Source organism: Sorex fumeus, unplaced genomic scaffold (assembly GCF_029834395.1).
Source record: "Sorex fumeus unplaced genomic scaffold, SorFum_2.1 ptg000043l, whole genome shotgun sequence".
Lineage (NCBI taxonomy): Eukaryota > Metazoa > Chordata > Mammalia > Eulipotyphla > Soricidae > Sorex > Sorex fumeus.
In genome coordinates this window covers 39,337,094-39,481,272 of record NW_026606100.1, presented here as the reverse complement: position 1 = coordinate 39,481,272, position 144,179 = coordinate 39,337,094, and the positions used below count along the sequence as shown (strand labels likewise).

The 144,179-nt window shown below is 41.9% G+C and overlaps 2 protein-coding genes across 5 annotated transcripts; one reads left to right on the top strand and one right to left on the bottom strand.

Moving 5' to 3' along the window:
* Positions 1 to 34,447: 34,447 nt before the first annotated feature.
* SMNDC1 (survival motor neuron domain containing 1) lies at positions 34,448 to 47,050 on the top strand. Of its 3 annotated transcripts, none has more exons than XM_056120934.1 (6): positions 34,448 to 34,639; positions 35,898 to 36,017; positions 40,787 to 40,929; positions 41,509 to 41,670; positions 44,582 to 44,735; positions 45,539 to 47,050. In XM_056120934.1, the coding sequence occupies exons 2-6, from the start codon at positions 35,898 to 35,900 to the stop codon at positions 45,674 to 45,676; spliced, it is 717 nt and encodes a 238-aa protein (XP_055976909.1). In that variant the 5' UTR covers positions 34,448 to 34,639; the 3' UTR covers positions 45,677 to 47,050. The 3 variants fall into 3 exon arrangements, with proteins under 3 accessions (XP_055976909.1, XP_055976908.1, XP_055976911.1); XM_056120933.1 differs by lacking the exon at positions 34,448 to 34,639 and adding an exon at positions 35,577 to 35,641; XM_056120936.1 differs by lacking the exon at positions 34,448 to 34,639 and adding an exon at positions 38,791 to 38,980 and having other exon boundaries at positions 35,896 to 36,017.
* A 5,065-nt stretch (positions 47,051 to 52,115) lies between these two features.
* MXI1 (MAX interactor 1, dimerization protein) lies at positions 52,116 to 142,545 on the bottom strand. 2 transcript variants are annotated; one of them, XM_056120508.1, is made up of 6 exons: positions 141,696 to 142,545; positions 120,999 to 121,131; positions 99,103 to 99,132; positions 60,338 to 60,452; positions 59,580 to 59,751; positions 52,116 to 54,582 (listed from the first exon to the last, which is right to left on the bottom strand). In XM_056120508.1, exons 1-6 carry the CDS (start codon positions 141,955 to 141,957, stop codon positions 54,419 to 54,421), a joined length of 876 nt encoding a protein of 291 aa, XP_055976483.1. In that variant the 5' UTR covers positions 141,958 to 142,545; the 3' UTR covers positions 52,116 to 54,418. The 2 variants fall into 2 exon arrangements, with proteins under 2 accessions (XP_055976483.1, XP_055976484.1); XM_056120509.1 differs by lacking the exon at positions 141,696 to 142,545 and adding an exon at positions 123,268 to 123,470.
* Between the last annotated feature and the right edge of the window lie 1,634 nt (positions 142,546 to 144,179).

The window sequence follows — 144,179 nt, the reverse complement described above, 5'->3', positions numbered from 1 at the left end:
CAGCTCTGCGTCTGGTCCCAGGATGAGGTTTGCTCTAATTCATAAATAGGCAGAAGATTTGGTGCCCTGCAAGTCCCTGTCTGGGGTATTGAATATTGGTATTGAATATGTTGGTGATTTTCGTGTGCTATTGTGTACATATTGAGTTTGTGTTGAGTATGGAGGTGTTTAGTGTATTAAGTGTATGCGTGTGTGTGTGTGTGTGTGTGTGTGTGTGTGTGTGTGTATGTGCAGGCATGTGCAAGTGTGAGATCAGGGACAAGCTGGGTGGGTTCAAAAATCAGGAAGAAGGCTGGGGGCACCCATCAGCTTGCTCCCCACTTCAGGGCCGTGGTGTTTACAGTCCTCTCTGCCTGGAATGTTCTCCTCCAGGGCCACACAGAAAGGCCAACTAAGCTTGGAAGAGAGCAGAGCTTATAAGGTTCGGGACACAGGCAGGGGAGGGCCCCAACCGAAGGGTCTTATAAGAACAATCGCGAATGACTGTGCAGAGAGGCTAATGCCAAAATGTTTGCTTAGAAAATGGGAGCCGAAAAAATATGATGATGGCAGGAGAGAGATGTGGGGTCAGAGAAGGCTTCTTGTGGTGGCTGTTTGTTTGCTAGCTTGCTCAGTTCCTTTTAAGGCAAAAAGATAAGAGAGCTTGTCTATGTTTGGATGGAAATGACAAAGGCCCCTGGCGCAGGGCCCAGATGCAGGGGAGAGGGGATAATTGCTAGGAAGTCACTTTGGAGAGGAGCAGTATGAGGACAGGGTCTGAGAGAAAAGTCTAGACGTTCATTGCCTGGCAGTATTGAGCAGGAGCTGTAGGTGTAATGCTGAAGAACCCGATGCGGGAAGCCAGGGCAATAGTACAGTGGATAGGGAACCTACCTTGCATGGGGCTGATGTAGATTTAATCCCCGGAACCTTCTGTGGCCTCCCTGAGACCTAAGAGGAGTAAGTACAGAGTTAGGAGTAAGCCAAGAGCACCAACTGGGTGTGGCCCACACCCCCCCTAATTTTTTTTTTTTTTTTGCTTTTTTGGGTCACACCCAGCAATGCTCAGGGTAACTCCTAGCTCTGCACTCAGGAAGTACTCCTGGCAGTGCTTGGGGGACCATAAGGGACACTGGGGACCGAACCCAGGTCGGCCGCGTGCAACGCAAATGCCCTACCCACTGTGCTATCGCTCCAGCCCGCCCCTAATATTTTTTAAAAAGAATCTTATGAGGTAGATGTTTTCATTTTTAATATTTAAAGATAATAAATCTAAGGGTCAGAGATGCAAGGTAACTTGCCCTTCATCTCAACACAATCCCGTGGAGTTCTTGAGGACTAAAGCATGGTTTTAAATTCTGATGAATTAAAAGATGGTGAAAGCTGACAAGTCAGATCCTTAAAGACATTCACAGAGTATCAGAGAGACATCTAAAATCCAAAACTTGCAATTCTAAGGAAATGGCATAGCACCACTGGTTTATAAATGGGAACTTGTCGAGAATTTTTTTTTTGGTTGCCAAAAAAAGGCATCTTTGGGCAATGTTATGTTCTGATTCTCAGTGAGGAGGTGGATCCCCGGGCGTGTTGGCTCTGAGCCACTTTTCTGTGATCTGTGCTTTTCTGAATGTGTGTTCCACTGCACAGAGCAAAGCTTAGCAAAAACCCTGAACTGCCTGGTTCATGGCAGATGCATGTGACCATCTTCTCTTGAAAGGTGGCCCCACTCAGTGACCCAAAACACACCGGTCATCAGAACCACCTTGGGAGATTCCAAAATGAAGATTTGTATCTCAGATCCTTGATACAGGGTCCAGAATGTAGCAGAAAATTTAATGTGCTCACCAAAATTGAGAAAAGTAGACTTCGAAGGTGTCAGTTTAGTTAAAGCTGATGTTCTGGGACTGAAGAGAGAGCTCAGCAGACGGGGCAATGCTCTGCGCAATGCCTAGAGCACTGTTGGGAGTAACCATGGATCAGATAGCTGGGAGTAGCCCATGAGCAGTGCCAAGTGGACTCTTCCACCCCTCTCCCCCAAAACAAAGAGCAGAACAAGGCAGAAAAATGAAAATAGAGCCGGTGAACTAGTACATGGGGTAAGGCACTTGCTTTGCCCATCATTGACTCCAGTTCAATCCCTTGCAATTCATATGGTCTTCCCAGCACTGCCAGGAGTAACCCCTGAGCACAGAGCCAGAAATAAATTCCTGATCACCACTGGGTATGATCCCAAATCTCCCACTATCCAACTGAAAAACAAATAAAATTAATGTTGGTCTTTTACCATGCTTAATACATGGCACATACTAGACTAGTTAATTCAACACCATAGCCTCTCCTGAGCCTGGCCCTGAACTTGACCTTGCCCCTGGCCGTTCTTCTGACCTTCCTATTGCTTCATCCCTTGGAAATTAATATATGTATGCAAATACAACCTGCTTAGCTTAGATACCAGAGATCATAAAAATGATCATAACTCCCTCTCCCCTTTAAAGTTTCACTTGGCACCTTCTAAAGAAAGACCCCAAGTCACCCTGAAAAGAGAGTAGGGCCATAGGACAGTCACTTCCTCCAATGGAGAATTGACCAGTCTCTCCACCAAATGAACACAGAAGCGATAAGTGGACTCCTCTTGGAAGGCCAGAGCACTGGGCTGGCCAGGGCAGGAGATGCTCTCTGCACTAGGTCTTAATACAGAGCCAGATGAAAAGCCACAGTGCCCATGGACACCCCCTACAGGAAGCACAGATGTCTCTCTTGGGAAAGATGAGAGCTTAGGCATCAAGAAACCTGTCTGTGTTCAGAACTAAGATTCAGGGGGTAGCACCTGGGGAGGGGTCAGTGGCTAAGAGCTCCTATCTGCAATGCCTGCCCGACGAGCATAATATCTATTTTCAAAATTGTTTTTCTTTGGGGACCACACCTGGCTATGCTCAGGGCTTACTCCTGCTCTGCACTCAGGGATGGCTCCTGGCAGAGTGGGGGCGGGGGGTGCCAGTGATTAAACCCAGGTCGACCAAATGTAAGGCAATAGTACTCATTTGACTCTCCCTCCAGCCCCAAGCATAAAACCTTGAGTTGGCTCCCCAGGGCTGCCCACGTGTGTGGCCGACTTTATTATCTGGGACCCTGAGACCACATCAGAGTGTGCAATGCCCAGCACACAGCTAGGTGTGGTGAGCACACTTCACGGTGTGGTGCATACTCCAATCAGCACATGCACACAAGCACACAGTGAAATGAGTATGGCCCCTGGAAGACATACCATGGCCATGTCATCAACAAACTTCCCAGTTATCAGCAACTGCAACAAGAGAAAGGCAGGCTGGGAATGGAGACCCAAGGGGCCCTAAAGAAACTGGCTCTGAGAGTGTCACTTTCTCTCTTCTCCAACCTAGAAAGAACACACTCAAAATACAGTTCCAGTTGCCCTTTCCCAAAAAAGAAAAGACGAAAGGAGCCAGAGTGGGGGGCTTGCTTTGCCACGTGAGCCTCCGGAATGCAGGAGAAGCATCGCTCGCTGCCTCCCCAGCAGAGACGCTCTGGGGAAACTTGAGTCATCCTTGGCACTTTATTGTGTTTCCCCCTTTGCCTTCCTTGTGACACAGAGGAGTGAGGTGAGTAATGCTCTGTGCAGTGAGAGAAAAATAGATCCCCAAATGCCTTCCATTATGCTAAAGGCTCGTGTCACAGCTGTGGTGCAGGGGGTGTGGTCAGCGTCCATTAGAGGGCAAAGGCAGAGCTTCTCCCTCTCTCTCTCTCTGCCAGGCTATTTGTGGTTCTCAAAACCCATAAGTACAGAGACGCTGAAAAGCCCAGCTGGGGGGTCTTAGGGTACCATGGTGGTCAACCTCTTATTCACAGTCATCCCCGAGGCCACACAAAAGAAAAACAGTCAGGGATCCTTTCAGCTGCCTGACACAGCCCTGCCCCTTCCCACAGGCCTCAGTGCCGCCTCTTCTGCCCAGAGTGAAATAGCTAATATTTACTCAGCGCCTGGACATGCCAGGCACCGAGCAAAAGCTTTGTCCGTGGATTACATAAACCAGTTCTCATATGTGGTCTTACACATGCAACCGCGTACACGCGCACGCGCGCGCGCACACACACACACACACACATACACATGCGCGCACACAGGCATGCACACACATGCCCTCTGAGATTGGCACTCACAGTAACTCCTCGTATAGATAAGAAAACTGAATATGTCAGTAACTGGCCTAGAATTAGCTGCAGATGCAGGCCACCGGCCCCAGCAGCCTGCAGAGAAATTGGAACGAGGCCAGAACTCCATGCTCTGTTATCAGTCAGGTTCGATGTTCTTCATTTCAGCTTAATTATTTATTTACTTGCTCACAGTAAAGATGAAGAAGCCCCAAGCATCACACTTGCAAAACAAGTGCTCTGCTGCTGAGCTACTAAATACAGTTCTTCAAATGATGAATGCAAGATGTCTATAAGAAAAAATTGTGTGGCTTCATTTACTGGTTTCATAGCCTCTCCGAGAATTATCCAGGGGCAGGACCCCTGACATCTATAACTGGCTTCCTAGAAGCTTTTTTTTTTCTGTTACCAAACTCCTTCTTCAAGGAGGAAGTAAGGATGTGGTCATTGTAGCGCTTACGAATAAGGCCACAGAGACACAAAGCACAGGTAATTATTTGAAGCGTCTTCCTCCCTTACACAAACTTTAAAATTGTAAAAGCTTTCATCTTCCCACAGGCAGTTAAAAATACATAGACATAAATTTTCAATGTATCAGAAGCATATTTTTCCCTTCTAGAATTGATCACATTATCGTTCTACCCAGCTGGAGCCTTGCAAAAGAGAAAAATAAATGTTTGTCTCAATGGCATTTTCTTATTCAGCTAATTGATTTTTTTTTAAATAACAATAATGCTTGAACATCCAGCCGCCTAATTACTAGCAGCTTTTTATTTGCACTATCATTAACTTCACAGCTGCCTTGCCGGTGACAAGTGGGACCACAGACACGTCAGCGGCAACTGTTAGTTTCTGAAGGGAGGATGGAGAAAAAGGCTTGACTCCCCCTCTGCCAAGGTCAGTGTGTAGGGCTGATTCCAGCAGCGCTGGGGCCTGCCTGGAAAGGCCAGGGAGGCGGAGCACAGGGCTGGAACACATGTTTGGCACGCACAGAATCCCAGATGCAATCCCAGGCTCCTCGTGGTCTCCCATGCACTACAAGGTGCAGCCCTGGTGACACCCAACACCATTGGGGAAGCCCAGAAAATGGAAAACAAAACGAAAATCTATGGAGGAAAAGTAAGTTGGAATCATCTGGGGTGGAAGAGGCCCCGGCGGGGGGTGGGGTTGGAGGGCAAGGCTGCTAGCTCAATCATCTCTGTTCTAGATAAGGGCGCTGCAGTGCAGAGGGGTTAATGAAGGTCGTGTCCAGAGCAAGACGTGAAGCCCCTGTCCTTCCTTTGTTATTGTTCAAGCATTTTTAGGGGTCAGATAGACACTCGACAGTCTGGAGCACACATTTTGTATTGCAGAAGGGGTGGGGTTCAATCCTAAACACCATATATGATGATGCCTGAGCATGACCCAGAGTGACCAGCACTGCCTGGTGTGATATGATGTGATATGATATGATATAATGTGATGTGGGGCTGGAGCGATAGCACAGCGGGTAGGGCGTTCGCCTTACAAGTGGCCAACATGGCCGACCCGAGTTCGATTCCTCCGCCCCTCTCGGAGAGCCCGGCAAGCTACCGAGAGTATTCGATATGCCAGACACAGTAACAATAAAGTCTCCAATGGAGACGTTACTGGGCCCGCTCGAGCAAATCGACGATCAACGGGAGGGCCTTTACCTTTACCTTTACCTTAATGTGATGTGATATGATATGATGTGATATTATGTGATGTGATATGATATATGATATATGATATGATATGATATGATGTGATGTGATATTATGTGATGTGATATGATATATGATATATGATATGATATGATATGATATGATATGATATGATATGATATGATGATGCCTAAGCATGACCAGGAGTGATCAGCACTGCCGGGTGTGATCCAAAAAAACAAAACAAATAAGAATTTGAAAACTATGGCATACATACAGAAAAAAGCTCTGTCTGTGTACAACTTGAATAAACATCTTTCAGTGAACACATTCATACAACCACCAGCATGCTTAAGAATTAGACCAGGACCAGAGCAATAGTACAGCAGGTAAGATGCTGTCCTTGCATGCAGCTAACCTGGGATCTATCCCTGCCACTTCATATGGTCACTTGAGTCCCACCGGGTGTGATCCCTGAACACAGATCCAGGTAAGCCCGGAGCACAGCCATGTGAGCTCCCAAACAAACAAACAAGTGAAAACAAATAAAGAAATTAAATTCTCTCCAGCATCCCAGGAAGCCCCTGGGAGCTTCCTTTCCATTCTTCACAAATTCTCTTCTTCTCAAAGATGACCATGATCTTGACTTCTAACCCCATAGATCACTTTGGGTTAGCCCCATTCTTTCAACAAAGACCTGTTTTATGTGTTGTTGAACTTCACTTAATCACTTAATCACTTAACTTCCCGTTAGTCGTCGATTTGCTCGAGCGGGCGCCAGTAACGTCTCCATTTGTCCCTGTCGCGTGCTAGTGTAGCCCAATGGCATCTCTTCGCTCCGGGAACATGGAGGGCCTCAAACCGATCGTTCATGACCTTGACAAAGAAGTCTGACCATCTGGTAGGTGGGCGGCCACGCGGTCTCTTGACATCCCGTGGAATCCAATCAGTAACAGCTCTAGTCCAACGGTCGTCTTTAAATCTCATTACGTGACCAGCCCATCTGATTTTCGACACCTTGGCAAATGAGACAGCGTCCCTGATCCTTGATCGTCGACGGATGTCAGAACTCCGGATTCGTTCTCTCATTTGAGTGAAACGTGATATTCCAAGCATAGCTCTTTCTATTCTTCTTTGGGAGACCTGAATGGCGTTCTCATCTTGTTTGCGTAGGGCCCAGGTCTCTGAGGCATATGTTAATGCAGGAAGAACAGTGGAATCAAAGAGATGTGCCCGGAGCCGGAGGTTCTTCGTCCTCTTAGCTATTTCTTCGACGTTCTTGAAGGCGTTCCAAGCCACTCTCTTCCTCCTGCGCAGCTCGGGTGCCAGGTCATTTGTCATGTTGACCTCTCGACCTAGGTACACATAGCTGTTGCATTCGGAGATGGTCGTTCCATTGAGAGTGAATGGGGCGTCAGGAACAAGGCTGTTTCTCATAAACATTGTCTTCGTAAGATTCAGCTGTAGTCCTACCTTTCCACACTCACGGTCAAAGTCGGCCAGCATTTGTGCCGCTTGGCTGATGTTTGGTGTTATTAAAACAATGTCATCAGCAAAGCGGAGGTGGTGTAGTTGCCGACCATCTATCTTCACTCCCATTCCTTCCCATTCCAGTCGTCGCATGATGTTCTCGAGGGTGGCACTGAAGAGTTTTGGTGAAATGGTATCACCCTGCCGCACCCCTCTCTTGACATCAACGATCACTTCTTTGTAGAATGGTGAGATCCTGGTAGTGAATCCGCAATACAGCTCACGGAGGATCCTGATGTATTGGGCTTGAATGCCCTGATTGGCTAGGGCTTCAATGACCGCTTCCGTCTCAACAGAATCAAAGGCCTTCTTTAAATCAATGAACGTTAAGCAGAGCGGCATCTTGAACTCCCGAGAAACCTCAATGAGTTTGGTTATCGTGTGGATATGGTCGATGGTGCTGAATCCTTTGCGGAACCCTGCTTGCTCACATGGTTGTCCTTCATCTAGTGTTCTGCCAATCCTATTTAGGATGACTCGAGTGAACAACTTGTAGATGACAGACAATAGGCAGATCGGGCGATAGTTGCCAATGTCATGGATGTCTCCCTTCTTGAACAGTAGTACGGTCCTGCTGGTTTTCCATTGAGATGGAACCTTGCATTCAGACAGGTAGCGAGTGAAGAGCCGAGCCAGTGTATTGATGAGTACTGACGGCAGGTTCTTCAGGTGTTCAGGTCTGACCTTGTCTGGGCCGGGTGCTGTTTGCTTCTTTACTGACGAAATGGCGTGTAGGATTTCGGAAGGGAGAACGTTGGGAACGACATACCCATCCTGTGGAATTTGGTATGTCGGCAAGTGGACATGGCTATCGAAGAGATTTGAGTAGAAGTCATGGATAATCTTCTCCATTGCCGTTCTGGAGGATGTGATGGATCCATCAGGACGTCGGAGGGCAGTCATCTTGGTCTTATAGTTGGCGAAGGACAGGCGGGCGTTACGAATACTTTTCCCGGCTTCTGCCGCATCTACCAGTACTTCTGCTCTTCTCTCTTTGAGGTCTTCCTTGATCGCATCTCTGCACTGCTTTGCAAGCTCGGACGTTAGCTTGCGGTTGCCTGAGGCATGCGCCAAACCACGCTGGCGAATTAGCTCAAGAGTTTTCGAAGATAGGCGACTTTTTGTGGCTATCTCTCTCTTGGCGTTCCTCGCACATTCATGGAGGTGCTGAACCAGTCGATCATATTCCTCGTCAATGTTGTCAACAATGGCATCTTCCCATGTTGCCGCAATAGTACCAAAGAGTTCCCAGTTGGTGGTCGTTCTGGGAGTTCTCTTTTTGAACTTTGCAGCCCTTTCTCCCCGCTCTGTGAAGTAGAATTTTGCACGAAGGAGACGGTGGTCCGATCCCGTTCGAAATTTTGGGACAACAGCGACATCAGTCAGGCAAAACCGTCGATTGAATATGATGTGGTCTATTTCGTTGTGGAATCGTCCACCGGGAGACTCCCATGTCCATCGTTTAGATTCTGCCTTCTGGAACTGTGAGTTACCATGAATGGTCTTGGTCGACATGATGAACTCAGACAGTCTCTCACCCTGTTCGTTCCATTCTAGGCCATGGGTTCCGATGTGAAGTTCTTCAGCTGATCTTCTCGGTCCTATCTTGGCATTAAAATCACCCACAATGATCTTGTAGAAGGTGTGGTCTTCTTTATAGAACTTCTCTAGCTCCATGTAGAACTTCTCGATTTCTCTTTCATCATAATGAGATGTTGGTGCGTAGACAACGAAGATAGAAACTGCAGGCAGTGAGCCACATCTATTCAAATGTAAATGTCCGATTCGGGTTGTTAGGCATTCGAATGAATCAATGCTCTTGGCCAAGTTTGTGTTGACAAGGACACCGACGCCTCCAACACCTCTTTTATCGCATGTTCCGAGGAACAATTCTTCTCCAGTGTCGAAAACGGCATGGTGAGATTCGTGTCTTCTTGTCTCGGTCAGACCAATGATGTCGTACTTGATCATTCGCGCTTGTACCATCAGGTCCTCGATGGATGCATCTGATGCTAGCGTACGTGCATTGAAAGTACAGACGATCATTTTTGTCTTCCTTCGTTGTGGCAGCCTAGGTCGGCCTTGAGATTTTGTCGGCCTCTCCTTTCTCATCAAAGGGATTCTAATCAGGAGCCCCACCCTACCCTGCCCTGTTGTTGAACTATTTGAACCTAAAAGGTGAAATTTCTGTTTTCTCAGAATGTCTTAAGTAATATATTTAGAAAATATTACCCCCCGCCACACCAGAACCCCTAACCGAAGAACGTGGCATCTCCCTGGTGTTGTGAACATCTAGACACAAGAGGCAATGGCTGTAGTTTATGTTAATCCTGAAGATCATTCCCTTTAAAATCATTCATTTTATGTCATGTCAATTTCTACTTGGTTTAAAAAAATTCACTTAAGATATCTTCAATTCATCCTTTATAAATTTCCACTATGAATAAATAGGTTAAAAAAAATATTTGACTTCTAAGAAACAGCAGAAGGGACTGGAGAGAGTCCAGCAGGCAGGGCACTGGCCTTGCATGCGGCCAACCCGGGTTTCATCCCCAGCACCAACATGGTCCCCTGAACACCACCAGAAGTGACCCCTGAACACAGTGTCAGGAATAAGTCCTGAGCACTGCTGGGTGTGGCTCAGCTATGTTCAGGAAACAGGATTCGGTAGGTTCTCTGTCCTCATCTTGTCACCCTCTGGGCAGGTCCCGCCTACACAGGAGCAAGATCTCTCCTGACAACGTGTTTGTCTGCTTCTCCTCGAAATCCCACCAAGCCTTTCTTCATGCTCCGCTGCTCCCACCCTTCCTGCAAGAGCCCAGGACTCTGTTTCTGACCTTCTCCCTTCTCTTCTCCAGCTGAGTGACCCCCCACCCCCACCCCCACCCCTGGCCATATGTCTAGGACTTGCAGATCTGTCTCTCCTCCAGTTCTGCCCTTGAACTCCAGGTGTGTTAGCCTCACCAGCTGCCCACTCGACAGCTCTGCCTGCAGCCTCCCACAGCTGAGACTGAAACAGGAATCCTTGCTTACTTTAGTCCGCTCTTCCACTCGGCTCCCTCGTTTCTAAATGGAATCACCATCTGCCCAGCCGCTCAGACTAAAATTTAGTCCTTGTGCTTGAATCATCTTTTCTCCTCACACCTCACTTTTTGTTTGTTTGTTTGTTTGTCTGGTCTTTTGAGTCACACCTGGCTCAGGGGTTACTCCTGGCTCTGCACTCAGGAATTACTCCTGGTGGTGCTCAGGACCCCATATGGGATGCTGTGGATGGAACCCAGGTCGGCTGCATGCAAGGCAGATGCCCTCCCCTCTGTACTACCACTCTGGCCCCACATCTCACATCTAACCCACCAGGATATCTTATTGACTCTGTCTCCAAATGGAATTTTTCCCCTCATAGGGTATGCGGCACCAACCCTGGCGCCCATAGTCTCTTTACCAACTCGGATGGCATTTTTTTTTCTCCCAGTAGTTCTTTCCTACTTCCCCTTTGTCTTCCTTTAGCTTGACCTTTACTCAACCACAGAAATAACGTTTTGATTGGGTAAGTTGGGAGACCAGAGAGATTGCCCCTGTGCTAGAGCGCATACCTAGCCCTAAGTTGGGTACCACCAAGCACTGCCAAGCACTGCCTGCTGGGATACCATAAAGAAAAGAAGAAAGAAGTAAGCTGGGTACTGTAAACACTCTAGTGAATAGCACTGTATCACTGGCGTCCAGTTGTTCATCAATTTGCTCGAGATGTTACTGTCTCCATTGTGAGACTTGTTACTGTTTTTGACATATCGAATACACCATGGGGAGCTTGCCAGGCTCTGCAGTGTGGGCGGGATACTCTCGGTATCTTGCCGGCGTCTCCAAGAGGGACCGAGGAATCGAACCCATCAGCTGCATGCAAGGCAAACTCCCTACCCGCTCCAGCCCACTCTAGTGAGTACCTAGGACATTCAGAAAAAAAAAAAATAGACTCTTACAAGATCCAGGGGTCTGCCCCAACCTGTCCAATTCATCTCCCTTCTCTTTGTCTCTCATATAGAATATCCTGGCCACGTTTATCTTCTTCCTGTTCCCTAAACAAGCTGATTTTGTTTGTTTGTTCATTTCCCACAGTGCCAGGGTTGAGCTGGAGTCTCCCATGCCAGGCAAGTGCTCTGCTGCAGAGATAGGCCTGTGTCGCAGTAGGCCAGTCCTCTTTCTTCTTGTCCCGAGGCCTTTGCCTTCACTCTTTTTTCTATTGGGAACATTCTTCCCCAATCTTTGAATGCCTGCCTCTTCTCACTTTATTATGGTTTTAAATGTCACCTCTTCCTCCGGAGGAGATCTTCCCCGCTGCCCTTGCTGAAATCAACCTCTCTGACTCAAGACTCTATTAAATGTTCCTCATATCTCTTAGCTGTACATAAACTTCCCTCATACTTCTCTTTGTTGACTTGGTTGATGACTTTTTCTCATCCTGCTAAAATGTCAAGACAGGACTCTGTTTTATTCATCACTGATTCCCCAGTGTTTAGAACGGTTTGGGCAATAGAAAGTGCCACAGTATGTTTACTGGATGGATCTCATCAATTCAGACAAGACGGGAAAGCAAAGGTATTTAACATAATTTTGTCTCCATTATGTATCATTTTATGTGCCAATTGCCTTGCCATGGCTGAACTTGGTTTGAATCCCCAGCACTACATATGGTGCACCAAGGTACAAGATTTAAGTACAGCTGGATGTTACCCACCACCATGCCCATCTATACACACACACACACACACACACACACACACACACACACACGTGCACGTGTGCACGCACACATTCACACTGAAAGAAAGAAACAGAAGATACCCAACCAGGCTGTCTTAGAGCTGCTTTCCTCTTGATTGGTTCTACTTGCTGGCTCTTGACATAGTTGCTCTTCCAAATTTGTGCTTATATTCTACATGGTACAGCTCAGCAACTCCAACCAAAGGTGCTGCCCCTTCCCTGTAGTTTCGGGGGAGGGGGGAATCTTAGAACTGACTTTCAGTGAACCAGCTTGGATCACCTGCCATCTTCACCCAATCACCCGGTCAGGATATGATAATGATCTAGCCAAGTACTCCTATCCTTTTTTAGATGGGACAATTTGGAAGCTGTAGTGATAGTACAGTGGGTAGGGCACTTGCCTTATACACACTCAACCTGGATTCAATCTCCCCTGGCATCCCTTATAGTCCCCCAAGCACTGCCAGGAGTGATTCCTGAGGGCAGAGCCAGAAGTAACCCCTGAGCACCTCTGGGTGTATCCCCAAAAGCAAGCAAACAAAATATGCCATATGAAATAACGTGATTGGCTGTTGGATCACTAACTACATGACTTGGAGGTGTAGTCACTTAGCAAAGATGACAGGACCATTACCAGGGAAAGAGATGCATGTTGGTGAGGGAGAAGATGTCCAGTGACTCTCTTTTTGTTTCAGGGAACTGAAATATTTTCCAGTTCTGAAAGTACCTATGATTTTCAAAATGACAAAGACCTACTTGCTGCTATCTTAATAGGATGAGTTCAGCCCCTGAACATTTACACAACACAGACCACATGAACCACATCTCTGATCTCTCTGTACCTGCTTTCAAAGATCTCCCATCTCTCTGTGCTAACACTAAAGGTTTTTGTTTGTTTGTTTTTGTTTGGGAGACACTCTTAGAAGTACTCAGGGGCTACTCCCAGATTAAGGGGTCACTGCAGACATTACTCCAGGGGACTGTGTAGTGCTACAATGTGAACCCAGGCTTCTTCCATGCAAATCATACATCCAGTCCATTGAGCTTTTTCTGTTACCTGGTTGAGCTTTTATTTCTAAGGTCTGACTTTAGAATTTTAGGCTCAAAGTCCTTGACTCATTTCTTGTGCATTGAGACTTTAGAGTTCCTGAGTGCTTCTTCATGGAGCCCTTATCTCTTTAGATCTAGAGGGTCGCCTTTGCCTTTTATCATTGCTGATTTTACCCCTCGTCTCATTTTGCAGAACTTACCTTCTTTCCTGGTTCCTCTGAATTTCCACTGGGGCCAGGCCAAGCAAATGATGATGCCAGCTGCTTTTGAAAGCAACAGATCTGTGATGTAATGTCCATCAACTCCCTCTCTAGCTGACTTCTTTCCCTCAATGATGAGTGAGCTCACTCTCACTTAATATTTAATTGCCCAAGAAAGGTAGCAGTTTGCCCCACCATGCATACAGAAAACACATCGAAGACTACCTTAACTTGAATTTGACTTTCTTCTGGGAAAGCCCACCCCAGTTTCAGCAGCCTGAAAATCCTAAAGAGGACAGCCCGCTTCCTCGGCCTGATTTCTTGCCAGAGCAAGGACCCAGTGATGAGCTGATTGCAACTTCTCATAATGACCTTCTTCTGAAGAGTGCTGTCTTGTGTATTCACAGATGGGCATTCAGAAAGTCACTTTTCCCTTCCCCATGTTTTGCTCATTTATTACAATCAGGTTTTCCTAGGCCAAGATCATACTTCCCCTTTTGGCCCTCTGCTTTACGCACTGGGACTAAGATCCAATCATAAGAGCACAGTTGTTTTTCTTGAGTCATACGCTCGGAACAAAGTGCTCTTTATGATCCCACTTTTCATTTCCCTTTTGTTGAACTTTCAAAAGTCAGTCTGGTCTCACAAATTAATCTCAGAAGAGAGCAGCACGCTGCAGAGATATCTCCAGACCCCGATTATTTAAAAGTTTAGAATTCCAGGAGCACGCAGCCCCAGAAGCAGCCACTCAACATCTCATACTATTCATAACAAAAAGTATAAAATACGTTATTTTATATTATGGGGCAGGCTTGAGTGATGGTGGGAAAATTTGAAATAATGACAGTTGGAAGGTGTAATGGTGGTGGGATTAGTGTTGAAACGTTGAATGTAGTCAATTATTGTGAACAACTTTATGAAAATAAAATGGAAAAATGTTTTTTAAAAGTTAGACTGGGGGCTGGAGTGATAGCACAGCAGGTAGGGCGTTTGCCTTGCACGCGTCCGACTCAGGTTCAATTCCCAGCATCCCATATGGTCTCCCGAGCACCACCAGGAGTAATTCCTGAGTGCATGAGCCAGGAGTAACACCTGTGCATCGCCAGGTGTGACCCAAAAAGAAAAAAAAAAAATCAGACAGGTGGTCAGGTGAATTTCTAAGTCACAATCCTCTGGGCCAACTTTTAACATTATGGCCATTAAGGTCACTTCAACTCATATACTTATAAGGGGAAGTAGAAATAATGCTTATTTCTCCAAGAAGTGACTAACTGACCCAGAAGTGTAATTTTGTTCCCACCAAAATAAAAAATTCATGACAACAGGGACTTTGATTAGTTGCTACTTTATCAGTACTTGACATACATAGACATAACCATGAGTTCATTCATTCTCTAAAGACGGCATCGTGACAGGTGATACCTGGGACTGAAGAAATAAAAATATGTCTTTCTTGGAGGATATTTCAGTCTCAAGTATCAACACTATCTTTAAAAATTAGGTGTTTATTAGCATCCATAAGTGAATGTCCAAATTTAGAACAACTCAAGTTTGCCTGATTCATTATAAAGAATCCAGGCTTTCTCACAATTTTAGCCTTTCCCTTGAGCAAAGTATGGGGGAAGAGTGGAGAGGAGGGAGAGGAAAAAGTCCAGGGTCAGGGTGGGGGAGGGGGACATAGGAGGGAAGAGGGGAGTGGCATGGAGGGAACAACCAGAGGATCAGTGAAACTTCCTGCAAGTGAAGACCCTGACCTGAAGACTCCAGCTCCTCTCTTGCATCTCAAACATCAGCACTAGGTCACAGAATTGATTTCTGTAGGTTTTAGCCTCAAACCAGGTTGCCCTTCACCTCACACTGAGGGTGGGGTATCCCAGTCGGCAAGGGGACCGTGCTTTTTCTAAAAAAAAAAATTGGAAAATTGTACCTTTTATTAAAACAGAACAAAATTTGTAATTTTGTAGCTATACATTTGAATTCATTAAAAACTCATAGGCTAACTGAATTATCTTTCTAAAAATACCAGAATTTACTATTATCAGCTATAAATTATGACAAATTTTTGATGTTTTAGTCTTTACTATATTAATGTCCATATCATTTATCCAATTATTTCAACATTATATATTTTAAAAGATTATATCTTTAGATGTTTTAAGGTATAGCACAGCATATACTAAAATATAACTTGGTATTTTTTAATTTATTTTTTTTATTAGTGAAACACCTTGACGTACAGTTGTAGACTTGAAAATTTTTGTGCTTGGGTTTCAATTATACAATGATCGAGAACCCAACCCTCCACCACTACCCATCCTCCACCACCACTGACCCCTCATACGCCCCACCCCCCCCCCCATCCCACCCTGCCTTTGTGGCAGGGCATTCCCCTTTGTTCTCTCTCTACTTTTGAGTGCTGTGGTTTGCAAAAGAGGCACCAAGAGGCAATCATGCTTGGTCTGTAGCCTACTTTCAGCATGTATCTCCCATCTTGGGAGGATCCTCCCAACACCCTTTATTTGGTGCTCCCTTCTCTATCTGAGCTGCCTTTTCCCCTAGCATGTACGGCTGGCCTACAAGCCATGGAATGACCCTCCTGGTATTTAGCTTGGCTATTCTTGAGTGTTAGTCTTCTATTTTGTTACTTTATGTTCAAGGGGACCGTGTTAAGCCAGGGCAACCTTTTAAATATATGGAACTTAAATGTTCCAATGCAAGGGAGTAGGCATTTGGGAGCTGGGATGGGGCTGATGGACAGCTCTAGTCTTTGTTACCAGCTGTCACAAGGATTTAGAAGAGACGGATAATGCTCTGTCTGTACCTGTCTGTTAGTTCATGCAATTCTCACAATCATGGCCCAGTGGAGAGAATTCTGGGTGTGCCAATGAAAATTCAATACAGCATCTGCCCTCCTGGCCTGGAAAATCTGCACTCAGCTTCCATGAAGAGAATTGAATGTATTTGCCAGAGGAGTTTGAGGCAGGAAGAGCTCTCTCGAAGTCTGATTTAGGAACAGATACTGGAGAGAGCAGGACCTCGGAAGAGAACTGAGAGTGGAATAAAGCATCTTCACAGTCTTTCCAGAAGGGCAGGGCATGAGTCAGCGTGGGAAAAGGAACTCTTGTCAGGTTCGTGTGTCATGGTCATCAAGGGATAGAATGATTTTTAGTTTGTTGCCATCTTGGTTATGCGAGAAAGGGAAGTTTCCTTATCTTTATCAAGTTTTCTCATCTTGAGCCAGTGATCAGAGAAACCAGGATTGGTTTCTAGAACTCAATGAATCAGTGCTACCTGATATTCCTGATACTCAGCTGAACCTATTCACCAAGCTTCCTCCTCCAGCACAAAGGGGATTTTAAGAAGCAATGGTTGGGGCTTTCACATATTGATGCTGGTAAAATCAGAATCTTTAGACGGAAAAACCCTGTGAGATCACCTCTCCCTTCTCCCCAGTCTGGGAGACAGATGCAGACCGACTTCCTTGGAGAAGGAAGCATTTTGATTACTCTTCAAAGCAAACTAAGATAAGACCCACCAAGCCCAGCCGGCTCTGTGAAAGTGATTAGGACAAAGGTTAGAAACAACCTGAAGAAAACGGAGGAAGTCAGTAAATTGGCTGGCAATTGGATTACATTTCAAGATTTAATTAGTGACAGAAACAGAGAAGAGTTTCCTTTAGCGAGTTTGTAAACCGCCAGGCAGCAGCTCGGTTGGTGATAGAGAGAGCTTTGCTGATACACAGGTGAGTCATGCAGTATTGGCTCACTCAGCTGGGACAAATGTCACCCACTCACTTTGATGAAAGAACCCTGTGCCTGAAATATGTGGACAGATATTGATTCAAAAAAAAAAATCCAAAAGTCTCTACCATTACTCACTGTTCTTGACAAGTTCTTTTCCTTCTTTGGTGTACCTTTGTTGTTGCTACTTCTGCTGCATCTGAATGGCTTTCTAGAGAACTCCAAAAGGGTCTCCTTTATGTTAAGGATTCTCTTCCAGAGGTAGGAAGAGAGTTAGCAACAGACTTGTCCTGTGTGGCTTGGATTGGACACTCTGGAGAACACTGTCTCTCTGAGGTTTCCGAGACCGTCCTGAGGTTAGCTAGAAAGTGGGGTCAGGGTCAGAACTCTGGAGAGCTCAGAGGTAAGAAGTACAGGAAACTTTCATTGAATATTTCATTTCACTGCTGCAAAACTCAAAATACATGCATACCTGTCACGTAGTGTCTTATTATGAATGCTGTTCTAGGATTGCTCCTGTCTTGTAATATAAATGATGCTTATTGTCACTCACAGTTATTGTCTAGGAGCTCCGAGAACAAAACACCGGGCCATAGACTGGAGGACTGGCTGACCGGTAAGTGAGGGCAGAGGACAATGCTGGTGTACTTGGATCCCGGCCCTGGGCTCAGAGAGCTTTGAAAGCTGGAAGCTGGAGCTGAACAGACAGGAGAGCAGCTGAAGTGAGGGTGATGTAATGGCAGAGGCCTCCCTCCAGAGTTAAATATGACTCACGCCTCCTCAGCAGGAAGAGCCAGAAATTTCTGCGGGTCGCGTATTTCTTGCTTGGAGCTGGGCTCAAGTTCAGAGAAAATCATTTCCTTCACATCAATTCTGTGGTCTTCTCTTTTTTAGGGTTTATTAGATATCAGTCATGCTGATGAACTGAAAACGATTGCAAACAACAAACGGCATTTCAGAGAAAGCTGGGCCTTGTTTGGACAAATGAGTTGGCTCGACCCATTTTGAATAGGGCCTCTGAAGTTGCGAGGAAAGGCATAAAAATCCCAAGAACAGGGGCGGTGAGCACCAATAAAAAGCAGCATAAAGAGGGGCTGGAGCGATAGCACAGCAGGCAGGGTGCTTGCCTTGCATGCAGTCGACCGGGTTCGATTCCCAGCATCCCATATGGTCCCCCAAGCACTGCCAGGAGTAATTCCTGAGTGCATGAGCCAGGAGTAACACCTGTGCATTGCCGGGTGTGACCCAAAAAGCTTTTTCTTTTCAAAAAAAAAAAAGCAGCATATAAGTCAAATAATGGGCTTATCACCTATGACAAAGAAGAGTGCTAAACTGTTCCACTGAAAACGATATCTCTAGCGTAAACCAGGTATATGCTGATGATGGTACAAGGGTAAGAAAGGTGACTCATTCGGCCAAATCTTACTTTGGTGGGAAGATGAGCTCAGAGTGCTTCACTGTTCTGGGGTATCCCTACCTAAGGAGTACAAAGCCTTTCTCCTTGGGATTTTTCTTTTTTTCTCCCCCCCCCCCCCCCATTTAGGTATTAAGTATTAAATGCATGCTAGGCATGCATCTTATTGCTAAGCCACATCCCTGGCCTCAACTTGACCTGAGTTCTTTTCTCCTTTTCTCACATGAATATTTTTATCTTGAAAAAGCTTAGCATGACAAAAAAAATAGTGACTAGGGGAAAAGGGAGCTCAGATAGAGCAGGGAGCACCAAATAAAGGGTGTTGAGAGGATCCTCCCAGGATGGGAGAAGCATACTGAAAGTAGACTATAGACCAAACATGATTGTCACCCATTGCCTCTTTTGAAAACCACAACACCCAGTAAGAGAGAGAGAAAAAAAGGGAATACCCTGCCACAGAGGCGGGGTGGGATGGGGGGGATGGGGGGTGGGAGGGATACTGGGATCCATGCTGGTGGGAAATGGGCACTGGTGGAGGGATGGGTATTTGATCACTGTATAATTGAAACTCAAGCACAAAAATTTGTAAGTCTACAACTGTATCTCATGATGTCTCACTAATAAAAAAATAGCATCGTGGCTATGAAATATGAAGGACCCCTCTAGTTTACCAGTTTAAATTCTATTTCACTCCGTCATTTGCTCATTTAACAAACATGGAACACCTACACATGCCATGTTATGGAGACACACAAAGGAATTAAACCTGATCCTAAAAGAAAACAAATGATGAGGGCAAAGTGGAATACCAAATGCAATGGAGGAAAATACTCACAAGATGCTAGGACCACAGAAGGCTTAAGGAAAGGGGTCAGAGAGGTTTCCCAAAAGGACGTGATCCTGGAGTTGAGGATTGGTGAATGAATATAGGAGAGAACTTTACATACACACATTCATACATACACACAACATTGGTAAAGCCATAGAGCTAGCTTATGATATGTTTATGATATCACTACTGATTAGGAGTGACTAAGGCTGGAGATGTTCCAGGATCCAGATTTTGATAGAGCTTTTATTTATTTATTTATTTATTTATTGCTTTCTGGGTCACACCCAGCGATGCACAGGGGTTACTCCTTGCTCTTTACTCAGGAATTACTCCTGGCGGTGCTCGGGGGACCATATGGGATGCTGGGAATCGAACCTGGGTCAGTCGCATGCAAGGCAAACACCCTACCTGCTGTGCTATCGCTCCAGCTCCTTGATAGAGCTTTTAGCTCTAGCTAGGTACAAACTTTATTTTCAAAGAGAAAACCACCAGAAAATCTTAAACTGAAAAGTGACATGAGGTGAAATGGGCCTTACATAACAATTCTGGCAGTTGATGTTGTTTTGTTATTGTTGTTTTGGGGCCACACGTGGTTGCACTCAGGGATCTCTCCTGGCAGGGATCAGGGGATTACATAGGGGTGCCTGGGATCAAACCCATGTCAGCCATATCCGAAGCAAACGCCCTACCTGCTGCACTATTGCCCTGGCCCCGATTCTGACAGTTGAAAGAAGAATGAACATGATGACAATTTAAGAAGTGGACAAGCAATAAATCACAAGGGATTGAACCAAGATAGTTGCTATGGGCTTTGAGTTACACAATGTATTTACTTTCTTACAGCAGATGGACTCAGGCAGGTAGAACAATTCTTGGAAAAAAAAATATGAGAAGAGAAACAAGTTAGAAGAAAAGAAGATATAGTCTACATATAGACATATGACTCCTCAGATAATGGTTAATTGATGTTTTAAAATGTTCACTCAGGGGTCAGAGTGATAATATAGCAGGTAGAGCATTTGCCTTGCAAGTGGCCAACCCGGGTTGGATCCCGAGCATCCCATATGGTCCCCCTGAGCACCGCCAGGAGTGATTTCTGAGTGCAGAGTCAGGAGTAATCCCTGAGAATCACTGGGTGTGACCCAGAAAAAACAAAAAAAAAAATTTAAATAGATAAATAAAATGTTTTCTCAGTATATGTATGCGGGGCGTGGTGGGGGGGAGTGTTGAGGCAGGGGGAGTATTGGTTGTAAGAAAAGGAACTGCAAATTCCTCGTGTTCTGTGTTATTCCAAAGTATGCCTAGCATGTAGTAGGTGCTCCTTAAATATGCTTAAGAATCTTTTTCTCTTACTGATTTGTATCTAATATGTCCAGATTGGTTTTCTTTGATTTATCTTGCTTGAGATTAACCAAACTTCTTGATAATATAAAATTATACCTGTCATCAAATGTGGAAAAATTTCAGTCCCTATATTTCAAAAATTTTTTTTCCATCTTCTTTGGAGATTGTATTATATTTGTAATTGAAACTGTTTTGTTTTGATTCTTTCATCTCTCTCTCTTTCTCTGGTGCCTTACATGTACAAGGCCAAAGCTCTATCATGAATTACATCTCCCAGCCCCTTATCTTCAACTTTGGTCATGTTTACCTAACTCTGAGTTCACTGATTTTTATCTGCTGTCCCTAATTAAGCAAATCAAGTGAATTAAACTTTTCAGATACTGTAAAGTTAAAAGAGAAGTCAACTCTTAAGAGATAGCTATAGAATATCTCTCCTTCAATCAACTTGTATTGAGTTCACAACAAATACCTACATCTGGTAGTGGGCTGGGAAGAGACAGGGAAGGCGGGGGATGAAATAGAGTTTCCTACGTGGAACCCAGCCTTTCTAAAGTTTCCCATAAGACGTCTAAATATCAGATTCCTGGTACACTTCAGTAGAAAATCAGAAAATCATAAACTTGAGATAGGATTGAGTAGTTATCTATGGAAGGATTCATCAAGGAAGTTCGTGTGTCAAATGTGTCAATTTTCCTGACTTCCTATAAACTTTAGTATCACAGAGTCATGGTGCTGCAGAGAACATAGATAAGGAAGTGGAGGACTGTAAGACTGAGGCATCATTTGCTAAAGATCCCGTGATGGGGCTGGACGAGAGAGACGGGGCGCGAGAACACAGATTAGAATCACAGGTTTCCATCCAGGCTTCTGTTCCGGTCAAGAATGCTGACGTATCTCGGGGGTCAGAGTGATAGTACAGTGGGTACATAGGTCTTGCATGAAGCTAACCCGGCTTCAATTCCCAGTATCTCATATGATCCCTGAAGCCTGCCAGGAGTAATCCCTGAGTGCAGAGGCAGAAGTAAGTCCTAAACATGGCCAGATATGGTGCCAAAACAAAAACAAAACAATAATTATAACAATAATAATAACAACAAGTAAGACAAAGTAGAACATCAAGAATATCAGTTATGAACCCCAAGGGTCCATGACCACAAACTCTTAGAAACAGCTATATAGTCTCAACAACTTGTAGTGCCATGAGGATATAGGGAAGTTAAATTGTCCTTTATTTTTTTTCCTTCGGGTAAAACAAAAAATGTAGTGACTCAACCCAAAGCACTTTGTACATCATAGCAAAGATAGTGGGCTCCAAATTCTTTTCTTCCCTATTTCGAAACCAATAGACAAATGGCCTCACATATTGTTTCGATTACAAGAGTTGTGTTCTTCCATTGCTGGCTGGGTTAGTTGATTCTCCCTTATTGCCTTCAAATGTGGCAGCTAATCAGTAGCCCTGAAAAAATAAGCCAGAGATATACTGATTAAGCTACTTTTGAACATGCTGCTATTACTGTCTGGATTTTCCTATCTATATTATTTGAGGGCAGAGATGAGCTTCCAAGCAGTGCTCAGGAGAGACCCCACTTGCAATTCTATACCAAACGGGTGCGTTCAATGCAAGGGTTGAATATGGCATGCTGTTTGGGTCCTGTGGGGCTAGTAATACCCTGGTCACTCTATTCTAATGATGCTGGGACCCCCAGGACCACACCAAGCAGTCCTGGGGGCCTCCAGGATTGTGCCTACAGATGCCTGGGGAACCATATTGTGCTGGAATGACTCAAGTCAGGTTAGTACTAATCACCATCCTATTTCCTGGCTCCTTTTTTTTTTCTTTTTGGGTCATACCTGGCATTGCACAGGGGTTACTCCTGGCTCATGCACTCAGGAATTACTACTGATGGTGCTCAGGGGACAATATGGGATGCTAGGAATCGAACCTGGGTCTGCCACATGCAAAGCAAATGCCCTACCCGCTGTGCTATCGCTCCAGCCCTTCCTGGCTCCTTTCTATCTCTATCTTACTGACACACACCAGGACAAAAATCACTTTCAGCTGCCTACAAAAATACATGCTACTACTTAAAATAAAAAGTTTACTCCTCCAAGAAAATGCCCTAAAACATTAACTTCGGATATCTTTATATAGAAATAACATTTATCATACCCTCAGTTTTATAGAAATTAATTACAAGAAATCTGTAGGATATTCTCCAAAGTCAACTATAATGTGCACTCTATTGAAAGTTTGCTTCTTCCATGTTCTCAAGGAGACTGAATTCTACTCCTTGCCATGCAAAGAACAAGATGCAGTTACTGCCTCTTGGAAGTTATGCCTATGAGGTGCCCTGTCTGAACCCCAACAGTCCAGTTTGTTTGTTTTGACATATAAATACTAAACAGAAGAAAGCAGCAAGGATCTCCATCTGTGAAAGCTAGTGAAATCATTAATGCACTGTTAGAACTGGCTCTTTAAAGAGTCTGGGAGAGCCAGGGGGAGATTGGTGTCTCCCGATCAATCTAGCAGCCAAGAGTGAAGGCTATTCTCAGGAAAGAAAACCCATCCCGGGATTATTTCCCCCACATTAAACAAGAAGTGAAGATAATCTGGTATGTAGCGCTGAAATGGAGAAAGGAAATATACTTGAAAGACATCGAGGGAGTAGATTAGTCACAGGGCAACAAGAGATGTAATCCTGCAAGTGGAACAAAGTTAGAAAGAGCATCGGTGTCACTGAATACAAAAGAAGACAGACAAAAATAGATAATTTCATACTTCTTTTTAGTCATTTATTTTCTACCTGCCGAGACCATTTTCAGGAAATGTCAGTTATTCCTCCTTGAAGAAAAATCAGATTCCCTGCTTCAAAATAGGAGTGCTCCTTCTCTCTGAGGTGGGAAGCTTTGGGGGCTGATATATCTCAGCTGAATTGTTCTTTGCTTCCTTCACAGGCATAGCTGCATCTATTGGCTGGTCAGAGCTGAGGACACCTTGTACACCTTGACTGAAGGGGGCAGCATCTCTGAAATATGCACCCCCACCCCGACCCCACCCCATACAGAGTGCCATTAGATTGATTGAAGCCTTATCTGCAAGCACATCACAGATCTTTCTTCCTCTGCCCACGCCAGTTCTCAAAGAAGATATTTCTAAGGACACTCCCCTAATAAGCCTCTTCCATAGAAATCTGTGTCATTTTCTTGGGAAACCCAACCTACAACATCTATTAGGACCAGAAAACACCTTCCATAGTACCACACTTCTTTTTGTTTTATTTTGCATGGCGGTGGGAGGGGGGGGGGCGGGGGGAGAGGGGTATCGCACACAGAGTTGGTGCTATCACTTTGGCCCCAAAGTCACAATTCTTACTTGGGTTTTAAAACTAACAACACAGGGGGGTGTAAATAGCATGTAGGGCTTTGAGTGTAAAACTATTTTATCAAAATAATTTACAGCAGGGACAATTTATTTTTAAGGTGCATACTAAAGTATGAACAGGGGCTGAGCTGAATACAGATGACTTACAGTTCTGCATCACTTGGATGCAACAGCCCAGGTTTTGCCTCTTGTTTGTGTTTTTCACCCCTTCCTTTGTAAAACTGCACAAAGATTCCATCGCTGGGGGCGGAGACGACGCTGGCCAAGGCAAGATTGCCTGTGTCCCCACTGCCACCTAGTGGAGTTTTGGCGCATAACTCATCCACCACGTAGACCATTTTGTTCAACTGCTGACACTACATCAATACAATATGTTCAGCTCAAACCGTAGGTCATTGTCTTCATGGAGAAACACATGGGGGCTCACTTGGGCTTCTGGAAAAGCTTCGCTTTTTCCTTCTTTTCATTTAGGAACATATTTGTGCCACCACCTGTGATTGTTTAACATAAGATCCTTTCAAAACAAATTACTCTGTTGTCCAGGGGGCAGTCAAAGTTATGTGGACTATTCCTCTTTGCAATTGAATTTTCTGGGAGAAATACGCTTATTCTAAGAAAAATAGGTGACACTAGGATGGGAGTAAGGAAATATATAGATGAGGAGAGTACTTTCCGGGGCTGTGCTGCAGACGAATTCAGTGAACTCTGGGTTTAAAAGACCATCTGAAGCCTGACTTTGGACGCTGGCATATGAGAAAGCCAAAAAGCCAAAAACAATGGGAAAAAAAAGAAGCTCTTGTTACCATGTCAGAGGACAAGGGACACGGACTCTCCCTCTATGGGGAAGTGTGCTTTCTTTCTCCTCCTTTCTTTTCAGGCCTCCAGAGACTCCTCCGATGACCCTGGCTCTTTCTTCCACTGTTCACTTGTTTTCTGCCAAGCCATCCTCCATCTGGCTTCTGCTTCTGACGAGCACATATACTTCATCCTGTCCTGGTCACTACTGAGTTGGTTGCGCTATTGGGGACAACTAGCGCTACACTCTCTTGCCCCAGTTTCACACACACACACACACACACACACACACACACACACACACACGTGCGCGGGCACACCTGCCCCCCCTTAAATATTTTAAAGTGTTGTAATCAATCAATGAACACTGTTCTCTATCTTGAAACATATAGAAAAGTTAAAAGTTGGGGACGGAGCGATAGCACAGCGGGTAGGGGGTTTGCCTTGCACTCGGCATACCTAGGTTCAATTCCCGGCATCCCATATGGTTCCCCGAGCACTGCCAGGAGTAATTCCTGAGTGCAAAGTCAGGAGTAACCCCTGAGCATTGTTGGGTGTGATCCAAAAAGCAAAAAAAAAAAGTTATAGAATGTTACAATGAACATACATATCCTTAACTAATATTTTGCTACATTTTAGCACCTGATATGTAAGATCTCTTCGTAAATGTATTCACACAGTTATATAGTCACATTCACTTATATATTTTTTTCTTTTCTTCTGTCATTTGAGGACAAGTTACAAATACTATGGCATTTCATTCTTTAAATACCAGAATAGGACAACTTCCTAAATAGCCTAATAAAATGAACATCTCTCTCTCTCTCTCTCTCTTTCTCTCTCTCTCTCTCTCTCTCTATGTGTGTGTGTGTATGTGTGTGTTTCCTCTCTTTCTTTGGATTTTTGGCCATGTCACCTGTGGTATTCAAAGCATACTACTGGATCTGTACTCAAGAACAATATGGGGTGCCAGGAAGAGAACTTGGGTCCACCGCATACTCTACCTACTGTTCTATCTCTCTGGTCTTCTCAGAATTTCTCTTATAATTGTTTTTTTTTTTCAAACCAGGACCCAATTAAAATTCATTCATTGTATTTCATTGTTATATTCTTTTGCTTTTTGGGGTCACATCCGGTGATGCACAGGGATTATTTCTGGCTCATGCACCCAGGAATTACTCCTGGCAGTGCTCGGGGGACTATATGGGATGTGGGAATCAAACCCGGGTTGGCTGTGTGCAAGGCAAACACCCTATGTGCTGTGCTATCGCTCCAGCTCTCATTGTTATATTCTTAATCTAGAATAATCTCTTACTCTTTTTTTTATTGAATCAAATTTTTATTTTTTTAAAATTTTTTTAATAATTTATTTATTTATTGAATCACTGTGGGAAAAGTTACAAAGCTTTCAGGTTTAGGTCTCAGTCATGCAAATATCAAACACCTTTCCCTTTACCAATACTTATTTTTTACCACGAAGAACCCCAATAAAACCCCACCCCCCACCCCTCCCAATGCCTGCGAGGCAGATGAATTCTAGTTGACACTCTATCTGCTTTGGTTAGATTCATTGTTTCAATAAAAGATGCACCACTATTATTTAGAGTTTACCCCCTCCCCCCAAATCAGACATGCTGAGAAAGCATTGTGAAGTGATTCGCTTTCTACAGCTGGGTTCAAGAATTAAATGTTGGTTTTGGATTTCCGCTATTTTGCTAATTAACCCTGGAAGTATTTCTACTGAGAGTCAGATAATTAAGAGATTGGTTTCTGTGCTCTGGAGTCGTGGCTGTGCTGGAGAGCCGCTCGTGGGGGGCAACTGGCGGCCTCGGTAGGGCGTGAAGGACGGACTGGAATGCCCCCCTTCCCATGAGGTTTTAGTCGCCCCCACACCCCCAGCTCACACCTGCTCTCCACAAGGCACCCATGTGGTCGCCATCTTCTTTCCAGAGAGGAGAGGGCAAATGGGGCAACACCCTTTCCCCTCCGGGCAGACATGATGACCTGGATTAACACATAGTCCGTTCACTTTTCTGCTCCAAGCTGCTGGGTTCTGCATTAAGTCCTTGTGCTTCTGGGGCTGTGGCCGTGCTCCAAACTTAACTCTGATTTTCAGGGAGAAATGTTGGGTGATTTACTTCCCATTGATCACTTTGTATATACAGAGATGTCGTGCGGCCGCATAAGCGGCAGCGCGGTTTGGAGGAAAAGTCCTAGTTCCCGCATACTCGAGCTATGCTTGTGGAGGCTTCTGGTCACCGGGGTTCCATCTGGGGGGAGGCGGGATGCGGCACCTACCCCATCTGGGGCTTCCCGGTGATCTCGGCTCTTTTGGGAACCTGGTTTCTTCTCCGGGAGCTGTGGAGCCAGCCCTCCATGTGGTCCTTCTTCTCTCTGTATGCTCTTACTCTTTTATTTAACTTCAATTTTTTTTTTTTTGGCAGTGTCAGGAATGGAACACAGAGAATTGCATTGAGTTTTAGAAGGATTTAGGGCAAATTTCTTATAGATTATCCCTCATTCTAGATCTGCCAAATTCTTCTGTCAGGGTCTTTTGACTTGTTCCTCTAGCCATGTATTTACTGTAAACTGGGTCAAAAGGTTGGACTATATTTAGATGAAACATTTTGGGCAAAGTTCCCTTTTAGCAATGGTGTTACTTTATGTACGTAAAATCAAGAAGCCAATAAAGTCAGGTTGTTCTGCTGTTGGTGATTGAAACCAGTGGTGCTCAATAGGTTAGGCCAGTCACTACTGACGTCTTCACTGTGAGATGAAGTAATTATGAGGTAATCAGTGGGGTCATATAGGCAATACCTGGCTCTGCTCAGGGTTTACTCCTGGCTCTTGAGCTCAGGTCTCATACCTGGAGGCACTCATGGACCCATACTTGGCCGTATGCAAAGCAAGTGTTTACCCACTGCGCTCGCTCTCCAGCCTCCGTGGGGGTGACACTCTTACACTTTGGAAGCATCCTTTCTTTTTCCTGCTTCATTTTACAAGATGGGCTTTAACTCCTATTGATAATCTTTGTCTGAATTATTTTGAACTGGTCATGGTGATGTTTCCAATTCTGTCGTTTCCTCTACACCAACTCATTGGTATTCTATTTAATATATATATATATATATCTATCTGTTGTTTGGGGGCGATACCTGATGATGCTCAGGGGTCATACCAGGCTCTGTACTCAGGAATTACTCCTGGTGGTGCTCAGGGGACCATGCTGGATGTTGTGTTGGGTGTGAGTTTCGAAAGAAAAAGTGCGGACAGGCGATGGGTGGGGGTGGGGGAGGCGGGACTCAAGCGTTTCAAGGCTGAGAGCCACCTTCCCAGGCTGGACAGAGAGACTAAGGACCGGGAATGGAGAAATAGGGACTGGGCCCCAAGCTGGTTTAGTCGGTTTATTTCTCTCTCCTCCCCAATGTAGTCCGATCTCTCCCCTTACTGCACAACTGGAGTCATAGTTTTGGTGTAGTCCCAGTCATCATAGTCCCATCATCCTACTCTGCTCATAAACCTCAAAGTCCTCTACTAGTCCTTAACACCATTAAATATTTCCCTCTCCCCTTACCCCATAGTCATACAGATATCATGGAGGGTGGGGGTATACATAGGTGGGGTTGAACATTGTCATAACAACAGAGGTAAAGCCACTCCTTCAGGGGAAATTCTAGGAGATTAACTCAAGGACAAAATCTCATCTGAGGGTTCAGCACTCTAGGAGATCCGCCCAAGGGCAGGATTCCATCTAGATTGTATTGCTTTATCCTTCTGTCAGCTAGTCATCCATTTAAACCATCTTAGTTTATTTATTTCTTATAATATTTCTAATCATTTTGTATGAACAAAGTAAAAGCTTAAATGTTGGCTCTTCCTGGGGACAGCTCGCTATATATTCCAGACCACAGTCCTCAGGCCAGGTGAGTGTTTCCTAACCCCAGCAGAGTCCTTATTCAGTTACTTCTTTTTTGGGTCATGACAGAATTTGTTCCATGACCATGCTCTTAGCTTAGTATACTTATGATGCTTACTTAGCTTTTGATGCCAGGGTAGCTTACAGCTTGCCCTGGGTCCATCCAGCCTTTCGTTGGAACTGTGCTTTGGGGGTATTGAGAAGTAAGGGCAACTGAGGCTCCAGTCAAGTAAATATGGATGCCCAGGAGTAAATATTGTTTTGGAGTCAACTTCCATGTTACAAAGCATAGCATGAACGGTCTTCTTGTGTCTATACAAAAAGGACATTGCTAAATAAGTAAAAGTAAAGTAAAGTAAAGGCCCTCCCGTTGATCATCGATTTGCTCGAGCGGGCCCAGTAACGTCTCCATTGGAGACTTTGTTTTTACTGTGTCTGGCATATCGAATACTCTCGGTAGCTTGCCGGGCTCTCCGAGAGGGGTGGAGGAATCGAACTCGGGTCGGCCATGTTGGCTGCGTGCAAGGCAGACGCCCTACCCACTGTGCTATCGCTCCAGCTGGAGCATCGCCTCAAATGGTTCTATGAGCTTTTGAGTGATTTTTAGTTTGGGGACTTCCTTGCTATCTGCTAAATGCTCAGGGCTGTACTTTGTGATGTGTCTTTCATGGGTCTGAGATCCCAAATCAACCATTTCTCCAAGATGTGCTTTCCTTTCAGTGGGTAATGGAAGAGATCAAAATATGAGCACCTTCCACTGGAATAACATTATTTCTAAAAATTTATACATGAATAATTGAAATTAAAATTTAACATCACTATCTCTTTTCCCATGTTGTATTTTTATTTCTTTTCTTGAGTTTAAACTGAGCGATAGCACAGTAGTAGGGCGTTTGCCTTGTGCGCAGCTGGCCCAGCAGAGCCGGGTTCGATTCGTCTGCCCCTCTCCGAGAGCCCAGCAAGCTACTGAGAGTATCTCGCCTGCATGGCAAAGCCTGACAAGCTACCCATGATGCATTCAATATGCCAAGCACGGTAACAACAAAATGGAGACATTACTGGTCCTGCTCGAGCAAATCGATGAACAACGGGAGGACAATGTTTGTTTGTTTTGTTTGTATGATATATCCACATTATCTATAATAGATGATTTTTAATTGATTTGTAACATAGCACAGCGGGTAGGGCGTTCGCCTTACAAGTGGCCAACATGGCCGACCCGAGTTCGATTCCTCCGCCCCTCTCGGAGAGCCCGGCAAGCTACCGAGAGTATTCGATATGCCAGACACAGTAACAACAAAGTCTCCAATGGAGACGTTACTGGGCCCGCTCGAGCAAATCGACGATCAACGGGAGGGCCTTTACCTTTACCTTTGTCCTTAAAACTTAAGAATCCTATTAATGTGTGCCAAAGAGAGAGTACAGGTGTTAAGGAGCTTACCTCACACATGACTGACCCCAGTTCGATCCCAGCAACAAATATGGTCCCCAGAGCACTCCCCAGGAGTGATCCTTGGGCACAAGTGGGTATAGCCCAACACATTCAGTTCCTGATACCATTTGTTTGCCCAGCAAACAGGGTGGGTGCAGCCTTGCAGGTCCCCAGTACTGCCGGGGGCCTGGATAATCCCTGGCACTGCAGGGCTTAAAGAGCTTCGCATCTTTCAGCCCTTGCATGGAACCACCAGCCCAATTACTGGGGGGGAAGGGGGGCGGGATAAACCTTCTGAGCATTGCTTAGGAAGACCCTTTTCCAAAAAAAAAAAAAAAAGAAGTTGGATTAAACACTACTTTGGATCAAGAAAAGATACGATCAAACTGAAGCTAAAGAAGGAAACCTTCTATTTAACCTCTGCCTTATGAGGATGCAGCTTAGTGTGTCCTTCATGGGCCGCAGTTGGTTGGCACACTTCCAAAGGCAGCTGCTATACTTTAATTTCTTTAGCCATTCTTTGATTTTCTTTAGCAGTGAAAGGAAATAGTGACGTGTTCTGACGACAATGTGGAATCTTTCCATTTTATTTGGGGTGTATCATTAAAATACCAGGCTTAGAGAACTAGAGGTTTGAGATGCTGCTCTTTTCGAAGAATAAGCATAATTACATTGGAGAATGTTTTAAGAAAAATCACACTGAAAAGTAGATTTTGATATTCCATAGGAGGTGGTACGTCAGGACACCTATCTGAAGGGTGGGAGAGGTGTTTAGTCAAAGCTTAAATTTGCTCCAGTATTGTTTTTAAAGGGATATAGACATGATGTGAAAATTGATAATATGTAAAGTGGTTAGAATGGCACCTACTAAGCACAACTGTTATCATTTCTTTGTGAGAACTAAATTTAAATTTTTTTCTTTCCAAAAAGTAGCAAGAGGGAGATATTAAATGCAATCCTGGTTTTAAATTATTTTTTAAAAAAGCCCTCGAGATGATTCTGAAATCTATATGGTCACAGTCACAGTCACAGTCATCCCGTTTATCATCGATTTGCTCGAGCGGGCCCAGCAACGTCTCCATCATGAGACTTTGTTGTTCCTGTGTTCGGCATATCGAATACATCACGGGGAGCTTGCCAGGCTCTGCCGTGTGGGCGAGATACTCTCGGTCGCTTGCCGGGCTCTCCGAGAGGGGCGGAGGAATCGAACTCGGGTCGGCCATATTGGCCGCTTGCAAGGCAAACGCCTTACCCGCTGTGCTATCACTCCAGCCCTAAAATCTATATGGGAATTTAAAATTGTTTAGAGCTTAGTAAAGAACTGAGAGATTTTTACACAACTCTAGAACTTGTATTTAAAAGCTCTTCTTGATATTAAGTAAAGTCAAGTCTTGATATTAAGTAAAGTAAAGTAAAGGCCCTCCTGTTGATCATCGATTTGCTCGAGCGGGCCCAGTAAGGTCTCCATTGGAGACTTTGTTGTTACTGTGTTTGGCATATCGAATACGTCACGGGGAGCTTGCCAGGCTCTGCCGTGCGGACGAGATACTCTCAGTAGCTTGCTGGGCTCTCCGAGAGGGGCGGAGGAATCGAACTCGGGTCGGCCGTGTTAGTCCTTAAAATATACCAATAAGATAACAAGTTTCTGTTGAACAAGTCATTTTATCGTAAACAGTGTCTCCTCTAGTAAGGAAATCACATCCTGTTTGTCTTCCCTCTTAATTCTAGCTTCACAATGCTGCCCTCCGCAGCATTTTGAATTATAGCAAGTTGAGTCACCCCAATAATACAAGTGGGTTCTAGTTTCTTCTCTACAGGGTATGATTCAATATGAATATGTGTGTAAGTGCAGAGAAAAGGAAAGGTTGTTGGGATGAGGGTTTGGGACCATACTCTGGAGTGTTCAGCATTTACTCCCAACTCTGTGCTCAGGGATCATTCCTGGTGGTGCTCAGGAGATTATATGTAGTTCCTTAGTGGACAACATGCAAGGTGTGTGCTTTGCCCCCTGTACTATTTATCTGGTCCTGGAAGTTTATTTAAAAATTTTCTTAAACCCTAAAATACAAGAAGTCACTAAAACCAGATGTTAAACCAGAAGAATCAGCCCATCTGAGAAGAGTAACTTCTTTTCTTTATTGGTGTCACACTCAGCGAGGCACAGGGGTACTCCTGGCTCTGCACTCAGGCATTACTCCTGGTGGTGCCATAATGAGGATCATATGGGATGCTGGGAATCGAACCAGGGTCGGCCGCATGCAAGGCAAATGCCCTACCCACTGTGCTACCGTTCCAGCCCAGAAGAGTGACTTCTTAAGGTATCCAGAAAGATTGCCGTCTCTGAGAGCAGATTCTTGGCTGCAATCACTGGTCTTTATCTTTATAAATTAGGTTTTTCTTAAAATTATATACTTATGGGAGGGCAGTAAACAGAAATAGTAATCTGTGTAAACATTTGTATTTTCTCTGCAAACATACATATTTATCTGCTCAGAGTTTTGCTCTGGGAGCCAGTAGTCTCAAGGCTTACTCCAGCAGCCTCACAGATCACCCCTGGGAGGGCTGAGGAGGGCTCAGGAAATTATATCCGGTGCCAGAGGTCCCATATGCAGGCGTTTTGACAACTGTATATCTCTGGCCTCTATCTATTCAAAATTTGTGTTCTGACAAACAATGCATATTTCTTCTTCAACTTAGACTAGTGACATCACTCTGTCGCCCAAGACTAATTTGGAGGTCAGGGAACTAGCTCACAAGGAGAAGAGCGCATAAATAAATCAAATCCCCATGCACCACACAGAGCACCACAGGCAATAGTTTTGGTGGTCCCCAGCATTGCAGGCTCAACCTCAGGTCACGGCTGCTCGGCAGGGCTGAGTATTTAGTGTTTACCACCACCGACAACAAAATCGTAATTTGGAATCTCCCTGGTTGGTGGGATTAACCATATAATCAATTCACCTTAAAACCAACAAAATCTAATCAAATAGGTTTTAAGTAAATCAGTGGACTTTCTAATAAGCTTTGCCACGATTTAATTTTTGTTGCTTACTTTTCAATTTTTTTTTAAGCTTTCCTTATTACACAGAGCAGTGGGTTCTTAAAATAGAGCAGACATGGACAGCATCTGGAAACACTGTTAAAACCCGCGGAGTCGGGTCATCACAACAGAAGAGAAGGGGGCAGGGACAGAGGAGGAAGATGAATGGTTTTTCCCTGTGTTTTAATTTCGGGGGACTGGAAAGCGGATTGAGAATCTGCACTTTGTAATCAAGTCCCAGGCAACACCAATCCTGGTCCCCCAGGACACACCTGGTATGAAAGCCCTACTAAAAACCCGTTTTTTCCCCCTCTCCCAGCACCGTTGGCCTTAGGAGAAGCGCACACCAGCGTCCTCTCCCCTCTTCCCAGGAAGAGCCTCCAAAAGCACAGCCTCTGCAGCGTTTCCTAGAACGTTTCCCGCCCCGACTGCTCCGGGCTGGGGAAGGCGGTGTGCACGAACGGCTCAGGTGCGTGACAATGTCCTGTGGTAGACCGGGCGGTGTGTTTTGTGGGCTTTCTTTTCAGCTAAAAAAAAAAAAAAAAAGGTCCATCTGGGGCCTTTAAAATGGCACCGCCAACTCAAGTTTGATAGCTGGCACTGCATACCGCCACGGAGCCTTCACGGAAGTGATCCCTGAGCACTGAGCTAAGAGTAAAACCGGGCTGTGGTCCACAAACAAACAATCAAGTAAGTTTCCAGAAAACCTTTTTTTGGGGTGCTGGAGCAATAGCACAGCGGGTAGGGCGTTTGCCTTGCACGCGTCCGACCCGGGTTCGATTCCCAGCATCCCATATGGTCCCCCAAGCACCGCCAGGGGTAATTCCTGAGTGCAGAGCCAGGAGTAACCCCTGAGCATTGCTGGGTGTGACCCAAAAAGCAAAAAAAAAACCAGAAAACCTTTTTTTAAAAAGATTTTCTGAAAAGGCGGCGTTCAAGTCAGGCTACCAACTTCTCACGTAAAGGCTCCCCGCTGCGAAGGTTCCCCCCCCCCCGCGCGCCCCTCGCCCCCCAGAGCAGAAGGAGCCACGCCGCGGCCCCAACCGAGCCGCTCCCGCAGCAGCAGCAGCTCCGCCAATTCCCTCCGCCCCGCCCACTCCACGTCCCTAACCCGAGTCCGGGCGGGTGAACCCGAGGGCGCTCAAGGGACCACGTGACGTCGTCTCGCGAGGCTTCCCAGCTCTCGCGACACTTCACCCGCCTTCGTCTTTTCCTCTTGCCAGTGCCCCGTTTTCCTCCCCTCCCCCTCGCCGCTGACCGAGTCCTTCCTTTTCCGACCGGCTCGCCTGGTTTTCGCCTCGGAGCTGTCGGGTGCCGCTGTCGCCGTCGTCACCGCCACCCGCTGGGCTCAGTGGCCCCGACCCCCCCCCTTCCCGCCGCCCCAGCCCCGCACAAGGTACCAGTCCCGGGGGGGAGGGAAGAGGAAGGCCGCGCCGGGCCTCCCGCGTCGCGGCGGAGGCCTGAGGGAGGCCGCGCTGGGGAGGCCGGGGCGGGGGCCCAGAGGGCTCCGCTCGGGTGGGGCCCCGAGCGGCCTCCCGCGGGGGGACCGAGGCGGCGGGCCGGGCCCAGTCGGGGGGCCCCGGCGGGTGGGGCCGGGCGCGGGGTGCGGCCTGAAGGACGCCCTTGGCCGCCCGGCGGAGAGGCGCCGCGGGGGGCGCGGGGAGGAGGGGGGCCCGGGGCCTCCCGGGCGGTGGGACGCGGACGGTCTCCCTGGAGGCGGACGTGTCGGACTGGGGGGTCTGCGGGCCCGGGTCGCGGGTGGCGGGCCGGGCTCGCCCCACCCCCCACCGAGCGCCTCTGGGGCGCCCCGGACCGCCCGGGCAGCGGCAGATAAAGGGCGCGGAGGGCTTGGGCGGCCGCGTCCCCTGCCCGGAGCAGCCCCGGCGACAGCCTGGTGTCCGCGGGAGCGTGGCCGGGGCCGTGGGCTGGTCCCCCACGCCGGGGAGGGGCCCGGGCTCGGGGCGACTTAGGCGCCGGCTTCGTTGGGGAAACGTGTTTTTGGTTGTTTTTGTTGTTGTTGTTGTTGTTTCCCCCAGAGAGGGTTGCCCCCCCCGCCCCCCCGCAGGCATCCCCTCTTGCCGTAGACTGGCTGCTTGCTTGTTTGCCTTTGGGGAAGAAGTCACCAGCCTGTGCCTCCCAACAGACAGGTCACAAGTGCCCCTTCCCTGTTGGGGAGGAGGAAAGGGAGCAGCCGGGCGTCTTCCCGCCTCTCTGGCTCCTGCCTGCTGGCCGTCCGTCCGTCCGTCCGTCCGTGTTTCCCCCGGTGGGATTTTTATAGGACATGTTCGTTGATTCGCAGAAATCGTAGCCTTGGAGTTGTACTGTGGTTTTTTTTCTCTTCCAAGAGAATGGCGGGACTACGTTAAGATGCGAAACTGGCAAGGGTTGTTTCATGCAAGTGGGGAAAATTATTTCTGATTTTTTTTTTTTTTTGCGGTGGGGAGGGGGAGAGGTAGGTTCGACTTCAAATGGCTGAGTTTAGGCCCCACCCCAGCAGTGCTCAGGGCTTGTTCCCAGGTCTCTGCTGTCCCTAGGGGACTAGATGCCCTGTCGGGTTTTGAACCTCTTGTCTCAAGCGTGCAAGGCCTTAACTCCTGTACCCTCTTCTCCGCCTTTCCTGTTTCCTACTCTGGTGTTTTTTTGATTTTCCTTAGATGTCAGAGGATCTAGCAAAACAGCTAGCCAGCTACAAAGCTCAACTCCAGCAAGTAGAAGCTGCATTGTCTGGAAATGGAGAGAATGAAGATTTACTCAAACTAAAGAAAGATTTACAAGTAAGTATGAAGGGACACTTGGTGTGAACTAACTCCAGAAGAGTATTTTTGTGTTTTTCATTTGAATTTACTGCTTCTTATTTGTAGGTATCTAAAAAGCATCATTGTGAAGGGGTGTTTCCTCAAGCCTCCTTTTGTTTGGTTTCTGCAAATAGGCATTCTCACTTTGCAGTGACACATTGTTCTTTATAATGTAAATGCTTAAAAAGTAAGTCTCCTTTCTCTAGAAGAGGTCTGTATAGCTTTACAATGGGAAAAAAATTTTTATTTAGTCTTTACTGACCTGGGAAGGAAATTTAAGTTCAAAAGGTACCTGAAAATAAAGGAGAAAAACATAAACTGATAACGTTTTTAGTGGCATAGATTCTTTAAAAATTAAATATGCTTATATTTTATGAAGCTAGCCAATAACATCTTGTATTAAGCACATTTTAAAAGTTGATTCTAACTTTTTGTGTAAAGGTTACATAATGTTTGAACTTTAGGGCTAGATATTTCCCTTGCAGTGCTTAACCCTTGAAGTTAAAATTGATCTGGTTGAAAGATCTTAATTTGTTTTGTCTTGGAGGTCAGTTTTTTTCTTGCTGATATAAGTACATAAATCTGCTGTAGTGAATTTTCAGATAAAACTAGTAAGTAATCTGTTTCTCATAACACCAGGTTAATTAATAAGGGATTCTACGTAATATTTGTAACTATATGACTATTCCTGACAAATTTGATATCTTAAATTTTTGAACCCACAGCTTTAGAATTTTAAAAGGTACTTTCTTTGATTAGGTGAGCTCAAGAAAGTCCTTCCCTTTAAAGTAATATTTTTAGACCGTTAAGGTATTTTAGAACTTTAAGCAGAGGAAATTTTCTTGAAATGGAATTTCTGAAAGTACTGATCTGGTTATAATTGAGTGTTTCTGAGGTTCAGGTTCTGATTCTCCAAACTATTTTAGGTTTAAATTTGGGATAAAACTTCTTGAAGTTGCAATATGTTTTTTTTTTTTCTTTTAAACAGAGAACCTTCCTTTAATATGTGAGAGTCCAGGCTGTGGGTTTAAGGTGCCAGTTAATTAAAAAAAAAAAACAAACAAACATGTTTGAGTGGTGTGTTTCTTCTACTCCCAGGCCAACTTTTATGCTTCCCTCAATAAGAGATTCTGACATACTCCCATCTCTTTTACCAACTTTAAGAGTAGTTCTCTTTTTTTCCTTTTGGAAAAAACATGTCTTGTTATGTGTATTATTCCTGCACAGTGGGAGAGGTGTATTTGTAAAACTGGTGAAGGGAAAATTGGGAATGAAGATTGATAAAGCCTAATATTTAAAAAAAATAGTTCCCGAGCGTCCAGAAAGATGGTACAGAAGGTAAGGTGCTTGCCTTGCATGCACTTCACCCGGATATCCCTGGCACTCTGTGGTTCCCTGAAACCCACAGAGCCAGAGAAAGCCCTTGAGTTGGGTATGGCCCAAAAGCAAGTAAAAAAATTTGCCCCTCACCCCCATTGTCATTTGGGTGGAACTGTTTTAACATGACAGATGATTGTGATAGACATGTAACCATGGAAAGGACTTAAGGTTCAGTTAGTGATGACCTCTGAGGATCATATTTATAAATGTATCTCCGATAGCACATCGGTAGGGTGTTTGCCTTGCAAGCGGCAGACCCAGCTGACCCAGGTTCGATTCCTCTGTCCCTCTCGGAGAGCCCGCAAGCTATTGAGAGTATCTCACCCGCACGGCAAAGCCTAGCAAGCTACCCGTGACCACTGTAACAAGTCTCACAATGGAGACGTTACTGGGCCCGCTAGAGCAAATCGATGAACAACGGGAGAACAGTGCTACAGTGCTCCTGTAATAATTCAGAAATGCAGTGTCTAAAAAGATCTCTGTGGTGATGATAATGTTATATCTGCTATGCAGGAGCCATTGCCCGCGTGTGCTGTTGGATACTTGAAATAAGGCTAGGCTAAAGAACTGAAATTTATTTAATTAACCACATATGGCTCATGTTGTACAGATTTGGAAGCTTAAGTTGTAACATTTCAGATAGTTATACCTAATACTTTAGATGGAGGATCATTCTTGATCATAGTTTATCATGCTATTAATTTTTTTAAATTTGCATTTGTTTTGTACTTTACATTTGAAAACTCAAGATATTTCTGTTTAGATAAAATTCTGAAAAGTGGGTATCTGCTTTCACTTAGTAATTGTTAACTTCATTGACTATAGTTAGAGCGTCTGTTTTCCTGTAGGTTTCAGTTTTCCCTCTTCTGGTGGAGAGGGATATACTTTGTGCCCTTGAATATTTAATTTGATCTTGTATATTTGGTGAAAGAAAATTTGTTCAGACTGATGGATGAGTTTGTGACGACTTGTTTCGTGTTTGGATCACCATATGATTTTTAGTTTTGTGTGTTCCTCTTATGGAATCTCCCCTACCCTGGTTATAATTTGGTTGCCTTTTTATTTATGACAAAATGCTTTCTGCATTATTTCAGTGACTTCTGTTTTGCTAGTAAGGTGTCCATGTTTATTTCCTTATGCTTTCATATAGAATAAGTTACGCAGAAGGAAGCAAATGAATTTTCTGAAGTCCTAAGTGCCTTTCTTTTTTCATTTAACAAAGTGGATATAGTAAAAATTCAGGTAGACTAGATAATGAGCTCCCTGGGCAGTCTGAAGATAATCACAAAATAGTCAAGTTTTTAGGCTGTTTTGCTGAATAAACTGTTTCTAAAGGAGGCAGGGGTCAAGTCACTTGTCTCATATATTACAGTGGCTCTCTGCATCCCCGAAACGCCTTCCTTCAGTAAGCAGAGTGCTTGAGTGCACCCTCTTTGACCTGCTGATATGTAGATCACAACATCTGATGCTTCCTGGAATTGCCGATTACTGTAACTGCTGCCCATCTGTCAGTGAAGGAGCAGTTTCAGAACTCAGACTTGGGGGAGGAAAAGTAATTAATGGTATGTACCTTTAAGAACCCCCTCATACATAAAATAGTTTCTCTGATAGTTTGATCCATATCACATGTGAAGAAAAAATTTCACATTCATAGTTTTTTGGGAGAGATATGTAATGACAAAATGAAAGAAAAACAAGAAAAATGTCTGGATTTTTGTGTGTGGGGGGAGACTGAAAATTCTTTAGTACATGCACAGCATTTGGGGACCCCTTTTGGGTAAAAAAGAGAAAATATTTTCTTGGAATATAATAGTGGGAAGATAATACTGTCCAAAGAGGTAGAGTTCTAAATCTGAGAAGTATGTAGAGAGGTTTAATAGTTAAATAATCCTTACTAAAAGGAATTACTCAGTATTAGGGATTATATCCATTCTTGTCAGGCTTATTATATTACATCCCTGGCCCAAAAAGTGGTAAAACTAAAGCAAGATAATTTACTTTCTTCCCTCCTCTAGTATAGTTAATAATTGGCTTGGAAGTTCATTTTTATTTGCAACGAATTGTATTTGAATGGCTGGTTGGCAACTAAGATAAGAACTGAGTTTTTAACTCAAACCTGAGGATTTCTTAAAATATTTCTGGGGGATGAGGGGGAAGGCTTATTTTTTATTTTTGAGCCATACGCTTATACGCTTACAGGTTCCTCTTGGGAGTGCTCAGGAGACCATGCAGTAATGGTGATTGAACTTGGACCTCCTGCCTGAAGTGCAGGCTCCAGTATATTGAACTGTCTCTCTGACCCTCAATTTTCATTTACAAACTTGACCTATTCCTCCTCCCCCCATTTTTTTGTCTTAAATACAATTTTTCTGATAACTAGTATTTAGAGAATCTCTAGGAGATAGGTAACATTTAACTTTTGGCTGCTAAACCAGAACTGCTGTTATAAATCCCCAGAAGAAACTCAGTACAGAGTTTAACTTTGCTGATTTTTCTCCCAAAAACACAGAATGATGTTTTAAGGTATTTATATGAAGCAGTGGAGGAGAACAGGTATGCAAGTTCTTATGCTAAGTCAGATCTTTGAGAGTTGATGGATCTTCAGTATCATAAATGTATAGCAGACTGGTAGCAGAATCTGTCAGTTTGTACTATAACTTTTTAAACTAGCATTACTGAATAACTTTGAATATGTAAGTCTGAATTAGAAAAAAAATACTACACAGAAAGTATTGCCTGCTTTGTGTGTTACATTTATTTTTTTTCTCAATGGGATATTTCAGGTGGTGATTTGTAAACCTGATGGGGTAGGTTTTATAATAAATGAACAGAAAGATTTCTGTATTTTCTTTGTGTGTCTGTAGTATTTTAACAGAAACATGTTTGCGCAGGCTACTTCAGTGGGGCGCGGGGGGGGGGGGGGGAGTGGAGGAGCTTGAGTTGGCCATGCAGTTGTATTACTGCTAAGCTAAGCAATTCCTTGTATAACAGTACATTGCATGAAATACGCATGGCAGTGATAAGAGATATCAGTGATCTTGAACTTAAATCATTCCTTCAACATTGACTATAGTTCATCTTTATAGAGACCTATTAAAATAGACGCTTAGAAATAATGTTTAAGTTTGCTTTCTCTATTATAAGAGTTCCTTTTTATATGTTAACTTGAAAGCAAATATCTGGGTTTAAATTCCAGTTCCACTACTATGTAAACATAATTGTCTACCTTCTGTCTACTTCATAATGTTATTATCAACTGCCAATAACTATAGAATAAGTGCTATGATACCTTAAACTGAATTTCCTGGAAGGTGACAGTGTGAATTATAAAAGTAATGAAACGGTTTTTTTTCTTCATTAATTTTTAGGAAGTTATAGAACTAACGAAAGACCTTCTGTCAACTCAACCTTCTGAAACTCTTACAAGTTCAGACAGTTTTGCTTCTATCCAGCCTACTCATTCATGGAAAGTAGGAGACAAATGTATGGCAATCTGGAGTGAAGATGGACAGTAAGTGTAGAAAAAAACTCTAACTACTATAACATGAGATAATAAAATAAAATGGTAAGATGTTTTTATTCAGCATAAACTACCCTATTTTAACCTTTCTGCATAGCCATATGATTTGTAGGTTGAATTTGATTCTTGGATGGTGACTATTAATATAGTTTTAAGCTTTACAATAGGATTTTTTGACTGAAACTTGATTTGAATCCTTACAGAAAGATAGAAGCAGTACTAATGAATGGGTTTTCAAAGATAAAATCTAAATTCTTTATTCCTTAATTTAAAAATTCACTGCTTTACATGCTTAGACTTCTGTGAAGCTCAGACACTTAAATGATTCCTATTGTGTCTTTTCTCAAAGAGATTGACTAAAACACATTCTGTTGACATTTCAGACTTCCTGGTGATACTTTGTTTAGGACTTAGTAGATAGCTAACTCCAATCACTCTTAGTCAGAGAGGCCTTTTGATTATAGAGGTTACATTTTAGACACTTGTATTAATTGAATCACTGCAGTATAAGTCTTGTAGGCTGAGTACCAAACCTTTACTCACCTGCTTACAGCCATGATATCTTTACAGGTGTTACGAAGCGGAGATTGAGGAGATAGATGAAGAAAACGGCACTGCTGCAATCACCTTTGCTGGCTATGGCAATGCTGAAGTAACACCATTGTTGAATCTCAAGCCTGTAGAGGAAGGAAGGAAGGCAAAGGAGGACAGTGGCAGCAAACCCATGTCAAAGTAAGTGATGCCGACATCAGCATTTTAGGTTTAATCTTTCCTATTTGGTTATTTGAGGTAGTCTGCAGAGTTATGTAGTATCTGTAAATTGGTTTAGATTAAGAAAGTTAAATACTTTTTATTATTTTGAAGATTAACACTAGTCAGTATTATATATGTACACCTATGTAAAGTGAAGACATTCTGCTTCCCATTTGTGCATTCAGTCAATACTAAGAGGGTACTTGGTACTGCTTATTAGACTGGATGCTAAGATTTCATCAAAGTGAAGAAAGAAGACCTACATGGGTCTTGACCTGATTGAGTTTATAGTTTAGAGCAGCATTTCTCAACCAGGCACCATATGGCCCCAGGATATTCCAGAGTGGGTGGGAGCACAGCATAAAGCTATGGGGACAGCCAGTAAGGGATGGGGGAAGGGAAGGAGTGTATTAAAGAACTTTTAACGGTAGGTCAGAATGATAGTACAGTAGGTAAAGCACTTGCCTTGCATGTGACTGACCCTGGTTCAGTCCTTGACATCCCGTATCATCTTCCGAACATTACCAGGAGTGATTCTGAGTGCAGAGTAGGGGTAATCCCTGAGCATTGCTGGGTGTAACGCAAAAACCAAAAAATAAATAAAAATAACTTTAATAATAATGTAAAAGGAAGGAACTAAATGGGTCTTTTAAGAGAACAAAGAAAAGATTCCTAAATTATATTTTAGCCAGCAGGGCAGATATCTGATAAAAGTACACCTAAACTGACATTCCAAAAATAGATTTCCAGACGGTATGATATTTTTCAGAAGGTATGATATAACCTTGAACAAGCATCTTCTGCTTCTTCAACTATGAAATGTGTTGATAGGATCTCCACTGTTGGGTTTTGTGGATTAAGGGATTGCCAGAATGCAGTCTATGTTTACCTTTTTAAAAGACCAGATGGAAACACAGAGGTGACAAATTCCTGTGATTAAAAACTTGGGACTCAAGAGTGGATACTGTCTGAAAAGAAGATAGTTGTGGTTAAGTTTGAGGTCCTTGTTTTGTGTTTTCAATTTAAGGTAATATGTTTATAGTGGTGTTGGCATTGTTACCTTGGCATCACCAAATCAGATTTGAGTTTTAGATTGACTGTTTTTGTTTTAAACTTTATATTTAAACCCAGTGATTTACAAAGTTGTTCATAGTAGTTGTCTCAGGTATTTAATGTTCCAACACCAATTCCACCAGCAGTGTGACCTTCCCTCTATCAGTATTCCTAATCCCCCAAGCCTACCCCCTTAGCGGGCTCAAAATAATTTACTTTATGTTGCTTAACAGCATTATCTCACAGTGATATTACTGAAGTCATTGAGGATGTACTGATGTCTTTGGTAGTTGAGCCTTCTGTGTTGCTGCTTTTGCTCGTTGAGCTTAGTGGACTTCTACACAGCTTTCCCATCTAATTTGCTGTGTTCCTACTGGGCTCTCGTATTATGAACTAGGTGTCATCCAGCTGCTGCAGAAGCTGTGGAACTGGGGTGATTCAGCAGCGTGGCATCTCTTTGAGATCATTCCTGGAGCTGTGAAGCTGGGTGTTTATATGCCAGAGGATGTCTGAGTCTGACTGCCCATCCCCATTGTGAAAAGGCCCCAGAGATCTCATCCCAGAGACAGGGCTTACCTGGAATGACTCAGTGAGATTATAGACTGGCTGTTGGAGTCAGAGAATGGTTGTAAAGATGGAGAAGTATATAATCTGACAGATTTCATAGGCAGAATGAACAATATTGCTACAATTTGCTTTTTTTGATTTTTCAAGAGTTTTCAGAGCTTAAGTTGCAATATAGATGTATTTGGAATTATCTATAAGACACTTGATTTGAGTATTACAATAAGTAAATCATGACAATCACCATACCCCCCTCTCTTCCTCTCTGTCTCCCACGTGTGTGCGTGCTCTCTTTCTCTCTCTCCCCCCTCTGTCTCCCACCCCCTCCCTCTCTCGCGTTCTTGCTCGTCTTTGACATTTGTATAAAAAGGCACATTTAGCTTCATAGTGGGGGATTATACAATATAACAGAGTCTAGATTTTATCACCCCTTTTAAAGACATTTTTTTTGGCTGGGGAGATAACTGAAAGGTCTGGAACACGTTTTTGAGGTGGAAGCACTACAAGGGTGGCACAGAAACAAAACGAATACAAAAGAATACATATTTCTTCACCCTCTTTTTTGAAAGTTGGTATTTGCTGAATAAAAATCAAGAAAGCTTTAGGTTCTGATCCTATTTAGAGTGAGTTTTGGAGAAATTTTTTAACTTTGATTTAGTTTGAAGTGTTACCTATGCTCATGCTGCAGTGCTCTTCTAGTATATTTGAAATATGGTATATACATCAAATCTGCTTTTTTCCAAATGCATTATATTAAATTTGCTATTTGGAAATTGATCAAAGTTAAGTAGCTGTGAGTTTTGAATTAAATCTGTTCCTAAAACAAAACTGGCAAAAGTGATATAAGCCTTACATACAGGTTGGAGAAATAGTATGGACAAGAAATAGACAAGAAAAACACTTGTCTTACATGCAGCTGATCTGTGTTTGATGCCCTGCATCCTGTGTCGTCTCCCTAAGCCCCACCAGGAGTGATTCCTGAGCACTACTGCATCTGACCCAAAAGCAAATAATGAATCTTAAAAAGAGTTGAAATATTTCATTTAAATGTAGATTACAGTTATGTTTGGAAAGTTCCATGGACATTCTATGTTTCAAATAACATTTCTTGGTAATTGTGGGTGATTAATTGACTTCAATTTTAGTGCTTTTACTCATTGAGAAAAAAGAGTAGCACATTTACTAGGATTTTTTAAATCAGTGCTCAATATTTTTAAAGGAATAATCCTGTAAATTTATTTTGAGTTGGTGTTTCATTGTTATATCCACACAGAAAAGAAATGATTGCCCAGCAGCGTGAATATAAAAAGAAGAAAGCTCTGAAGAAAGCTCAGAGAATAAAAGAACTTGAGCAGGAAAGAGAGGATCAGAAGGTGAAATGGCAACAATTCAACAACAGAGCATATTCTAAAAACAAGAAAGGCCAGGTTAGTAGTTCCTTTCATATAGTTTATAAATTTGAAAAGGACACCTGTGATTAAAATACATTTAAGATGAAAAAGGAAATATATCAGTTTAAGTTTTGCAATTATCTCCAGGGGCTAGAGAGATAGTACAGGAGATAAGACACTTCCCTTGCATGTGATACTCCACCTAAATGAGGAACCCGTGCTCCTGAGCACTGCTAAGTATGGCCCCAGATCTTACCCTTCCTCCAAAATTTAAGTCTCTCATAGCCACTGTCTTTATTAGAAACGCTGTGAATGAGCTTTTGTTGTGAATTTCAAAGGATCTGGTTCTATAGACTTAAAATTTGAAAAATTACATGCTACTTACTACTTAGAGGCACTTTATTGAACATCTGCTTTGTTAAATTTTAGCCTTTGTGTTTGAGCCATACCCGACTGTTCAGGGCCTACTCTTAGGTCTGTTGCTCAGTAATCATCCACTGGGACCATATGAAATGCTGGGGGTGGAGGGGTGAAGGGAATTGAACCTGGTTCTGTGTACAAGGCCAGCTCCCTACCCAGTGTACCATCTCTCTGGCCTCTTGTGGTGTTAGAAATCTGCCCCAGAAATTGAACCCAGGACTCCAGTGCAGAAGCAAGCAAATGAGCCCTTTTAGCGCTCTCTCAACCCCTTAAGATGTCTGTACTAGGCATCACTGTTAGGCTTCATTTAAAAGGCCACTCAACTTACTTGATGTCCTTTTTTTTCTAAATGTATTTAGAATTTTTTAAGATGATTTCTGAAACTGATAAAGAATGGTTTCTGTTTTTATTTTCCCTAGGTAAAGAGGAGTATTTTTGCTTCACCTGAGAGTGTGACTGGCAAAGTTGGAGTAGGGACTTGTGGAATTGCTGATAAACCTATGACGCAGTATCAAGATACCTCTAAATACAATGTCAGGCATTTAATGCCTCAATAAGAAAAACTGTTGGATTTCATCTCCACAGGGCTTTACATTTACCTTTTTATCCTTATATTTTTCTAAAGGTAAATTATTTGTTAGATGAGTAAGGAAGATGATGCCGTTGTTGTTTTTGTCTGACTTAATAGAATGAAACTTGAAGAAATTCCATCTGATAACTGCTATTCACTTAACTTTTTTATTACTACTACACAATTTCCTCCAAGTTTGTTGGTTAAGCAACCTTTCTAGATAGATGGTGCATAAATACAGCACTTAAATGAATTGGTTTTCCTGATATCAGTTACCCAACTTAATGGATGATAACATTTTTTTTTTTTAAGTTATAAGTTGGAATTTTCAGATACTTTAAAAATTTGCCACATATTCTAGCAATTCAATGGAAAACATCAAAGCAAAACGGAACCAGCTAAAAAGATCTTTTTAATCCTTCGAGTTAAAACTATTCATTACCTAGGTTGGTTTGTAAATGGCAGTTTCTCTTTCAATGACTTACTTCCTATTAAGTCATCTTTCAAGTGGATCCAGCTCTATATTCATTTCATTAAGTTTGGTTTTATGTAAGAAACCATGTTTAGGAACAGTTCTGGACAGGCTTTTGGGGTGGTTTGTTTTGGTTCTTGTGTGTATGTTTGCTTTCTTCCTGCGTTGACCTTTACTTAATGGTAGTGGTACCAGTTTTTGGATGTGTAATGTTTATATGAGAAAACAAAAAGATGATGTATAGCCCTGTATACACTGTAGATAATATTTTTGTAAAAAAAAAAAAAACAAAAAACAAAACAAAAAAAAAGCCAAGGCTGAATTAATGAACAAGAGTACTGAATATTTCATCATTAAAATTTGACTGTATTTCTTGTGCATTAATCTGACCATAGTCTCCCTGTATATTATGTTCATGTAGCTGAGTTTGTAATTTTTGTTAACTAGATCAAGTTGTCAGCATTTGTTGGTGTAAGTGAACATTACAGTTACATCCTGAGTTTAGTTTAAACCAAATATATGCATAGAAAAGCATCTTCCAATTAATGGAAGATGAGGATTTTTAGGACGCGTGTTAATTTTAGTTTTTGTATGTTTAACTTTTACTAAATAAAATGTTTCTAAACTCTCCAGGGTGTGTTCACAAAATTTAGCTGCCAACAGTGATCTAGTGGTTAAGCCTCATTGTACTTGCACACATCATTTCCATGGAAGAGGATTGAGTGTGTGATAAAGGTTTCCATAATTCTTTTGTACACTTTCCAATAAACTTAAATTGGGTCTTAGAGGACACACTAGTTTTATATATTAAGGACTGTGTTGTATATAGAGATACTTGTAAATTTTTGGTAGAAGGGCAAAATAAAGATTTTATTTTGTGAATTAAAATTTTTTTTTTTTTTTGGTAAATTGAAACTTTCAGAAGGATAGGAGAAGTTGATATCATTTTGTCCCTCTTTTCAAATTCAAATTCAGTAGATAAGTTGTTCTTCCTGTAATTTAAGGCCATTGAGTAAGGGCATGCAGGAATGGAGTAATAGGTGAAGATTTGTTTTAATACAAGGTGCTAATTACATTTAAATAAAAAGGCTACTAAAAATCTTTAAAAATATACTAAGTAGTTGTTTCTACTTTAAGATTGCAGTGAAACCCATTGAATTATAAAGTCTGGGAAAGAAGTTGGTATAATTTTGTCCATACAAAATGGGATTTGGTTTGATGACTAAATTGTACTAGTAGTGTGCTGGTGTTTGTGTAGGGAAGATTCTCGTACTTCAAGTTCATGCGCCTCTTTGAACCTTATGGAGCCTTAGTTTCTGTACGTTTTCCCTTAGGGAAACTGTAGGGCTCTGTGGGAGGAAAAAGAAATGAAGGTGGCCACACTATTTCAAATTTTTTTTTAAATGGGCTTAAGGATGTGACATATTCAAGAGTCCTAGTGTCACGATAACAGTGGTGGTCCCTTCCAATGGATTCCGTTTCTGTGCCTTCACCTCCAGTCCTAACATTTCAAATAAAAACAAATTCTGATGATAATAACAGGTAACTTTTAATTAGCATGTAGTAAAGCTCGCATTGGAAGAGCAAGAAGACTCCAATTAGCCTGCTGTTTCCATTTTTACTCCTTTGATTACCTGTGTGCTTAACTATTCTTTGCCTGTTTTATTCAGCTATAGACTGAAATGTATTAATAGGTTGGAAGAATGGTAGAAGTGTTTAGTAGGGTTTTTGGCACACAGTAAACACTGTAGAAGTGTCTACCATTGTACGGATGATGATAGTGCATATCCAATCATTTTTTTCTTAAAAAGTAACATCATAAAGTTAACTGCTTATGACTTTAACTCCATGTATCAGCCAATTAGCAAAGTTGTAAGGTATCTTAAGTACTTATTAGTAAAAGTTTAAATTTTTCTATTGAAGTATGTTTCTTAATGGGAATTGGGTAGCTTATTTTTAAAAAATCACTCCTATAGTTCCATAAAATGAGGCATTTTGGGTCTGGGTCCTACCCAAACTTACCCAGTTCAACCTGTGTCTGTTTTTAACAAAACACCACAGGTGGTTCTGGGAGGCATCCCTGACTGAGAACCTTAAGGTTAAATATAAAGTAATCTGATTTTTGAAATGAGGGAAAAATTCCTTAGCAAATGGCAGGTTTCTTAAGTCCAATTGAGAAGAAAACGCATCAAACCAAAATGCATCTCTTTATTGTAATTCATTTTTTTAAATGCTCTTAGAAATTCACAATGGAAAGTGTGTATGTGTACAGGTCTAACCATTACAGTGCAGTTTTAATGTTGGGTGGCTACCTTTAATATTGCAAGGGAAAAAACATGTAACAGGAGAATCTGTTTTGTGAATTGTGTTACATATAGTTGTAATTATAAAAGATGAAAGACACCATTCTCAGTATTCAACCAAAAATATTTTTAAAGCTTTGGCACTTGAGTATTAAGTAAAATATTGAAAAGGGAAAAATTAAGACCAGTTAAGATTTTTATAGTTTTAAAAATCCTTATATACTTAATTATATTAAGCATATTATACTATGAAGCAACCAGTATAAATGATGATTTACAAATTCAACAGTAAATGTAAACATCTTTTATATCTAGGATTTTTGAGTTGCAAGTTAAACTGAATTTTAACTGCAGTGGAGAGGAAGAGCATAGCAGGCAAAATAACAGGTAATACTGTAGTTTAAACAGACAAAACCCAAATAATTGAATGCCTTGTGCTGTGATATATATAAAAAAAAATATGTGTATACATAATGTTCTTAAAACATCTGAAGGAATTCAGAAACCAGTATTAACACTCTAAATATACATTTTGGCCTAGTCAAAGTGAAAAATAATAAAAGATGAGGTTGTAGGGGCTGGAGAGATAGCACATGGCTATTTGGGCACTTGCTTTATGTGGAGTCAACTCCATGTTGATTCCTGACATCACATTTGCTCCTCTGTGCAGAGCCGAGAGTAGCCCCCGAACACAGCCAGCTGTGGTTGTAGCCTCCCTCTCCCCCTCTAGGAAAAAATGAAAAATGAATTTTCAGATTTTTTTAAATTTTGTTTTTTCTGCCTTTCAGCATTTACTTGTTGGGGGAAAGGACAGGCATATCTGTGCTGTGCTCACCACGGATTCACATTCAAAGGGAGTCTGGGTTTGAGATGTGAGATGGGCCCATTAATTCCTGTCTTATCTCTCCAATCCTCATCTCATATTTTAAAAGTGATTCTTTTGTGGTCTAGAGTGGTTAAATCAGATCTGGGAATAATACTGGGCTTTTGATAAGAGAATTGCCTTGTTAAAAGTTTCAAATTTGGAATACTTTTATCATCTTTCGCATCCCAGGAAGTAAAAACTGGCAATAAATTCTTAGGCTTCTTACCACTTCACGTTCATGAAACCAATATAGACTGAAATTATTAAAATTATAGTTTGTTCGCCCAGATAGTCTTTTTAGAGCACAGCTATAGAAGTCCTGGTATACTCATTAGGGGAAACATTTGACTTTTTGTTTGAAAAGTTATTAGCTCAACTTTTGAATCCCTAAATGCAGGTATTATTTGCTGGCTCATGATTTTTCCCCTTCTCTTGATAAAACTGATTCCTTTTGTTTTTTCCCCCTTTCAAGCCCTGTACTCACTTTAGCAAGATGCAGTGAATATCTGGCCAGAGAAACAAAGAATTCAGGCTTGGAGGAAACAGTTGACTCTATATCCTGGGAAAACTAGAGTTGAAGCCTGAGATCTGCAGCTAGGCTAGTATTTAATAGATGGTAATTGTCAATTTATTCATTGTTCAGAAGTATGCAGGAAGGAGGAGTAAGTATTCCTTTGGTTCTTTCACCAAGTTTTCCCCTCCAACAACGCTGTCAAATTTAGTTGATCCAGCTTTCAGAGTGTGATGTTGCCATTTTAGAAACAACTGACCTCTTAAACTTGTATTCTTTACATAAATTTTTGGAGATAGGGCTTTTGTTATGTTTTCACAGTGCTGTCTATGCCCTGGTTTGAAAATCTAGTACCCCAATTAAAGTACCCTTACTTGACCAATAAAGAGCAAGAACTCCGTACCTGAGCTTGAGGAAATAGGAAAAAATAAGACCAGAATTACAGAAATTTTAAATGAGTTGGCAGTACTTAAGCTGTATTTAAACGATTTCCTGTAATAACTATGTAGAAAGGCAATACAGAACCTAGAAATGAAGTGATCTGGTATATATTTTGGTTTTCTTGTGGGGTTTTGTTTTGTTTGGCCATGCCTCACTGTGCTCAGGGCTTACTCCTGGCTCTGCTCAGGAATTACCCCTGGTGGGACTTAAGGGACCATTATATGCTGCCAGGGATTGAACTCAGGTCAGCTGTGTACAGGCAAGCACTTTACTTGCTATGCTTTCTGTCCCTATTATTACTGGTTTCTTTTGTTTTTGCAGTGACAGGAATCAAGCCCAGGGCCACACATGCCAAGGCAAGTGCTGTACCACTTAGTCACATCTCTAGCTCATGGTGTATATTTTGAATTACATTGAAAATTAAAATAAGATTGTTCCACAAGAAAAACTATTTTCTTGTTAGATCTGATACATAAGTCAAGGCTTTTTTTCCCCCCCTTGGCAAAGGCAGCTCTGAACACCACTGTTACTAGAGCACTCCGTTGTTATGTAGTGGTTATTATTTGTTACAGACATAAAGGAGTTTTTTGGAAGGATGGGGTATTGGGACACACTCAGCTATGCTCAAAGGTTACTCAGGGATAACCCTTGGTGGTGCTCAGGGGACCACATCTGGTACCCAGGATTGAAACAGGGTCTGCCACCTGGAAGCAAGCATCTTAGCCCCTGTACAATCTCTGGCCCTTGTTTTAGAACAGGTAATTGGTTCATCACCTTATAAAGACTTTTAAAAGACATCAGAATTGACTCTTTACAAACCTCTTTACAAAGTATAGCCTGAACTTTGTGAAAACGAGTATTTAAAGAGAGTTTCTTTCTGTTGAGACCCAGAATTAGAAAAATAGAATTCCTGACAATGAAGAAATTAGGTTTCATTAATCAGGGAAAAGAAAATATTTTTGTTTTGTTAATTTTGGTGCTACAAGTGCCTAGGTTCAAGAGGAGTTAGGGAAATTCAGATTTCAGTTTTACTCCTTCCTGCCTTTCAAAGATAGGTACTTATATCAAGAAGACAAAGATTTTCCCAGAGTTCTTAACAGGTATTAGAACTAGGATTTAAATACGATCAAAGCCCTTGTTCTATTTTCTGTGGAGTATGGAAGGATAATTGGAGGAAGGCAGGCAGTTGGTTGCTTCTTGAAATGGGAAACAAACACAAAAACCCAACAGGCTCAATAGTCTTGGTATAAATGACCCAGAAAACAGTGTGGCCTTAGGTTAGGATCTTTGCTCAAATTCTTTCTGCCTTTTAAAATTATTTCACAATAATTAAATGTTTAACGGGGACTTGGAAAGCAGCCTTGCAGGAGTTAATTATAACCTAGTTAGAAATTAATAATGACAATGACCATTCAGCTCTTTGGTAATACACTGAAATACAGTTTTTTCATAGTTGTGAATTTAGCATTCAAGCATTTTACATACAGCATACTAACTTGGATTAGTGAGAGCTAAACATGGAGTTCAGGATTTTCCTTGTAACAATATAGCCAAAAGAACTAAAAGTATTATATGGAGAACAGAGAATAACAAATGGCTTTGTCTTACTTCAAGCAGTTAAGATTATCAAATATGTTAAACAATCTGCAGTTGGGTTATGTAAAGTTACCATTCAACAACGTGCCTGTTTAAATTGAACAGGAAGTGGCAATGGTTCACACTGTCATTGGTTCTAGACAGCTGGTGGTCTAGACAGACATTTAGAAGATCGTTGCCTCTCAAAAGTGTGAATATTTAATTTTTCCTTCAAAGAGAAGGTAGTACAAAAAGCACTCGGGTATTCATTCACAATTTTTATTTCTTGCAATTAACTTTTGTATCTCCAAAGTTGATTTGTCTTTTAAAAAATTAATACTTCTTATTCATCATACATTCCACCCCCTCCCCAAGGAATACAAACCCAGGGTAGGTGTAATTTCGGGGGCAGTGGAAATATGTACTATAGGTTCATGACAAAGGCTTTCCAGCCAACCATCCTGTACATAAGACAAAATGGCAGCACCTCAAGTTCACCTGAATGAAGTCCCAAATTCCAGCCCTAGGCGAGTAATGCAAGTGAACTCCTTGTGAATAGCAAAATGGAAGTTTTCCATTTACTTTTCATGGAAATTAACAAAGTCTTCAAACCGTCTCATTTGGGAGAGTGAAAAGCAAGTGTGTAGAGCAACATTTTGACCCAGCCAAGAGTAATAAACGAAACCAGAAATAATTTACCTGGGCCACAGAAATGAATTTGTTTTATGTTTTTCATTAAGTCCCCAGCACCTGAAGTAGCAAGTTCTAATAATGGGCTTCTAAAGGCATGCAGTTTTTCACACACATCTACAAAGAATTTCTTTCACTCAAACATAGCACAATCAAGGATAAAATATTTCTGGAGGCACAAGAAGAGCACAAGAAAGAACAAGTAAGTATATGCTTGAGGCATTGTGTATGATGAAGATGGTATACTTCATATATAGAAGCAGTGAAAGCTGTTAAAGTGCTACATAAAGCTGTTAAAGTCTAACACACAACTCAACTGCACTGCTAAATATGGTTGTCTTTATTTTCTTTTTCCTTGCCCAGCCCTATCTAAACAAAATGAAACTACAGGACTCAAATTAACAACCCATTAAAATCAGCAATAAGTTATGAAAATCATAAAGCTTTTTTTAAAAAAGTAATTAAGGGTAGTTAAATTAAAGTATACAAAGTCCAAAGAGCCAAGAATAAGGTCTCCAAAAAGCCTTCCTGGGTTAAGGGACAAGGGCCACGGGGGAACCTTGCAGTTTGAGAGACAAAGGGAACACAGGACATTAAAGTGCAGGCTAGAAATTTCACTTAACATTTCTGAAAATAGTGATAAGAGCAACAATAGCACCTGCACAGTGGAACTGGTTTGTAAGGGCGGAGGGAAACTGCCGGTAGGACAACGGAAGCAAATCTTTACATTAAAATGAGACAAGTGCCAAACTTAACTATGTTAACTATGATAGTGTCTACTATAAATATCAGATGGTTAAAAACTGGTAAAAGGTAATGATTCTAAAAGAAAATAAACAGCATTGACCTTTTTCTACCTAGCCCAGACCTCATTCATTTTGTGCACTATAGTGAGGTGTGAGGTGTTTTGTCATTATCAAATGCTGCATCAAAATAGATGATTTTTCCCCATGTGTATTTTCACTATAAAAGACATCTATGTTTTTATGGACAAGCTTTAAAAAGATGTCATTTTGGTTTTCAACACATACAAACAGTTATCAAAATCTGAAATAAAAATGCTGTCGTGGCTCAGACCTGGGCCTGCTGATCTGCGTGCACAACCTTTCTGGTCCATGCAGACACAGAGGCACATGGAGCTTTTTCTGTCTGGCCCCTCAATCCGAACTTACAGGCCCAGTGTGATAGAGGCTGTCATGCATGGACGGCCTCCATGCTGTCCATGGGCCTAAGGAAGCTATTGAGCTAGCAGTTGGGTGCCCTAGTGCTAACAATGCAGTATAAGGTTAGCTTGCTTAGCATGGAATCCAACAGAAAGCTGAGCTGCATGATGATCCCTTTCAAAAGGCTTCATGGGAGTCTCCTTTTGCAGAGCATGAAATGAGCTTTGAGCTTTTTTTTCTTTAAAGAATTGATCATCCCCAGGCTGAGTTTTAGTAGCTTGCTATCCAAGATTAGTGCCTGATTATCTTCTCATTACTACAGCTGTGATTTTAGTCACTTGTAGGACCATGAAAGCTCAGGAAGAATTCATAAGCTCGTCCTTAAAGGTATAGTATGAGCAAACTAGGAAATAAAGAGGATGAAATATCTGATGTAAGAAGTAATCAACTTCTTTCAAATCAACTAAAAAATTTTTTCAAACATTTTCTGCTGCCATTAGAAATTCGGGTTTTTCAGGTATGAATTTGTTCCGTTGGGGAAGCTCTGCCCCACTTTTTGCTAAGTATTTGCTTAGAGGCCTTCTGAACCTTTGTTCAAGTATAGTTTTTCTTTAGAGGAGACTGCATCATGAACCCAATTTAAGAGATTGTTTGGATTGAATTGGCCCGGTGAATAGTTTGCCCTGCACTATTATGTCATGCTGGGTTCTAGGAAGTGAATGAAAGTTTGACACTGGCACTGGAGTAACCTTCGTCACTCCCAATACTCTGCAGGCTGCTGTGGTCATCAATGTCACTGATGCTGGTGGTACTGATATTGTCCACTTCTCCATGGGAGAACTCTGTGCTTTCAACATCCACTTCAATCTCCTCTGCCAAATAAAAAAAAAAAAAGAATGTTAGTAACTTAGTTTATGATTTCTTTCAAAAACAAGGCATAAGGAAAGTTGATTACTTCTTACAGTATAAAATATTTGTTGAATATTCAAGCTTATATCCACTATATCTGTGTATCTGTATAGTGTAAATCATATTTCTGGAGACTAGAAGGAACTGAAACAGACCCAGGGTTTTTTGACAGACAATGAAATGTTGGGTATATAGTGTTGGTCTCAATTTAGGCAGCAAGCTTACTAAAGCCTTTGATACACATTTATCTGGACCTCTCACCAAAAGCCTGTTAAGAAATTAGTTTTGTTTTTTTTTTGTTTTTTTTTTAAACTTTTTTGGGGGGATCACTCCCAGCAATGCACAGGGATTACTCCTGGCTCATGTGCTCAGGAATTACTCCTGGCAGTGCTCAGGGAACCATAAGGGATGCTGGGAATCGAACCTGGGTTGGCTGCATGCAAGGCAAACACCCTACCCACTGTGCTTTCACTCCAGTCCCTAGGAATTAGTTCTTAATATTGAATGATTCTAAGCCCAAGCTTAACAGTATCTGCTTTGCATTCAATTAAAAACAAATTTTTAGTGCATTGCCTTTTGTTTGGGGGCCACACTGGCTGTGCTCAGAGCTTACTCCTGGCTCTGCATTCACAGATCACTGCTGGCAGGCTCGGGACCATATAGGATGACGGGGAATGAACCCAGGTAGGGCGTGTACAAGACAAACACTTTACCTGCTGAACTATCTCACCAGCCCAAGACTTACCTTTGTAGTAGGAGAAAATAGCTAAAACAGTATAGATGAACTAGAAAGTTTATTCATTTAGTTCTCTGGGAGATACAGGTATTTCTACAGGCTTTGACTTCAGTAACCACAATAAATCACAGTAATAAGTGATATGTTTTAATTTTCTTGCATCAAAATTTTTCTTGCATTCATTCATTGTCAGCTTCTTGAAGGCTGGAGAGATAGTACTGCGGATGGGGTGCTTGCCTTGCATGTGGCTATCCTGGGTATGATTCCTGGCACTACATACAGTCTCCTGAGCCAGCCGCCAACAGTGATTTCTGAGCACCACCAGGGTGTGGTTCAAAACTTCCCCCACCTCACCCCCCCAAAAAAAGTTTTCTAAGGTTTGAAAGTCTGGATTAAAATGAACTCTATGGTAAGAGATTATAGTAAAGGCATTTCAGTGGTGTTACTTAAATTTACTTAAAAATATGACTTCTTACAGTAGAAAAGAGGGCCAAGAAGACTAGATCACGGTAGGAGGCTTTGCCACAAGTTGTGGGGAGTACAGTTAGGACAGAGAAGGGACCACTAAGACAATGATAATTAGAAATGATTGCTCTGGACAAGAACTGAGTGCTGAAAGGAGTTAAAGTGATGGGATAACCTTTTAGTAACTGTATTGCAGACCACAGTGACTAAAAGGGAAGAGAAAAGAAAAAAAGTGTCCACCATAGAGGCAGGCTGGGGGTAGGGGATAGGGGGCCTGAGAGGGAAACTGGGGGGCATTGGTGGTAGGAAATGTGCACTGGTGAAGGGACAGGTATTGGAACATTATATGACTAAAATCCAATCATGAACAATTTTGTATCAGTGATTCAATAAAAGCATGACAAGTATTGTTAGGTTCTTATTAAGTACTACCTAGACATCACCAACAAAACAAAAATAATGAAAGTAGCTGAAAAACTTTTCACCTATACAGCTTGTAAAATTCAAGATCCTTCAATTTTTTTAAAGCAAATGCTTAGCCTGATGTTTTGGCACTGACTTTATGGGTTCACTCACTGCTCTAGAAAATAAGTGTTCTGGCTGAGCCCAGGAAGACAGTTATTTCAAGAGAATAATTTTACAAAGGGCTTGTTGCTCCAAAAGTTTTAGTGATCTGTTTTTAATATTCAAGCAGTTGTCCAAACAAGTTATACAAATAATACTATGAATTCATAACTGTTTTGTGTATATATATTACTTCATAAGCTACTTAATATTTTCCAGTATCACAAAATACTGTTCAGCCTACAGTTGGGAGATAAAAATCAAGAGATACTCTCCTGGGCCAGACACAGTACAGCAGGTAGGCCACTTGCCTTTCATGCTGCTGACTGATTTGGTCCCTAGTATCCCATAAAAGTACCGCCAGGAGTAATTCATGAGTGCAGAGCCAGGAGTCCATCCCGGGCATTACAGAGTGTGACACACCCCCAGCCCCCCCATAAAAAAGATCCCTTCAAATAGAACATGCTGAATTCAAAATGAAAAAATTCTTTAGCCAAATGGACTAGAAAAATCACTGGAAATATTCTGCAACAATAAAAAAGATAGCTGCCAAGAATGGTACTCCATAGGTATTGACAGAGTAATTTTAAAAAAAAACTAAAATTATAAAGATGATTTGGGGGTGGAATGGTTATAAGGGAAAGACAAGAGGGGAAAGCTTTACTAAGGTTCCTGACAAAGCTAGTAAAGAAGCAGTACAAGATTAAGACTAAGGTCTACCTCATAATGTAGGGGTTATTTATATTATACCTTACTATTCAAATGTGGCATGTTTTTGTGGATCTTGCTCCTGTTTGTAGTATACTGTTCTTCAAATATGAGTACCAAATAAAAATTAAACTTTACCTAGCAAAACAACAAACTCAAGGACTTTGAGACTTATGAATAGGGATTAAAAATCCAATTTGAAAGAATTATGGAATCAGTCCTATGGAACTAGTAATGGGAAATTTGAAAGGATTAGAAATTAGACATTTAATATATGGAAACATATGTGATAACCAAAACAGCAAAATAAAACCTTATATCTGAAGGTTGCAAAGGATTCAACTCATAAAAGTGATAAAGAGGAAAAAAACAGCATTTGTTTCACCCTTCCTGTATGGACTTTATTTCAGGTTACCAACAAATTCATGAACTAAAAACAAGAATGATAGGACTGGAGAGAGTAGAGATTAAGGCCTTTGTACAGATTAAGGCCTTTGCCTTGCATGAGGCATATCCCCAGTACCACATGGTTCCAGGAATACCGCTGGGAACATCCCCTGAGTACCATCAGGTATAGCCCACCCCCTTACCCTAAAAAACAAAAAACAAAAAAACAAACACTCAAGAATGACAATTAGACAACTGTTGTTACTCCTAGTGAAATAAGGATTAGGGCACAATTACCAATCATTGCTAAAACTATCAAGTGGAAGGCTGACCGATTTCCACAAATGTTATCAATGGCATCATTTAACCTCACTAACCAATATTCTTTTTCCCCCATTAAACACCATGGTTTACAAAGTTCATGATGATTTGTTACAGCATCCAATATTCCAACACCAATTCTACCACTACCATCTTCCTCCACAATAATTTATCTTATACTTCTTGGAACGATAGCACAGCGGTAGGGCGTTCGCCTTACAAGCGGCCAACATGGCCGACCCGAGTTCGATTCCTCCGCCCCTCTCGGAGAGCCCGGCAAGCTACCGAGAGTATTCGATATGCCAGACACAGTAACAACAAAGGCTCCAATGGAGACGTTACTGGGCCCGCTCGAGCAAATCGACGATCAACGGGAGGGCCTTTACCTTTATCTAGATTTTTTAAAGCAGCCCAGATAAACACTGAAGGGTCTGGAAGATGGCTCAAAGGACTGGAGCACATGCTTTCCCTGTGGGAGCTCTGGGCTTGCACTACATGCTGCCCTAGTATCACCATGAAGAATTTTTGAGTATTGGCAGGTATGGCCATAAAAGATAAAGAACAAAACAATAATGAGGGTGAGGATGGTGACAAATAGATAAAACAAGGAAGACAGAACAATGATAGCTATTGAAAATGTTTGATGTATATCTGACTTCATTATTTACTCTGCATATTTTTAAAATTTTCTATAAGAAGTAAAAAAAACTATAATTTTTTTGTTTCAGAATTCTCACGATCTTGTGAGCTATATATTCCCCAAAATGTTAAGAACCCCAGAGTTCATCTGGTGGTGTAAAACCTAATCTAGTAGAATCTGTAAATGAAAAAAAAATCACTAAATTTCAATTTTTTTTTGGACTGATTTCTATTCTTTAAGGGGTGTGTGTGTGTGTGTGTGTGTGTGTGTGTGTGTGTATGTATATACTCAGCGATTACCTCTGGCTGTATGCTCAGGGTATTGCTCCTGGCAGTCTTGGGGACTATATGGGGTACCAGGAATTGAACTCAGGTCAGCTGTGTGCAAGGCCTTACTCACTATACTATCTTTTAAGCCTCATACTCTAATTCTTGTCAAAGACAAATTTTCTGAACAGATGGAAAGAGAAATGTACAGTGTAATTTAATAAAGCTTACTAATATCATGTATTTTTCTAACAGGGAAGTCCAAAGAGTACAATTTTACTTCGTAATATTTTCCCTCAAAATGTATAACCTCATCTATTGAGAAAACATTATACTCAGGCACATTATATAAAACCTAAGGTGAGGCATTGTTATACAAAACTTCTAGCCAGTATTCAACAGTGTCACGGTCATGAAAGAAAGACTAAGGTCTAATGAAATACTTAGTGCAGTGCAGGAGCCGGAGATTGAATTCTGAGTGAAAGGATGTTAGAAATTGGTGGAATCTGAATAAGGTGTATAGATTAAGAATATTGTGTGAATGTTAAATTTCTTTTTTGATCATTGTATTGTTGTTACAGAATACATTTAATCCCTTAAATTTGGGTGGAAAGTGTATGAGAGCTCAACAATTTCCTACAGAAAACTTGGAACTTTTCTGTAAGCTGTTTCAAAGTAGAAATGTAAAATATATGCATTATATTCACCAAAAAAAGTGTTCACATAGGCATGGTTAGACAATGTGTGATTACATAAAATCTTCAGTGGTAGTGTTCTCTGTAAAAGAAGAAAGCATATAGTGACTGAAAACCCTCCCTAAGTCCAGATATAGGGATGCTTAGTCTTTCAATAGGGAAGAAGCACATTATCTACCTCGCTCTGAATCAGAACGATCTGAAGAAACAGTTGATCCAATGCTGTCCATTCGTATTCGTTCCATCTCCTGAGGACCCTGCAGCTGTTCTAATCGTCGCTTTAAAAATCTCTGTTCTCGTTCCAAATTCTCTAGCTGGTGTTGGCTCTTTCTTTCAGCTTCTTCAAGTTTCTAAAATGATAAAACAAGTTTGTACATAATCCAATACAAACAATAAAATTGATTCCTATTAATATCTCAAGATCTTTGGCTGAGAAAATATGAATAAATATACACAAATACACACGTAAGCATACATACATATATATATTTCTAAGCATCAAAAAAGTTGCCTTCACTTTATGTAATAAATGCTATGTTACTGGAAAATGGTGGAATTCTGAAAGTCCATAAAGTTATATCCATGAAAGAGATACACTGCATTGTGGTTCAATGGAAAAGTACTGAGAGACACAGTCAAATAAAGTCATCTCCACCAGAGGGCACAAATGTATGTCTCTGGGATGTCAGCAGTGCAACTGTTACCTTCCTAATATATACAAATTTTCAGTAGCCATGCTGTCAAAATATTTTAGTTTAACCAGATAATGTTTCCCGATCATGTAAGAGGCTATGTTTTTTTAGAAAGAGTTCTCTTGAAGTCAGTTATTAAGGAGACCATGGTCAACAAGCTAACATATATATGTTAGGAATCACTGATTATAACTAAACCAATACTGAGAGAATCATGTGCAGATCTGGAAGTAAACATTCTCACCTTGATATGTGCTTTGGCTTTGTTAAGCAAACCAAGTGTTGTGTGCCTGGTGCAGTCTGGTCCTAGTGGAATCAGAACTTTTAAACGTTCTAAACAGAGGCGCAGATGAGCTCGTCTAAGAAAGAAAAAAAAAAGTCAAATTAGTACAGACTGAATATTTTCTAAAAACACCATAAAACCATTTAAAGACAATAACTTGTACATAATTCACTTTTTAAACATGTCATACCCAGGATTCTGTTTCAAAGTATCTGCAAGTACAGGTATATCTCGACTTTCAGTCTCAGCCATTTCCTGTACTCTTTAGAGATGGTCACATTGTTATAATCCTCCCTATTAACTGTCTTAACTGTATTAATGTAGTAAGTGGGAAAGCTGACAAGGGGAGTTATCCTTGCTTTTGTATACCTAAAACCATTGGTTAGGTTAGGGTGTTTTTTTAGCTGGATACTCCAAGGGGATATAAAATGCTCACACATTTCTATTCCCTTCTCCCTCTCACATATACACACAGAAACACATAAAATTCTTTAAAACAACTATGCTGGTCCTACAAGTGTTACATTTAAATTTATGAATCATTTCTCATTTTTAAAAAAAGACAATTTTGGGACCAGGGAGATAGCTCAAAAGACTAGTGATTATATTCTGTATGCAAGATTAACAGCACCACCAAGGAATGACTCCCTAGCACTGAAACAAGAATAACTGCTGAGTACCACCAAGTGAAATGCAACCCAAACTCGACTATTCTTGGGTTCAAAATATTCTGAATCCCCCCAAAATAGCAACTTCATACGATCTAACACAACAGGGTAAAAAACTATGATCAAAGAGAACATAGCTCCTTCAACTGGGCCATCACCCATATGGTGTCATGTAACAATATAGGGGTCACATAAATTTGGCAATAAAAAAGGTTTCTGAATATATAACAAAGTTTAATTAAAAACCAAATGTATAATGAATGAGTTGTCCAGCAGCATTTGTCCATGTTACACTTCTTGGCAAAAGGGGTCACAGTGGAAAGAGTTTCAGAAGCTCTGATATAGGATAGGGCTAGACAAAATATACCGCTTGTAATTGATTCTAGCCACTAAAATACCTATCAGTCTCCTGGCTTCTGAACATCTAAACATACCAACTTATTTGTTTTAATTTTTATTTCTCTTTTTTCTATTACTATCCCACCTCTAATTTTCTGAAAATGGACAATAAGTCCAGGTGAGACAATTCCTTATTGAGTCATTGCATTGTCTAATTCACCCATCCAGTGGTAAGTTAGGGGAAATTTCTTCAGGAAATGCAAGTGGGAAACCTAAAGGAACTTACCATGATAAGCACTCTAGATACATAATTCTATTTTAAAACAATACTAGTTCACAGCCTTGGTCCTATGCTTCAAAAGGTATAATTCAAATATACTATATTTGAGAAGAAAATCTGCAACTGTATTCACAATTGGCTCCTATTCTTTCATTTGACTACTATTCCTTAAAGAATTATAGTTAAACAATTACTAAGTCTTTTCTAAGAGCTGAGTAGTATTTGATTGTGTCTATGTACCATAGTTTCTATGGAATTTGTTGCTACATGGTTAGCTCTACAAAGTACTATGCTGTTAGGAGAGGGACAGACACAGAATGATCTCTATATGTGGGATATAAAGGATCAAGGTGGAGGGGCTGGAGTGATAACACAGCGGGTAGGGCGTTTGCCTTGCACACCCTGGCCCAGGTTCAAATTCCCAGCATCCCATATGGTTCCCTGAGCACCACCAGGAGTGATTCCTGAGTGCATGAGCCAGGAGTAACTAACCCATGAGCATCAGCGGGTGTAACCCAAAAAGCAAAAAAACAAAAAAACAAGGATCGTAGTGGAGATGGTGGGGGTGGAGCAATAGGACAGTGGGTAGGGCTCTTGCCGTGTATGCAGCTGACCCTAGTTCAATCCCCAAAACCCCATACGGTCTCCTGAGCCTGAAAGGAATGATTCCTGAGCACGGAGTCAGGAGTAAGCCCTGAGTACTGACTTGTGTGCCCCCCCCCCCAAAAAAAGGAAAAGAATCAAATCATAGTGGGGGAAATAAGAAATGTCCAAAGGCAACAGAAACAGAACTGGTGTTGATTAGGAAGCTTATGGGGTGGGAGTAGAGGGCACCAATGGGACAATCTAGAAGAAAGTGGATACTCTGGTGGAGGATGTGGTATCCTGAAATGTGTTCTGCATGGAACCCTATCATTAGCAATATTGTAAATCATGGTGCATATTTTTTTTTCTTAGTAACTGTCAAGTGCACCAGGAACAAGTATATCCTCCAAATTTCTCAACAAAAAGTATCAAATTATTTTACTAACTCACCCACCAAACTTCTTCCTTAGTCTTCAGGCACAAGCAATATTGTCAATTAAGATTCTTAAAGCTAGCAATTTCAAAGAGTAGGAGAAGATGATAAGCAGATGATATCATTGACAAACAAGGATGATTTTTTTTTCTTTTTGGGTCACACCCAACGATGCTCAGGGGTTACTCTTGGCTCTGCACACAGGAATTACACCTGGTGGTGCTGAGGGTACCATATAGAATGCCAGGGAACAAACCTGGGTTGGCTTCATGCAAGGTAAACGCCTACCTGCTATACTATTACTCCGACCCCAAACAAGGATTGATTAAGACTAGTAGGGTCAGAGGTCTGGCTGATGAACTGTCAAGATTTTTTCAGGGCCCCTAGTCCAGCAACAGTTAAAAGTCCATTAGTATTTATTTTTATTACAATCTCTGTATTCAGTAACTCAATTCTAATGGGTAATACCAGACAGAAATCTGATATAGCCAAAGTGTACAAAGGAATTTTTTTAAAAAGTTTTCCTAAAATTAAAGGTATTTTAAATAGATTTCCCTTAGATTTTACAATTTTAATGGCCATGCTCCTCTCTTGCTATGTTAATACAAATTGTTGAACTTTTAGCACAAGTTTCATTTTTAACTGGAAAACAACTACTCTTAGCCAATCACAGTGTTCGTGGTTAGCAAACTAAAAACAAATTCACAGTAATAAGTGCCTTTGAAATCCTACTAGGATTATAATAGCATATGCCTAACAATTGCACTTAGTAAGAATAAAGGGTGAGGAACTAGAAGGATGGTCTTTTACTAATAATCAGACTCCCAAGGGAGCCTTGAATTCAGTCATCTGAAAAAGGTTACAACACAGTTAACTAGTAAAGTTGACAAGTATGCTACCACAATAACAACATGAATTTTTTTTTAATTATTTAACCCCAAAAATTCGATGTATGTATCAGAAATGTCTTTTGCTTTTAGTTTAAGAAACTTCAGAATACAGTTTCATAGCAAGGGAAAATACAGGTGGGTCAATTTCCTGTTTTGTGAGACTTTCATCAAAGTAATAGTCTAAGGAGAAATCAAGTAAATATTAACATTTCTATGCTTGTTAAAAAATTCAATTTTGTTTATTACACGACTTTCTTGTAACTCACAATGTTTCAGGTATTCGATGAATGGCAGAAGTCAAAAAAAATTTTGAGAGTTTATAATACAGACCAGTGATTTTCAACCTTTTTTTGATGCCTGAGACTGGTGTCAATGCAAAGCACTAATCTGGGGCTGGGGAGATAGTACAGGGTGTAGGGCATTTGTCTTGCACATGGCTGACCTGCGTTCGATCACTGGCACCCCACATATGGTCCCCTAAGTGCAGAGCCGGGACTAAACTCTGAGCACCACTGGGTATGGCCCCAAAATAAAAACAAAAATCCCACCAATCTAATTGAGACAGTGGTGGAGAGAGGAGGATACTGGTGGAAGGTGTGGTGTTGGAACATTTTATACATGAAACTCTATCATGAACAGTACTGTAAATCACAGTGCTAAAACTTAAGAACCCACTGATCTAGATACTGGATTAAACATATTATTCTGTTTCACTTGGTTGATAATGAAATGAATCAGACAGGTATTATGGGCAATAAAAAATAAAGAGATTGTAATCAGAGAAGGTAGATTTATCAAAGAGGTTGAAACTTAACTTTAAACTTAAAAATTTTTAAATCTGTCCATAAATAAAAAGTTTTAAATTTCTATACTGGCAATAACTTTGTCACTGTCCTCCCGTTGTTCATCGATTTGCTCGAGCGGGCCCAGCAACGTCTCCATCATGAGACTTTGTTGTTCCTGTGTTCGGCATATCGAATACATCACGGGGAGCTTGCCAGGCTCTGCCGTGTGGGCAAGATACTCTCGGTAGCTTGCCGGGCTCTCCGAGAGGGGCGGAGGAATCGAACTCGGGTCGGCCATGTTGGCTACTTGTAAGACAAACGCCTTACCACTGTGGTATCACTCCAGTCCGGCAATAACTTTAAACCTAAAATATCTTATTTTTTTTATTTAAGGGAAAACAACTGAGTTAAGGTTGTAAGGAACTAGTTCAACAGTCTAATGATCAGCAGTTAACACTGTCAAATCAAGATCTTCCCAACCAATGAATGGAAGTATGAAAATGCCTAAATGAAAAGTGGGAGACTGTCCTCTAAAATCTTTTTTATTTAAGTACCAAATATTTATTTGCTCAATCAAATATTGTAAATGTGCTCTAAGATACAGTTTACTGGGACTGGAGCGATAGCACGGCGGGTAGGGCGGTTGCCTTGCACGTGGCCAATCTGGGTTCGATTCCCAGCCTCACAGATGGTTCCCTGAGCACCACCAGGAGTAATTCCTGAGTGCAGAGCTAGGAGTAACCCCTGTACATTGCCGGGTGTGACTCAAAAAGCAAAAAAAAAGATAGTTTACCCTGAGATATAATGTCTCACACTTACCATAATTTGTAAATATAGCCCTCCAAATTAGGTAAGAGTATGAAGAATGTCCTCTGCCCTCCTGTGTGGAAAAGTATGTGTGGGTGCTCAATGCCATTTCCTCTAGTCTAGTACTTATACATCAATCAGATACTTGAAGAGTAAAACAAAGTGTTAATGGCAGTTGAAGGACAGCAAGCTGACCAAGAAGGGAACATACTTTTCAAAGCTACAGTTTAGAAACTGTATATAGTTTTCCACCTGTTTACCTAAGAGGATTCTAAAAATAATGATTTTCTCCTGTGACTATAAACTGAAAAACCAGAAAATCCATTCTCTTCACTATGAAAATTTTCTCTCTAGCAAATAACTGAACTGAATTAAAAAATAAAATTTTCATTTCTTTACAAGGGTGCTATATTGTTTTTACTCTTTCCCCCACAGTCTCTCTGCAAACTTAATGACCAGTGACAGGAATATCTTTTGATGCCATTTGGTCCTTTCTTTTCTTGTTATCCTCATTCTCATATGGTGGTTCAGGAGACTCCATTATATGTTGCCAAATCAAGGTAGTTTTATGTCACTGGTGGAAGGGAAAAAAGGGTGAGAAACACAGAGAAAAAGAATCGCAAATATTACTGGCTGTTGTATTTCAAGGAATGGAAGAGCTGATACTGAGGAGAAGGATTCATGGAAAGATTCGGTTCTTCACCTTTAGAGTAGGGATGAAAATGGGGAAAGGTAAGGCTGCTCTTCAGGATACTCTAATGAATCAGTACTACACTAGCAACAGACAGAAAAAGAACCTGACAATGTGAAATTTATGGAACTACATTTGATGGAGTGTGAGAAAACACTATAGCCCTGGCTACACTTATTTAACTTTTTACAACAACACATGAAAAGCTCAATCAAAACTGTAAAACTGAGGGGCAGGAGAGAGCTAATACAGGGGATTAAGGTGTATGCCTTGCATACAGCTGATCTTGATCTGCATCACATACATTTCAGTCTGGGACGTGAACCAGGAATGATCTCTGAGCACAGCACCAGGAGTAAGCCATACCAGGTGTGTCTCGCAAGCCCTAACCAAACAAAACTATAAAATGGAAATATTTCCTAACTTAATAAGAATACTTCAAGAGGAAAGTACCCTGCTAAAAGAAGGGTACTTCACTGAGAGGAAGGGGAGAGATCCCAAAATATTTTTATTTTCAGACACTTTGAGGTCCACCTTAAAATGAAATTTAAAAGTGAGTTTCATCCAAGAAAAAAGCAATACACAGTGACTAACCAACCCTATTAGAGAAGGTCCTATCAAAATTACCCACACCTTCAAAAAGGGCAAGCCCTTGTGGGAAAAGGAACAATAAGAGTCTGTTTGGCTTTTATTTTGGTAGACTGAGATCATTTTTCCCTGAAAGAACCAACACTGCTTTTTATTTTAAACTTTGTAAACTCAACTGCAAACTGAAATATCACGGCACATGAAGAGAAATGATTTTGCTACAAAAATCCTCCCTCCTAAGTAGCTATTTTAAAGTATATGTATATCAACCACAAAAAAAGCACAGTGTTTAGAGGAAAGAACTTCCTTTCAGGGAAAAAAAAAGTGATGATGTTTTTCAAGTTCTTTTGAAACCCTAATCCCTGTGCCCAATAACAATGAGACATTTAACTCCTGCCCAGACTCAAAAACTATCCATTGGTTGATGCCCTTAGAGACATAGCCCTTGATTGGAACTTGCTTGTCTTTCATTCCTCCACTACAGGATACGAAGACTTTGCCAAGGAACAAAATGGTAAACAAGTCAAGTGATAGGGATGGTACTTTGTATTCTCCTTTCTGCTGAGTTTCGCAATGGCTGCGAGTTCTCCCTTAAACCACATTCTTCAAAGCTGCAGTGGCTCGTGGCCAAGTTTTCTGACTCCTTGCACACTTCCTTATAGAAGAGCGGCTAGCTGCTTATCCTGCACATTTTATATCACAATATTTCCCAATATTTCACAATAAAGTGCTGAGAATGTTTAGAAAAATCTCCAAAATTACCAAAAATAACTCTGCCTAGACTCCTTTTCTTATAAAAAATTATATTAAAAATGGATCATGATATAAGTACACATGTGTTTATTAATTACAAATATGACCATATCGGCCAGTCGCAAACTCTAGGGGTAAAGGCAGATCAGATAAAGAAGGGAACACCAAATAAGGGGTGCTGGGAAGATCCACCCAGGATGGGAGATGCATGCTGAAAGTAGACTACAGACCTAATATGATTGCCATCCAATGTCTCTTTTGCAAACCACAGCACCCAAAAGGAGAGAGAGAACAAAAGGGAGTGCCCTGACACAGAGGCAGGGTGGGATGGGGGGTGGAGGGTGGGAGGGATACCAGAATTAGTGGTGGAGAATGGGCGCTGGTGGAGGGATGGGTATTCGATCATTGCATAACTGAAACCCAAGCACAAAAATTTGTAAGTCTACAACTGTACCTCATGGTGTTTCACTAATTAAAAAATAATAATAAAGCAAGTGTTCAAGAATGAAAAAAAATGTGAAATAAAATATAAAATAAATGAAAAAACAAAAAACAAAAAAGAACAAATATGACCATATACTGCTACTCAGCTTAGTCAATTTGTGAATTAAAAAAACTGAGACAAGCCATATCTACAATAGGTATATCATTGTATAAAACTTAAAACATAGTTTTTTTTAAACTTATAGTTTTAAAACTGAAAACTTATAAATATGTATGTATATATGTATATATTTTCCTTTCAAATCTCTTGAGAGAAATTATGACTTCTAGAAGGCATTTTCTATTTAACCTGTGATTCCCTACCCTAAGAACAACTTAGATTTTATTAGGAGAAAAAAATCGATTTTTTTTTTTGCTCGAGCGGGCCCAGTAATGTCTCCATTTTGAGACTTCTTGTTACTGTGTTTGGCATATTGAATACGTCACGGGTAACTTGCCAAGCTCTCCAAGAGGGGCGGAGGAACCGAACCCAGCTCGACTGGGCTGGCTGTGCGCAAGGCAAACGTCCTACCACTGTGCTATCACTCCAGCCCCTAGGAGAAAAAATTTATATATATACATACATATATCTCAAGCACAGATAATGTGAAGTATTACTTTCAAGATAAAATAAGAGTTCAAATAAATTTCACATTATTCCACACCACATTTCAGGACCTCTAGAAATCTATGTTCAAACATCTAGAACAAATTTCTACAGATCACTGTTCAAAGCTCTGGACTTCAGAACATCTTTTCTGAATCATGGCTGGGTTTACATTTTCCAAAGGTTTATCAAGGGCAGAAGAGTGGAGTTGGGCGGAGGAAGATATGTGTCATCAATAAATGATGACAAAATACTAACATGGGGCCAGGGAGACAAGGGGTTTCCCTTGCAGGCAGATGACACCCGTTCACTCTCTGACACCACATATACTCTGAGCAGCACCAGGAGCTATCCCTGAGTACATGCCGAGAGTAAACCCTAAATACTGCCAGATGTGCTCCTTCCCTGCCCCCCGCCCCCGGCCCCCAGTCCCCAGTGATACAGTCTTTACAGACTATAAAAATTCCATGTAGAGTGAGTTTTGGAGAGAAGGACCTCCCAAGAGGTGTTTAGATCCAGAAATAGGTGATTCTCAGTCAACCAGACAGCTGGTTCAACGTGAGGACCTGAGGAAGTGCTTCAGTGCAACTCGGCCAGGGATTACCTGGGGTACCCAGTAGTGCTTGCAGGCCCAAAGGGCTATACCTGGTAGTGCTAGGCCTCTAGGACTGCACCTATTGATGCTCAGGGACCATGAGGTGCCAGGGCTTAGCTGCATACCAGGCACCTTACCTCTATGTTATCTTGCTAGGTCCTACAGGTTAATTTTATTTTGGGATATTTGTTGATTTTTGGGCCACACCCATCAAAGTTCTGGGACCATTTGTGGTGCCAGGGATTTGAATCAGGGCCATAGCCAGCATATAGCCTGAACTTTTATTAAATATTTTTATCTAACAGATATAAAAATGATGAAGTGTCACAGAGTAAGTATACTAATGATTATTAGTAAAAAATGAGCTACTGAACTAGATGCTACTTATATGAAGAGACCAGTAGTAATTTTTAGCTAAAGTCATTTTAATTTGGTTTGCCTGCCTTTATGGCTCCACTTCCCACATCCCATTATTCACATCCTTAAAAATCTCTTCTGCAAAACCAAATATATGCTTTTGCCAAACCCAAACCCTTTTATCTCTGCCTTGGGCATCTAACTCATCTGTCTGCACACAAACTCTTGTTTCTTCCAGAAGGCCTTCTTTGCCAGACACTTTCCTCAAATAATTCATACTAATACTACCTATATATTTTAAATTGCTTTCTAGATAAGAGTACCTCTACTTTTAAGTCATTTCATTTCTTCCAACAACCAAACAAAATGATTGGCACAGAGTGGGAAGGAAGGATGTGAGTTTCTGGTGGTTATTTCTAGAATTCTTCCCTCCACCCCCAACCAAATTTACAGAATCTGAACTTAGGTAGATCATCTGTGCCTTCACTTTTAATTTTTTTTAATTTCTTTTTTAAATTAAAATTTTTTTTAATTTCTAAAATTTTTAAAAAATTTTAAAATTTCTTTGTGATTTACGAAGTTGTTCATGATAGAGTTGTTTCAGGCATAAAATGTTCCAACACCAATCCCATAACCAATGTCCCCTTACTTCCATCAACAGCTTCAGGTTCCCTTCCACCCCCCCAACTTGCTCCCGTGGCAGGTATATAACAAATTTACTTCATATTACTTGGTCCAATAAAACGGAAAGGAATGAAAAATAGAATTATCAGGAAATGAATCAATAAAAGTCAATTTGTGATGATTAATTCCTATGTTTGTTTTGGGGGAGCACATCTGGTGAGTTAACCTCCTGGCCTTGCACTCAGGAACCACTCCTGGTGGTATTCAAGGGACCATACACAATGCCAGGGACTGAATCCCGTCGGTCATATGCAAAGCAAGCATATGTTTCACCTTATCTGTTGTACTGTTTCTCTGGTTCTAACTATGTTTTTAACCTTTCTTAATCTAGTAGAGGACAACCATATACACCATTAGTGAGTGCCATTATCAATGCCACATAATGGGAAGTTCCTCCTGTCCTTTTAAAGGAGCATGTTTAATGCTTCTTGTAAAACTGATCTCAAGGCTATAAATTCCCTAAGCTGCTGCCTGTCCATGAAGCTCTGTATTGTGCCTTCAAATCTGAATGCTAATCTAACTGGATAGGTATTCTTGGAGAAGTATTTATTTTGTTGAGACTTTGTACTATATCCTTCCATAGTCTTCTGGCTTATAGGGTCTCATTTGATAGAACTGCTGTATATCTTACGGACTTTCCTTTGTAGGTAGGTAAGTTTTTTTTTTTTAAATCTTGATTTCAGTATTCTATCTTTGGATCTTGTCATTTTGAGTATAATGCGTTTTAGAGTTTTTCTAATTGGGTCTATATTTACTGGAACCCTTTGGGCCTCTTGGATCTCAGAGCCTATAATCCTCAACTCTGGGAAGTTCTCTCTTTTTTTTTTTTCCTTTTTGGGACACACCCAGCGATGCTCAGAGGTTACCCCTGCCTTTGCACTCAGGAGTCACTCCTGGTGGTGCTCAGAAGACCACATGGGATGCTGGGAACCGAACCCCGGTCGAGCTGCCAGCAAGGCAAATGCCCTACTCGCTGTGCTATCTCTTCAGCCCAACTCTAGGAAGTTCTTATCGATTTAACTATTGTTTCTTCATCACATATGCCTTCCTGTTCTTCAGGAATTCCAATATTTCTGAAATTCTAACTCATGAAAGTTGAGGTAACAATACTGAGGCCTCCAAACTATAAAATAAGATGCCAGCCAACATTCATTAGAGATCTGCTAATGGATGCCAAGACTCTACACTGGGTTTTTTTGTGAGTGCAGCTGAGATCACCACCAAAAATGATTACAAGTAGAACACCCAATAATCTCCAACCTAACTATTGATTAGAGTTGACAATCTCTTTCAATAGTGAAGCAGGGGGTTAAAGTCTGTAGCTATTAGAAGCATACTTACTAAAATATGTACCATGATGAACTAGGACAACAGTGATGACAAGGACAAAAAAGTAAACAAAATTCACAGATAAAATTCTGAATCCATTTCTCGATCAAAAATTTCAACTTTCTGACTTTACTTATAGCTCTCTCACAAGTGGAAAAATGGACCTGCTCCAGATGTAGTCTGAGAAATAGTGAAAATAACAGGTCTAATGGAAAGAAGGAAATTTCTGAAGAGGAAGTAGAAAAGTAAAAAAAAAAATCCATGTAGTAGAAGGACCACTCTAATGAAAAATTTTTTCAAGCACTGGTCTTTTTGCTCTTTTTTTTTTTGAGGTGGGGGGGGGGCAGGGGGGCTTATCCCATGGTGTTCAGGGCTTACTCTTGACTTAGTGCTCAGGAATCACACCTGGTGGGTTTGGGAAAACATATGGTGTTTGGGATCAAGCTCAGGTTGGCTTTGTGCAAGACCTAGCACACTACCCTCTGTACTATTTCTCTGGCCTTGAAAATGAATGTTTTTTAATCCTACCAAATAACCTGCGAAACTAGTATATGTATAGTTTTATGATACCAGAACACACTGATCAATCAAAACTGACAGTACAAAACACATGAAGAATTTTGTTTGTTTGGTTTTGGGTTACACCCAGCTGTGCTCAAGGTTTGCTCCTGGCTCTGCCCTCAGGAATCAGTCCTGGTGGGTTTGGGGGACATATGGGGAGCCGGAAATTGAACATGGGTTGACTGAGCATAAGGCAAGCACCCTACTTAAGGCATAAGGCAGTACTATTGTTCCAGCTCAAATAATTGTTATCATTTTAAACTGATTTCTCAAGAAGACCAAACTCCTGACAGCCTCATTAGAAATATAACAATAATTAAAAATTGGCTCCACATGTATATGCTTTCATCTAAAACTCCCAGAAAGAACCCAATCTTCAAAGCAATATAAAAAAATTGTTCACTTGGTATCCATTCTGTGCTAATTTAGCTTTCATACATATACTTCATCTCCTCTTATCTGTTTATGAGGATTTGCTATTAAAAACTTGATCATTCATTCACCATATTTCTTCTCTGGTCACACAGGAACTTTCTGTATTCCAAGTTTCAAAGTCTGGGAAATAGGACTACATCACTGGAGAAAACAGTGGCAATTTGTTCTAAATACAAAATAGCTTATTTTCCTTTGGCAATTCTCCAGGGATTTGGGTGGAGGGAAAGGATACTCCTCTCTGGAGAGATCAGGCTCAGAACCTGGCCTACTGTCAAAATTTAGCAGTGGGTGGGATAAATGTTTTAAAATATCTTTCACATCAATTTGGAAAATAATTAAAGATTTTCTCTTGCATTAGTAACAGTTTTTACTCTTCAGCCTTTTGTTGATGTTCATCCCTATTCTGGCAGCCCCCATTGGCTGATTTAATGGTACCAAGGGGCTGAGAAGTGTTGCTGTCCAAAAGAAAAAGCATTCTCTCACAGGGACTGGGAAGGCAATCTGCAATCACAACAGTAGCTACTTGTTAATTTTCTATTTGAAACACAGTGATGTCAATAGTATTGTACCCTGCCAGCCACCATGGGGTAAAGTACATTTTGAAACCAAAACAAACTTCCTACGTGCTGGCAAGTCAGATCTGAGACACAGTGATAACCACATTCTGTAAGACACTGCCCTAGTTTTTTATACAAAATGCACACATCATGCATGAGTTTACTTTTTCTCAAAGGTTTAACTCTCAACAGCTTCACTACTATACACAGCCCAGTGCAACTGTTTTATTACATGAGTGAGTGAAGATAGGGTAATTGATCTTTAATAAAATAGTGACCCTTTATATCTCAAAGTATAAGAATGCTATAAGATTTTTATGAAAGGTAAATAAAATTATAAAATAAAAATTATAAAGTGAAAAAATTATAAAGTGAAAACAGCTCAACACCTTTTAAAATGGCCCCTATGATAAGATGTGATTAGTATTAAGCTTATTTTAAGGAACTATATTCACTTAGGAAGAAAGGCATCTTTTATTAAATGAAATAGGATCACTCTGGCCTAAAGAATTAAGGCACACAGAAAGATGAATATTCACAATTTGTACTAAATATGAATAATCGAACAAGGAGTTAAAAAAAATGGCTGGGACAGAGAGATAGTACAGACTGTAAGGCACTTGTCCTGCAACCCTGGTTTAATCTCTAGTACCTTATACAGTTCCTGTCCACCACTAGAAGTGATTCCTGAGCATAGTCAGGAGTAAGCTCTTAGCACAACCAGGTATGGTCTCAACATCCCTTCCCCGCAAAAGAATGGTGATCATGCTTACTTCTGGTAGGCAAGTGGTTTGCCCTTGCTGAACATCTCTGTCCAGCCAATTCAGTGTAACCAATCAAGAATCATTTTCAAGGTCCCATCCTTTTTTTTTTTTTAAATTATCACAATTTCCCCAAATTCAAAATAAAAAAATTTTTGCTTGGCATTTGTTTTGTTTTTGGTAGGGGTGCAGTAAAATTTTTAGCAGGGAAGAATAACAAAGATAAATTGCTGGTCAAATTAATTTTTTCTGAAATTCCAACTATTTGTCAAGTATTTGGAAACAATGGAAAAAATAAGATGCATAGAACTTCATAAAGATGCCGTAGTCTTGCAGTGAGAGATAATTAGTGATTCTATCTTTTTATTTCTGGTACTTAGCTCTTCTGATATTTCTTAATTTACATATACCACTTATTTTCTGATCCAACTAAAGAGTATTTTTGAGTTACTTTTGGAGGCAGTCTCCTGTAACACCTGGCACCAATCTTGGGCATGCTCTCTCTGATAAAGCAAAAAAATTTCAGTGTTACATTATAGTACTGACAGATAAGCAGTTTTAGGTAGGCAGAATGTGAGCCACAACTTAAGAATGTAACTTTTTTGGTTTGTTTTTGCCAAACCTGGCAGTGCTCAGGGCTTACTTCTGGCTCTGTGTTCACTGCTGGCAAGACTTGGGATCATATGGGGATTGAACCTAGGTTAGTCGTGTGCAAGGCAAGTGCCCTACCCTCTATTAATTCTCTAGACTGAGAATCACAGGACTTCTCAGAGCCTAGTGTCACCAAACTGCTCTTTAGGAAAAGCCTCCTCCATTACAGAAATAGTAATCTTGCAAAGCTGTTCAACCCTCTCTAAACTGACTTATGTTTACAAATGTTTTAATTGCAAAGATGGGATTTCCAATTGAAAAAGAACCTTATTTAGAAGAGACAGAATTTTTTTTTACAGCTAAGCCAAATACAAGCTGTTCTATAAAGGAATAGTTGTGAACTAGGCTGGAATAAAGTGAATACAGACAGAGAACCATGCAAATGTTATAATGTGAGAGAAAATGCTTTAATTGATAATCCTGATGACCTAAATGCCAGAGTATGTTTTGATCAGTGTCAAAATAAATGATTTGGAAAAATTATGACAGTGCCCTCCATGACAGTATTATAGAAAAATATCCCTAACAACTTAATTTATTCTAACAGCAAAATAGTTTTGTCAGTTTTTTGTTGTTTTTATTTGTTTTGGGAAGGCCATACTCAACAGTGCAAAGAGTTTACTCCTAAATCTGCACTCCTGTCGAGGGTTAGGGAACCATGTGGGGGTACCAGGAATCTAAGCCTAGTTATCACATACAAGCCTCCCCAGACCAAAAACATATTAGATATTTTATATACTTTATACAGCCCCCAAACTGATATAAACTGTTTTTATTTATTTTATTAATAAATAAATCCCTATATATAATTGGCACTCACTGTGTAAAGGACAATGCTTTTTTCTTTTAGAAAATATATGAATTTAAAATTTCGTTCCCCAAGCTCCCAAGGGAGTGTATTCCCTAACTCTAATCATTTTTCAGTAAAAAAATCTTAGCATGGTGGAGGGATGGGTATTTGATCATTGTATAATTGAAACCCAAGCACAAAAATTTGTAAGTCTCAACTGTACCTCATGATGTCTCACTAATAAAAATTTAAAAAAAAAATCTTAGCATACCCTTTCTTTCTTATTCAAACTTAGCTACTGCATTTCCAGATTAGAAAGACTACATTTTTCTCATTTTAATTTTAAACTGTTGGCTTTTCTCTAATTAACTTTACTCTTTTAATTGACATAAAAGTACTGAGAAGTAAAGCATTCTTTTGGAAAATAATTTTTGTAATGGTATAAAATTCCATCTCAATCTCAATTTTCAAAAATGTAAAAGAAACAAATTTTATTAAAATGTTTTAAGAATTAAAATTTTTATTACAAATTTTTATTTTTATTATTTTATTTTAGCTTTTTGGGTCACACCCAGCAATGCACAGGGGTTCCTCCTGGCTCTGCGCTCAGGAATTACCCCTGGAGGTTCTCAGGGGACCATATGGGACACTGGGAATCGAACTCATGTTCGCCGCGTGCAAGGCAAACGCCCTACCCACTGTGCTATTGCTCCAGCCCCAAAATTTTTATTTTTAAAGAATGTTTTAAAAGTTGAGTTTAAAATCTAAGGTTAATGTCTCAAGCAGGTAAAAGTTTCAAAAGATGACTTCATATATAAATATTTTTATTCACGAATATTGGGGCTGGAGTGATAGCGCAGGGGGTAAGGCGTTTGCCTTGCACGGAGCCAACATGGCTGACCCAAGTTCGATTCCTCCGCCCCTCTCGGAGAGCCCGGCAAGCTACTGAGAGTATCTCGCCCTCACGGCAGAGCCTGGCAAGCTACCCGTGACATATCCGATATGCCAAACACAGTAACAACAAAGTCTCCAATGGAGACGTTACTGGGCCCGCTCGAGAAAATCGATGAACAACGGGAGGCCAGTGACAGTGATTCGTGAATAAAGAATCACTCATGAAATATAAGTTACAAAGGGATAACTGCAAAAGTTACTTGCTTGTCCTCATATTGAAGCATATATGATATGTCCTTAACTACATTAAAACAAACATCTTCAGTAGTACACTAAAACAAAGTGACATCTAAGAGCTAAAGATAATGGGCTTTCAGTTGTCCTTATTTACCCAATGCTATACCAGATTTATCTGTCCCCCTGAAGTTTTTGGTTGTTTTCACAAGACACTTTAGGTATTCACCAACATTGCCACAACAGAAGAAGGGGAAATGCAGTTGGGAAAACATAGTCATTAAAAAAGAGCAATGTATTTTAGCTGTCATTAGGCGTACCAGAGATGTAACCATACATAAACATAGTACGAAGGCTTTATTGTAGTCTCTAAATGTAGTTTCAGTCCATATCTATCTTATCTATACTAAAAGCTAAAAGTTCTCCTTCACCCAGAATTAAGTGACTAACTAATGATTAAAAGACAGAAAGCTTCTTTAAATGCAGTTTTTCTCCTTGAAAGTCCTTACTGAAAATGTGATAATGCCAATTTTAGTAGACTCTCTGAAAGACCATACAAGTCACAGGAATAATCACTCATAACTAAGTTGTGCATCCTAGCTTCAGCCCACGATAACCCCCTGCTATCAACTACCTCTTGCTATATACACAAAATTTAGCACTTAATTATATGTTGTAGAGAGGGACTTTATAATACTATCTTTTGTCTTCTACTTATTTAAGACTATAAATCCTTAAGAGCAAGGCCCAAGATTTCACACTTCTTTAATCCCATCTCCAGTACCTAGCACACAATCAATGCCTAATAGGTGCTTGTCTGTTGATTTGTAATTATCTTTAGGACTCCTTTGTCTGTACCAGGAACTAAGCCACTGCAAATAAATTCCTATTCATTTCCACCAAAGATTTTAAGTCAGAAAACATGCTCTTTGGAATAATGATACATAAGACTGTGAAAAGAGAACACCATAGACATTACCCATTACATGTTAACTCACCTTAGAGTGATACTCAAAGTACATTCAAAACAAATCCTAAAGTTTTGTAAGATCCAAGAAGTCTGAAATTAATCATAAATATAAAATTTCAGTGTATTCACTATTCCTAGTAATAGTGAATTACTCCTTTTACTGTAAGTTGAAGTCAAGTTGTACTTAAGTGGAAATAGCAATACTGCTGCTAACAGATGAATAATTCTTAACTACTGTGTATAAGTAATCACTGTCTACTGGATCTGTCCCACTATATTGAAGGACACAAAGCTCTGTAAAAATGTTGAGAAACCACTGATTAACTTTCACTTGCAAATAAAGGTGAGCCATATTTTACACTGAAGCTGTCATGTTCAAACACATGTTTGTGCTCCAACTTTGCAATGTCTAAGAAGTTCCAAATAGAAGTAGAATATACTTTATAACTTCTCCAAAAATATTTCTTCATAAAATATAACCATCTAAAGATACATTTTAAAGACATTAATAAGTGAATGGGTTTAAGCTAATGTTTATAAATTCACTTTTTTCTACTTAATCAAACAGTAAGCATTGTTGAGTACATTTTTTTCAATAAGAGGAATTTCATTGTATCAAATTTCAAGACCAAAGGAAATTTTAGAAGATGACAGCAACTGTCCATTAACTTTATCACTGGTATGATTAACTTTATCACTGGTAACTTTGCATGCTACTAGCCGGGATTTGATCCCGAACACCACATATGATCCCCTGAGCACCTGCTGGGAATGATCCCTGAGTACAAAGAGAGGAATAAGTCCTGAGCACTGTTGGGTGTGGCCCCAAAACAAGAAATGAAACAAAAACCTTTGTCACTGGTAAATTAATCTATATATCTTTATCTATAATTTTTTTAAATCATGATCCAAAAATTAGTAAAATATTAGCTTATTTTTATTAGTTAATATTATTAGTTAATATTTTCCCTTCTGCACAACAGATGAGAATCTGCTAAGCATAATTATGTTTAAAATTTCTAATAAAATGCTCAACAGAGCAAGAACATGTTTCAATACACTATATATGAAATTCACTGTTATAAGCAACTTCCTACTTAATAAACTCTTATCTCTTTATTAATAATTTCACAATTTTCCAACAAGCAAAACCTACATTTTATTGTTTTGCTTTTTCATTTTGGGGCCACACTTGGCTGTGCTCAGAGCTTATTCCTTCTGGCTCTGTGCTCAGGGATCACCCTAGGGGGTGCTTGAGGATCATATCCAGATGGTGCTGGGGTTCGAATCAGAGTTGGCAACGTTCAAGGCAATGGCCTAAACCCCTGCACTATCTCTCTAACCCTTAAAAACATTTTTTGTTTGTCTTTTGGGCCACACCATCTGGTACTCAGGACTTATTCCTGACTCTGCTCAGGGATCACTCCTGGCAGGGCTCAGGGGATCACAGAGTGCCAGGAATCAAATCCAGGTCAGCCACATGCAAGGAAAGCACCTTACCTACTATAGTATCACTCCAGTCCCAAATTTTTTCTTTTTAAAAAACAAAATTATAAATGCACATTTTATGTAAACATATACATATATTTTTAATTATCCTATAAACATCAATTGGCCATTTTAATAACCATGACTAGAAGCATTTATGGAAATTCACAGCATACTGTGATGTTTTCCTAAAGCTATTAATTCTAAACGAAGAAAGCCATTAGTCTTCCAAAAAAGAATAAATCTTCCCAAGTTCTACCCCAAAACACTCTTCTACTTGATCATGGAAACTTCCATGAAAGACTGTTTACACACAAGCTTTTAATGATGTCCAATTAAACAGCTATCAGAATGATCCAAGTTACAAAATTAAAAAAGAAGCAAAACAAGATTAACACAGGTGCAGATAAGAATCATAGGGGAAAGACTGCATATCTAAAAGCAAGCTGAAATTTAATAAGATGCTAATATCAAGTAATATAGCTATGTAGACAAAACAGGGTGACAACACATCAAGGATAAGGTACTTACAGAAGTTTTAAATATTTTGAGGAAAATTTTCATAACAACAACAAAAGTCTGCCACAGCCCCTATGCTATCTACTGTAAAACTTTAAGTCACAATTGATCTTAGTACCAATTCAAATACAGAGAAAAACATACTTTTATCTGTCAAATCATCACACTCAAGAGGCATTTTCCCATGGTAGAACTTCAGCAGAGGTCCTATTATGAAGCACAATCACCACATATTTTCTAAGTGGGTCATATTACCTAGAATATCCTATGGGGACAAACTGTTCTCTCTGAAGCATGAGTGGAGAACAAAACTATTTTCCTTGGAAAGGGAAGATATTTGCAGGGCAGCAAATATCTCACTATGTGCCTTCCTAAAATATTTTCTATCTTGAAGTGGCAGGTTTCACACACACACACAAAGAGCGAAGTTATTTATTTGTCTTGGCATTTAACTTTTTTTCTCTTAATCTAACATAAGGTACACAGTCTGCTACAAAAATGCAAACAAACAAAAATGTTGGTTACTAATTCACTGCGTATTAGTTATCTGTAAGGCACTGTGTCAAATACAAAGAGTAAATTACAATTCCGGTCCTCTGAGAACATATATGATCTAGGGAAAAAGAGACATTATAGTATTAGGTGTGAGAGTTAAGATTCATATAAGTGAACTACACAGTAAAAATAGGAATCTAGAGCAACCAGGAAAGACATAACAAACATGGCATTTCAGTACCTTAGTTTAGGGACAGTGTTAAAAAGTTCTGGTTTAGGGATCAGAAAATCTAGGTTCTTTTCCTTGTTCTATCATTAACCAGTGTGGTGAAGCACATTACTTGGAGGAATTTCAGTTTCCTTATCCATAAAATGGGGTACTGATAATTCTCTAGGGTCCATCCCAGTTTTACTTATTTCTTTTTTTTGGGGGGGACACACCTGGAAATGTATTTTTATTAATTTTTTGTTGTTGGGGCACATTTAGCAGTGCCCAGATTCATTCCTGGTGGAGCTCAGGAACCACATGTGGTACTGGGGATCAAACCCCAGTCAGCCTGGTACAAAGCAAGTCCCTTACCATCTGTACTACTCTCTGGACCCTCCCCCCCAATATTATATCTATGAAAAGGTATAAAAAGTTATATATGTTGCCTTTTAAAAATATTGGTGTGGGGCTGGCCCCAACCAGTGTTGCTGAGGGGCTACTACTGGTAGTAAGCTCAGGAGTGACACCTGGCCATGCTCTGGGAACCATATGGTGCAGGGGATTCAAACCAGGATCAGACACAAGCAAGGCACACCTTGCTCTACTATCTCTCTATTCCCCTAAAAACCTTTAAAAATGTCTTAATATATACACTTTCTACAAACACTCTAAACAATCAAATCAACAACGTAAATTCTCTTTGACTCACTCCCTTCCACAAAGGTAACTAGTGTGTCAGTTTGATACATTTTTCTAGAACTTTTCCAAAGTCTTTACATATAGGTTTGTGATTAAGGGGGAGGGTGTAGTTGGGCCAACCTAGTGGTGCTCTAGGGCTACTCCCAGTAAACTCTATGTGGGTTCAGTCACATAAAAACAAGTGCCTTAGCCCTCATCGCCATACAATCTCTCTGGCACTGATTATTATTTTTAACATAAATTACTGGAAGTAGTCTTTATAACTTTTTTTTCACTTAAAATTTTTCACAAATTTTCACCCAAGAATGGCCGAGATTAGTACCAGGAATTTTGCTCCATGGCTTGGAGGCCAGCCACACATGCTAGGGAAAAAGGGAGCTCAGATAGAGAAGGGGGCACCAAATAAAGGGTGTTGGGAGGATCCTCCCAGGACGGGAGAAGCATGCTGAAAGTAGACTATGGACCAAACATGATTGCCACTCAATGCCTCTTTTGCAAACCACAACACCCAAAAGGAGAGAGAGAACAGAGGGGAATGCCCTGCCACAGAGGCAGGGTGGGACAGGGGGGATGGGGGGTGGGAGGGATACTGGGATCCGTGGTGGTGGGAAATGGGCACTGGTGGAGGGATGGGTATTTGATCATTGTATAATTGAAACCCAAGGACAAAATTTGTAAGTCTACAACTGTACCTCATGATGTCTCACTAATAAAAAAAAAATCCACAAATTTTCACATAAATTGCTCCACACATACACACAGAAGCTGCATCATTCTTTATACCAGTTGAAATGTACGACTGCATTATCTTTTATTTTGAAAGAACCTCCCCAGGGGTGGCAGGTACCATCAGTGCTTGGGAAAGCATGCTAGGCCAGGAACTGAACCCAGAGCTATGTGCATACCAGGCATGTGCTCTAACCCTCTATTCTCTCCTTGGCCCTGGCTATATTATCATTTATACAATTGTTTCCCGATTGATGGAAATTCAGGCTATTTTTAATCTGTGGTAATTACAAATACTTTTGTTATTCTGTTTACTCCTCTCTATGCTTTACAATGAAATAAAAAAAATGTATCAAGGAGGGTCAAGAAATATAAAAAAAAAAAAAAGGTCTAAAGGTTGAAAATAAAGGGGAAAATGACATTTGACCCAGGCATCTCTTTTCAACAGAAGTGGAGATGGAGTCACAGTCATATACTGTCACCGTCATACTGTCACTGTCCTCCGGTTGTTCATCGATGTACTCGAGCGGGCCCAGTAACGTCTCCATTGTGACACTTGCTACTGTGTTTGGCATATCAAATACGTCACGGGTAGCTTGCCAGGCTTTGCCATGCGGGCGAGATACTCTCGGAAGCTTGCCGGGCTCTCTGAGAGGGGCGGAGGAATCGAACTCGGGTTGGCCATGTTGGCTGCATGCAAGGCAAACGCTCTACCCGCTCTGCTATTGCTCCAGCCCATAATATACTGAAAATATCTAAATACTAGAACTTGGCAGATGTTAATCCCTGATCATAGTTCAAAAACCAGTGAGGATACAAAGTGGACTTAGGTACTTGAAATATTAGAGATTTTTTAGGACCAAAATGTCATTAAGATCAGTCAATTCTACTAATTTTAGGGACACTAAAGCTTTTTCTATAGCTCTATAGCACTGTCCTGTTGTTCATCGATTTGCTCGAGCAGGCATCAGTAATGTCTCCATTATGAGACTGGTTGTTACTGTTTTGCGGCATATCAAGTACACTATGGGGAGCTTAAGGCTTTATCTATAAACTAGAAAAAAAATTTTATGATCCCTTCAAAAAATCTTTGCACTTTTTATCTATATTCTGCACAGAGGGGTTTAAAAAAAGAAAAAAATTTAAATAGTCTCTGATAAATGCTAATGCAAGAAGGTAAGAAGTGAAACTATCTAATCCACAAAGAACTTACAGGTAAAGACAGCATGAATTTCTAGTTAGTGTAGCTCTATTTTCTAGAAAACCTTAAAAAATATGAAAGGGGGTGAGACCCAGAGTGAAGATGTTCAAAAATGAGGTTTACTCCTGGCAGGATATCAAAGCAATAAAAACATTATTGGACAGGTACTCTGCTCAACCAAAAAGGTAAGGAGAAAAGAATTCTAATATACTAATCTGCAGCTACCTTCACTTCAGATAATTTATAGACAAATATTTTAAATAAATGAAGTCATACTCCCTTGGAGTTTTTCAGTGGCAGAAGAATGCTTTTCCTTCCTGGTATGTTATACCTCACCTTTTAAAATGACTGATTTATACCGCAAAACAAATATAGTTACAAGCACAAAACTGAATTTCTGGAGTCTAAGCAAACATAAAATTTGCAGAGAATATAAAAAGATGTGACCAGAATTTAGTATGTTTACAGATTACATTGCTAAATTTCCTTAGCAGTCAATGACAAGTGTTTTATATTTTCAAGAGAGAAGGTCCTAAATACTAATTAACATTTCCATCTCAGAAGTCATACTTGTATCTATATACACATTATACATATGCTTCTAAGAAAAATTTTAATCTTATAGAAATTTTTACTAATTATTAAGTAATGAATGATTTTTTATAAAGTAAGCTCTATCTCACTGTAGCTATAGTACTATATGTTACAATAATTGGCCATTTTACAAAGTTCCAAACATACAAAGGTAAAAATCTGATATTTAAGTTCACTTATCAGTTGCTTTTTTTTTCTTGTGACAGAAAAGTAATGTTTTTCAATATGCCTACACTTACTGAAATTAAAAAAAAATTAGAGAACAGTAACATTTCTTTTATCCAGGCTTTTGGGCTCAGCTGGTGATGCTCAGGAACTATACCTGGCTTGGTATTTGGAGTTGTCCCTGAAAGTGTTCAGGGAGCATGTGATACCCAGAGATCAATCCCAGACCTCCTGCATGCAAAGCATGTGCTCCATACCATTAAGCGATCTCACCCCTATAAAAGTTTTTACATAGGGGGAAGTTTAGAAAATGCTAGGTCTTTTCCTTTTACAATGAGGGAAAGCAAGGCTCTCCAAAAGTTAAAATATAGGGGCTGGAGCAATAGCACAGCAGGTAGAGCGTTTGCCTTGCATGCGGCCAACCCAGGTTCAATTCCCAGCAACCTATATGGCCCCCCCGAGCACCGCCAGGAGTAACTCCTGAGTGCAGAGCCAGGAGTAACCCCTGAGCTTTGCCAGGTGTGACCCCCACCCCAAAAAATCAAAAAAAAAGTTAAAATATAACATTAATAGACTACCAGTAGTACAAACAAAAGAGAAAATCATCGCTTCTCTTCTGGCACAATTTTTACATGAGGGCTAGAGAGACAATACAAGGGAAGGGCATGTGTCTTACACATGGCTAACTCTCATGTGATCCCCAGTACTGCAGATGGTCACCCATAGGACTGATTCCTACTTACAGAGCAAGAAAGTAGGCCCTTCTCCAGCCCCCTCAAACCAATTTTCACATCAATGTTCATATAATCTAAAAGAATTCAATCTGAAAGAATTCAAGCATACTAAATTGTTATTCTTTTTAATAATCCAGCCCCTAAACTATGCTTGGTACTAAAATATACCTTTCTCAAGTTTGCCCTCAAAATAACAACACAAGTCATTTACTTATTATGAGTTCAAGTTTCAACATGTCAATAATTTGAATTATTTTCAAAGAAAATTTGTCTTCAGGAACTATCTAGCAAGTAACCAAATTAGAAAATTCTATACTCATTACTGAACCTTCTTCCTTTAGACCTGTGGCTTTTCAATAGTAATAGGTTTGGAACTTTCAATTGGCATTATTCACCAGAATAAGTTTAAATAGGTAAATGAATACCAAATAATTACCCTCTTTTATGCATCAGGTAAAATGTTTCAAAATAATTTAAATATAATTTTTTTTTTAAATTGAGATACTGAAGTTCTCTCCTGTAACAAAAAGACTTCTTACAGATGTGCCTCTTGGGCATGGTTTGGTTGCCAAAACATGTACCAAAACAGAAATTTCTTTAAGTGGAGAAGATGCTAGTTTAAAAAAAAAAGTACTTAAATCATAGTTCTTATTTTCAAACTAATATTTATGAGCATCTACACTACACTAATTCCATATACAGAAAAAGCATTTAGCAAAACAGTATAATGCCTTAAAGTCTAGTCAAATTCTCCTGCTGTATAATTATAATGGCTCATAATTATGAAAGAGCTATATGGAATAAACATATCCCACAAACTACATAAAATATAAGTAAGGCCCTACCCGCTGGGCTGGAGCGATAGCACAGCGGGTAGGGCGACTGCCTTGCACGCAGCCAACATGGCCGACCCAAGTTCGATTCCTCTGCCCCTCTTGGAGAGCCCGGCAAGCTACCGAGAGTATTCGATATGCCAGACACAGTAACAACAAAGTCTCCAATGGAGACGTTACTGGGCCCGCTCGAGCAAATCGACGATCAACGGGAGGGCCTTTACTTTACTTTACTTTTTACATAAAATATATCAAGAAGATATATCAAACTATTCTAGCTCTATCTCTTTATCCTGGGTCTTCCACACCTGTAAGGCTAGAGCTCTACTGCTAACTCACACCCCCAGCCCCCAAACTATTCCCTTTTTCCAAACAACAAATTCATAGCTTGATTGAAAGTGGAGTGTTTTCTTGGAGATGGGGGGGGGTGATTTGGGGGATACACTGGCTGAGCTCAGCAACTACTTCTGGTTCTGTACTCAGGAATAACTCTCAGCAATGCTCAGGAGTGCCAGGGACTAAATTCCTGAGCCTAACAGGACTAACTCCTGACCATATTCAAGGAATAACTTCTGAGTACCAGAGCCACATGCAAAGCATGTGCTCAGCTCACTGAGCTATCTTTTGGGCCTTTAAAGTGTTTTATTTAACAAGATATAGTTGCACTGAAATAAACACTATGCAATCACTTGAATAAAAAACTACTACAGTACTGGAAAAACAGTACAGGGATTAAGGTGCTTGCCTGGCAGGCAACTAACTCTGGTTCCACATCTGACACCACAGATGGCCCCTTGAGCACTTTCAGGTGTTACTCTTGAGCATCAAGTCAGGAATAAACATGGCCAGGTCTGCCCCCCTACACACACCTGCATTAAAAAAAAAACAAAACTTCTTCAGGGGTCTGCAGCAACAGCACAAGCGAGTAGGGCGTTTGTCTTGCACGCAGCCGACCCGGGTTCAATTCCCAGCATCCCATATGGTCTCCTGAGCACTGCCAAGGGTAATTCCTGAGTGCAGAGCCAGGAGTAACCCCTGTGAATCTCCGGGTGTGACCCAAAAAGCAAAAAAAAAAAAATCCAAACTACTACTCTTTCACTATAATGTTCACTATTGAAAGTCTGACTTAATTATTTCTAGATCTAATTTTAGAATCTTAGTTTCAAGTTACAATATTTCTAGGTTATTTTTAAGATCTAATGATCTTTTGTCCTATACATCAGTTGCAGAATTGATTTAAATAAGTTCCATAAATTGGATAACTCAAGTTCTGAGAACATTTGGTTTCTAGAATGCTGTCCTCTCTGAGTCAGCCTCTGTCACCTTGCAGCTGGGTCAGGGAGTACAAAGTTTAGCCTTAATGAGCTATTTCTGACAGAGGTCAATATAGAAACTGTGACTTTATCAAACACTACTGCAATGACTTCATTGCATAGGCTGCATTTTAGATATGTAATTTTATCCTGGCTGCGCTTCCTCTATTAACCATAAATTTTATCTCCCAAACTCACCCATTACTTCACCTCTATCTCATATAACATTCGATTCTAACTCTAACAGGTGCCTATCTCTGCACTCTGATAGCTATTTTTGGTTTGCTTACAGTTTTCAGCATTCTTACTCCTGTTATAATTATAAATAATTAGAACACTCATTTGTTTACTATAACAATAAATACAATTACATGTCTAATTGTGGTGTTAGACTTCATACTATTTTGTTAATTTCTATATTTAATTCTAAATATTCTAATTTTCTAAATAGTCAAATTTCATTAAATAATGTTCCCTACTTTCCAACATATAGTTACTTTTTTAGTGTTCTATTATTAACCATGACAGCACAGAAATTTACTGGATTACTATCTAAAAAAAGTTCAAAATACATAAAATCTTCCTTGGACCTAAACATACATTTAAAACAAGATGTTATTAGAAAGACTGCATTCATCTGGGGAACATAAAGTAACAAAATAGGAGACTAACACCCAAGAATGGCCGAGATTAGTACCAGGAATTTTGTTCCATGGCTTGGAGGCCAGCCACACATGCTAGGGAAAACGGGAGCTCAGATAGAGAAGGGAGCACCAAATAAAGGGTGTTGGGAGGATCCTCCCAGGACAGGAGAAGCATGCTGAAAGTAGACTATGGACCAAACATGATTGCCACTCAATGCCTCTTTTGCAAACCACAACACCCAAAAGGAGAAAGAGAACAAAAGGGAATGCCCTGCCACAGAGGCAGGGTGAGCTGGGGGGCGGGGGATGGGGGGTGGGAGGGATACTGGGATCCGTGGTGGTGGGAAATGGTCACTGGTGGAGGGATGGGTATTTGATCATTGTATAATTGAAACCCAAGCACAAAAATTTGTAAGTCTACAACTGTACCTCATAGTCTCACTAATAAAAATTAAAAAAAAAATAAGATAAAAGGAATAACTTAAAAAAAAAACCAAACAAGATGTTACTAATGGTGGGATGGAACACTGTATGTCTAAAACCCAACAATGAATAACTCTATAAATCATGGTGCTTTAATAAAATAAAATTTGCGGAAGTAATAAAATAAATAAAACAAGGATGTCAGTTTTCCATTTTTAGATTTTAAAAAGGAAATAGTCATCATTATTTTTTTTAACAAATCAGAAAACTAGGTCAACAGCTATTTCCCTCCATAACTATACTTTTAAAATTTTGTTGTTCAAAGCCTAACACATTCAAACTATATATTTTATTATATCTTAAGAAAAAATGGTAAATTTACTACATATTTTTCAATATTTGGTCTTAATTTTGTTAGATTCACAATTAACTAGAATTTCTTAGATATTTATTTTAACATAATTTACAAAGTTGTTAACTATACATCTATTTCAGGCAATCCAAGGTCCAATATTAATCCTACCACCAGGGTGTCCTTCCATCCACCAATGTCCGTTTTCTACCGACCACCCAAGCCTGCCCCTTACGAGGCACAAACAAATTTACTTCATATTGCTTGTTACAACAAAAGGCAAAGGGAATTATACAAAAACAGATCAATGAAAGTCAATTTCTGATAACTGCTGTATCTTGCAATGGTATTACTAAAGTCCCTGAGGATTTACTACGCTGGTTGGTGCTAGTTGAATCTTCTGTGATACTTTTGCTCACTGAGCTTGGTGGTCTTCTATGCAACTTTCCCATCAATTTTGCTGCGCTCCTACTGGGAAGTCAGTATTATGAAATGTGGAGGTGTCTCACAGAGGTGTTGGTGGTGACATGCTGCAGGAGCTATGGAGCTGAAAAAATTTAGGGCTGGCTGTTTCTATCCTGGAGGGTGTCAGGTGTGGGTGGGGACTTATGGGCCTTTGGGCAGAGAGGGGAATCTGCAATCTCCAAGAAGGCCCTAGAGTTCTCAGCTCAGCACAGTCTACCTGAGATGGTTCAGCATCATCATGTTCTTTTTGAGATTAATCATGGAGCTGGGGGGCTGGAGAGATAGCCCAGCTGGTAGGGTGTTTGCCTTGCACGCGGCCGACCAGGGTTCAATTCCCAGCATCGAATAGGGTCCCCTGAGCACTGCGAGGAGTAACTCCTGAGTGCAGAGCCAGGAGTAACCCCTATGCATTGCCGGGTGTGACCCAAAAAGCAAAAAAAAAAAAATTGTGGAGCTGGGTCATTTCTTTGTCAAAAGATGTCAGGTGTGGGTGTGGATTGGCATGGCCTTTCAGTGGCAAAGGTTGGTGGGGAAAATCTGCCCTCCCCTACTCCAAGAAGGCCTTAGAGTTCTCAGCATGGAGACCAATCTACCTGGGATGATATAGATGGTTGGTGTTCTTTTTGAGATTGAATTTCTTAGATCTCCAAATCTACCTCTTCTACGTGTTATTCTAACTTTCCTAATTATCAAGTACTCAAACTATATTAAGTAGTGGCACTATATGTTGAAAATATATCTGTGATCAATTACATATCGAAAGCAATTATAGTTGAGTCATTTGTACATACAGTGCCATCAGATGGTGATATCAGCACTTTCCCAAACTTCACAGTGAGTGCACTTTTCAGTAGCTTCCTCACTCAATGTTGACTTGTATGATGAGTGGATGACCACAGAACTGGTGAGCAACACAAGTTAACCATGCTAGTGAATATGAGGTAGTATCTATTATTATTTTCTGGGGGTTTTGGTTTTGGGGCCACATCTAGTAATGCTCAGGAGTTACTCCTGGTTCTGCACTGAGGAATTACTCCTGGTGGCGCTCAGTGGACCAGATAGGATGCTGGCAATTGAATGTGAGTCAGTCATGTGCAAGGCTTTTGATCTGAATTTCTCCAATAACCACTGACAATGAGCATTTTTTCATGTATTTATTGGTCACTCGTGTATTTATTATTTTTTCTACTTTTGGTTCATCTATATATTATCTTTGGAAAAACTTCAAATTACTTGCCTCTTTTTATACTTGCCTAGGTTTTTATTAACTGGTTTATTTTTTAATTATTTTTTTTGGCCACACCTGGTGATTCTCAGGGGTTACTCCTGTCTCTGACTCGGAAATTACTCCTAGAAGTGCTCAGGGAATCATATGGGATGCCAGGGATTGAGCCTGGGTTGGCCGTGTGCAAGTTCAGCATCCTACCTGCTGTACTCAAGCTCCTAAATGTTGTTTTAAAAGTTCTTTATATGTTTTGGACCAGGTATTTTCTATCAGATATATGTTTTATGAGTATTTTCTCATATTTGTAGTAAGTATTTTTACTTTTCTGGTGATATCTTTTGAAGCACAAATGTTTTTAATTTTTATAAATTCCAGAGATTGATTTTTCTTGTACTGTTTGAGTAATATGTAAGATACTACTGTTGACCTCCTAAGTCACAAAGATTTAAACTCTCATGTTTTTTCTAAGAATCTTAGTTTCAGTTTTAATTTTCAGTTTGTGTATTTTAATTTTGTGTTTATTTTTGTATGTTAATATGAAGGGCTAGAGCGATAGCACAGCGGGTAGGGTGTCTACCTTGCACGCGGCCGACCGGGGTTCAATGCCTCCACCCCTCTTGGAGAGCCCAACAAGCTACCAAGAGTATTCCGCCCACACGGCAGAGCCTGGCAAGCTACCAGTGACATATTCAATATGCCAGAAACAGTAACAACAAGTCTCACAATGGAGACATAGCTGCTCGAGCAAAATCGATGAACAATGGGAGGACAGTACTACAGTGCTACAGTTAATATGAAATAGGAATTCAAATTAACTATTCAGGGACGAGGGGTATTGGGCCATATCTAGAGATGCTCAGGGCTTACTTCTGGGCTCTATGTTCAGGGGTCACATCTGGCAGTATTCAGGACAATATCTGGTGCTTGGTTAAGACATACGCAATGAAAGCACCTTAATCCTGGTAATGTTTCTCCAGTCCCCAACTGCACATTGCACTCTTTTGAATGTAGATATATGTACAGTAGGTTGAAAAGACACCAACTTATCTTCCATTCCTCTTAAAAATTAATGAACCATAAATGTGAGGAATTACTTCTACACCTTCAATTCTATTCCACTGATCTATAGTCCTATTCTTAAACCAAAACCAAGTCGTTCTTAACTTTGTACTGGTTTTGAAGTTGGGGAGTATGAGTCTCTCAAGATTTTTTGGTTCTTCCAGGTACCTTTAGGATAGCATGAACCTTAGGATCAAATGTCAATTCCTTCTAAGAAAGAGACTGAAATTATGACAGGGTTTGCATTAAAGCAATGTGGAGTGTACTGCCATTTTAACAATACTGTTTTCTAATACATAAAAATAGGTGTCTTTCCATTTATTCAGTTAAAAAACAGTGGTTTGTAGCTTTCACTATAAAAACCACATTTCACTTCCTTAGCCTAATATATTTATAGATATATTATTTTATATACTATTATAAATAAAATTGCTTTCTTAAATTTTTTGGATTATTTATTATTTATTGTACAGAAGCACAATTTTTTGTGTGTCAATTCTGCAGCCTTTATTAAATACTTTTATAGACACCAATAATTTTTGGTAGATTCCTTATAATTTTTTACATGTAAGACTATGGTATCTGAAATAAAAATGAAATAAAAATATAAGCATTTTTGGATAACTTTTATTTCTTTCTCTTGTCTAATTACCCTCACAAGAACCTCCAGTACAATGTTGCGCAAAAGTCATGAATGCAATCATCTTTACCTTATTCCTGACAGGAAAAGCATCCATCCTGTCCCCATAAAGTGTGAATTGAACTATGGATTTTTCATAAACCTATGTCAGTTTAAGGAAGTTACTGCTAAGCATTCCAATAGTGAAGCATACTAATACTCTAAGTACCTTTCCAATGATTATACCTAGTCCAAAACTGTAGGCTTTAGATCCAGCTGCAAAGAACTACCCAGTGCCCAGAGTGAGAATTCATTTTCCAAAGTCAGGATGAGTAGCCTACCCCAGCCCCCATACTTCCAAATGCCCCAGCAGCCATGTCCATTTCCCACAACCACCACCATGTTGACTCACACACCAACCCTGCTCCACTAATTCCCAACTAAATCTCCCAAGAGCCTCACTCCAAGCAGCTAAACTTTATGGAATCACTGGTAATGGCAGCTGAAAACTCCAGAGCGCCCATGGGAGGTGGGCAGGCCTTAATACCTGCCCAGATAAAGGTCTGGCAGCAGCCCCTACACCCCACCACTACAGACAATCCAAAACAATAAATATCCAGAAGACGAAAAAAAGAACTAAAGGAAAAATTGACCTCTTTTTTTTTTAAAAGATACTGATTCTTTTCTTGTAAGTGGATATTGCATAGTGAAAATCCTTTAAGATATTTCCACTTAAGTATTCCATTTAGTTTACATGATATTATGCGGTAGTTAAAATTTTCATTTACTGCCAATGAAAGTGTTTTATTATGTGTGCTGAGCCCTCAATATTATTTGATACATTCAAAATAAAGTTGGGATTATAGATATACTCAATACCACCTGTTACTATGTTTTTTTAAATTTTTTTGGGTCACACCTGGTGATGCACAGGGGTTACTCCTGGCTCATGCACTCAGGAATTACTCCTGGTAGTGCTCAGGGGACCATGTGGGATGCTGGGAAATGAACCCGGGTCGGCCACATGTAAGGCAAATGCCCTACCCACTGTGCTATTGCTCCAGCCCCACCTATTACTATTCTTTCAATCAATGAATAGTCACTGAATAACTATTATGTCTAAGGGGAATTAAGATAAAGTTCCTGCCTTCCTTAAGCTTATGTTACTGTGAAAAAAGGCAAAGAGTTCAAATAATTCAGAGACAAATATTTAAGATGATATAAAAGGATAATGAGTAGCTGTTGGGGTGGAGAGGGTACAATTACTCTTTGGAATGGCATAGTGGAGATGATCTGAGAACAAAGAAATAATGAAAACTACAGCAAGGACTTTCCAAGCTGAAGGAAGAGCAGGTACAAATGTCCAAAGAGGAAAATTAACATGATGCAGTTTAGAAACGATAGAGTAGTGTAAGCTAGACTAGCATTGTTAAAGCTTCTTAAATATGTGAACTAGCACCTGTTCTGCACACTGGTCCACATATAAGCAGTTTCTATAATGAAGGCAGTAGACCAGTGGTTTTCACTTTCTATATTTGTGGACCAGTCCAGCTCATGTACTGCTTGTTGAAGACTATTGAGCTAGAGCACAGGAAATAAGAGATAGAGTTGTAATATTTATAGATCATATGTTTTTATCTAATTGCAATGGGAAGCAGTAGAGAAATGGAAACAGAAATTATGCGACCTGATAAATCCTTTCAGAAGATCGTACTTTTGAAAAAAAGTACAGAGCATTTTTATATGCTTTTTAATCATTTGTATTTCTTCTTTGAAGAAGTTCCTGTTCATGTCTTCTCCCCATTGTTCATAGGGTTAGATACTGTTTTTTTCTTATAGAGTTCCACTAGTGCCTTATATATACTGGATATTAACCCACTGTCAGATGAGTGGTGAGCAAATAATTTCTCCCAGTTTGTGAGCTGTCTCTGCATTCTGGTCATTTCCTTTGAGGTGCAGAAGCTTCTTAACTTAATGTAGTCCCATTTGTCTATTTCTGCTTCTTCTTCTTGGTCCATGGCACTTCATCCTTAAAGATGCCTCTAGCTTCAATGGCATGTACAGTTCTGCCTACATTTTCCTCTGTGTACCTTATGAATTCAGTCTGATATCTAGATCTATAATCCATTTTGATTTGGCTTTTGTGCATGGCATTAGAAAGAGGTCTGAATTCATTCTTTTGGATGTGGCCGACAAGTTTTCCCAGCACCATTTGTTGAAGAATCTTTCCTTGCTCCACTTCTTTTTTTTGTTGTTGTTCCTTTATCAAAGATTAACTGACCATATACCAAGGGTTTATCTCTGGGTTTTCTTTTCTATTTCATTGATGTAAAAGTCTATCCAGTACCATACTGTTTTAATGACTACTCTTTTGTAGTACGGTTTGAAGTTGGGGAAAGTGACCTCCCATCTTCTTTTTCCCAGTGATTTCTTTAGGTGGGGGAATGGTGCTATTTTCCATATAAATTTCAGGAGTGTTTGATCTATTTCTTTGAAAAATTCCATGGTCTCCTTATAGGGCCTATAGTGAATCTGTATAATGCTTCAGGGAGTATAAAATAAAAATTCTCTGACATTCCATAACATTCCACAATCTAATCCCAAACCGCCTTTCTTGACCTAATCCAACAAACTCTTACTTTTCCATTCAATATGATTTACTCACTCTTTCCTGAACACACTTATGAAAATGTGCTTTTCTCCTTCCACACGTCCATTTGCATCTATTAACTCATGTCATTCCTTATTCTTTTCTTAGATTCAAAGTATATCTATACTTCAGAGCTGAGCATACATTCTTTTTCTCTTACCGAAGGCAAGTGACTCTTAGACTATGACACACAGTATTTTACAACATGACCCAGTATACATGTTTCACAATTCTACATTTAACTTTGCTTCAACTAACGCATTGTTATTTTTTTAATCCTATTTTCTTTTCAAAATGACTTACTTACATGATTTATCAGAACATAAATGGGTTTCAAACTTCAAGTTGAAAATAAAAACTTTTATGCACATTTCTGGATATTTATTGGTAGCTTGACAAGAACCTATAATTAACCTTGAGGATAAGGGATCTATATCTTATACTTTATCTACCATGATAACAATTATGGTATTTATGAATCACTACTGAAAAGACAGACTCGTATTACATATAGCTGTCATGTTTTGATCAGATAAAATCATAATTAGAACTGTTTTGTGTTCACATCATCTTGTTTCAAATTGCAATTGTGATGATCAAGATAGCTATGTTTTTTGTTCTGTTTTATTTTTTGGGGGGGTGGGGGTCCACAGCTAGTGGTGCCCGGGGATCACTCCTGGTGAGTTCAAGGGATAATATCGAGGGCGCACAGGATTGAACCTTGGTCTGCCTCGTGCAAGGCAAATGCCTTACACACTATGCTATCTCTTTGGTCCTTGAGATAGTTACTTTTAATAACACATAGACCTACAGTTTCTGCCTTCCTACCTTTTAGGATCATCTAACAGATGTAAGTATTCCGTAAATACTTTTCAATCTATCTCTCAAGAATATGGGAAAGGCTCTATGTGAAGAGACTATTAACATTCACTTGACATGCTTCTCTTTAATCATATACACTCAAACACCTCTGATCTGCCTAGGAAGGCATTATTAGCCCAGTGTCCTCATCTGGCCCTTCTAGCTTTGCCAAAGTTGTAATAAGGGTAAGATTTTTGTTTCAATGGAATGACAGCTATTAAGGCTGAATGGCCTCTCCTGCCATCAGCACTTAGGTTCTTGACCATTAAAGTCCTGTTAAAGTTGTTGACTCTCTCAAAAACTTCATCAGTAATTTGAATTAAGAAAATGAAAAAGCAATGAAGCGTTACAAAAATCTGTACTGAATGGTTTCTTCTCTGGCAAAAGACCTAACTCCTAGGACAAGCCAATGGGTAATGTAAATTCTTAAGTCTCAAACAGTCATTAATTTTGCCAAAAGACTTACTAGGCTCCTGAGGAATGCAGAACATGTGAGGGTATTCTGCTTCTAACCTTACCTCTCCCCTCTTTAGCCTATTATAACCTGTTGTAAATATAGGAAGGTAGAAGCACACAAGTAACAAATGCTCTGTACCATCTATACCTGTCTCAGTGTAACTAACTGGGTCTTAATAGAAATAAGTACCCAGAATCTTATACCTTGTCTATAATACCAACAGTAATTGTTAATCATTAAGACTAATATCACAAATAGCTTATTTGTAAACATATAATCAAAAGTAGGAATTTTATGTTCACATCATCTTATTTCAAATTGATGTTTAAGATGACTAGTTTTAGTCCAAGGAACTACCCAAAAAGGAATCAGAATTTCTGTGACAATCCTGAAACTATCTAAAGCTCCCTAATGGGCTCTAGATATCTGGGGTTAACTGTAGGTCAGAGCAAATGACTGGGCATCCAGACCCTAAATCTCTACCATTAGGCTTTCTTCTGAGATCTGAGACAACCAATTTTAACCCTTGTTATCTATTATCTCTTCAAGGCTTGACCTGGGGTTTTCACTATCTTAGGGATTTAAGACAGACATTTAGATAAGTTTTATTATTTACTTTTTATTATTTACTACAAATTTTAAATCGATTTCTCTAATTCTCACTTCATTATCCCGTTAAGAAAAAGAATAAACTCAGAGCACCTTTACAAATAAGACTTTAGAACTAAACTAAGAAACAACTTTCATCAAGAATATTTATAAAATAGCATAATTTCAAGAACATGTATTACTTTGGGAATATTTTCAGAATGAAAACAAAAATCAAATTACCCTTATATACGTGAGTTACTTTCTTCATATAAATTCACATTCAAAAGCAAATGAGAGAAGGAGTTAAATTCTACTCATTTTAAAGGATGCCAAAGAGAGGCAAACATTTATATGGAAAATAAAAAAAATGTTAGAAAAAAGAACACTTAAATAGAATGGGGTAGGGCTTCAAAAAAATCTAATAAAATATAATTTTATATTTGAAAATATTCCTGTGCTGCTTTCTATGTATATAAAACTTCCCTCCCTTTATTTTAGCATGCATCTATATATATTAGCATGCATCTATATATACTGGTACATATTTATATATAAATATATTACATAAATAAGAAATAGGTATCTCACAAATCAGTATCTTGTTAGAAGTGAAATACAAGTTGTTAAATTTGAGTCTTCCTTTGGCATTCTGATATATTCCACAATTTTATAAATTTATATTGATAAAACAGCTTATAAAAACAAAACATATCTTGGGAAGTTTAATTCTATACTACATTTCAATTAAACAGCAAGGGAGAGAAGAGAAAAAAAACAAAAAAGAAGGGAGAGGGGAAAGATACATAATTTGAGAAATGGAAACTAGCTAGGCTTGTCAGAAATAGACAAAACAAGCAAGAGGAGTATGTCCTCTTTGATGAGGTGAGACAAGAAATCCACAAGAAAGTCTTAAAGAACACCATCACTGAAGTCCAGGCAACAGAAACCATGCAGATACTAATGTCACAGATAAATTCTAGATTAAACAATTTATTTCTATCAAAGTAACAAAGGCAATAAGCATATCTTGTTCTTTGAATTTTTTTTAAGTTATCAGTGTCAGAACTGATAAACGGAATGCACTCAAAAAAGTTCCATTTCAAATAGTAAACTAAATAATTTCTTTACTACAATGTTTTCTTTTTCTTTTTTTTTTTTTAAATAAATCTTTGTTCCAGGTTTCCAAAGGAAGCCTCCCAAGGAACACATTCACATGGTTGAAATAATTATAAAAGTCACATGTTTATCAGTGTTTAAAGTCTGTGGCCCAAAAATATACTCTGCACTTGAACTTGAAGTTCAATATTAAGGCTTTATTTTTCTAAGTCTTCAAGATATCATTTCTTAGACTTTTTTGCCATGCTCAAACTAGCCAGATACTTCCTTTAATGTATCAGAAATATAAAGCAGGAAAGAGATTATTTAGAATGGAAGGTCTCTTGACAAACTACTTTGCCACAAATTAGCAAAGCATCTTTGACTGTATCACTGGACTTTTTTTTTTCTTCAATTTTACTCTTCATTCAATTTGAAGCCATAATCACATGAAGGCATAAAATGGTACGCATAGGGGACACAAAACTGAACCAAGTAATTACTGCCTTTCACGTAGTCACAGTCTTCTGGCAGAAAGTGATATATGAGCAAGCATTAAGAATACTACCTGATTAAGTCTTATAACAGAAAATAAGGGCAGAGCATTACACAAAATCAGCCTGGAAGACTGTACTAGGTCTATTCAAGAGAATTTGATACTCTTTAATAAAATCATCTGTGGGGCAACAGCTAAACAAATCATCCAAAAGGACCCTTCTATTAAAAAAAAATGCACGAAAGTTGAAGGCTGTCAAAAGATACTGTTTGTCAAAAATTGCTCGTCCCAAAAATTTCAGTTACTATAATCTGTCAAAAGAAAATATTTTACTCAAATGATTCTATTTTCTCCTAAACTTGTTTTCCTATATTCTTTTTTTTTTTTGGTAAGTAGTAATCATCTATGATTTAATATACATTCCCAGCTAATGACCATTTTTTATTAATCCTACTCCATCAGTCTCTTTATTCTATCTACTTCTATTTTCATAATTCCCATCATTCTTACCTTGGAGGGTCCCAATTTCCTCCAAAATCTTTTCCTCTGATATTCCTTATACCAATCAACTAATTCTTCACACTGTATCCAAAAATTATATTTCTGAAGCAAATCCAACACCATTTGATGGTCCACCTTAAACTGCACCCTGCTGCTCTCAGAAAAAGTCCAAGCTATTCATAACTGATATTATCTGATCTGGTATGCTTTATACCTTTTAACTCAGAGATAGTCTCTTACAGTTTCCCCAATCTTCAACAATCTCTGTAGAGCCTTCCAAGACTCTCTCAAAGGAGGATTATGTGACCCTCCAAATGATCTTTCAGCTCCCTTTTCATACTATACTTGCCACACTATATAGTATTTTAATTAGATATGTCTTTCAGGAAGCTATAAGCTCCTTAAGGACAGGAATATCCTAAATGTTCTTATATTTCCTATATAAAGCATTATGTCTATCTGGCACTGACAGAATTCGATGAAGATTTGTTGAATGAGCAAATAAATAAATTGCAAAAAAATGGCAAGACTTACAATTTGTCATATTATCTACACGACAAAAAGCTAATTTTTTTTTTCTTTTTGGGTCACACTCGGCGATGCACAGGGGTTACTCCTGGCTCATGCACTCAGAAATCACTCCTGGTAGTGCAAGGGGGGACCACATGAGATGCTGGGAATTGAACCTGGGTCAGTCGCGCACAAGGCAAACACCCTACTGGCTGTGCTATCGCTCCACCCCCCAGAAACCTAATTTTTAAAAACTATTTTTTCATTAATCACTGTGAGATAGATCCTTACAAAGCTGTTCATGATTAGGTTTCAGTAATACAGTGTTCCAACGGCCATCCCTCAACTAGTGTACATTCCCCAGCACCAGTGTCCCCCAGTTTCCCTCCCATTAAGCCCCACCCCCAGCATTCCTCTATGACAGGCACTTTTCTTCTCTCCTCCGTCCCTCCCCCTCCTCCGTCCCTCTTTCCCTCCCTTTCTCTAATCCTCCCTCCCTCCATCCTTCTTCCTCTTTTGGGCAATGTGGTTTGCAATACACATACTGAAAGGAAATCTAATTCTAAATCTAATCTCCCCCCATCTAGGCACTGATAACCAAAAAAAGTCTAAGCAAGACAATACTTAAGCTGTGAACTTGTCACAATCTGTTTTCAGAGACAGAAATAAATATGATTTCACCATAAACTAAAATTCAAATGAGCTTTGGGATTGGAGATATAAATTAATGACAGACTGCATTCCGTGCATATGTGAGGCCCCAGGTTCAATTCCTAGTACCACAAAATAAAACAGAATTTAACAAAAAAAAAATCATACAAATTCCCCAATACTCCCTCCACCCAATCCTTGTAGTTAAAAAAAAAAATTCAAATGAACTTAAAAAAATTGTATTTATACACGCATACTATTTACTTCATCTTTTAAAGAACACATATGTATCAAACTCAGAATATATTTTAAATATATATTTAAAGTAATATCATAATTATATGTACTCAATTACTATTTTCACTGGCAAAATGCTGATTTTGCTTTTTAACATAAATAAAAGCTGCACCTCATCACAGACTCACCGATTCTTTTCCAGCTCATTGTGTGTAGACCTAAAAAGGGAGGGGGGGAAAAGAGCATTAGCTATGTTTTGTTGCTAAGTAAAGGTTATATAAAGGGGGAATCAATTTAGTTACTGTTATACCACACATGGTAAATTTACTTAATAATCAGATTTCTATGATCTTACTCAATAACAATCTTTGCTTATCAGGACATTTTATTTAGTTATCATGTTTTCAGGGGCCAGAGAGACACTACAGAAGGCAGGATATTTGCCTTGTACACTGCCAACCCTAGTTCAATCCCTGGCACCCCATATGGTCCCTTGAGTCCTTCCAAAAGTAATCCCTGAGCAAAGAGCCAGAAGAAAGTCCTGAGAACTGCCAGGTGTGGCCCCCAAACAAACAAAAATTAGATATAGTGCTTTTAGTTAACAAATTCTAAATATTGTAAAACAAGTATTTGTTATTTAATACATCAGCATGTGTTCTCTTACCTACTCTAACACTCTACATTTCGCCAATCTGTAACCACATTAAAATTTTTAATTAAGACATAATACATTTTGAAGAATGTTTCATATATGGACTGGAGCAACAGTATAGTGGGTAAAGCGCTGGCCTTGCATGCGGCCAAATCCACGTTCAATCCCCAGCATCCCATATTGTCTCTGCCCTGCCAGGAGTGATCCCTGAGTATAGTCAAAAGTAAATGCTGAGCAAAGCTGGATGTGAGCCCAAAAACAAACAGAAAAGTTTCAATATATTTTTATATCCTTTACATCTGCTGTCTCCACTTACCCACGCATAAGAAAAAAAGTTTTCATCAGAAAACATAGAAGGACAGGAGACAAAAACAGGTTGCTTTACTGTTAAGTAACACAGATAAATTCAAGCCTTTCTGTCTTTTGTGTAAGACATAAACAAGAAAAAGTTAAAAGGGGGGAAAATATACAAACATAAAATATATTAATTAAACCAAGAAGTAATTTTCAGGGGACGGGAAAGATATATTTCAAACTGTTAACAAAGGGGGTCCAGGTTCAGCTGTAGTGCACATAGCTCAAATGTGATTGGCCTGGATTAGACCTCTGGCAGAATAAAAACAAAAGGAAAAAACCCCCACAAAGTCCGTGTTCCACCCCTCCCCCCACCTAGGCACTGGTAACCAAAAAATAAAAAAATTTCCTTTAAAGAAATGTTAACCAGGGTCTTCTTTCAGTGACTTTTGTTTTTGTTTTTGTTTTTTTGCTTTTTGGGTCACACCCAGCAACGCACAGGGGTTCCTCCTGGCTCTGCGCTCAAGAATTACCCCTGGCGGTGCTCAGGGGACCATATTGGATGCTGGGAATTGAACCTGGGTTGGCCGCGTGCAAGGCAAACGCCCTACCCGCTGTGCTATTGCTCCAGCCCCGACTTTGTTTTTTTAAGTCAGTATTTGTTATAATACTTATTGAACAAGCACAGTGTCTGCTACACAGGATGTGCTTAGTGTGCTAAACAGTTAATATACATAGTAGTATTTTTATCTCTAGAGTGACCTGTTTACAAACAAAAATACTGAAACTCAAAGAGGTCAAAAAGACATACTCTTGTACCAAGCATGCTTAAGTACACATTTCTTTGTCTTCATTTCCCCTTTTCCTTCCCTTTGTTGTTGTCCTTAATCATAGTAGCTGACTTGGGAATTGTACTCAACAATGTGGGTCTGTGCTGGGGATCAAACTCAAGACATGTAAGGAAAGGCAGGCTCTCCACGATTGAGCTATATTCTCTGGTATTTGTTTCCTCAGTCTTCAAAATTCTTGTATTAAAATAACAATGATTAAAAACATTATATAGGTTTCAGACATACAGTTATAAATCAACATCTCTATATATCATATTAACCTCATCAGAAAAAGTTTAATCCCATCCTTTACAATACACTTGACATAGAGCTATCCTATTTACCTATCCTCCTTTCCCCACTCCTTTCCTTCCCTTCTGGAGTTAATAATTTGGTTTTTTAGTCTGAAATTTGTTTCATCTTTCATCTACTTTGCTTCTTTATGTACCACATATGAGTGTAACCAAATAACTTACACATATGAGTGTAACTTGTTTCACTAAGCTTAGTACCCTATAGAAACAACCAAGTAGTTGAATAGTGGCCACAGCAATAGTACAGCAGGTAGGGTGCTTGCCTTGCGTGCGGCCATTCTGGAATCAATCCCTAGCACCACATATGGTTTCCCCAATATCTGCCAGGAGTGTTCCGGGAGCAGAGAACCAGGAGAAAGCTCTGAGCACAGCTGAGTGGGCCCAGAAACCAAAAGAAAAAAATAGTTGAATAGCTTGCCATTGTGTATATATAGTGCCCATCTCCTTTATCTAGTCACCTGTTGAATGTTCACTTAGGTTTTTTCCAACTCCTTTTTTTAAATGAAGCAAGATAGGTTATGTTGAATGAAAGTTACTTAGAAAGATGTAAGGGGAGATGAAGAAAGGAAATACACAGGCTTCAAGAAAACAACGGGCTTCTCCCAAGTGAAAAATGCAAGGAAGCAAAGCTACATATAGGCAAGAAAGTTAGGTGCATGTTCAAGCAGGAACACGGGCTTGAAGAGCAAGCCTGTTTCCAACTCTTAATGATCACGAAAACTGTTGTGATAAACAAAAGGGCGCAGAAATCTCTTTGATTAGTATTTTTGATAGTCATAGGGTAAATATATGGAAGTGGGATAACTAGATAATACAGAACTTACTTCCTTCAAGCCACATTCAACTGTGCTTAGTGCTTACTCCTGACTCTGTGTTCAGTCCTGGCAGTTGTTGAGGAAACATATATAGAGCTGGGGATCAAACTCTGGTCTTTTATCAACAAGATAAACAACTTAGCCACTGTACTCTCTCTCGAGCCCATCTGAGTTCTTTGAGGACTCTCCATACTATTTTCCATAATAGCTACACCAATTTCCAACCCCATTAATGGTATACAATGGTTCCTTTCTCTCCACATCCTTTCTATAACACTTGTTTTTCTTTTGAATAACAGTCACAGGTGTGAGATGATGTCTCAACAATTCATTCTGTTTGCATTTCTGTAATAATGAGTCAATGAACATGTTTCCACGTCTGTATGTTTTGTTTGAATGTCTACTGAGATGTATCTTTGGAGAAGTATCTATCAAATATGCTCATTTTAAAAATCAGGTTGTGAGGTTGGAGAGATAGGACAGTGGGTAGGACAATTGTCTTGGATTTGATCCCGGGCACCCACATGTCCCTGAACACCACCAGGTGTGATTCCTGAGCACAGAGCTAGGAGTAACCCCTAAGCATCACTGAGTGTGGCCCAAAAGCCAAAAACAAAAATCAGGAATTTAGTCGTTTCATTATTGCTGAGTTATTTACATATTTAAAATTTCTTAAATTAAGGTTCTGTGATTAATTACGGGCTAGAGCGATAGCACAGCGGTAGGGCGTTTGCCTTGCAAGCAGCCGACTTGGCTGACCCGAGTTCGATTCCTCCGCCCCTCTCAGAGAGCCCGGCAAGCTACCGAGAGTATCTCACCCGCACAGCAAAGTCTGGCAAGCTCCCCGTGACGTATTCGATATGCCAAACACAGTAACAAGTGTCACAATGGAGACGTTACTGGGCCCGCTAGCACAAATGGATGAACAACGGGAGGACCATGACCATGATTAATGACGGTTCCTTGTTAAGATTTTCTCATGTAAATAACTCCTCATTACTCTTTATGCATTTTAAATAGTAATCCCTTGTTGGGGGCTGGAGCGATAGCACAGCAAGTAGGGTGTTTGCCTTTGCACGTGGCCAACCCAGGGTTCGATTTCTCCATCCTTCTCGGAGAGCCCTGCAAGCTACCGAGAGTATCTCGCCAACATGGCAGAGCCTGGCAAGCTCCCTGTGGCATATTCGATATGCCAAAAACAGTAACAAGTCTCACAATGGAGACATTACTGGTGCCTGCTCGAGCAAATCGATGAACAACAGGAGGACAGTGATACAGTGACATGATCCTTGTTGGGTGTATGATTTGTAATTATCTTCTCCCATTTGGGGGGGGAGAGGGAGGGCACAGGGCTGGGGAGGGAGGCCACACCTGGCAGTGCTCGGAGATTACTCCTGGCTCTGCACTAAAAAATCAGTTAGTGGAGCTCAGGGGATCTTATGGGGCGGTTTGGATGAAACCCAGGTGCAAGGAAGTGGCTTGTCCGCTGTACTATCCCTTTGTCCCTAGAATACCTTTTAATGAATTTCTTTTTATACTTACAAATTTAAAAGAATGTAATGTTTAAGTTTGATGTGGTGCGACTTAATTTCTTTTTTGCCTTCTCCTTTAAGTCAAATCCCCTAAAATATCTGCTGATAAAAAGCATATTACCTATCTTTTCTTCTATGTTTGTTATGGTTACAGATAGTAAAGCCTTAAAACCATTAGAATTAATCTTTGTGTAGGTCTTAGTTTTATTTTTTTTTACTACTTATAGTAGTCATTCTTTTGCATGTGGTTGTCCAGTTTTCTCAACATGTCACTGTCACTGTCCTCCCGTTGTTCATCGATTTGCTCAAGAGGGCCCAGTAACTTCTCCATTGTGAGACTTGTTGTTATTGTGTTTGGCATATCGAATATGTCACGGGGAGCTTGCCAGGCTTTGCTGTGCAGGCGAGGTACTCTTGATAGCTTGCCAGGCTCTCTGAGAAGGGTGAAGGAATCGAACCTGGGTCGGCCATGTGGGCCGCATGCAAGGCAAATGTCCCAACATGATTTATTGAAAAGTTTTTCATTGCTCTGTTTTATATTCTTAGCTCCTTCATCACAAATAAGTTGTCCAATATACCTGTCATTTTATTTCTGAGTCCTCAATTCTGTCCCATTGATATGTGTATCTGTTTTAGTTTAATTCATGGCTTTGATTACTACTACTCTGTAGTTAAGCATAGTTTCTCCATTTTTTTCCTTAGGATTTCTTTTGACTATTCGGGGTATTTTGAAGTTCCAAATAAATTTTGCTTATTTCTTATTCTGTTTCTACTATCATTAGGATCTTGATGGGCTTTTGTCCAATTTTTTTCTGATTTGAATTGGTTTTGGTTTGTGGCCCATATCTGGCAATGCTCAGGGCCACTCCAGGTTTGCTGCTTGAGTCACTCTTAGTGGGGAACTGTGGCACTTCGGCAGGGCTTCCCACATGTAATATGTGCAAACTAGCCCTAGGAGGCAAACGAGTCATTTGAGCTACCTCCTTTGTCTGCCATTGGGATTCTGGTAGCGAGTGCGCTGAATCACTATACTGCTTTCAGTAAGATAGCCATTTTAATTCTCCCACTCAGTAAGCAAGGAGTATCTATATCTCTATGTGTCTTTTTCTATTTCTTTCATTAATGTCTTAAAGTTTTCAGTGTACAGTCCTCTCACCTCCTTTATTTAATTTAGTCCACGGTGTTTCTTTTTGATACAACTGTAAATGAGATTTCTGCTAGTTGGTTACCTTCACGGAGAAATGCAAAGATTTCTGTCTATTAACTTTTAACCTTTCACTTTACTGTATTGGTTTTCCCTCTCTCCTTTTGTTTAGTTTCTAGTTTCATGTCATTGTGATCCAAATAGATGCTTGGTAGTATTTCATTTCCATAATTTTATCGAGACTTGATTTATGTTCTAACATATAATTTATCCCTGAGAGTCCCATGTATACTTGAGAAAAATGTGTATTCTTGTTGATTTGGGGTGAAATGCTCCATAAACATCTATTATAAATATCTATTAAGTTCAACTCACCTAATTTATCATTTAAGGCCTGTGTTTCCTTGGTGATTTTCTGTCTGTATGACCTGCCCTATGCTATTAAATTCCTGGCTTTTATTATGTTATCCTAGCACTGCATGGCCCCCTGAGCATCACCAGTGGGGGTAACCCTGATAGCTCTAGAGCACTGCTGGGCCTGAGCAGCACCACACAGTCAGGTCTGAGCAGTAACAACCTAGTTAGTCAAGTTGTCCTGGGTCTCTGAGCATTGTTTGGGAGAGCCAAAAAAAAAGGAAGAAAAAGTTTCTCTTTTGCTGGTGTTTGAATGAATGCCAAACATTTATTTCATTGGAGAAAGTAAATTAGAAAGTAAGTACATAATATTTGAGATTATTTAAAGCAAAAATATTGCTCACACCAGAATGGAAAATTTGATTCCCACCTCCTTTTAATGGGTAATTTTTGGTTTAATCTTTAACTGGAAAAAGAAATAGAACAAGAAAACCAAAAACAATCATAGAATTGTAAAAGAAAACAATCTAGTTTTAGAGAAGCTATTTTTCTGGGGTTTGTTTCTGTTTGGGGGTTATATCCAGCTGTGGTGAGGGCTAACTCCTGGTTCTTTGTGGATATACTTAAGCTAACCAGTGTGATGATCCTATGTATTGTCATAAATGCAAAAGATAATATTAGCCAAAGATAACCAACTACTGAATTCCAATATTATACTAATTTATTATCAAAGGCAGCACCAAAAGAATATAACTTTATTTACTGCTGGGAATAAAATTAGAACAACAGGTCCTACCCTCTTAAACATTTTAAAAATATCTTCCTTTAAAAATTATTTTCTTTAGATATTAATAAGTAATAACATTAATAGCCAGAATTATTAAACTTTTTCTCCAAACCAGGAAGCATATGCCAAATCTAAGAAGAACACCAGCAAAATTTAACAAGATTTTCAAACATCAAGAAGCACAAACAACTAAAACTAGCCTTCCCTTTTCTTCCCCTCACACCTGCTCGTGCTAAGAGGCTACTCAACTTAGTGATCAGGGAACCACTCCTGGTAATGTTTAAAGGCTTATATAATGCTGAGACTTGAACCCCAGGCCTCCCCTCAAATAAAACATGTTATCTCCCTGGGCCATATATGTATTCTTCCTTACCGTGCTGTTATGTTCCTCTATTCCTCCTCTATTAAAAAAAAAAAAAGACATCCCAGTAGTGTTTACTTCTTCTCTGTCCCTACCCCCGTCCCCCATCCCTGCTCCCTTGGTCTGTAATAGCAAGTTAGTACAGAATATTTCCCATGTTCAAGACTGTCTCAAGCCGCAGGAAGCCTCCAGCAGGTAAATAAAAATATGTGAAGGAGTAATTATAACTAAAGAAAAAAATATATATGAAACACATCAATATAAAGTGATGAGGGAATTTAAAGGAGTTTACTCCTTTAGCTTACTAATTTTACTTCCAAATGGTACTACCAACAAAAGCTTGAGAAAAAAGTAGTATCTGCTCTAGAACGTAAATGATGAGTACATTAAATACTAGTAGAAACTGATCCTAGTAGAGGAAGGGCATTGCAAGTGGAAAGGATGACTTAATCAAATAAGCTTAGGAGTTGTGAAGTCCAAAGAACAACATAATGATGAAAAAGGAAACTGAAATAAAAACTAGATAACTTTGACCAATTAGTCAGCTGTGAAGACAGTACAAGGTGTAGGGTGTGGCACATTCAGAAAAAAAGTAACTTCTGCTTCTCTGAGTCTATGAGTACAGCCAAGCCCTTCAAATAATGTGTCATTTGATATTCAATGAGATCTTCTGAATACTGAATAAGATATTCAATGAGATCTTCTGAATACTCCATGTGGTTAGCCCATTTACTTCTTCAAATAAAATATACCTCTGAGAGCATACACAAATCATCTTCTTTCAGATACCTCTAATCTAAATGCTTAAAAATTTCCAAGGAAGAATAGAAAGTCATTTCTGTCATTTTATCACTGAATCATAGGTAACCCTTTTCACAAGTAATATCTCTTATGAGACTTCCTATTTGAACATGAATTTTTTTTATTGATAATACAGTTCTACTATGTAAACTTTTAATTCTTTAGAATATAGTTTGTCAGTAGTTAATAAAACAAACAAAACATTGTTTTAAGTAAAATAAAATATTAAATCCCCCATTCCCAAATTAATTTTCTCTTTTAGCAAAAGATCTCTTTAATTTATAGGCCATCTCTCACTTTGGTTAACATTTTCATTCAACTACCTCCTAATCTTAAAATGCTGAAAGTTGTCTTCTATATAATGAGCAGAACACATGCTATGAAGCTAAATTACTATCTTCTAAATGTGTTGAAAGACTATATTGCTGTGGCTGGAGTGACAGTACAGTGTAGGTCACTTGCCTTGAGCACAGCCAACCCAGGTTTGATTCCCTGCATCCTGTATGGTCCCCTAAGCACTGCAGCAATGTAGCACTATCCTCGTGTTGTTCATCGATTTGCTCAAGCGGGCACCAGAGAGAGGGTGGAGGAATCGAACCCAGGTCATCCATGTGCAAGGCAAACCCCTACCTGCTATGCTATCACGGCAGTCCCTACGCACTGCCCTCCCATTGTACATCGATTTGCTCGAGCAGGCCCAGAAACGTCTCCATTGTGAGACTTGTTACTGCATTTGGCATATTGAATACATCACGGGTAGCTTGCCAGGCTTTGCCATGCGGGCGAGATACTCTCGGTGGCTTGCCAGCCTCTCCGAGAGGGGCAGACGAATCAAACCTGGATTGGCCAGGCCGGCTGCGCACAAGGCAAATGCCCGACTGTTGTGCTATGGCTCCAGCCCACCAGGAGTAATTCAGAGTGCAGAGCCAGGATTAAGACCTGAGCATCACTGCAGGATATGGCCCAAAAACAAACAAAAAAGATTACACTAGTTAGACACATACTGAAAGAGTAAGAAAAACAGAAAAGTTTTGTTATATTAAAACAGGGATTTTCAAAGTATACAGCTGAGGAGGCTGAAAAAGAAAAATCTACTGGAATTAGTGAGACTAAAAACTTTCTACTCTTATTCTTTTAAAATTTTATTTCACATTTATAATAGTAGTACAGTAATACATGTATGTCATTACAAATACATACGTATATATATCTAAGACATAGAATTTTGATATAGAATTTTTGATACACCCACTTCATCCCACCAAAAGGTAATTCTGTACATTTGTCTCTATCAAAGGTACTTTTATTTTATTTTTATTACTATTATTTTTGCAATGCTGGGGATTGAATCTAGAGCCTCACACATGCAAGGCAGGGACTCTACAATGGAACAACATCCCTGCTCTAACGGTTCATATTTTAAAAAATCATTGAAGACAAATATGAATAGTGCGGACTTTAGAAAAACTGCTTCAAACAAACAGTGTTTCCAACACCTAAAAGAAGAAAGAATAAAAGGGAATGCCCTGTGCTGAGGCGGGGTGGGGTGGTGGGGAATGGGGTGGTGGTGGTGGGAGGGATGCTGGGAACATTGGTGGGGGAGGATGGGCACTGGTGGAGGGAAGGGTAAAAGATAATTGTATGACTGTAATGCAAACAGTAAAGTTCATAACTTTGTAACTGTACCCCATGGTGATTCACTAATTAAAAAAAAACAGTGTTTCTTTAATAAGGACAAAAGCATAAGTACAACAAAGAGGCTACACAAAAAACAAGTTTCTTAGAAAGATGCACAACAATACCTACAATCTGTATTTTTTCCCTTAAAACTTAGAAAAGTTATACGCTTTAGAATTTCTACTCACAGGCATACACCAAATTAATATATGTATAACTGCTCATCAACAAAAAAAACCTACACAATAGTTATCTTTTTTAAAACTAGCCAAAAACTGGAAACAACTCAAATACCCATCAATAGTAGACTGAATGAATTATAAAAGTCATACAATGTAACATTATTGAGCAATGAGAATGAGCTATTTTACAAAATTGTGGATGAATTTTCACAATTTCAGTATACCATTTTGAGGAAAAAGTAAGATACACAGTAATATATACCATATATACCCATTCATATATAAAGCACAAAACTGGCAAAACTTATTTATATTAACAAAACTCAGAAAAGTGATTTTTTTCAGTGAGGTGACATGTGAATGAAAACAACGAAAAGAAGGACATCAAAGAAGACAGTATTTTATCTTTTGTGAAAACCCCCAAATGGCATACTTAGGTTTTATACGTTTCTGGATGAAAATTTTCAATACAAAGAAGTTTTTAAAGAAATACATATGAGGAGCTGGAGCAATAGCACAGTGGGTAGGGTGTTTGCCTTGCACGCAGCTGACCTGGATTCGATTCCTAGCATCCCATGTGGTCCCCTGAGCATCGCCAGGAGTAATTCCTGAGTGCAAAACCGGGAGTAACCCCTGTGCATCACCGGCTGTGACCCAAAAAGCAAAAAAAAAAAAAAAATGAAAAAAGAAATACACATAAATACACATGAGCTGAATTTAGTAAAAGTTAGCCCTTGGGGTCAGATAAATAGCTTAACAAGCAGGTCCGAAAAAATAGTATGCAGATTCCGGGTTCAAGACCTGGGGTCCCATATAATGCATATAAGCACTGCCAGGAATAATTCCTGAGAGCAGAGCCAGGAGTAACCACTGAGCAACACTAGGTGTGACCCAAAAATAAAAGAAAACAAAAATAGCTTACCAGGCTACAGTGCATGCTTTGCATGCAGAAGGCCTGGGTTTTGATCTGTAAGTACTACATGGTTAATCCTTCATATACCTCTAGAAAAAGCCTCTGAGCACTATTAGGTGTGGCCAAAAAAAATTTTTTTTTAGAAGAAACAATTTATTTTTTAAAAAATGGGGGGAAGACTTTTGGTTTTGAATAAGGACACAGTTGTGTTACAGCAAAAAAAAATTTTTAAGGCAGTTTTTATTTCCAACATATCAAACACAGTAATTTAAGGGAGGGGTTCTCGAGGCATTTTACTCCTGGCTCTTTTCTCAGGGGTGGCTCCTGTTGATGCTCCAAGAATTATATGGGATCGAACCAGTGTTGACTGACTTTAAGACAAGCATCTCAACCCCTGTACTATCTCTCTGGCCCTAACTTACTAAGTTTCTTGACAAAATTTTTGGCACACTATAAAAATATCCTTAAGATTGTTAAATTACATACTTAGCAGAGTATAATTTCAACAAGCTTATAAACACTAAAACTCATACAGAGTAAGTTCTTAATGCACATTGAAAATAAGCTAAAACTCTGTAAGATAACTAGAAAAAGTATAATGTTTGGGAGATAAACCACAGGTCAATGAAGAAATTTCAGAAATATAAAACATTATGAAGTGAATAATTGGGCTGGAGCGACAGCACAGCGGATAGAGCGTTTGCCTTGCACGCGGCTGACCTGGGTTCAATTCCCAGCATCCCATATGGTTCCCTGAGCACCGCCAGGAGTAATTCCTGAGTGCAGAGCCAGGAGTAAACCCTGTGCATTGCCGGGTGTGACCCAAAAAGCAAAAAAAAAAAAAAAAAAAAAGAAATTTCAGAAATATAAAACATTATGAAGTGAATAATTGGGCTGGAGTTTGCCTTGCAGGCGACCAACAAGGCCGACCGGAGTTCGATTCCTCCGTCCCTCTCGGAGAGCCCAGCAAGCTACTGAGAGTGTCTCGCCCGCACGCCAAAGCCTGGCAAGCTATCCGTGACATATTCAATATGCCAAACACAGTAACAATTGTCACAATGGAGACGTTACTGGGCCCACTCAAGCAAATCGATGAACGAGAGGACAGTGACAGTGAAGTGAATAATGCAACACATAAAATTTTATTAAATTTGGCTAAAAGCAGTGTTTCCAGAGAAATGTTTACATTTTTCTTTTAGGAAAAAAAAAAAGCCCAGAAGTCAAATATATGACTCTCTGCCTTCTTTAAGAAGCCATTTATTTATTATTTAACCCAGCGATGCACACGGTTTACTCCTGGCTCATGCACTCAGGAATTACTTCTGGTGGTGCTCAAGGGACCATATGGGAATGGAATCTGGGTTGGCCGCATGCAAGGCAAATACCCTACCTGCTATGCTATAGCTCCAGCCCCAGAAGCCATTTATTTTTAATTTTAAATTTTTTGTTTGTTTTTGCACCACACCCAGTGGTACTCAAGGCTTGTTTCTGGTTCTCATTCAAGAATTACTCCTGGCAAGGCTCAAAGGACCATAAAGGGTGCTGGAGATTGAACCTGGGTAGTTCATGTGCAAAGTAAGCACCCTATCCACTGTACTATCACTCTGGCCTCTTAAAAATAATATGGATGAACAATGGGAGGACAGTGCTACTAATAAAGTGCATAATTTGCAAAGATAATTCCTGAGGCCAGAGAGATAGTACAGAGGGTACAGTATTTGTCATGCATGCAGCTCACCCCATATTGTTTCCTGGTATCCTATGTGAACCTCTGAGTGATCCCTGAGCACTGGTACTCCATATTGGTAGGTTTTACATCCACAGGTTCAACCAAATTAAGTGCTTTGTAGCTAAGTCTACAATGGCTATGTATGTTGGCTGCGTGCAAGGCAAACGCCCTACCCACTGTGCTATCGCTCCAGCCCTAAAGGCCCTCCCGTTGATCATCGATTTGCTATGTATGTAACGAAAAAAAAAAAAATTCTTGCCATTATCGTTTAAACATACAGTACAGCAATTATACAGCATTTACATTGGGTAGCATATAATCTAGAGATGATTTATGGTATTTATAGGAGAATATGAAAATATGCCATTTTCCACAAGGAACTTGATTTTGGCATCCACAGGGTTCCTGGAACCAATTCATAACAGATACTAAACATATTCATTCTCTCACCTAAGCAGTGAAACAACCACATCTTAGGTGAGAAAACAATATTGAAAACAACAGAATTATAAAGATTAAAATTATTTTTCTTAGTATAGGTTCAAAAGTTAAACCAGGACTTCTAAGAAAACAGCCTGACCAATTAATTATTAGTAACATTCCACTATAGAGCAATATTTTAAAAACCTTTAAAAATAGGATAAGTATCAATGATTTCCTAAATCACTTGACTTCCAAATTGTAAGTCAATATTTTAGAAAAGAAGCATAAAATAAACATGCTGTAGATACTTGCTGGGGGAAAAAAATGAATGGTGCCATAGTAGCACTACCCATAAGTAACTAAAGTTCATGTTTTGGAAGTTGATCACTTCTTTTTCCTAAGGAAAGTATACCACATGGAAAAGCGATTCGAGACAACTGAAAAATAACACAATCTCCCTGTTCTGAGGGCTAATTTCTTTCACTAACCATTCTTCATCTCTTATTGGTTTATTTGAAATTTTAAAGAAATCATTGCTTAATGTTCATTCATTCCACCTTTAATTCTTTTTGGCTTTTGTCACCCATTTAAAACTCTCCGTTAACTTACTGCAATAAACAACAGCAATCTTTAAAAAAAAAAAAACTTAACATTTACATTCTATAAAGTTCACCCATTTTACACAGTTAATGATTCTCAGTCAAGTCAGGCAGTTGTATAACCTTTACCACAATCTAGTTTTAGAACAATTCTATCACAACATCACGGAAGAAAGCTCCAACATATGCAGTTCCAATCAGTTCTCATTCCCACCCCTAGATGGGTTTCCCATCTCTGTAGTGCTGCCTTTTTTGTTTTTTTCTGGGCCACACCCAATAGTTCTCAGGACCACCTACTTCTGGAATCATTCTGGGAGGGATCGGGGGACCATATGGGTCCCCCGATAAACCCAAGTTGGTCACATGCAAGGGAAGTGCCTTACCAATGTGCTCCATCTCTGGCCCCCCTTTTAAGATAAATTTTATATGATATCATTACTAAACTTGCATTCTTATGTATTTGACTGCTTACATCCTATTCTGTGCTCAATCCATTTTGTTGCACATATGAATAGCATTTCTTTTTTATGTTAGGTAGTACTCTATTGTTTGAATATATTGTTTTATTTATACATTCATTAGCTGATGAACATTTTTGTTGCTTTCAGTTTTGAGTAACTAAGAATAACTGTGACATTCAAGTCTTTTGGGTAGACATGTAGAAAACAGATCTTGATCTGGGGCTGGAGTGATAGCACAGCGGGTAGGGCATTGGCAGGGCGTTTGTCTTGCACATGGCTGACCCAGGTTCGATTCCCAGCATCCCATATGGCCCCCTGAGCACCGCCAGGAGTAATTCCTGAGTGCAGAGCCAGAAGTAACCCCTGTGCATCTCCAGGTGTGACCCAAAAAGGAAAAAAAAAAAAGAAAAAAAAAGATCTTGTTCTTACTGGGTAGAATCTCACACTTTTTATACTTTTCCATTATCATCCAAGTTACTTATTTCTTTAAATAGCCATGTCAAATATAGTACTTATGATCAAGTCCATAAAATATTAGATGTGGAACTGCTGGTAAGCCTCTAATAATCATTCCATAAGGGAAAAATGAGATTCATATGCTTTTTTACAATTATCCCCAACACCTGATAGCACAGTGGGTAGAGCATTTGCTTTGCACACGGCCGACCCGGCCGACCCTGGTTCGATTCCTCTGCCCCTCTTGGAGAGCCTGCCAAGCGACTGAGAGTATCTCGCCCACATAGCAAAGCCTGGCAAGCTTCCCGTGACGTATTCAATATGCCAAACACAGTAACAAGTGTCACAATGGAAGTTACTGGGCCAGCTCGAGCAAACTGATGAACAGGAGGACAGTGACAGTGACAGTGATCCCCAACACCACTTTTGTGAGATGGAAGATTATTATCTAGCAGTATTCAAGGGACTTACTATGTTATTTTCAGAAATGTAAACTACTCTACAAAGGACAACTTGGCAATACATTGAAATATTACTTATATCAAATAACTTAATTTAATTTTTCTCTTATTTTTGTTTAGGGTGCCACACTCAGAGTCTATTCCCAGGTCAGTGCTGTCGGTGCTGGTAAAATATGCAGTGAAGGGGATGGAACCTGAGTCTTCCACATGCAAAGCATGCACTCCAATCTGCCCTCAAATTATTTTTGAAGCCAGGCCTAAAGAATTAAATTTTAAATTCTGAGACACACTGTCTCTTACCATCAAAGACTAAAGAAACCTATTCTAACAGATTGATGATAATTACTCAACATAGGAGTTTTTGTGGAAAATTGTATTGTTATTCATATAGAAGATAGCACTGTCCTCCCATTCGTCAATTTGCTTAAGCGGGCCCAGTAACGTCTCCACTGTGAGAATTGTTACTGTGTATGGCATATTGAATATGTCACGGGGAGCTTGCCAGGCTTTGCCGTGCAGGTGAAGATACTTTCAGTACCTTGCCGGGCTCTTCGAGGGGGTGGAGGAATTGAACCCCGGTCAGCCAAGTCGGCCACTTGCAAGGCAAACGCCCTACCGCTGTGCTATCACTCCAGCCCATATAGAAGATAAGTATACAAAAATACATTTAACACATTAAATGGCATATTCTAATACTAAGATAATTTACTACATTTTATTTTGCCCTCTAGTCCATTATTTACAATTCAGGAGTGATAGTAGCATCAGGTGCAGTAGAAAAAGTGCTATTTGTTTGCTTAAAGAAGGTAGATCTCCATAGGAGGGCTGAATGATTTTTTTTTTCCTGAAAAGGGGAAGTAAGCCAAAAAGTTTGGATTTGAGAACCTCTGATCTAGTCTCTTATTTCAGAAAAAGAAAGGCTCTTTCCAGTTTTTCAAAGAGAACCCTAAATTATCCCTGTTAAATTAACCAAACTAAGAATAAAGGAAAATCTCTGGTGGCAGGTGAGGTATATAGGAACATCTTCCAGAAACTATAATATTAATACTTTTGTAAATCCTAATGCCTGAACAAGAAAGGAAAATAAGTTACTTTATCAAAATACATGACTGATGAAAGACAAAAATATTTTCCTCTATAATTAAAAAATACCTATTTCAAAGGTATCATTGTAAATGGTGTTTACATAATGGTTTTTCAAAACTATAAAGTGTTTCTTGTAATAAACAATGGAAAAAATAAATAAACCATAAGAGATCCTCTTATCATTATTAAATATCATAAAGCTAAATAAAAAGAAAATTGATAGTATTTCCCAAGAAATATATACAAGTGACATTAATAACAAAATTATCTGTAAACAAGTATATTCTAAGAAATTACTTAGGTGAAACATAAGAAATTTCACTATAATACCAAACTATGGAATACCTGCCTTTCTTAAAATGCAGGTACTAATAAATGAACAAGCATATACTGTGAATCTGTAACATTTTTACAATAACCAATTATAATCTTTTTCTATAAACAAATACTTTCTGTACTATCATTTTTCATACAAAAATGTTCCTTCTTATATTTTATTAATTTTCCTGGGGAGACACAATTAGTGCTCATAACTTACTCCTGGCTCTGGGCTCAGGGATCACTCCTGGAGTGCTCAGGGGACAATATGTAGTGCCAGAGTTCAAACCTAGATTGGCTGCATGCAAGGTAAGTGCTGTACTGTCTCTCTGGCCCAAATTTACTTACCATTTCATTATATACTAAAATCTTTCCAAGTACGCCCTAAGCTCCTATATTGTAGGGATGCATCTATATCAGCAATTCCATGTTCACATTTTAAGTTCAATAAATTTGGTTACTAATTACCTTAAAGAGAACAGTTTCGCTGCTGGTGAGAAAAGCAGCAAATTGCAAAAACTGCAAAAGAAAGCTAGTAGGAAGGCATTAAAGCAGCAGGTGCAGGCCACATTTCAGGCATTTGGCAGAGCAGAAAGTAGATCGCTAACACATAATTTTCAGGTTATAGTCACTGAGATTTAGTTTTAAAGTAAATTATTACTGAGAACTGTTTGTTGATCCCAGAGAAACAAATCCCAGGAATTTGTTTCAGCTCCTAGTTCTGTCTGTGGAATTTACTTTGCAAGCCAATCCAATTTCCTCACAAAAAATAATAATAGAAAAAATAATTTCACTTTATATCACAGAATTATTCATAAATTCAAATAAGATAGTGTACATTAAAGGACCTTATATACATTGTACCCTAAATTCTAGGTTTTATTATTATATGTAGAAGATGGATTCTACCTTTCGACCAGTAATTCAAATTCTCATGTATATCCTAAAGATTTAGGAGGACAAAGGCAAAAGTATTTCACAAGATGTTCATAGTATCCCTACCTACTGGTGGGGGGAAACTAAAAATAACCTACATGTCACCTCAGTAAGTTACTGAACACACATTAAACAGGATGCTTAGTAATTAAAAATTATTTAACAGGGGCCAGAGTGATAGTATAAGGAGTAGGGACCTTGCCCTGCATATAGACCACCTGGGTTCAATCCCTAGCATTCCACTAGGTCTTTGGAGCTGCCAGGAGTAACCCCGGAGCACAGCCAGGTGTGACCCCCAAACAAAATCAAAACATACAAAGAATTAATAGATGTGTTAAGTGTATATACACATGAAAACAAATTCAGGATAAGTAAAAACAAGATTGTAAAAGTTACACTCCAATATGTCTTCCTTCACTTATCATATTTGTTTGTTGATATTTATTTTGAGGCCACCTGTGGTGTGTCTCAGGGACTACTTCCAGCACTGTGGTCAAATACCCTTATTAAGTCCAAGGGGACTACTAGGGATCAAACCCAAGGCTTCCATATGCAAAGCACAGGCTCTATACTTGGTTATCTCTTCATCCCGCTCACATCTGATCAGGTCCTCTTTTATATGCCCTCATAGGATTCTCTATTTTTCATGTATTGTTTATCACAATTAAAATATATTTAAATGTTTTCTTAATAATATACATCCCTCCCTGGATGGTAAGAAAGGTCTCACACACACACACACACACACACACACACACACACAAAAAAAAAAAAGACTGACAGTATTTTAAACTGTAGAAAGCCAAAATGGAAAAAGGAACCTAATGAAAAAATATACACACTTAAATTATCAAGCACTACTGAGCAAAAGTAAGATTTGGCACTAAATTCTATCAAAACATATCATCTTTAATTAGATTAATATGTGAAATGTTTTCACTAATGAAATGACAGTAAATTGTGCTATATCTAAAAGGAGACAATTCAATTGTTTGTAAGGGGAAATCTAGGAAAGAAAGCAGTTAATGGTCCTGTTGGTTAGAATATATACATTGCTTAAAATCCAACTTGAGACTAATCTTAACCATACTTATAGCCATAAGGCATGGGCAAATTATTTACTATCTCTAGAAATATGTATTTTAATCATAAAATGGGTTTTCATATTGTACCTTCATAAAGGAGAGAGCAATAACTGATGAAAATTTAAATCCCCTCTTAGACCTCATCTATCCAATTTTCTGGTAAAAGGTTTCTTAAATCAGAACAGAAGAGTTGTCCTGGTGGCTTACAAGGCATCATCTTGGAAGTCTCTTCAAATGATGCTTCCATAGATTAATACATCTTCAAGAAACCTAACAACAGCAAGCTTGTTTATTTTGAGGCCACATGTGGTGTGTCTCAGGGACTACTTCCAGCACCGTGGTCAAAGGAACTGGACGTAGTTTTAATTAAATATTAACATAAACCCAGAGTTTTTTTAGGGAATGGTATGAAAAAATTCTTGATCTTAGGGGCTGGAGCGATAGTACAGTGGGGAGGGCGTTTGCCTTGCTCATGGCCGACCAGGGTTCAATCCCCGGCATCTCATATGGTCCCCCAAGCACTGTGAGGGGTAATTCCTGAGTGCAGAGCCAGGAGTAACCCCTGAGCATCGCTGGGGTGTGACCCAAAAAGCAAAAAAAAAGAAAAGAAAAATTCTTGATTTTAGTGGAAAATAGAACATCATAGCACACATCACACATCTGGTAAACTACGTAAGAAAAATACTAACATTGTTTGAAGTTTTGTTTGTTTTGAAAGCCACACACAGAAATGCTCAGGACTTACCCTGGCTCTGAGCTCAGGAGGTTATATGGGATGGCAAGAATCAAACCTGGGTTAGCCACGTGCAATGCAAACATCCTACCTGCTGTATTATATCACTCTAGACCCTCAACATTATATCTCAAGATGCTACTATCTCAGAAAAATTAATGTCATGATATATAAAATTAATGTTAAAGATGAGTAACAGGAATAATAAATTCTACATCAGTTTTTAATAAGAATATAAGATATGTATATATATGTATGTGTGTGTATACTTTCAAATTCATCCATTTTCTTATTTCAGACAACAGAAAATTTTTACAAGCCTTTCTTCCTGTATTATGTACTCAGCATATAAATTTTTTATCAAATTTAATAAAAGGAATAACGTTAACAGGGAGAGTAAAGAATCTTAATCAAATGAAATAACAACACTATTTCTCAAGCACCCCAGCATTAGATTTTTGGCTCCCCCACTTTATAGAGCAGATATTTTAAATAAAATTTAGGATAAATAATTTCTAGTGTTTTATTTTCACATAGCAGTTTTCACACATAAAGGCCCAAGCCTAAATCCCACACATGGGTAGAGTTTAATATATCCAAAATTTATTTTTCTCTCTCTCCCCTTTTTATTTTATACCCTTATACTCACATGAGCAATTCCTTTCTTAGTCTTAGGTGGTCCAATGTATAATGGCTATTTTCTCTTGTATGGTATGAACATAATATGGTGCACTTGTAATTTTACAAATTTTCTAAAGTGCTGTACTAAAATATAGTAATTAGCATTGGGATTTACATACAATTGTAGAAACCTAACAGAAACACCAGCATTAAAGAAAAACATTTAGTAAAAACCCAAGCTGAGCAAGTGTAAGTCAATAAATGACCTGTTAAAAACTGACACAACTTAAAAATACATGGCTTATTATGTCCCTGTAGTCCTCCCACTCCTGTAATAACACCACCTCTGCATTGATGAAAAAGTATCCAAATAACTAATAAAGCAACTTATCTCTAGAATTATCAACTGGGGCTGGAGTGATAGCACAGCAGGTAGGGCGTTTGCCTTGCAAACTGCTGACCCAGGTTCAATTCCCAGCATTCCATATGGTCCCCTGAGCACTGCCAGGAGTAATTCCTGAGTGCATGAGCCAGGAGTAACCACCCCTGGAATTGCTGGGTGTGACCAAAAAGCAATAAATAAATAAATAAATAAAATTATCAATTAAAGTCAGTGTCATAGAACTTGAGGGGAAGAGGGAAACTTGTTAAATAAGTCACTTGAGAAAAACATCTAATGATATCATACTTCTAGTTAGTAGGAAATATGAAGGACTTAATAGTTGTAGCATGTTGAAAACTAGACACAATTTTCCGTGTCTTCCCGATTCTGAGATTTTGTTTGTTTGTTTTGGAGCCAAAGCTGGCAGAACTCAGAGCTTACTTCTGGCTCTGAACTTAGGGATTACTCCAGGTGGGGCTCAGGGGACCATACGAAATGCTGGGGATTGAACCCCGGTCAGCTGTATGCAAGGCAAGCAGCTAACCACTGTGCTATTGCTATGGCCTCCTGATTCTGAGTTTGTTTTTTTTTTTAAACTTTCTTTGACCATTGAAAGACATAAGTTCCTAAATATAGGTCTTAACTGTTGATATCTTAACCAAATATCCCTGGAGCGATAGCATAGCGGGTAGGGTGTTTGCCCTGCATGAGGCCGACCTGGGTTCGATTCTTCCATCCCTCCCGGAGAGCCCAGCAAGCTACCCAGAGTATCCCACCCACATGGCAGAGCCTGGCAAGCTCCCCTTGGTGTATCTGATATGCCAAAAACAGTAACAAATCTCACAATGGAGACGTTTCTGGTGCCCGCTGGAGAAAACTGACGAATAGGAGGACAGTGCTACAGTGCATCTTAACCAAAGAAACCATGAGGGGCAATAAAATTATTTAAATAATTTTCTTTTAATTATTCTTTTAAATGCTGCATATAATTCTCCATATTTTTTCACCCCAAAGCTACAACATAGTCTCTAAACTCAAACATAAATACAGTATACTTTTAAAATTTTATTAGGGTTCACACCTAACAGTATTTAGGGGACTAAAAGACATCAGGGATCAAAGTGGAACTCCTGCATGAAAAGCATGTGATTCAGACCTTCAAGTTATCACCCTAGTCAAAAGTTAAAATTAATAATAGGCAATGGAAAATCAAAAAAGGGAAAGATACAGACTCTTTTTTTAAGTTGAAGGAAAAAGAGAGAATCCAAGTTAACCTCAGGGAGGTCAGAAATACAGAATGGGCAGGGTTTTTATTTGGTTCGAATTTTTGAGACATAGCCAGTGGTGTTCAGGCTTCACCCCTGGCTATGTGTTCAGTGGTCAGTCCTGGTAGTTCTTAGGGGACCATATGGGATGCTGGGGGTCAGGCCCAGGCAGGCTGCGTGCAAGGCAAACACCTGATGTGCTGTACTGCTGTAGGTACCAGTCTTAAACCAAGTTTCTCCCTAATTGTAGAGTTTCTCTCTCTTCTACTTTTCAATACATTTTTCTTTCTTTAAAAAAATAAAAGTTTCAGAAACTCCCAGACCCAGTCAATACTCTTATCATTAAAGAGGCAAAACTTTCAAAGCATGGTCTTCCCCCTTCAACCTTAAGTGGCATATAGATAATGCCTGCTAACTTCCTGCCTTGTTAAAATATTCGTTTTAACAAAACCCTTGATTTTCCTTTCATTCTTTAACTCCTTCCCAAGCTGTTTATGATTTTTGAAAATTCCTGAACCATCAAAGTTTAAAGCTGATCCTAGGTAATTTTTATTAGAATGCAGTTGCATGCACAGACACTTGCTGCCACATACATTATAGATTTTCCCCATCTTCAGAAACTCAGAAAAAAAACTTCCTTTGTTGTCTTTCCAGATTTTTTCAGTTCCACACAAAGTCGGATTATGACTCCTAGAATCTACTAACTTTAAAAGGGACAAATTCTAGGGATGCTGCTAAAAAGAACCATGTTGGTTGTGAAGCGTTACTCCAGAGTGCTTTAGCAACTGAGCTGGTAGAGCCTGCGCTTCTGCCAGAATATGCATTTCCCAGCCCATTCCCAAGGACCCTCTCTGAATCTCCCCAGCAGGCTACCTGTTGGCAGTGCTGGTGTTGCTGCTTCCACTGCTGTGTTTCTGTGCCCGGTTCAATCTCCGTGGGGGCTTTGAATGCTGCAGTCGGGGGCTTGGCATGGAGGGAAATGTGGAAGCATAGCCATGTTCACACTCTAAAGAGATAGCAAAAAAAAAATGTATATAAGAAGAATATCCCAAATCCATGAATCCACAAATCGTTAAATCCTTGCAAGAACAGTTGCTGAAAATAAAAGGAAAAGAGGCAAAAAAATTTTTTTTCATCGTTTCTGGCTAGAAGATAAAATCCCCAGTTCTGCCTAGACATTCATTCCGAAACTATATACGAACTCAACCCTCTGCTTGCAAAGGTGCACCAATATCTCCTCCAAACAAGCGGTTTCTTCCGGGCTCCCCTAAATCCTTACCGCCAAGAACTCTTGACACAAACACCCAATACTAGTTCCCACTCACTCCAATGACTTCATTTGTGCCCGATCCTCTTTTTCCTTCAATGTCTTCCCATGCTAGAAGTTTCTCTAAAGCCCCCACATAATCTATGTACACCACATCCTCTAATCTTACCATATCTGAGGCCGTTTCCTCCTCTGACAGTCCCCAGGGTCCCTGCTCCCCGGGAGTCCGTCTCCCTTGGTCTCCTTCCCTGACGGGCTCCCTTCTCCTCACCGGCTCTCAGCCGCTGGCGCTCCCCGAGTCCTCCCCCTCCCACCTCTCTGGGCGGCTCTCACCCCCCCCCCCAGTCCTCCAGCTTCACCTCCACCCGCAGCACCGCCCCCCTCTCAGGCCCCCCACAAGCCTCCCCCTCGCTCCGCCTCCTACGGCCACAGGCACAGCAGCAGCGCCAGCCCCCCTCACACACCCCGCAGCCGGTCACACACCCCTCGACCCCGGGACCCCACAGCAGCTTCACACGCACCCGACCCGCACCCCACTAACAAACCTCTTACGCGCGCCCGACGTCTGCACGATTCGCGCACCCGACACAGGCGTGACACACGAGCCCGACACACGCGCCCGACACATGCGCCCCTCGCACGCACCGAACACACGCGCCCCCAGCAGCAACCCCTCGCACGCACCCGACGCACGTACCCCGCTCGCAGACCCCTCACGCGCGGCCGACACACGCGCGCATCACACGCGCCCGACACACGCATCATACGCGCCCGACACACGCACTCACAAACGACCCTCGCACGCAACCGACACACGCGCCTGACACACGCGCCCCACTCACAACCCCCTCCCACGCGCCCGACACACGGAGCGACACACAACCCCCTCACACGCACCCGACATATGCGCCCGACACACAAACCCCTTACACGCGCCCGACAAACCCCTCACAGGCGCCTGACACACGCGCCCGACACACAAACCCCTTACACGCGCCCGACAAACCCCTCACAGGCGCCTGACACACGCGCCCGACACACAAACCCCTCACAAGCGCCCGACACACGCGCCCCACTCATACCCTCACACGCACCCGAAACGCAAACCCTTCACATGCGCCCGACAAACCCTTCACACGCGCCCGACACACGCGCCTAATACACAAACCCCTCACACGCGCCCGACCTGCGCCCGACAAACCCCTCACACGCGCCCGACACACAAACCCCTTACATGCATCCAACAAACCCCGCACACGCGCCCGACACACGCTCCCGACACACAAACCCCTCACACGCGCCCGAAACACAAACCCTTCACACGCACCCGACAAACCCCTCACACGCGCCCGACACACGCGCCTAATACACAAACCCCTCACACGCGCCCGACACACGCGCCTAATACACAAACCCCTCACACGCGCCCAACCTGCGCCCGACAAACCCCTCACACGCGCCCGACCTGCGCCCGACAAACCCCTCACACGCGCCCGACACACAAACCCCTTCCGCGCACCCAACAAACCCCGCACACGCGCCTGACACACGCGCCCGACACACAAACCCCTCACACGCGCTCGACAAACCCCGCACACGCGCGCGTCACACGCGCCCCACTCACAACCCCCTCACGCGCGCCCCTCCCTCCCGTCACGCACACCGACACACGCCCCTGCCCGGCCACACGGCCCCGACACACATGCACCCTCACACGCACCCCTCCCCTCCCCTGGTCGCCGGCGACTCGCGCACCTCCCGTCACCTCCGCGCACCCCTCGCCGCCGCCGCCCGCCGCCCCGCCAGCCCACGCGGGGCACCAGTGCGCGCGGACTCGGGCGGAGGTAGGTGGAGGCTGCGGGACCCAGCCGTTACCTCGGTCCCGACGCTCCAAAAACTCGGCCGCCTCCAGCAGGCGCTGCACGTTGATCATCCGCACCCGCTCCATGGGCACCTCAGGTGGCTCCCGCGGCCTCTCGGCGCCGCCTTCCCCCGCCGACAGGAGGCGCCGCGGGGCGGCTACAGCCTGGCGCCGCCCCCGGACATGTGCCGCGGGCAGGCGGGCCGGCCCGGCCCTGGCCCCGGCCCGGCCCCGGCGCGCTCTCAGCCGCCCCCGCCGCCCCCGCCGCGCCCGCCCGCCGCCCGTGCCGCCGGCAGCCCGCGCGCGGTTTGTTTACCTCGCGGCGCGAGCACGGGGGAGGGGCGGGAGCAGCCCGCGGCCCGCCCCTTCCGCGGCCTTCTGGGAAATGTAGTCCGACTCCCGCCCGCGGCACGCCGGGACGCAGAGGCCGCTGGGCGCAGGGCGCCTGCGCGGGCCGCTGGGCGCCCCGTCCTCCTCCCCCCCACTCGGGTCCCTGGGACCTGTAGTCCCGCTTTCTCGGGGAGCAAGCCCAGAAAGGTTATCTGGGGGTGGGTTCTAGGTGAGAAGGGTTTGGGCAACAGGGTCTACTCCGGGAAGCCCTTTGCTCAGCAAACTCTCAGGGCATTCCTCATCTGCTACTGTTTTCTCTTGGGACTCCTGACTTTGATTTGTGAACTATGCTGCCCAGCGAGAACACAGAGGAAACACTTAAAAAGCCAAAATCAATGTGAAAAGTAAAGGATGAGCCCGCCAGTGCCAAAGAAGGCTTCTCATACACCCTCTGTCACAGAAGTAGGGTTTTGGTTTTTCACATGTTGTAACTTATTTTTGCTTTTAAAAACTTCGCTCAGTCCCTCACTTGTGATTTTTGAGGCAAGAAAACCCTCCCTGGTACTCAAAGTACATCATTGAGTGGTGTGGGGAAGTGATTTTAGTGCTGAGGTTACTCAGGGGTCAGTTCAAACCCTGACTTTGCTACTTATGCTAGCTGTGTGGACTCTTAATGCGTCCTTCTCCTCATGTACAAAATGACCAACACGGCTCCAAGAGTTGAGGATCTGCCAAGTGCCAGGCACTGTACCAGGTAAGTACTAACCATAGTGTATACATCAATAAGCATGGGCCCTGCTCTCCAAGAGCGTATACTCTTCAGTAGGGCTTACTGGGAAGATTGAATGAAATTCCACCACTCACTACATGACATTCAATAAAGGGAAGCTACAGTGCTTATCTCCTATCATGCTCTCCTCCATGGAGAGGCTACTGAAAACAGTGGCTAAAAAGAGGAGGGACTCCATTAAAATACTTCCAACAGCTGCCCTCACTGTTACTCTTTCCAAGTTACTTGAACTAACAGCTCTCCTCTAGACCAAAAATCCTCAAACATTCCTACGTACTTGAATCACCTGAAGAGCTTTGAAATGTTCTAATATTTCTTATAACATGATTTGGGGCCAGCCCGCAACCATCACATCAGAATCACCTCTGATCAGTCTTCAGCATTTTTAAGTTTGTTCAGGTCACTGGAGTGTGCAATCAACTTGGAGAACCACTGGTCTAGAGCAGAGTTTCTCAACCTCAGTATTACTGATAATTGGGGCAGAATAATTTCCTCTGGGATGAAGGAACTGTCCTGTGCATTGCATGAACTTCAGCAGCATCAGCAGCCTGTACCCACTAGATGCCAATAACCCGCTTCCACCCCTCTAGTGTGACAACCAAAAATGTCTCTGGAAATTGCCAAATGTCTCTTAGGGCACAAAATCACCTCCAGCTGAGAACCACTAACTTGGTCTAGGGAAAGGAAAGACAAGCAAATCCTAACTGTTAAATGCTCTAGCAACTAGTTAGGAATAGTGCAAGCATCCTTAACTTTGTCCCACCCTGGTTATTTTAACTTGCTGTTAGGCACCCAAAATAACAGAAATCTCTTGAGAATTTTCCCTTTACTGTGGTCATTCTAGCAACTACTACAGAAAATACCATCTCAGAATGGAAATATTGTTCTCAAATATGTCACAGGTTTCACAATGCAAGCTAATATCCTATCCTTTGTATACCTTTCCTCTCTCTCTCTCTCCCCTCTCTCTCCCTCTCTCTCTTTCTGTTTGAACAAGATTTCCAATGAGGTCAAAAGCTACAAAATTCTGCCAGCTCTTTTGAATATTATATTTGGCACCACATTTAAGAACCAAAAGATGTTCCATTAATGCAAGGAGATCCAAAACCCAGAGGTGTTCACAAGCCACACAAGAACTAATATTTTGCAAAGACTTTGAAGCAGGGACAGTGCTTTTTCAGCTGTTGGCTAAGTTGCTTCAGATCGGGGGTTTTCCCAGTGGGCGTTGCTGACCACCGGCCTCTACTCTCAACAAGGACATTTTGGGTAGAGGTAGTATTGAGTTATTTAGAAGAAATAACCTATTCACTATTACCTATTCACTCAGAGCCTATGTTCGTTGAGAGTAGAATCATCTGTTAATTTTTACTACTTATAGAATCTCTTGACAGTTTAGATCTAAAAATTGCTGTTACTGTTAAGAGTTCGGGCTGGAGCAATAGCACAGCAGGTAGCGCGTTTGCCTTGCACACTGCTGACCCAGGTTCGATTCCTCCATCCCTCTCGGAGAGTCCCGCAACCTACGGAGAGTATCCCGCCCACACGGCAGAGATTGGCAAGCTCCCCATGGCATATTCAATATACCAAATACACTAACAACAAACCTCACAATGGGGACATTACTGGTGCCCACTCGAGCAAATGATGAACAATGGGAGGACAGTGCTACAGTGCTACTGTTAAGGCTTCAGGTTGGGGGTAGGGAGGGACTCCAGGGTCATTGGTGGCGGGAGGGTGTTATGAGGTGTTGGGACTGGACGTGGCGCCACTGTATGCCTGAAACCCTACTATAAACCCTGCTGTAAATCATCCTGTCTAAATTTAAAAAACAAAATAGAATTGATAAATACTACTTGCAGTAGTTTTATGAAAAACAAAAGTATACTTTAACCAGTGGGACACAAACCCCTGCGACATACAATTAAAAGAAATAATATATTGGGAGCTAGAGAGAGAATAGAGGGGATTAAGGCACTTGCCTTGCATGTAGCTGATGCCAGTTTGATCTCCGACATCACATCTGGTCCCCTAAACACTTCCAGGAACGAGCACTGGGCACAGAGCCAGGAGTAAGCCCTGAACACAACTGGGTGTGGCCCAAACCAAGCCCATGCCAAAATTTAAAATAGTACAAACTGAAAATATACAGAGGTTTGAGATGGTTTTGAGCCATAGCTCCTAAGCCCCAGTTGGGATATTAAGAGAAATATAGATGCCTGGAAATCAACTGTGAGACATATGTCTGGTATTTCACAGTTGACGTCCAGATGAATGAACCAGTTCTCGTGCTCAAGAGATGAAGAAATGCAATGTAGAATGAGTCTCACCACAGCCTACCTACATATTCTGGGAAAGAGGAGAGGTGACGGTAATGGTAGGCATTGGGTAGTATTAAGGGTTAATTTATGTACAGAAACATCTAGCCTTTCCTAAAGAAAACTGAGAGGCCACTTTCTTCGCCATGCTCTGGCTGACTCCTGAAGTTCTAGTTTGGACAAAGGACACAAGTGTCTCTGATGGCATAACACTTGGGATTTTAGGCTCCAAAATGTGGATTCCACCCCAAAGAGATCCTTCAGCACCAGTCCCATCCTAGAAGAACCCAAAGGCAGCCAGAACCTTCCTTTCTGCTTAGATGAATCCACGTTTCCCAAGTCTACCAACAAAAACACCTGGAATCTTAACAATCTCTGGTTTTGCTCTTTCCATAAAGTATCTCAGGGGAGTCTCACTGAAAGATGGAAAAAGTCCCCCAAGATTCCCCTTGGCCTAAAACAAACAACCCAGAGGGGATAGGAGTAGCCTTGGGCAAAAAACCTGATTCTTAGAGGTCCTTGTGGGGGCCCATTTATTAAAGTTTACTAAATGCATTTTCCACATGATTCGCTGCAGATAAGCTAACAATGGAGGAGGCTGGTCTGTGAAAGGTCTTTTCAGCAGATTGAACAGTTGGAAAAAGGAGGGGCCACAAAGAGTGCCAGCCCAAAGTCACTGCTTCCAGGATACCTGGGGTTGAAGAGAATGTCCCTGAACCTGCAAAGTACTGACTGTCTAGGGCATAGTTTTCTGCATCTTAAAAAAAAAAAATTAAAAAGAGGATTTTCAAATCATCAGGGCTGGGGGAAGCCAGAGTTCCTAAGTGAACATACCATCTCCTTCCTCCTGCCCCCCCTCCCCAACGACCAGCATAGCCCCCTCCCCGTCTCTCTGCTGCTTCTCAGAAATGTGAAGAGCAGCAAAAAACGCCTGCCTCTGTCCAGTGAGTCAGCCTCGCCTAACTTCATGCGTAAGCGCTCCTCAAGTCGGCGGCTCCGAGCTGCGGGTCTGTGTGCAGCCGAGATAAATTTGGGTCTAGAAGGGATGACGTAATGCTAAACCCGAGAGGGAGCTGCGCCTCCCAGGGCTCCAGTCGCCAGGGCTGCCGGCTGACATCCCAAGCACACAGAAAAGCACCAAGCGACCCAGGTGCCCGAGCTGGGGAGAAAGGGACTGAAAGGACAAGGGGCGGGAGCCGGAATGGGCAGGATGAGGTGGCGGGGTGGCGGGTGGGTGGGGGACAATGTTAACCTGAGATCTCTGAATCTGGAACTTCGTTGTTTTTTTAACTTCGGTTTTCTGGTGAAACCAGGGCACTGGGCAGAGGCTCAAACGGCTGCACCTGACTTCCATTCTGGTCTCTATCCCCCCCAGCATCAACCCCCACCCCCTTAGAAAGAGGCTCTTACATTTTATCAAATAGCCCTTAATACAGCAGCCCATTTCAGTGATTATAATGGATGTCTTAATCTCTCCAAAGTCTCTCCCCCTCCTTTTCTACACGGCCTTGGGTTCAAAAAGAAAGCTGCAATGCAGGACTCAATTAATACGCACATCTGAGAAGTTTGCTTACTCTGGAGCACCCCACTTGGTGGGGAGAGGCAAAATACTAGGGTGCAACCAAGAATCGCTTGGGATTTTGCTAGGATTTTGCCAAGCAAATGTTTCCCTAAAATAACATTTCATGGTGTGTTTCACAGAAATGTATGTCGTCAGGCTTATTTCAGTCTCCATTTTTCTGATGAGAAAATGGACTCAGAGATGTAAGGTCACTTACCTAAGGTCACACAGCTAGCTGTCAAGCTTAGGGAGCTAAGTTAGAAGGAGGGCTTGCAGATTCAAGTCGGGTGCTCTCTCCCCGTCTCTTTTCTAGGTTGCTTTTGTTGTTGTTGTTGTTGTTTTAAATGACTAAAGGGAGTGAGTTTTCTGGTCTTTGAAATGTATGGAGTCCTAATCCTTTGCTAGAAAGATCAAGTTACATTCCAAAGCGCTTCAAAGCCGGCTTTGCTTTTTTCTGTTCAAGGTTCACTCTTCCCTCAGGAAAGGAACTCAGAATCAGGGACTGCCGGAGACCCCCACAAGCCCTGAGCCTGACTTCACTACACCGCTTACTTAAAACACCTCCACAGGTAAATAATCTTCACTGCATGGCAGTCCTTTCCTCCGTGAGGAATGCCTCCCTGACTATTTTCCCCCCAATGTTTACCATTTGTTGCTATAGTCACATATTCCTTCACTGTAGCTATAATCATTTACACCAAGGAGGACTTTCATCTCTCGTAACTGGGCTTATAACTTGGGTCGGCCATGATAGGTTCTTCCTTTGAAACACTGCTCATTCCATGAATTAGTATTTTGTTCCAAATGTTTGCATAATAGGAATAGGACATGTAGATGAATAAACATATATCCCAATTCAAGAACACACAATAATTTGCGTATTCATCACGGTCTGGGTGCAATCACCTGTTGTAAATCAGTAAGTTGATTTTTAAAAGTCGTCAGGGGTTGGGGCTGGAGTGATAGCAAAGCAGGTAAGGCGTTTGCCTTGCACACGGCCGACCCGGGTTTGATTCCCAGCATCCCATATGGTCCCCTGAGCACCGCCAGGAGTAATTCCTGAGTGCAGAGCCAGGAGTAGCCCCTGTGCATCGCCGGGTGTGGCCCAAAAGGAAAAAAAATCATCAGGGGTTGGGGCTGAGCAGTAGCATAGCGGGTAGGGCATTTGCCTTGTACGTGGCTGATCCACGTTCAATTCCCAGCATCCTATATGGTCTCCCAAGCACCACCAGGAGTAATTCCTGAGTGCATGAGCCAGGAGTGACCCCTGTGCATCGCTGGGTGTGACAAAAAAGGAAAAAAATCATCAGGGGTTTTCCCCTACTGAGGATATCCCACCTTCTTGCCACAACCCCAAGTAACCCTCCCTTCCATCCAGGCCAGGAGCTGGAGTTTCCCTGCCTCCGCCTCTTGGCATCACTCCTCTTGTCCAGGCAGCAGAAATTTGTGGAGGTCATTCTTGGGCCCTGCCAGGACCTGAGCGCTAAATCACACATCCAGCCCTGCCGTGCACCATTTAGAATAAAAACACCAGGCCCTTGATTACCCAAGGACATTGGTGGTCTCACCACCACTTCCAACTCCGGCATTCGGATTCTGGGACTCTGGAAGTCTCCAGAAATCCTAGAATATGCCCCCATTTGCTGGCTAGCTGCCATGTAATGAGAGACAAGTATGTTCCTGTGCCTCAGACAACCAGTTCATTTACTCCTCAGCACACTTCTGAGCTTCCTGTTTTATAGAAGAGGCCCAGAAAGGTGAAGTGATTTGTCCAAGATCACTCAGGTAGCAAACAGATTCAAACTTGATCTTCTGACTCCGGGACCCCACTGTATACATCAGAAGACGTTCCACCCAATAAGACGAGACAGAACTGGTTAAGGCAATGGCCTCGGCTGGCCTACTATCATCTCCTTAGGTTCGAGGAGACTCTAGAAGTGTGTAGGAGTCTTTAAAGAGTTTCACAATGACTGGGGATTCCACTGACATTTAGTGAGTGGGAGCCATGGATAGTAAATCCTCCAGTGCTCTTATCTACGAGAGCTCTGTCTCCAATATCTCCCGGACTGGGAAAAAAATACAAGGTCTGCAGATGAAAGACAAAGAATTCATCAATCAACCAATATTCCTTAAGCATCTACTATGTGCTGGACACCAAACAAGATGTTGGAGATAGAGTAATGAATTAAACTTCATATGCTCCCTATGTTAAAGATTCTAGCCTGACAGATTGACAGTGGAGAAAGTGTATTCCTTGGGAACTGTTTTATGTAGGATGAGAGATAAATGACAAATTGGGTGGCAAGAGACAGGTAGCTTTAAGGAGACGGCGGAATGGGGCAAATCACACAGGCTCTCCGGGCCAACTTCTCAAGTTAGAATGAAAGCAAACAGCTGAGAATACTGGTAAGTGCAGATTTGGATTCTCAGGTGTCCGGGGAAGCCCAGAATTCTCACTTCTGACAAGCTCCCAAAGACCTCAACCCTGTTCATCTCTGGCCACATTCACTCTAAAGGGAATTGGGACGTTTTTCTGAGACTGGAAAGAAATTACGGAGCGCTTCTACACGAGTGAGGGACCTGAACCCAGTTACGTGTAAGAGCCCTTTGGTTCCCTCGTTCTTGATCAAGGAGAGGAAGAGGCTGGACCTATGCCGCCGTCTGACCAGAACCAGCTGGCCCACACTGTCACCTTAGCAGCCAGGGCCCAAGACTCATCTCCACAGCTCACACATGCTTCTCTCCTCTGACTTGGCTCCCAGCACGTGCCAGACCAGTTGCCCTACAAGCCCAGGTGCTTTCAGGAAACCTCGTAGAGCCTGACAGGGTGTGGATTCACACCCCCAACACCCCAGCTGCAGTGCTACAGGAGCCCTACTGGTTGGGTGAGTTCCCCAGGGGGCGCGAGGCAAGGTGGTACTGCACCTGCGCGTGCAAACAACAACGCCTAGGCCAGTGTTTCTCAATCAAGGGCTATAAGGTCCCCCCCTTGGGCCCTGAGGAGATTCCAAGGAAGCCACAGTGAAAATCACAGACATGGGGGGGGGAGGCAAAGCAGGAGATGGGTAGACATGGGGGCTACAGGGCAGAAACAAGGTCAGGAGGCTCAGTGGTCGGGGAAGGGTTGAAACACGGCCTCAGACCACCACCCTCTACAAAACAGAGCTCGACCCTACTCTAGTATCAAGACCCAAACAGCCCTGAGAGGTTCTGTCTTCTCATTCTCATACTCTGTTCTAGGATGAAAATGAAACCGCGCCAGGGAAAGCACTCCAGATTTCTTGCCTTTTGCTCCCAAAGGCTCCTGAGAGAAAAATGTCTCTAAAAGGGAGGAAAAAAACCTGAGTTTGAATCTCAACTCCACTCTTGGTTAGCATGTGGCCCCGGGAAAGTTCATCTTGCATGGGCTTAGGTTTTGCTATCCAGAAAATGAGGATAATTGTGGTACCCTTGTATTTGGATGGCTATGGGAATTTAAAATAAGCAGAAAGAGAAAAAGAAAGAGAGAGAGAGAGAGAAAGAAAGGAGGGAGGGAGGGAGGGAGGGAGGGAAAAAGGCTGAAACAAAGACATGAAAGAAAAAAGAAAGAGGGAGAGAGAAAGAGAGAAGAGGGAGGGAAAGAAGAAAGAAGACCGAGGAAATAGAGAGAAAGAGAAAGAATCTGGATGAGGAAAAGTACAAACCAAAAAAAAGAGAGAAAAGTTAACATGACCCTCGGCATTGTGCTGGCATATAGTAAAGTGCTCAGTGAAAGGGCCACTATTGGTTTTTCTTTGGAAAACAGAGAAGACACTGCACTTGTGAGTAGTGTTCTTGGAAACAGCTTATTATAGTCCCTGGAGATAGACGAGAATTCTTTAATGGTACTTCTCTCCCATTGTGATACAGAACTGGAACTGGAGACCGCATCTACGATATTTTGGAAGCACCACATCTAGTACTTGGCTACAATGCTCCAAGTACCACTGGAGACCACATACACAAATTTTGAAAGCACCATATATTGTGCTCAGCTCCTGACAGGTATTAGGAATTATTTGTTGAGGGGATCTGAGCTACATTTGGGGGACATGGGAGGTCTGAGACACACCCAGCAGTGCTCTGGGGTTACTCCTGGCTTTGAATTCAGGAAGCACTCCTGGCAGGGATACCGTGGATCAAACCTGGGTCAGCCCTGTGCAAGCCAAGTGCCCTATCCACTGTACTCTTGCTCAGACCCCCGAGCTACAATTTTTAGTCAATACAATGAAAGTAGTATGCAAGAAAGTCTTAAGTGTCCAGGAAAGGGATAGAATGATGGACAGGCTATAGTGGGGCCAGAAGAAAATAACACAGGACACTACCAGGTCTCTATGGAAATAAAAACCCAGGCTGTGCCAGTGCCCACCTGCCTCCTATGGCCAGAAAATGAGCAACCCTGTGCATGCTCTTCCTCTTTCCCTTCTCCTTGCTCCTCCCCTTCTTTGAGAGCCAGAGATGGAACCCAGGGCTCCACATGTGGGAATCAGGCGCTCTACCATGAAGCCACATTCCCCGTCCCTACCCTCCACTGCTACTATGTCCCAAATTATCCCAAATTACCTTCATCGGAGTCTCCTGTGCTAATGGCCAGAAAGATGCAGAGCAAAATGCTTCCAATAGTAGAACCATCTACATTCCCTTTCAGTGGTGTTAGTTTGCATTTCCCAACCTCCCTCTCCCTCAGGACACTATGTTTATCTTTCTAATTTTGCTGTGTTTAAATTTCCTAGCAGTCACTGGAGTTGGATACTAGAGGTATGTGGCCAAAGGCATGTTGTATGGGAGAGCGGATTTGGTAGGAACACTGGGACAGTCCTCCGAGTGCAGAAGGCCCTGGGTCTGTTCAAGAACCAAGAGTGGAATGTGTTTATTTACAGGGCTGCCTCCACAGCGCTTGGTTTCTTAAGCTCAGATAGCCAGAAGAGAAAAGCCCACTTAGAGCCCACTTTCGTGGCTCAGTGGTGTAGCCACTTTGTCAAATTTATAAAAATGCCCAGGACAAATGAAAACTACCAAGGAGTTAAAATATGATAGGTATTGAGAGATTGAGGGAATGGGTCTCAGGGAGCAGAGGGACTGTCCCTTTGGGAAATTCAAGATTGACAGCTAGAACCAAAGACATAAAACCTAGGCCAAAGTAAGGCCTGGTCATTTGAGGTTCTGTGGAAGAGCACAGAATTTCTAAAACCGGGCACAGAGAGAGGGGCATACCCTTCCTGAAGGCAGAAATTTTACCTTCAGGACCAAGCAAGGCACTTGCGCGAGGTTTAATGAGGAAATTAAGAATCTCACAGAAATCTTGAGTAAGAATTCCAGGGACACGACAAAATCTTGCATTTTATAATTGCATTTCTCACACAGGCCTTTTAAAGAGTTTCCTTTTTTTTTTTTTGTTATTAAAGGGGTGGGGGAATCCTATTTACACCTATTTCCTGGAGATAAATTGCTCAAAGCAAGGGTCATCTGCACTTGCAAAATGTTTTGCAAGCAAGGGGCCCTGCACAGTGTTTCGCCAACATGAGGAAGCAACGAAGGCATCCCCTGGCTCAGGAGAATGATGGCAAGTGCCCATTATTTTTGGCTAGAGAGATCAAGTCAGCTGTTGACGGCGTTAACACTTCCACCCAGGCCATCGGGAAACAGCGATATTACAGACAATTACTTCCCTTTAGTTTAGCCGAAGAGTGAGAGCAGGTGTCTGTCTCTGGGGGAACTAAAACACCCTCCAGAGTTCCAGCCTGCACCCCCATGCAAGAGACCCCCCCCCCCTCCCCGGGAAGGCTTGAATTCCTTCTCCTTGCTTCACGTTTGGAGGTTTGGGTAACCATCTCATCAGTCGCTGTCTTTGGACTCCTCCCTACACCCTTTGTAAAGGAATTTTTTTTTTCTAAACGGCAAATTCAAATTAGCTTCATTTTGAAAGACTATTGAGAATGTTGCAAGGACCTCTGCAATAACCGGACACACCCTAGGATCACTACACTCGACTGCTGACTTTATGAGCACCTGACCTGTAAAACCAAAGCCCAGTTTGGGGCGCTGCCTGGGCCCTGGTCTCAGGTCAGGAGGGAACACGGCCCAGCAGGGCCTGGTCTGCCTCTGCTGTGCCACCTCAGGTGAGCCTCCAGCCCTCTCTGGGCCTCAGCCTGGGGAGTGAGCATGTGGATGCTCCGTGACCTCTAGGCCCCTGCTAGCCACGACGCACTGCCTTCCCCACCTGCCACCTAGAGAAACAAAACCCAAAATGGAGTGAAAGGAAGAATGGAAAAAAGGAAGCGTATGGCTCAGAAAGCCAGGCAGGAAGGTCCATCCCTCCCCGGCCGGCCCCCTTCTGCCGGCTGAAAATGGCTTTCTTCATTCTGCAAGAAGATTCTCCTTTCTTGCTGGGTTGCTGCTTTTTTTTTTCTGCCTTTTTTTTTTTCCTTCCCTCTTTTCTTTAAAACTCAAAAGCCACCAAAACCACAACTTACCTCCCCTGGAGGAGTCTGTCAGAAGCCAGAGGTGCAGGGGGGTTAGGTGTGTCGGGCCTGACATGCTGGTGGTGGTATCTAAGTGAAGACCAGGCCAGGGTAACCATGTGCTTCTCCTCCAGAAACCCAGTTTAAATCAATATTTATCCAACTGTATTTATAGAAAGTGGTGGTGGGAGGGAGGGAGGGGGTGGGGTGGGAGGTGGGGGTGGGGGTGAGGGGATCTAAAACTGAACTGGCCACAATGACTGATGCAAATCTTTGTGGCCAATTCATTGCTACAGGGCTGGACTGGTGTCTTTTTTTTTTTTTTTTTTTTTAAGGCAAAAGGCCCCAGTACCATAGCAACAGTCCCAAGTCCTCTAATATGCCCAGAGGACAGACGGGAAAGGCTGCCCCAGGCGGGTGGTGTTTCCTAGGAGTCTAAACTTGAGTTAGGGCCAGGAGAGTAAAACAGCTCTGGAGAACAAAAGACCCTCTCTGGTTGGCTGCTCCAGCCCCACTTGGAAACCTTTTCGGAGCAGGGAGTATATGGCAGGACCCGAGGCAAGCCACAGGGTGTTTCAAAGACGTGGGCTTCATCGCACAGGGTGACCTTGAGCCAGTCATTTCACTTCTCTGGACTTCACTGCTTGGCCGACCAGTGAGTCCACAAAGGCATGATTAAGAGGCAGGTTCATTCTGGAGTCAGAGGCCCAGGCTGAAAATAGCTCTGCCACTGACGAACCATGTGACCTCTGGGCAAGTTACCCAGAATCCCTGCTCCTCAGTCATTCCCCTCTATAAAATGGGAGCATTAAAATTGCATTTGTCATGCGGTTGTTGTGAAGACTGAAGGAGCTTATGCAGGTTTCGCTCCGTTCTTGGCCTAGAGTCAGGACTCAGTAAACAGCCAGTCTTCAGAGAATGCAACTAGTTTCGAAAGCAATGCTGCTTTCCCTCGTTTTTTACCTCCCGACTTCTGTCCAGCTATCCTCAGAAGAACACCCCTATTGCTGCCTATGTCGATGAGAGTGTTCTGGTCAGAGAGAGAACAGGAGTGACCGGCTATTGTTTCGTTGCCGGTCGAATAGAGCCCCTTTCCCCACCTCCCCCACAAACCAGGAATAACTCAGTTCAGCGTCTTCAATTTCCTAAGGCCCTGCTCCCCTTCCCTGGTTCTCCTCCACAAGGCACTTGGTGTCCGAGACTCAGAAACCCACAGCAACACGCAAGAGAGTCCATTTCCAAAATTTCCTAGTGGTCAAATGATCTTTTCTTTTGGGGGGGGTCACACCCGGCGATGCACAGGGGTTACTCCTGGCGATGCTCAGGGGACCATATGGGATGCTGGGAATCGAACTCAGGTCGGCTGCGTACAAGGCAAACGCCCTACCTGCTGTGCTATCGCTCCAGCCCCCAAATGATCATATTTAAAACTGGAAAAAAAATTGAAACTGGGGAACATACTTTGGGATGCTAAGGAAGTAGGAGCCTGATTTAAGAAGGCTCTTTAAACAACTCCACCAAAAACAACACAAAAACAAATACCCTGCTTCATTCATATTACAAAGCAATTCACAGAATTTTCAGAGGGGAGGAGGCCATTTTCCATAGTAAGTGGTCAATACATACTTGTGGAATGAACGACTAAGGGAATCCTGAGATGCCTGTCATGCAGAATGAACATTACTTCTCCAGCAGTTGCAGCTCTTTAGGTCTGCCCTATCAGCCGCTTGAAGGCTCTGGTCTTACAGCCTAAAAGTAGTCTGCGTTTGTTATCAGAGAGATCCTCGCTTCCTCCCTCCTTGGAAGAGATCAGTACTTCTCAATCTTTGCCAAGTCTTCGGAAAGGCTGTTATGTGGTTCCTGGCCTTCAAACCCGATTCCCGAGTCATAGGCAGTAAATCCCACTCATCAAGAAATCGATATTAAGGGTCTAATGCCTGCCCATGGCAGGCTATGTGCAACAGTGACAGAGGCTGGAAGGTGATGCTACTCATCAACCTGTGAGGCTACAGGAGTAGTGGTAATATTGCTGGTAGAGAAAGGGATGACATGGATTATCAAAGTGTAGGGAAGTGACTAATTACTGAACTACAGTCCGGATATTTTTTGAAGGTTTAAATGGAGCATCCTGTTTAGCTGTGCTGCAACGATTGTGCTGGTGTCACTATTATCTTCATTTCATGAAAAAATGAAATGGAACTACAGAGAGGTCCTGGTGCCTGCAACTATTTAAAGCCAAATAGAATTTGGGGCCTGCTGGCGGTGTTGTAAAGGTTTCATTCTCTCCACCACCTTGATTTAAGAAACAGTCCGGGAAGACTTCCTGGAGGATGTGGAAACTGACCAAGGTCTGAAAGGGTGGGCCAAAACACAGAAAAGCCCAGGGGAGTAAGGGAATGCGAGTAATCAAGGCAGAGAGAAGAACCTGAGCAGGGCACACAGAGGCATGCCTGTGAAGCCTGCTTGCAGGTGGGCCTGCCGGACAGGAGCAAAGGAGATTAAATCCGGGAGGCAGGGTGGGGCAAAATGACACCACAGAGCAGCTGCTTCCCCCTTCAGGAGGAAGCAAAGCGGCTGCTCTGCTGACCTGCCGATGCCCCTAGGAACGCAGCTCACCCTCAGACCCAATCCAGAGAGATCCCAGAGCTTCTACTCTCATTTAATCATTTTTCCTTATTGTGAGCATTGTCCACTGCCCCAGACGTGGGGAAATCCACTTTTCTCCTCTAGACCTTCCCAGTGTTAATAGCTTCTATTTTCTGGCGAAGTGGCTTTTATAACACCCTCTTGAGACCCTCTTTTATTTCTGCTTTCTGTTTAATTTTTTTTTCTAAACACGGGAGGGGGGGTGCTTTTTATATATCACTCAACCTAAAACTGCCACTCCTCATCTAAACTCCCCCCCCACCCCCGCCCCCAAAGTAAAGGTAGAAAGAAGATGCCAGAGGTTACTATGTATGATTCCTGAATTTGTGAACACAGAGCCATCGTCTCCATTCTTAACATTGCTGGAGGGCTTCAATCTGAGGTTGGCAGGAATTCACATCATTTGAACTTCAGAAGGCACCTTGGTATTTCAGGGAATCCTGGCTTTGTGCTTAGGCAACCTTCGATCTGTGTGATTTGACTCAAGTTCCCTCCCTCAAGAACACTCACCACACATACTAGGAATATTTCGGCATTCTGGCCACAAGTTGCTGAGCCCTCACGGTACGGAAACCTCCAACAGGCCATGAAAAGCAGCTCTGGCGACAATGGAAAATAAGGCTAGCGCGTGCCAAGAAAGGACTTTGCAAAACAACAATAAAAACGGAACGCGGGAACTCATAGCCAGGGTCCACCGGTGCCCTTCTTCAGGACCATGTCGCAGAACCCGAACTAGAGACCCGAGGCTGGCCACCTGGGAGACTAGAGACCCTGGGAGAAGAGCGACCCTTGCAGCGGGGCTGGACCAGCTGGCCGCGCTACAGCGCCCAGAGATTTCCTGGCTTGCCTCCTGGCCCCACCCCCAGGACTCTGGCCCCAGCAACGCGTGACGTCAGAGGAAGCCAGAGATGCCGATTGGCTGAGCCACGCAGCTAGGTCAAGTCCAGTCAGAGGAAAGAAGTTTGTCTCCATGTGGAAACCATGTGTCTCTAGCTGGGAGGGGGAGGAGGAGGAGGAGGAGGCGGAGAAACTGAGATCAAGTGATTACAGGGGAACGGGCTGAAATGAAGGCGGGGAGGCTGTGCACCTGAACTGGCCAGCAATGCCCTTTGCAGTAGTGACCTAAAAAAAAAAAAAAAAAGGAGGGAAAAAAAAACTTCCCTAACAAAAGTTGAGCGTCGCCCCCGCCCCCCATCCTAATAATAATTAAAAAGCTAGGGCTCCTGTTTCTTCCCCAAAACCAGGGACCTGGGCAATGCTGGAATCCTATCGGAACGCCCAGCCAACCCACCCTCCCCCCCAATCCTCCTCCTCCTCCGTCATCCCTCCCCCCCACCCCAACAACGGAATGATGTAAGCTTTTCGGAAAGCGGGGCTCGGGAGCAAAACAAGCCCCGCGCGCGCCGAGCGACCCGCAGTGCCCGAGCCCGGCGCACGCACGACCCGCCCCCCGACTCGCGTTATTGCTGTGCACACGCGGGCCGCCGTGACGCGCGGGCATTGTGTGCAGCGAGCAGAAAACAACGGCGAGCGCCGCCAGCGCCGAGGAGCGCCCCCAGGAAAGAGGCAGATGCTGGGCCGCCCTTTTCCGTACTGGGAGACCCAGACGGGGCGGGAACGGGGGTGTAGGGGGGGTGTGGGGGAGGCCAGGAGTGGCGAGCAGAGAGTGGCCCCTGGTGGGCCGCCGCTCGCTCATCTTTGCAAGGGGAGGCAGGCGGCAAATAGAGGAGCCGGCGGACGGGGGTTGGTGGGGGGGTGGAGGGGGGGCCCTAGTTTGCTGGAGGTCACCCTCGGCGGCAGGAGCGGGAGGGGAGGGGCGAGGGCCTGGAGCTGGGCACGGCGCAGCGCCCCACGCTCTCGGGGAAATCTGGGGGCCGTTGGCATCACGTCATGCAGAGCCCAACAGCCGCGGCGAAAAGAGGCAAAGAGCTAAAAATACTTCCGTGGGGAGCCGGCCGGAGGAGGGGCTGGGGGGGGAGGCTGCAGTGCCGAGGGGCTGATTACGAGGAACGAAGTTGACTTTGGGGCGCTGAGCTTCCCGAGCCCCTCTCGGGGGAGGGGGGGTGGTCTTGCGCGCCGGATGCGCCCACAGCTCGGGAGAAGGGCCGGGAGGGAGCCCCTGGGCTGGTTCTGCCCGGGAAGCCTGCTCGGCTGTCGCTGGCCCGCCCCGTGCGGGGCAGCCCGGCCCTCTGCTTACGTGACTGGTGGCCACGCCGGAGCCCCGGCACGGGGTAAACAAGGAGGTGGCGGCGGCCAGAGGGGGGAAAGGCGGGGAAGGGGGGGGGGTGCTAGGTCTCCCGATTGTCTACGGGTGCGAGTGGGGGGGGGGGTGCAGTGCAAGCTCCTGCCGCCTGCCTGCGTCTCGAGTCCACGGCGCTGAGGGTGGTGGGCAAACCAGGTTTGCCACACACTGCCAAGGTGCCCTCTTGGGGTGCACCCCCAGCGAGAACCGGCGCCAAGGGACACGCTCCGGAGAACCCCGGACCCCGGAGGTGGCGGGGTGTGTGTGTATTGGGGGGTGGGGGGGCGCACAGCCCGAAGAAATCGCGCCCCTCCCCCCTCCAACAAAAGCAAACACACAAAACAAAACCACGTCTTCACCCCACACCCCACCAGCTTTGGCTTTTCAGAAACCACCCCTCCCCCGAGAATAATCGCAAACTGATTCGGGCGACACGGCCGGCCGGCCCGCCGATGCGCCTTTTCTGGAAACCCCAGCACTCGGAGAAAACAGGAGAGAAGAGAAAGAAAAAAAAAGGCACCCGACCGCCCAGCACAAATCCTTGTGTTTTTTTTTTGTGTGTGTGTGTGTGTGTTTTTGCCTTACGACCGGTGGGTGCACAATTGTGCGGCCAACCCGTGGGTACTTTAAACCCGGAGGCCTGGGAAGTCGGTCCAGGAAGGTGTTTTTGTCTTTGAGCGTTGTTGTTGTGTTGGGGTAGGGGGGGTGGATTGCAAGATCTGACACGTTGCAATCGGGGCTTTATTTTTTTTAAATCCCCCCCCCACACACACACACATACACACCATTGATCTTCCTACTTGTTCGGACAGATTAAACAGCTCGGTTTTCTCTGGTCTGTCGGTCTGTCTGCTTCGGCCGGCCCCTTCCCCCTTTTCTCGCGGCTATTATTTGTGCGAAGCGTGCTGGAGGCACCGTACGCCCGTGCCCCCGTTAGGGCACTGAGTCGGCTGCCTGGGGAGGGCTGGGGGACCCGCAGGCAGACAAAAATGAAACAAACACAGAAAGGAAGACACCGCGGGGTGGGGCTCCCAGCACCCCTTCCCTCCACAACACATCTCTCCCCACCTGAGATGGATGGGGTGGGGGTGCTGATGGGGAGGGGGGGATGGAAATCGACCAGGAAGGCGTTTGCCTCCCTCGCCCTGCGCCCCACTCGGGAGCTGTCTCCCGGAAAATAAAGAGCCCTCACACAACAGCCCACACCTTCTTCCCCAACTATTGTCTCCAGCGAGATTCCCAAAGTTTCCTTCTGGCTTCGTCCCCTAAGCCAAGTTTCCCCCGGAGCAGGACGGGGGGCCGGGCGAACTGCTGGCGCTGCTCGGCCCAGCCGGCCTGTTTCTTGGGGTGTGGGGGGGCGGTGGTACCCCGGGGCACGGGAGGCGTGGGGGGGGGCTCTCGCAGTGGCCGCGATGGCCAGAGCCCAGCCCTACGTGGAAAGGCGAGAAGTGAGACTGCCGGGGAGAGCCCGAGCCGAGCCGGCCCGAGCCCACGCCGCCAAGGGCTGCTCCGTGCAGCTTGTTATTGTTGTATGTGTTTTCTTTCTGCAACCGCTGAGCTGTGCCTACGGGTCCCCAACTTTCAGCTTCCAATCCTCACCCCACCCAGGAACGAAAGGCAGAAAAACAACACTTGTCTGCCGGAGAAGGCTCCGGGAAAGAAGAAGAAGGGTAAAAAAAAAAAAAAAAAAAAGGAAGAAAGGCGAGACCTGGAAGAGATGAGCTCTGGGCTCAGTTGTCAGCAAACAACAACACTCCCCGCTCCTCGGCCCCCGCCGTGCTCCCAGCGTCGGGGAGACAGACAGACGGACGCGCCGACGACAGGCCCCCTTCTTCCCCCCCCCCCGCCCCCTCCCGCCCGTCTTTGTTACATCTTTAGCAGCTCGGTGCGTGCGTGTCCTTTCTCCGGTGTCATCGGCTTTCGTGCCGAGGGCTGGATGTGTGCGTGTTGGGGGGGTGGGGGGGAGGGCGCGCGGGCCGGGCCGGCGACAGGGGTCGCCCGAGTGGGCGAGGAAGAAAGAGCCCGGCGCGAGGTGGAGCTGGGGGTAGGCGGGGGTTGGGGGGGGGGGCCCAAACTTACTTTTGTTTTCTTTCTCGATCTGCTCCAGGTAACTGGCGGCCTCGAGCAGAATCTGCACGTTCTGCAGAAAAGTGTTGATGTGCTTCTCCATCGAGTTCTCGCTGGTGTTGAAAATGTCCGAGAAGGGGCACCTGAGCTTGGCCCCCGCGGGCTCCTCGGGCTGGCCGGGGGGCTGGGGCGCGGCCACGGCCGGGGGCGCGGCGGGGACCAGCCCCGCGCCCTCGCCGCGCGCCTCCTTGCGCGGCCGCCCGCGTTTCCCCATGGAGGGTCCGGGGTCCGCCGAGCTCGTCCTCTGGTGGGGCTGCGCGGCCGGGCCGAGCTCCGGGCCCCAGGGGAGACCCGGCTGCTGGCTGGAGCCGAGGAGCTGCCCGGGCGACCTGACTTCCCGAGCCTCTCGCGGCGTGCAGTTGTGTGTCGGCGCGCGCGCGCGCGCGTGTGTGTGTGTGTCTGTGTGCGTGCGTGCGTGTGTGTGTGTGTGTGTGAGTGTGTGTCGGTCTCGCAGTGTCGGGCTGTGTGTATGGGAGATTGAATGAACCTACAGGACAGACGGAGGCGCTCTGGCGCCTGGGTCCTAGTGCTAGCCTATCGCCATCGGACCGGTCAAAATAAAAGGTGGAGACAAGCGACTCAGGAACCGCCCCCCTTGCGTGTCCCCGCTGCCTTCCGCGCCTCTCTCCAAGTCTTACAGTGCACCGCACTGTATTTGAACTGTAATGGAAAAAGAAGAAGAAGAAAAAAAAATAGACTCCGTGCTTCTGAAGTGCACCTGCATGAAAACAAAACTACTACGCTAGGGTTTTTTTTTTTCCTGTACTTAAAAATATCTTGCAAAAGCATCCAGCACAAAGCCTTGCACATAGTTTAGGTCCGTAAGAATGGTAGTTGCTATGACTTAAAAAAAAAAAAACATAAAAACCTAATTAAGAATATATTGCCTGAAATATTGCGGGGTGGGGGGGGGTGGGAGACGGTGGGAGAGAGAGAAAGAGACACAGGCAGACAGACAGACAGACAGAGGTGCCCTGCCTCTGCACAGCCAATGGAAATCCTCAGGCTACCAAGTCAGGTTATGAACTCACTCTTTCTCCCTTCAAATGCAAAGTTCTTTCCCCGGAACGGGAAGGAGATGTAAGCATTTCTCTCCACACTTTTCCCAGCCCTGGCCCAGCTGTGCAAAGCTCACACTAGGGGGCCCCCACACCTGGCTGCTTTTTATTTGACAGGCCAAAGTGGCAGCCCCGGAACCCCACCCCCAGCCCAGCTGAATTCCACCTTTGGCTCTGAAGAACCCTACCCCCAGCTCACGTGTTCGGCTGCAGCTGTGACCCAGTGGAGGTGTGTGGGAACCATGGAGGTTTTCCAGGCCTGGAAGTGCACTGCGGGGCAGGCTGTGGTTGAAGGCCCCAGGGAGTGCCACGGAGAAGGGTTCAAGTCCCAGCTCTGCCTCACACAGACCATGAGCTTGGACAGTCCTCTAACCTCTCGGTGTAACCACCCATGAAACCTCAGATAAGATTCTTGTGCTGGGACGGGGGAGATAGTACAGTGGTTAGGGAGCATGCCCAGCACCTGACCCTTGTTTAATCCCCCAGCACCGCCAGATACGGCCCTAGACATTCACCACCTCCCTCCCCACCAAAAAAAAAAAAAAAAATCTCGTGCTGATTCTGTCACATTTGCACTCAGTCCACTCTCTGGCCCTTATTTTTTCCAATCCAGATCCCCAGAAGAGCCTAATCCTCTATTTAAACCTAATAGGGGAAACAAATTGCAGGAAGCTATGTACTTCTGCATATTGTTGGAAAACATCCCTGCCCCAGGCCCATCAAAATATTGTCACTTTGCAAGGCCTCCTGGAGTTCTTTCCCCCACCCCAGGGAACTATTTGCATAGAACACCCAGCTGCCCCCTGGAATTGTACAGCCTAGCCAGCCCTCTCTGCAGCAGCTTCCTTCACTTGTGTTAGGAAGACTTTCATGGAAATGAAAACCTTTTGAAAAAACGAAAGTACATAGCACAGCGAGTAGGGCGTTTGCCTTGCAAGTGGCCGACATGGCCGACCCAAGTTCGATTCCTCCGCCCCTCTCAGAGAGCCCCGCAAGCTACCCAGAGTATCTCGCCCGCACTGCAAAGCCTGGCAAGCTCCCTGTGACGTATCGTTATGCCAAACACAGTAACAAGTCTCACAATGTTACTGGGCCCGCTTGAGCAAATCGATGAACAACAGGAGGACAGTGACAATGACAGTGACATTTCCTTAGAAAGCACTCACTATACTGAATTTACTCTGCACATACCCTCACAGAGCCTTTGGGTAAGTCTCCTGTGGGGCCTGGGTGTTGACTGGGCCCGGTCAGAGTATCTGCCATGCAAGCACAAGGCCCCAAGTACAATCCATCCCCCTCCCATGATATCACATGCTCTCTGCAGGGCACCTCAAGCACCAGAATCAAGTGTGCATGTGCAAATATCACAAGTATGTGA

Coding starts and splice junctions, on each gene's coding strand:
- MXI1 (XM_056120508.1), bottom strand. CDS start 141,957: ATGGGGAAACGCGGGCGGCCGCGCAAGGAGGCGCGCGGCGAGGGCGCG. Junction 99,133..120,998: donor AACACCAGCACTGCCAACAG/GTAGCCTGCTGG, acceptor CTCCCTTTTTAG/GTCTACACACAATGAGCTGG. Junction 54,583..59,579: donor TCGTTCTGATTCAGAGCGAG/GTAGATAATGTG, acceptor TTTATTTGGCAG/AGGAGATTGAAGTGGATGTT.
- SMNDC1 (XM_056120933.1), top strand. Junction 36,018..40,786: donor AACTAAAGAAAGATTTACAA/GTAAGTATGAAG, acceptor ATTAATTTTTAG/GAAGTTATAGAACTAACGAA. Junction 40,930..41,508: donor ATCTGGAGTGAAGATGGACA/GTAAGTGTAGAA, acceptor ATATCTTTACAG/GTGTTACGAAGCGGAGATTG.